Source organism: Sceloporus occidentalis, unplaced genomic scaffold (assembly GCF_023333645.1).
Source record: "Sceloporus occidentalis isolate IW3139 unplaced genomic scaffold, rSceOcc1.0.p SCAF_97, whole genome shotgun sequence".
Taxonomy (NCBI): domain Eukaryota; kingdom Metazoa; phylum Chordata; class Lepidosauria; order Squamata; family Phrynosomatidae; genus Sceloporus; species Sceloporus occidentalis.
This window is the reverse complement of record NW_028317077.1, coordinates 3,520,753-3,664,931: the sequence shown is the minus strand read 5'-3', so window position 1 is coordinate 3,664,931 and position 144,179 is coordinate 3,520,753. Positions and strand designations below refer to the sequence as shown.

General features: G+C 41.4%; 1 protein-coding gene across 1 annotated transcript; it reads left to right on the top strand.

Annotated features, from left to right (window-relative positions):
- The first annotated feature begins 26,030 nt into the window (after positions 1-26,030).
- LOC149284241 (PDZ domain-containing protein 2-like) lies at positions 26,031-138,616 on the top strand. Its single transcript, XM_089497009.1, has 25 exons — positions 26,031-26,506; positions 87,620-88,040; positions 90,681-90,823; positions 92,394-92,526; positions 92,929-93,096; positions 104,022-104,133; positions 104,466-104,605; positions 105,107-105,226; positions 106,107-106,221; positions 107,906-107,979; positions 108,526-108,751; positions 109,284-109,401; positions 111,790-111,922; positions 114,495-114,576; positions 115,107-115,207; positions 115,532-115,703; positions 116,451-116,669; positions 118,117-118,916; positions 120,252-120,396; positions 122,798-126,038; positions 126,886-127,003; positions 132,115-132,216; positions 132,809-133,076; positions 136,882-137,013; positions 138,450-138,616. Exons 1-25 carry the CDS (start codon positions 26,031-26,033, stop codon positions 138,614-138,616), a joined length of 7,926 nt encoding a protein of 2,641 aa, XP_089353135.1.
- Positions 138,617-144,179: the final 5,563 nt, after the last annotated feature.

The window sequence follows — 144,179 nt, the reverse complement described above, 5'->3', positions numbered from 1 at the left end:
TTTTCTACTCTGATTGTTTGTCACCCCCCAGAGCGACTTTGATCCTTGCAATCTCCATCAACAGGTCTTTCAGAGGATGAGGTCAGAACGAGACTGCTGTAGAACAGAAGCCTTGGTTTCAGGAGGTGCAGTTATATAGCGTTAAGGAATCTTCAAAAATGGACACGATCCAGAATAAATATATATTTTTTTTTTTGCTAATTGTATGTAAATTATAGGCTGGTTTGAGCAGAGCCTTCCTCACCTTTTGTTTCTGGAAGTCCAAGTTGTTATGTGATGTAATACCTGTTATTCTCACGTTGTCATGACCAGTGACCGGCGGGCAGGCTGCTGTCTGACCATGTATTCCTGTATTAACCCCTGGCATCCTGTGTCGCCCATCTGTGACTCCAGCCTGCAATTTACCTGTACAGGTATCTGGATCCACCCGTGCATTGCCTATAACACTCAGTACAGAACTTTACCTGTTTATTCCTGAGCCTCATCGCTGTTGGGATTGTCTAAGTCCCTGTCCCCGTAGCATGGGCCTCAACCCCTCATTAGGCATTTCAGCGATGAAGAACTTGTTGGTGACGGCGGTCATGACAGTTTTGCGTAGAGCCGGGCTTAAGCAAGATGGAGGCCGTGCCGTCTCGTATTAATCGGTCTCTCTTTTAACCGCCCCGTTCAGCAGTGGCGCTACAGGGACCCTGACTGCCCAGTGGGGTGTCTCCATGTTACGTGTCGGAGGGGCTGCCATCCCCTGGACATGCTAGCTGCTGGGCCTAGGCTAGAATTATTACAGTATTAGAGTGCAGGGCTGATGTCTCTGGTGATTCTTGACATGAAGACATCTTATTCCCCACATGACCTTGTGGGATGCGGGCAGAGCAACATATTGTATACATTTTTTTATTATTTTAAATGGATGTCTTGTCTCCCAAGGCACCCCTCTGAGGGTATCCCATTCTCGGCAGATGATTTTCCTCCTTTACGGGGGATGTCTAATAAATATTGTATAGTGTATCTTTCTATAGGTGCCTGCATTTACAGGACACATCGCCTCGCCTGTATCTCTGCAACAATCTTTCAGAAGGAAAGAGGAATATAACAAACCCTTCTACACTTTGTGTGTCGCCATCACTTTAAATTTCTTAACGCACCGACGCACAATTGCAAAGTTTAATGAAATTATTAACAGTTAATTTCCACGATGGGAAAGTCTTGTTCGAGAGGCAGAGGGAGGAAGTTATGCAGCCTGCCTGGCATAACAGATGTTTTAGTTCCATACTACAATAAACAAGGGCACAGAGCGATGGGCACCGACGGATTCAGCTGCACCGTCCTCCAGATTCAGCGTATTCCTCCATGTGCACAATATGTTACAAAAAGCCCAGTGACCCAAATATTTCAGAACTGGGGGCTTTCACTCTGTTCCCCCACATGCCAGGCGAAAACGCTTGGCACATTCATCTGGTGACATTTAGTCTTAAAGGGGAACTCTCGGTCGATGCAGGTCGATGGCGTCACAGCAGCTGCTGGAAGCTTTGAAACTTTTTTTTGGCACTGTCTGTCTGTTGGCCAATCTGAGTAGAATTCGTCGCAGGCCCACTTTGCCGAGAGCACATCACATACGTAGTTGGCACAGGTTAAAACGGTTCAGAGATAAACAATGCTCCCTTTCAATGGGGGCTCATTCCTGCTACCGATTGGCTGCTTTGAGCAAAAACAAGACCACAAAGGAAGTGTTGCACTGCAGCTTCTCCTAAAGGTGATGAATTTAATTTTAAAAACTGGTTGAAGAAAACATATTAAAGTCTCTGCAAAGTTTCAATTGTTGAATCTCAGCATAGCTGGAAACCATCGAGCCCTCTACCAGGGCCACTCACCTTCATTCATGTCCAGTTAGTGTCTGTTCAGGACACGAGAGTGAGGAAGTGCACTGTATGGACAGTGAGCAGCAGCTTATGTTCCTCGACTTGCTAAGTTTGGGGGAAGGAAGAACTAGAGCAGATTAATGGGGGCTCTATGCATACAACTGGAGGCCACAATTTCATAGATGGAGGTGGACCTCCGAGGTGTGAGAAGGTGTGTGAGAAGGTGTGGGAAATGGTAAATGGTGCAATCAGAGTGTAACTTTAGAGATTCAAAGTCCTTTGTGTTGCATAACCAATTCAGGGTCCACTCAATTGTCCTGCTTATGTTCCAGAAGGTCCCCAACATGGATCATCTGAGCCTGATAGACGGTGATGAATGCTGGGGCAGTCCAGTATCTGAGCCCCTATAGCTGGATTATATAGCAGGGGCTAATTCACAATATCAGCCCCTGGCAATCCATCACACCCTGACACAGAGACCATGGTCCAGGCTTCAAGGGTTTCCTGACTACATGCCGGCAACACTGAGAAGTCTCCTCCAAACCATTAAGTTAGACTTAATGACAAATAACTTCCTCATAGCTGGTAGACCACCAGCTGGTCCATCACCAGCGCCCAGCCCAAATTTACATATAGCCTGGTACCCAATGTATAGAAACAGGATCAATATAGACGCTTTAGATGATGTTTATACAGATACATTTTGCTGAAATTAGTGTGAGTTATCCCTCTTTCTGCCAGTTTACTTGTTTTCCCTGATATACACAATATGAATAATTTAATATTAACGTTTTCTTAGTATTCTGTAACATCTTTCAGGACTAAAACAAAAATATATAAAAAAAATATGAATAAAAAGCCAACTTCAGCATCATGTACTGAACGGGAAAATATTATATTCGGTGAAAAGTTGCGGACCGGCTTTAAAGCGATATGTCCCATTGGAGACCATTAACCTATTAGACATCTCGAGATCAATACTGATTTTTAATCATGTATCCTGCACGTAAAGAGAAGATATTTTGTATCCGATGTATTCCGGTCACTTTAGAGAAACTTTAAGGCAGAGAGACCTGATTCGTGGCCCAGGTGTTCAGCAGTTACAGGAATCATTTGTTGCCAGAACCTCATCCTCTGGCCAGAGATGTCTCCATAACCAGACCAGTTCATTCCACAGCCTTTGAGGGCAGTCTGGGTTGAGGAGAGCTGGGGTTGCTCCTCCTGTGCAGTGAAACAGAGGGAGGAGAGAGGGTGGTGAGTCCAGCCCAGGGCTCTGTAATCTGCACATATTGTGGAGCTGAGACTAAGCTTTCTGTGCTGGGGGCTGCTGTGACCTGTGCTGGATCTGCTCTGGATTTAGTCTGGAGAGCCTGCAGACCTTGGTTTCCCTTCCTTCACCTCCTTCTGCTGAATGGTGAGCAACTTTTGGGTTAATGGGGGGGGGGGGCAAGAGGATTTACATAGTGGGCTCCATAAAACCTCTGTAAAGCTGCAACTCTCATAAGTCTCAGCCAGTGTGGCTAGGGATGATGAGGTTTGCTTCTCTTTGGAGAAAACTACGTTGCAATTCTGTGTTTGTGAGTTCATTGCATGTAAGTTTTTTTTTTTTTTTTTTTAGGAAGCACACACTAGGAGAGTGATTCATTGTAGCCCAGGAACCAGCATGACATGACTTTAACCACTTAATTTAAATCATGCCAGATGTGGGTGTCCCTCAAGCCCTGGGAGTTAAGCTTAATGCTGTGGTTTTATTATTGGAGGGGTTTTTTTTTTGGCAGAGGGCTCCATGCTTTTTAAATTAAATGGATCCTACTGGGGGGTAAATGAATGCACTCTGATCTGTCAGCACAAGCTAAAATTAACCCTTCAAGGGCTGTGCAAAGTAGTTAAAGTGATTGCTCAGCTGCTGCATAGCTTCTTTGAAATCAGATCTGTTACCTTTTATATGATGACATAACGGCTGGGAGATTTTATTAAAATAATCTTAAATCCTTTATCCCTAATTAATTTGTTTAGCACACAGCGCTCTGGCATTCGCAGGATTAAAAACATTCAGATGGACACCGTCATATAGTCCACGCGTTGGTGGATCAACAGAAAGAACATATAATGCTATGCGGCCCCCTATCCAGCAGATAAAAAGTTAAGTATTAATTGTAGTGTGGTTAAGGGGTTAATTGTCAGTCAATCCCTTTTTGACCAGTAAAATATTCTTTAAATTCCCTGTTTATTAGACCCTGACGATCCACTTATACAGGTAAAGCGAGCAGTGATGGGTTAATGGAGGTATCTGGAAAACTTGTTTTGTGTTTCTGATGGGAAAGTCTGACCCGGATTCTCAGGGGCTTCATTGTAATCTCAGGGTCCCCCAGTCTGGAGTCCTTTACTCTGATTTGATACACAGGTGCTCCCGATGGTGGCTTTCTTGCTAGTATGTGATCCCCTGCTTGAACACAGGTTGGATGGGGATATACATTTAGGATTTTCATAGGGACTAATGTTGGTGAGCTAGCTTTTTGCTACTACAGTTGGTAAGTGTTGTTGAATATCCTTGATGATTAAAAAGGGTTAATCATTTTGAAGGGACCCCAGATTATGTGGCTTCAGGGAGCATTTATTGGGGGAGCTGTTTTATAAGTAACCATGTGATTAATCTGCATCTCCCCCCCTCCGGCTTTAAATGTGTAAAAGAACTAGCATTGCATGGACTTCACAGACATTGGAAGAAGGCTGACAGTGTTTGGATTAGCACCCACTATGCTTTCAGAGATAAGATATGAAAGATCTGTGTTATCTCTCAAGGCACACAATATGTTAACCCCTTGCTGGCATAGTAATGAGCTGCTGGGCTGTAGGCAAAATATTTTGTCCAGAAAGCTAAACAGGAGAAAATGCTCAATAACGGCGCTCTGTATTGATTTTGTGAACAGGCTGGGTCGGATTCAGATGTAGAAATATCTGTTGGCATCTTAGATGGCTTCCTATGACCCAGGTCAACACATTGGGTCCATCTTCTCTGGTTCTCCTATTGGAGTCTGGCCATGGGCTAGTTGTGGAGATCATGGGATCCCTGAAACCCACCTACAGGGGCAACACAATGTGATGGCTCTTGAGGCCTTTGCCCACGTGGTGCACTGCTGGGCACGTCTACATCCTGGGACTTCCTCTCGGGCCAAGATATAGTAGACTAAAGGCTTGTGCCAGGGATGATCATGCCTTTCGGATTCTGGGTGTTTATTATAGAGGTTGAGACCCACCATTTGTTCCCCGTCTTGGGCGATATGGAATTTTAATCCAGCACCGATTGGATTTACGTCCAGTAGCTAAGGCAGACAACAGACAGCTCCCTGATCATGATGAGCCTCGGTGTCCATGGTCCTTGGCCAGCCAATTACTGTTCTGATGTTTGTAAATATTCACGTTGTGGTTCAAAAAAAGCTGGAAAGCCACAAGATGATCAACCTGCGTCAGTGCTTATAATGCCTTTAAAAAAAAAAACCATACATCAATAAATTGATCTTGTTGTATACGTAGCTTTTAGCATCATACCATGTATTTACCAAAGCTACTTAGATATAGAGGTTTTTGTTTTCAGCCTAATTGCTTTGGAGATGCTGATTTTAAAAGAACGGCTGAGTTGCCCCTACGTAATGCATATTTAAATCGGTGAGTCAAGAGAATCTTACTGCAATTATTATCCATTATTCACAATCAACTCCTTCTTCCAGGATAAATGTGCTGGGGTTGACCCTTCATAATAAATAGTGAATGATGAAATATTCAACTGCTCCTGAAAACTCCGAGTTTAGTTAATGAACCTTTCCAAGTAGCAGTCACATCTAGCTTGTATGGTCGGTACTTGCCCTGCGTTCCTTCACTCAATTCCCTTGTATTTGGCGTGGCAGGGCTTGAAAATGTCCCCCGTCCGTCTTGGTGCCATTGGCAGTCTAATCAACTTGACTGCGGCCCAGCATTTAAGGAATATGCCAATTGCTTGCAAGCGAATTCTAACGTTTCCATCTTTTTAAAGAGACGCTGATTGGCCTCTTGAAAGTTGAAGAAGCTAATCATTGCCGAGCCAAGCAGCTTCCCCCGAACACTCGCCAAGCCAGGTCTGGGGGTAATTGGCGGTACGTAAGTCATTTGTCAGGACATGTGATTGGCATCTGCAAGGGGGACGTCATGTGTCTTGGCTCCAAAGTGCTCATTGTCCCCGTGTCCCTGTCTTCTGGGAGCTCATAATGTATCACAGTGTTCTACACCCCTAAAGGTCACAATAATACCCGAGGCTGAGTGTCTTCGGAGTCTCTGAGTGAAACCCTTAGAGTTCTCGGGTATGGTTATGAAGGACTCTACGTCTCGCTCACAAAGCACAGAAAGCGATCTCCGGGACTAAATATAGTGGCACTGCTGCCTCACCCCATCTCTGTGTATGTATGGCCTGAATCTTCCACCCTGCCAGATCACTTTTGAATAAAATTATATTTAATAATATAAACATTTTTTTTTCCACAAAACCAAAAAAATATTAAATATAAAAATAAAACACTATATATATATATTCAAGACAAAATTCTGCAATAGAGGATATAGAAATCCCATGAATATCAATATATTTAAATAACTCAATAAATAGATCAAAAGAAAAAAAAAAACCTTACTGACAGGGAGTATTTTTACCTCAGCTGTATAACATTTCTTTTTTTTTTTTTTGTATATTTTTATTTATATTTATTATGAAATATTTTATTAATAATTAAGTGCTGTACAGTGAGTTTTTTTTATTTAGCAAACTTAGTGTGTGTTACTCGTTACTACTATAAACTGTGGTATGCGCTTGCTTCTCTTTTTAATTCTGATTAATGTCCTGCTGGCTTTAATTTTAAGTGAATATGCGCTTGTGTCAGAGTTTTCACTATAATCCTAAAATTAAAATCCAAAACGAATTAATGAGACGACGAAGTAAATGAATAAATGAAAGCTGCTGTTAACTCTTTCATCGCTACTGTGGTAGTTGTAGAGGTTTGTAAATAAACAGCATCTGCCCCGGGGGGGGGTGTTGATTCAGGTTTCTGCACTCGTTGGGAATTCCTGGCTCTGTTTGTGGTTCAATTGTAACAGAATTTAAGAGAGAGGCGTTTTTTTTGCTTCTGTTTTCTATCCAGTGATGGATCCAGTGGAAGCGTCCAGCATGTCAGAACGCTGTCCCGGGAGTTCTTTTGTTACCCTCATATGACACAGATAAAGACTAGCGTGCCAACCACGGGGATTTGCGCCTAATCTGTTCTGTGCCAGGCAGGGCCAACTCGAACCCAACAAACAACATCTAGTCTGCCTGCTTTTCCTGCTGCTAAGGCGCGGACCTTAATCAGGCTTTGATCCCGTGTTAGATTCAGGAGCCATATGCCTATCCCATTCATGTTTAAATACCCTCACCGACTTACAGACCTGTGGTTAAGCATTTTTCCCTACCCAATGTATTCTATTTTTATTTATTTGTCACATTTCCATGTTTCAAATCATCCAACTAATTTTAATATAAGACAAAGACAGCATGAGTAAACACAAAATGTTTTAAATGACTGTTTTATTTATTGAAGGTAAAGAGTTAATCGAAACCTAAATCGCTCATGAAAAACGAAGTGCCTTCCAAACCTAGTAACTGGTTGGGCCACCCTTGGTAACCGGCAATAGGTCTTTTATGATGCTGTAGAGGAATTTTGGCCGCTCTTCTTGGCAGAATCGTTTTAATTTGGGCACATTGGAGGGTTCTCGAGCCTGAATTGCCTTCTTAAGGTCACACCTCAGCATCTCAATGGGTTTCAAGTCAGAACTTTGACTCGGCCGCTCCATAACCTTCATTTGGTTTCTTCTTGTGGACTTCAGATCAGTGTCCTGCTGATGGCCGGACATTTTCTGAGACCAGAATAAATAATTCCATCAGGTATGGAAAGTCCATCAGGTCCTTAAGCAACAGAGCGGTCCCCGACCATCACGCTATCACCACCATGTTTTACTCTTGGTATAAAGTTATTATTGTGAAGTGCTGCACTCATTTCTATTGGTTGATCAATCAGACTGATCGATGGAGTGAGGCCTGTGAGGCTCAAACTTTTCAAATATCTGAAAGTTGAAATCTGTTTTTTTAAGTAGCGATTTCATAAAAAAAACGGAATCTTCGCAGGGCACAATTATTATTTTTTTTAACAATCCCTGGTGGAGGATTGTCTGTTAGATTTTTGCCATCAGTGGATGTGATTCAGTGTATTATCTATGCCCATACCTGGGAACTTTCTAGCTCAGGCTACCTGAAGCCCCCCTTTGTGGGAAGCAGGCAGGAAGTCCCGCTGATGTCGCTGGTTACGCTGCCGATGGCAACCGGCTGCTGGTGAAACCTAGAGTGTTCCCAGCCATGCCCGTGCCACCTTTCAGAAGTTGAATGTATAATGTGAACGATAGATGGCTTCCGTCTGTGCTTTGGACTATCGTTAGCAGCAGAAAATAGGACGGAATGATGGTTGAGTTTGAGGATATATCCCTCTGTGCTGCTATTGAATTGTTAACTGGGTGAGAAGATCTGCGGTGCCGAGGTTGCCCGGCCCTGCTGTGTGTGGAGATATGGAGGAGTTGGCCCCATGAGTGAGAAAATGTCCTTTGCACATTAGAAGATCTGGATGGTAAATCTTAAAAGGAAGAATTAAATAAATATGTTTGGGGGTTTTTTCTTCTTTCTTCTTCTACACATGAACATTGTAGTGGCAGCTCTTGCGTTATGTCTATGTCTGTAGATCATTGGACAGTCTAGTGTACCATAGGTGATGTAGCAATACCCCCTATTCCTTGCAGTTGCCCATGGGGGGGAGGGCATATTACCAGGGACTCAAGGGAGGTTAGTTAGGACCTAGGATTTCTTTTGGTTAGTAGAGGTGGGCAAAAACCCCATGATTTTCTTGTACGAGGGTTACTGTGAAGTTGGAATGTTTTAGCAGTAAACCCCACATGAACATCTACACCTGAGAGAGTAGTGCGAGAGATGAATATGTCGGATGTTTTCTGCCATTTTTAGGACATGGACAAACATTTCCTCCCATCTTTTAGCTGTCAGTCCAGCATAATGTCCCGATTAGCCCCATTCGTGGTCTAATTCCCTTTATTCATCTCTACTGTCTTCTTTTCTTCTGGATTTTAGGAGTTGTAGCTTCTTCGTACTGTAAATGTGGATACAGAATCTCCTGCTTTTATACTTTGCTGCCTGGTTGGTTAACTTTTTACTCGTAGGATGAACAAGAGTGAAAGTCCGTATGTGCTTTAAGTTTTTTTAGCAGAAACACAGAAGGATTTCACAAGCTTGGTTTATTTATGTCATTATGAATTCACTATGTGAAGTGAGCAGAATGATTGATGGGATGTTCTGGTTTTCTTCTAGTTCTAATTTTATCCTTTTTAAAAAAAAAAAAAATATATATTTTTTTAATTATAGAGACCCAAACAAACACATTGGATGACTTACTAAAAAGTGTCTGGTACCAAACAGCCAAAATAATTACAAAACTTGGGATATATCAAAATGATAGATGTGGATCAAGGGTAGACGGCATTAAGGTTTGTGTTGAACACTTCACCAAATGCCCTATAGGCCATTTAAATGCCCTCTATGAGCCTGGACACTGGTATCCATGTAGGGACCGTATCATACCCCCAGCATTTCAGGTGTCCAGTCAAGACAAAGTGGTTGACCACCTGTCTTACCAGGAAAGCCACCTCCTGCTGCTGGTGTCCAAGGTGGGTGCTGAAGTGGAGGTCTGTGCTGCCCCGTTTAAGCTCCCTGGGCTGGTCAGGAGAGATCATGGAATCTGCCCAACTGGCCCATGCTCCTGACAGGACTGTCCTGTGAAAACTGGGACTATTGGGAGGTAGTTAATTTGTCTTTATTCTGAAATATTTGTGTAAATGTTCTACTACTTTTAGGGCCATTATTGTTTCCTTTATGAGTTACAGTTTGGAATCTTCTGTTTTTAGAAATACACATTTTGGGGTGAAAAAAAACTCATTTAGCAGAAATAATGACTTTAGTTAGGCAAAGAATGGGGGGGGCTGGAATTACTGCCCCTTTAATGGGTTTGAATTTGCAGACATGAGGCTATCAAGCAGTTGGCGATTTTAGGAAAGCGCGGTGTATGAGTATCATTGGCACGGAGGTCGCGTTAAGATCCAGTGACTGTTTTTTAAGAGGGGAAACGTTGAGTCAAGGAGCCTAAGTCGCTTAATGGCGTCTCCTTCTGTCCAAGTCCTCCTTAATCTCCACGGTTCCAGGAAGCTGGCAGGGGTATTTCTGCACTCTGTGTGGTAACTGGATTTTTATAGCCCCCTCCCCATGTATGTCATTAAAAGCAAAGCCTCCATTTATATGATCGCGCCCAGGCCCTCTGGCATCGCTCGCCCCTGCCTCCCAGCTATAGAGACGTCACCCTGTATACCTTGGCAAGACTGTGCGCCTCTCATCACACTTGCTCCTGTTCAGCTGGCATATGGGAATGACATTACTCCTAGATGCGCTCATTTTTCCTTTAGAGAAACTTTTTTTGGCTTTTATTCTCTGAGAGGATATTTTCTAATGCTCAACGCGACGAGGAGTTCCATCTAAATCTCACTTTCAGTTTCCCAACGGCGGGAGAGTGGCTGGAAATATGATGTCACTCGCAATAACGCAGACTGTTATGCCCACAATGCCTAATATATGCTAGTCTGCAGGCAGTCCTGGCAAATTCAGGTCTATTGGCAGCTATGCTATATCTGTATTTATCCATAAAGCTTCATGGGTCCTCTGTGACAGGAGGAGAAATGCATCATAATAGGTCCTTTGTTCCATATCTCGGTATTTTGTTTTTTTGAATGTGACTTTTTTAATGTATATTGTACAACGCCACGAAACTTGCTAGCACTATATATCCATAATAATGGAAAATATGGTGACACGTTCCTCACATTATAAATTTCACTTTGTAAATAGAAATGCATTCATTTATATGAGAACCCCCCTCCATGATGTTTTGTTACTAATATGTAGGGACTGTTGCCCCCACTTCTCTCTCCCCTACCTTCTCCCCATCACCTTCATTTACCTTCTTATACCCCCAACCTGCAGGCTTGTGGTACTTTTTATCCTCCTCCCAGATTGAGGTTTATACTCTAATACACTTGTGATAATACTACCAGTAGGGATTGTACCCCCAAATCATGACGGCCTCCAAATCTGCACCAAAAAGCTTGGAATAATATAAAGACAGCTTCCGTCTGTGCTTTGGACTATCGTTAGCAGCAGAGGTTAGTTAGGACTTAGTATGGCATTGAAGAATCGCCTTCAATGCAATATGTAGCTTTTTCTAGGATCCGCCCTTCAAAGGGACCCTCCACCTATCATATAAAATCTCCGTGATGTCCTCCTTGCTACAACATTTGTTAAATCCTTCAATTGTTCTGTCCAGCAGATAATATATTGTAACAAAAAGAAACAAGCCGTCCATAAACATAGTTAACCATTCGTCTTCTATTCTGGAGAGATTCATGGAAAAGGCCCAATTCTCTTGGAATTTCAGAAGCGCAAGTATGGAACAGAAATAAAGCAGGAGGTTTGGGGAGTTAAAGGACGTTTAATAAAATAAAATTATTCTTGCGCATTCGTTTTTGTGCCAAATCATACCTGGGAACTTTCTAAACGAGCGGACCTTTTTAATAGCTCACCTGAAATGGCTCTTATACCGGCCCTCTAGGAAACCTTGACTTGTCATTATTTAAAGATACACTTAATTGGGTCACCTGTATTCAAGCAGAGATATAAAGCATAACATACTGGTGGCAAAAGCACCAACTGGGAGTCTTACGTATGATCGCAGCGGGGTAGAATAGGAAGGAGACCGCTCCGGATTGTGAGACCCTGAGAATCTGCCCCTCTACTCTGAGACTTCAGCCAAAAGCTCTGAGACCCGGGGGTCAAACCCTGAGAGTTCCCAGGACTCTTTACTATACTACAGCTGGATGTGAGCACCGAGCCTGCGGATGGACATACCTGGCAACTTCTGGGCTCCGGCTACCCTTGCGGGACACAGCCAGGACTCCACGCTGACGTCGGTGGGAGGTCCCGCGGATGTCAGCAGGAAACACCTCTGTTTAAAGGGAAAATGGGTGGGGAGCGCGGCGTGTCAAGACCCCGCTCCCGCGACCCGGAGGATTCGGGTCTTGAACCGGAGAAGCGTTGCTTCACCTGACAATCTCCGGGTCAAACCCAGAGAGTTCCCAGGTATGCTGATGGTCGACGTGATGGGGCGAGGAGTTCTGCACGTACTTGGCCATAGACTGTACACAAAAATGTTTCTTGATAGGACCACCTAAAGCATCAACTCTAAAAGAAACACATCATTTCAATACCAAGTTCTTGGCGCTTCATTTGAATGCTTTAACTTTTCACATGCTTTATTAATACTTTGATGTAGAAACCAAAGATTCCGGTCCTCTCTCGCTCTGTATGTCGCCTGAGCAGTGATTTACAAAAGGTGTCTGATTCCTCAGAACGATAATCACTATTATTTTTTAATACACAATTTAGGAAGTCAATTTTTTTTTTAACCCGCTGTTTATTTTTTTGTATTTCCGTTTCACGGGTCATACTCGTAGAGTCCTTCAGATACTTAATTCCGATATCCCTACGCAGGATCCAATTAATACTGAGAACAAAACCTAACTTTTTTGGAATCCCTTTCATCTCCGGTGAATGACAGACGCGCCAGACCCTTGAAGATTAGCGAATCCGACACATTATCTAAAAACCACTCTTCGACATCATAGCGTCTTCTATAAACGTTACAGATAATGTTCAAAGCGTCGGATATTATTTAATTCACGTTTCTGCACTTCCTGGCAGCGATCTGTAAGAATACTCTGAATGTGGGGGGCTGAGAGAGATCCAACGGAATAATAGTTGCTCCGTTGATATTGAGGTAGACTGCCAAAGGACCGGGGGGGGGTAAAGTTTTAGAGAGGCTGAGTTTTAGGCAATAAGAGAGACAATCAAAGTGGGGATGAGACCGCTCCGGGAAAGAGAGGTAGAAGTTGGCACGTAGGTTGTAAACCAAAGTGTTCGCCAACGGAAGAAGAGTAAGTGAGAGAGTGTTTGAAAAAAGATGAGAGGAGAGACGATCAAGGGGTACAGTGACAGAAACCTTGTCTCCGGGTGAAGGAGAGAGAGTCAAATGGAGTGTGGGAGCAGGAGCGAGACTGTAGACTGTAGAGATGTTTCATGTCTAATTGTGCTGATAAACGATGTTTCTAATGCAGCATTTAATTCCAAAAGTGTTATCTAGCAGAAGGCAGAAGCGCCGCTAATCTCTGCTCCCCGTTACCCGCAATGTACTTTGGAGATGTCGTTTTACCCATAAACGTTCTGTCCTTGCCTCTCAGTCTATTCAACAACTTATGAGACCTTCAGGGATCGAGATGCGGTGACTTTACAATCACTGTCTCTTGATTGACATGACCCTTTGGTAATAGAGCGTCGGCTCCAGCGCTCTCTTCCCACAAAGGAGCGACTAGGAGCCGCCGGGACTCCCTCTACCGGGAGGGCAATTCTATCTTCTTCTCGTTAATAATGATAATAATCATATTTTTACTGCCTGTTTATTGGAATTGCTCTCTTTCTCATATTTCTGTCTAGGGCCGGCGCGCTGTATTTGAATAGTTTTGTTACCATAGACTTTATAAATAAAAGATAATAATATTATTATGGAAATAGCAGGAACTGGGTCTTAACGACTCGCTTTGGAAAGTCTCATAATATTAACCCCGTGTGTTATGTGCTCGTAGCCGTAAATGAAAGGCACCCCATCCAGCTTGTTTGTGAAGCTTTGGTAAAGTGTTGGGTTGTGTTTTTTTCCTCTATGCTTAGTGTAATATTTATCTTTCCTTGTCAAAAGCTTCCTGCTTTCCCCAGGCATCTGGGACCAGGAGCCAATTATTGCGGCTCACACCCTATTTATACACCCTTTGAGCGCCAGGGAAATAAACAAATCTCCCTTTGTAACGTTTTAGTTGGTAAGAATGGTTAGACTGTAACGGAACGTTCAGGGATGTAACTCCTAAGGTTTCTAATGGCCAAAGAGGGCATTGCTGCACAGATCTCCGCAGCGGCTCCGACGTGGCAACCTCACGGTGCGTGCGGCAAGTTGGCACGAACGCGACGAGGAAAGATTTTACTTCCGCTATAGTAGTTGGGTCTAGGATTGGACCCTGCTGTGACCCATCCGTGTGATTCGCTAACCTGCTGGACAATAAAACGCGATTTTGTGTCCTGCCGAATGTTTCAAGTTTGTTATATTTAAAACACTACAAAGGACTGTGGTGTATATATGTGTGTGTATGTATCGGTGTGTATCTGTGTGTGTAATATATATATATATATATCTCTTGTAAGGTACTGTTACACTTTTTCTTTCTTTGGATGTTTAATAAAAACAAAAGAAAAAAAAATTTAAAGAGCCTCTCAGTGGCGACAACCCTTCAGTGCTTACTTCAATGTGACAATGCTAAATATGTATCCCCAGCAAAAATGAATGGGACAAAATTAAAGAATAATTTCTGTGATGGGTTCGGGGCATTCAACAGAATGCTGCATTTAGCTAGACAAGTAGTAAGCAGAGTAGGTGGGACAGCACCTTTAATTTTGTCCGTTGAGCTCTTAGTTGTTGCCGCTGGATCTGTAACACGACCCCCACATGGGATTCTGCTCGTTCCTCCTTTGGGTTTTGCAGACATTATTATTTCAAATCTCCTTCCTGACGGTTCTCCGGCAGCTCAGAAGATTTCCTGTATAAAATGTAAATAGACGTTAGACTGCCGTGTCTTTTCTTTTTAACATCTTAGCAGCTTCGCAAAATTACCCCTCTGCTAGGGTGCGACTGTATTAACAAAACGTCGCGCAACCGTGCAGCCCCCCAAAGAAAGAGACCGCAGAGGTTCACTAAAAGAAGATCCATCAGATTCTTCCAGTGACTTATGGCTCCTAACACTTTTTATAAAGTTTGAGCAGGGCCCTCCTCACCTGTTGCTTCTGTAAGTCTAATTATGTCCTGTCTACCCATTTCTCAGCGCTACGGAATATGATGGCGCTATATATAACACAATAATAATAATCTCGTTAGAAACAAACCCCCTCCCCCCGAAACCCTGAACCTGCGCTGGAGCCAGCTGGTGGTGGGTATATTCGATGGTGAGCTCTGCAGAACCCCCCTCCGTGACCCCCCCCATGCATTTCCAAAGGGGAAGCATATGAAGGGTTAAAGGGACCGGTAAGCTATTATATGAATGAAAGTGCGTATGATGGCTGGAATGTCCCTTTAAAGTAACTGTCCAAGATACCCTTTCAAGTAATTCTCTGTTTTAAATCTACCGTATCGGAGGGTCCTAGCTTTGAAATGGTTAATCGTGTATTTTTCTTTTGAAATCAAAGAAATACTTCCTGAATACTTCATTCCAGATTTATTTGTTTTTAGATGGAAGGCACTTAATTGAACTGGATGGCCGTAGGAAGCGCATGAACGCGCTATTTTTATACCGAATCTGGTGAGCAGCTGTAATTATAGGGTTAAACCGCAGTGACTTCCTCCTCCTGGAGCCCTATCTATGATCTTGATTGTTCCTTTTATGTGGAATGTCTGTGAACCCAACGAGGGGAAATATGTGGAAATGGAGCCTTCTCGTGGAAATGTACTCTTTGATTAATGTAAGAATGTTAACAATGGTTCAGGGGAGCTGTTGAAGAGAGAGAAGTCATTGGATGTGACCGCGGGGTAGAACGGAATTAAAGCAGAACTGTCATCTTTCTCAAATCCTACGCTTCACGTATTCTGTATCGGAATACTAAATAAACACGTGCGACTCTGTATTATTATTTTTATCTTATTATAATTATTTAATCATGTTAGTTTTTTTTTTTTTATTCATATAGTGTCTGAAGTTTACGAGGCCTTCCTCATAGTCCACACATAGGGTCTGACAAATTGACAGACTAAGATGAATCTATACATTGGGTAAAGAGGGTCCTGCTCGCAAATTTATAATCTGGAGAAGTTTACGGATTAAAATACGCAATACATATTATTTTAGATTGTAGGAGTAGTGCGAGCCGGGCTCTCTCCACCTAATGTATCGGTTTGTATTAGTCTGTCAATTCTCATCTTGTCAGATCCCTTGAATTTATCTATAGTATTAAGCGCCGCGTAAATTGTTGGCGCTGTATAAATAAAAGATAATAATAATAATTAAAAACCCACTTTTATGTGTATACCATGAGGAATGTATTTTACGTGATCTTTCTCAGGACCTGTATGATTATTCCTCCCATTGTCTTATGTCTCCCCTATTGCCAAGTTGCTGATTGTTGTTGATTTGGTTCCGGCAGCGTTGTAAGGAAGGGAAGGGAGAGGACAGGAAATCGTTTAGATAACGCTGCCTCCCGACACACAGATCTCAGCTTCCAGTTGAATAAAATATCTAGAAAACAATTACACAGAACTGCCAAACAAAAAGCCCATATCATATGTAGTTATAATACATATTAAGAAATGTACCAAAAAAAAAGCTTAAAACCATATTTTTTTTTTTTTTTTGAGTATCTGTCATATTCGCTAGTGACATGGTTTAATGTTCATGTTAATTTTTAAGTGATTTGCAGCATTTCAGAAAGTGTAAGACCTGTTAAGCATAGCAGCAGTTTATGAGATGGTGCGACGTGTGTAATAGTGATGATGTGGAACAGAAGAATAATTGGGAACACACTGGGTACTCCCCCTGTGTCTGGGTACATGTGTGCACTACCGCAACCCTTCTGATTGGCTAATGTCAGCAGGTAGCCACATGGTTATTTACTATGCGACTAACCACATTCAGCCGGGGGGGGGGGGGGGGGGTCGGTGGAATTCCAGCCAGTTGGCCATAGTAATAAAGCAGCCCAAAGCACATTTCAAATACAACAAGCCCAATATGTACTTTCCATGTGTAAAACATATTGAAAAGGTAATGCATTCAAATACACGAAGAAACATAGAAAGTATATAGTCAATGAGTAAATGCTCTCGACACCCTGGTGGCTGTAGCTGGAATTGCAAGAAAAACACAAAGCTTTAGGCAGCGATGGCAGCCCTGCTAGTCCACCTCTTGACGGTGTCGTTGCCGTTATAAATTGACTAGCCTTTAATGGGATACATTGTAAAAGAAAATGCAAGCGTAAAGGCTGTTGATGCGAGGGTCCAATCTCTTTGCTACATTACTCATTTTCCATGTCTGATGGTTTATCATTTCCCCATAGGTCTTATAGAGCTTTATTCAGTCTTATGTTAAATGGGAAGTCCCATGGAAAAGTAAATGGTTTTCTTGGAACATTAAAAATAGTGCTGAAAGCACTAATGGCTTTCATCATTTTATTTAATTTTGTTGTAAAGTTGCATTTTTTCATACTTAGATGCAGCCGCTGTTGTCAGTCCTAATGTTTGAGGTGATTTTCCCTGTTCGAGCACCACACTGAGCTGATACTTTATGGCTACGCTAACAAAGTCCTTTCCTCCATATGGTTCCATTATCTGCCAGCATGATTAAGACTAAGCAATTCTTTTTAAAAACTCACTTTAAAAAGAATGGCTTAATTTGCACTGAAAGTTTCCTTAGACTATAAAAGTTTCCTTATAAATGGTCTCAATAGCCGCTTGCTATAAAGGGTTAATTTTTAAAGCAATATTTGGAAATTTCACAGTTCCCCCAAAGACTGGAGTCTGTGCTTTATGATAAGGATCGAGCTCTATTCTGTCATCTTCTCGTTTGGGGCTGGTCATTTGAAGGCTCTTTGAAGTGTCATCATCACTTGTTACAAATGCTAATCATTATTACCGCTTCAACCGCACATTTCATTGAGTGGTGAAAAGCCGGCACAGCTGTGCCTATACATGATCATACTAACCAGTCACTCCATGTATGAACCAAATGAAACGGTCCTTTCTAGTCTACTGGAGCGTCTGCGTCATAATTGTGTGTTGGGAATATCAGCTGGATATTCCTGGCCGCGCACTATGTGAGAATAAAAGAGTAACATGGTGCATACCCAGCCATTGGCCAAGTTTACGTCATTAGACGGCTGCTGTCCTTTTAGTGCAAGGGCTGCCTTGTTATCCTCAGTCTGGCCCTGGAAATAACAATGTATATAATTCGGGTCTGGTTGGGCAACTGCAACAAAATTTTGCTCACAATTTTTACTATCAAAATGAATAAGGAGAGACCCATCAAACAAGAACTAATGTCCCGCGACACCTGGCTTGATGAGGATCTTTGATGTCATGTTCACCTGGACGCTTCTTCCATTTTGCATCCATCCATTGCTTACTCAAAACGTCTTTTGTCCTTCACTTACTTAAGACCGATTCGGTCCATTGGCGGGCACCTTCCACAGTATGTGATTACTATTCCTGAACCGTGGATTGGATCCCAAATCCCTGCATGTGGTTGTATCTGAATATGTTCGGTGCCCCCCCCCACCAGGTAGTGGCCTTCCAGACTTTTATTCTGTCTGACTCCTACTGAACAATGGTTTTTCGTTCATCCTCCCACATGAAGAATCCATTTCACAAGCCAAAATAACGCTGCAATAAAATAAGTTTGAACTAGAAGAACCTCTTACTCAACTACTGAGCTAGTCATCAAAATACCCAAAATGTTTGGTCACTCTACATAATTCATAATGTTTAGTCACTGTATTTTCACTGTATGGTCACTGAACTGGATTATTAATGATTGGTCACTTGATTTTTACTTAAATTATTAAGACACGTCAGATATCAGACAAAGTGAGGGAATGAGAGAAGATCCAGACTCCTTGAAATCCAGTGCAGACGTCTTCTTAATACCGTAAATCAAAGTCATTATGACTTATAACCGCTGTTTTATACCGAGTTGTAGAAAGGGTCTTCAGTTAAATATTTTATTGTGATCCGAGATCTTTCATCACTTTAATCACCTACATGCCCCATATGAGCAAGGGAATATACATCGGTGATTGTATTTAATCCAGGATACAACAATGGAATGTCTGCCATGCGTTATGAAACCAAGAAAGGGGTCACTTCTAAGGAAGCTTACTGTGAATAATAATTATTATCTCCATCCATTATAGCACTTCTGCAAAATAAAAAACAAACAAACTAATAGGCTATTAGAGCTTCACTTTCTCCATTATCTGATTTGACATCAAGACATTTGGCAAGTGTTTCCAGAAAGCATCATTACATAATTTAGACCAGAAACACTAGAGGGCTTCTAAAACGCTGACATTGTGTTATTTGTAATGAGGGGGGTTTTTCCTCCCCTTCTGCTGAACACAACACTTACATCTATACAACTTAATGCCCACATCCTACCCGAAAGGATTATTTAATTGTGTGAACTTGTGTCACTTTTGGATTTATTATGGGACGCCTTAAGGTTACAGTATAGTCACGTGACACAGTGACTGTAAAAAAAATAAATACAAAAATGTAAATGCGTTTTGGAGTCTATTCTACATTCTGTGCTATTTTCCTTTATATTTACGGTTCTGTAACAATTCTATTGGAGTCAGCTGACCTCATAACTTGATTTCAGTGGGGGCTCAGCTGTGACTTCAATGGGAATGCTATGGCTCGTGTACAGGAAGTATATTTCCTGTTTCCAGTAGAGAGAAGGGGTGGAGGATGAAAGAGAAGTCTCATTTTCTTGTAACTTGCATTGGTGTTTCCCTAGTTGCAGTCCTCTAGCCAGTTTTTTGCCCCTAGGTTTTGCTATGCCATGTGATTGTGTCTGATGTTTTTGGACCCTTGCTTGGTAGGAAGATGTTGCACAGATGTTGTTGTGCTTTGTATTTGTGGGATATGTTTACTGGAAGTTACTTTGTATCTTCTCTTGACTTTCAGCATGTTTTATTTATTAAGACTAATGATGACCACAAAAAGCATCTCAACATTCAGAGATCTTGTTTAATCCGTTCATCATTAATACCACCCACGTCATTCCGAGACCATCACAATCTGGATGCGTTTCAGAATCCTGTGCATTAACGTGACATCAAGCTGTATATTAATAATAAAAATAATAATATCTTTTATTATTATTATTTATATAGCACCAGCAATTTATGCAGCGCTTAATACAATACATATATTCAGGGTCAAGACAAGACGAGAATCAACAGACTAAGACAAATCGATACATTAAGTGGAGAGATCCCGACTCGCCAGCTTACAATCTTGAGTACGTTAAAAGGCGGTTTATTCACTTAAAGCCGGGGTGATCAGAAGTGAAAGGACAGAAATATAAGACATAATTAATAACTAGTTGATTGATTTAGCTTAACCTTTTTGATTCACTGAAATAATCTGTTATGCCTTTTTCTATTTATTATAGTTTTGACCATTTCATGAACCTAATGATACATTTGTATACCTCTCAAACGGCCATCTTTAGAGAAGTTTGTTGAGTATGAGTGTATCGCAATGTTCTAGAGCCCTAGCAGTTACCTGGCCTAAGCTCACTGGGCCTAAGGCGGCAAAACTATTAGGGTTGGCAGTACCCCTGGTACAAAACCAGGTGGCAGATTACCCACTCGGGCGATCAAGCCCTGCCAGTGTCCCCCTGCACGATGGGCCAATCACAAGGGAGATCTTTGATCACCCCAACTAGCTTACTCAAGCAGTGCACGTGACCCCCACAGACTTCAGGAAAAGGCACTGCGCACCTTTAACACATGACATCATGTCCCATAACGCCTTTTATTGTATTTAGGATGCCGGCCTAGGGCGGCCCCACAGGTAAAATACACCACGTAGCCCTAGTAGTCTTAATAAGGTGCACAGAAACTGGAGATTTGTTTCTAAAACAAATCTCCAGTTACTTAAATAGCTAGAAGGTCACATAGTCGTGTTAAAAGCTGCGATAAAGCTGTGCCAACTTTTTGTGCCTTCAACTACACCCCCAGAATATCATCTTCCATTTATTACATTACCATTCATATGGTGACCAAATCATTTTTGGTCCTCTATGTTGTTATTTGAACGTTCCCTTTTCAGCTTTAATTATAAAGTGCATATAAAATACATAAGGCTTGTGTAACGTTTTACAGATTAATCGGTCTGAATGAAATTCAATGTAGTTGGGATCTGGTAATCAGCATCGCTCTGATCCAGTGCCAGATTACGACAAAACAAATCTCCTTACCTCTCGGGTGTTCCTCTCACCCCCTTCCATGGGGTGGGAGCACAAAGTGACCCTCACCTGGCTAATGGGGCGAATGTTGTGCAGTAGAGCACTGGGGCTTCCCATAGCTCAGGGGCCAATAGGCGCTTGCCTAGTGTGATTAATGCATAATTGGGCACGGCTTAGGGCACACGTGTGAGATTTAGTAATGTGGGCTCCAAAAATTACCCTGTCACCTTATCCTCTACGGGAAAGATATTACTTCTAATTATAAGGCCTCCGGGATTCAGATGTCTGTCTAAAGTCCATCAGTCTATTTTGGATGTTACTGATAATAAATGTAGAAGCTCCAGTAACCCTATATGTAATCGCATAGCTCTGTTACTGGATGGAGGAGTCATCTTGATAGACTCTAGTAAACGTCATGGTGATTCAGTTCCCTTACTGTTTGTGTGAAATAACAGACACACTGTATTACGCTCAAACGTAGGGCTTAAAAGTGAAAAAGTGCGGATTTTTTACTTAAAATACAGCTGTATGTTTTTGAAACTTAAATTTACGGACCTGCAGAACTTCTACATAAAATTATATATGGAGACATAGGTGAGAGGAGGAGGAACTGGGTGTGGGTGGAGGTTTACTCTGTTCCACCTCAAGAATAGCATACCGCCCCTGAGGATCTGTTTGCTTGTGAGGACCTGTTTGTTTCATACTTATTGGCGAAAATGCAAGCTACAATTCACCAAAAGCAAGTAGAAGGCAGTGTGTGCTTGGAATTTCCACTCTGAACTTGTACAAGCGACGGAGATCTGACCTACATACAACCGAGTGTTCTTTGCTGTTATAAACAAACCATTCTAATCCATGAAATCTCTAGCATTAATTCCTTGCTCATATACTTATTTATGTGCTTAATCTCACGCATAATTCTTTCAGCATGTTAATGTGCGCCTTTGATTGCTATTTCAACCAGTTTAGGCATATTGGCCTTGTGTTTTTCCATCTCTTTATTAAAGAAGTTTTTTTTTTTATTATTCCTCTGTATTGAATGAGGTGAACATACATGCAACACGCAAGACACTCCATCCTATTAAAGGTTCTGATGAATGCAGAGCCATTATGCTGACATCTAAATATGGCAGCAAGTTAGAGTTTACGAGGAGTTTTATTACCAATGGCCAAGTGAAAGGATATGTTTAGACACGTGGGTTATATTTAGGTCACTATAAATAAAATTAATTATTCCAAGACATTGTTATAATAGAACATAATTAAAGTAACACATAAAAGATTCCTTGTAAATCGATGCAGTTTTGTTTAACTCTCGAGAGGCTAATGTCTATACACTTACAGGTTGATGGCAGGGGGACCATGGATCTCCTCTTATACACCACAACAGGTAGTCTAGGGGGACTGTAAAAGCCGAGAGGGCTGCTTTGTGCTGGTCCCATGGTGGTCTTGTCTGTATCAATAATTAGTTGTGCTATAAGGCAAGATGTCCCAAAAAAGATCTCTGTAATCGTGGCGATTGCCTGCGCCGGAAGTTGGATTTTTTTTTTAAGTTTAGAATGGGCTTTTAAGGGCAATCGATGTTGCTTCAGACTTAATAACTCTTATAAAGCTTATCCAAAAACTCAATGTTGGTCCAATAAAAAAAAGGATTACTGCAAACCTGATTTGTGGGAAGAATGCATTGGAAGTGTATAAAGAAGATATCCTGAAGTCTATGTATGCGCATGCACAGGCTGTGTCAATTGCTTTATGTTCATGCTAACAAATGAAGTGTTTTTACCTTTAAATATTGATTAGTGGCTTGATTCAATGAATGATTTATATAAAAATATTTTTTCTTAATTATTCTGTGCATATATAAGTGAATGCTTCGGTATACGGCAGAGAGGACAAAGCCAATGATTTTAACACTGGAAACAATTTTGATCTATACATTAGCTTGCAATTCTGATATTTACATTTAGTTTGTAAGCTCACAGCCCTCGCAACACGTGTTAAGTTTGGAGTATATTGTCAATTTTAAAATTATCGTTGACCTCTGCTCTACCTCCATTGTAAGAGAGCTACTGAATGTGCTGGCACTGCAAATAATATGTAATTATAATAATTCTTCATTCCCTGTGTTCACATGGCTTTGAGCCTTCAGCATATGGACTTATTTAAATTAAATTCTCCCTCTAATGCGGTTATGAAGCCGCACATGTTTAAAGACATGTAGAATTTCTCATCATTTCAACAGTTGTGTGAGAAATGTCTCTGCATGTTTCAGGTTAATTATTTCTCTTGAGTTAAGTGGCCACTGGGCTGTGATGTGAGGATGGCAACTTTTAACACCATAGTGCAGCATTCCCATATATATTATTTTTTTTAACCTCTGAAAATAATTTGGTGTCTTAATTACTACTTTAATGATCTCAAACCATTCAAGAAAAAAAAATAAATCAATAATAATGCCAGCATTTTGCATATCTCTAAACTGCTACAAACAAACGTCCATGATCCCCCCCTAGTGGCCCTAATTGGAAGTTCAGCAGATATGTTAAAAGAAACAATACCGGGTATATACAAAACATTGTATACAAATACGCACGTTGTGTGCTAGAGTTTGCAGTTGCTGTCACATGTTATTTAGGTAAGTCATACATTTTTTTAGGTCTTTCCCTATTTCCCTGCAAAAATTAAGAAACAGTATGATTTAGGAGTGTGAAATCTAAAGACTATATTCTGTTAGGGGCTACACTGTAATACATTGTTGATCATTGCTTCATTATGCATGGCCATTCCTAGTTGATTGGTACAGTCCTACCGGCACGTATTGGATATTTCCCAAGCTTGTTTTTGTGAGTGTTTTAAAAATTATACAAACATGTTTATGTAACTAGATACCTTCCAAGTGTCCTGTTTTTTTTTTTTGTGTGACAGTCAATTTTCAGGCACTGTTCCACTGTCTTGGGTAGCTGCCCGACTTTTGTGGCCAGTGGGGGGACCATAGGTTGGTTGGGGATCTTCTGATCTTCCCTGACTGGCCCATGGATCTATAAAACCAATGGAGGCCTGTGCTGTTGCTGTACCGACCTCCATTGCAGCAAACGCATGGTCACCACCTGAGCTTCGCAATGTGGCTCTTTGGGAAAGGGTGGCAGGTGGTCCTTCCAACAACTGCATTCAGTCCCGGCCCCAGCTAGACCATTAAAAAATATTGTAACAAACTTTTTTGCTTGTTTGATGACTGGAGGGTCCCTAAGTTGGTGGCTTTCGATAGATCTCAGTGAGTTGTGCCGTAAACCAAGCTGTTTTTAGAAAGCGAGATCTGAAAGTCGTTATTTCCTATGCCCACATTATTATTTGCTAGCACCGTACTGTTTAACAGATCTCAGAAGATGACAGTTTGGGACATAAACCACACAATAAACCTCTAACCATCCTCATATCATGCGTTGCTCCAGGATCCACAAGCTGACAATATAATTACCCCTCATGTCTTCCTTCCCTTATATTAAACATGCTATTTTGAGTAAGGACCTAGCTAGATTTTGTTTTTGGTGTTTTTTTTCGATGACTAAGAACATATGATAAAAAGGGATGTACTGGGTTGAGACAGGGTGGTGAAATATCTAAATAAATAAGTTTAGTATTTAAAGGAATATACGCAGTAAATATTCCCACGTACCTCCCAAAAGGCCCTCTTTGGGACGGAGACCCCCGTGTACCACCTTCTTCCCCTGATGTCCCTCTTCTCAGAGCTCAGAATGTTTGCTCAGTATGACACAGGGTTCTACAGAGGTTAATATGTTATCTGTTTATGTAATATATTGAAAATTAAATTAAAGCCTGTACTATACATTAATAACCACCTGTCCTAAAGATATGGCCATACTGATGTATAAATACAGAATGGAAACCCTAGATAGGCTGTCAAAACTCATAATGAAATCCTAACCCTTAAAATACTAATATACTAAAAACCGAATGTTGTATCGGCTATATCCAGAGCAAATCCCTATATCTATATATATATATATCTATATCTCAATCATAACAGTCACATAGGATCTAGCTTCTAATGTCCTAATATCTGCCCTATAAATCTAAACTGGATAGTATATCTCTGTCATATTCCTATAATGCCAGTAAGCTGTGATAATCTTCTACCATGTCAATACATCCATGCCCTGTCTAGAAATCTAAACTAGGAGAATAGATTCCTCCTAAAGGTTTTTACTGTATTAATAAATGTTACGTTTTAAGGGTTAGTATTTTTAAATTATCATGAACTTTCCAGTTAAGGAAATTATTTTCTTTGAAAGATGCAGAGGGTATTCAGCGAGGGCTTTCTGCTTTGTTTTCAATTCAAAATTGGGTTACAGAATCTAAAAGGGAAGATCCTTGCTGACCTCTCTGGCACTAAATGGGTTAGGTGTGGGATACCAATAGACATGCATTTGAGGCAGATAAAAAAAATATCAATTATTTACCCTGTATAATGAGAAAATCCATGAATAAATACTGAATGTAACATGAAAATATGGCAGGAGCGCTCCTTTAAATGTTCTCGTAATATGTGTAACTGTTTAGGACAAGTTAATGATATTTTTTTAATATATTATTATTATTTTTTTGCAGGTTGGTCACAATGTATCACTCCGTCATGGGCACTTCATGCACTACCAACGGTGGCATTAGTTGAGAATTTCTCATCATCTTCTTTCTTCGAAATTCGTCATTGATCCATTCCATGTGGGTTTTGTCAAACTTTTCCAAGGACCAGGATGTGATCTAAACTCTAACTCTACTTCCATAAGGTCTGTTCGCTAGAAGATTTATTACCTTGGAATTCACATTATCTAGGTGCAAATGCGCAGCAGGTATTTCACATAATGTTAGAAGCTTTAGTCAATCAGAATGCCCATTACTCAGGAGAACGCCATGTTTCATTTCGTTCTTCTCCACCGATGGCTGGAAGACAATTTAAATATGGAAAGCAGTGGACCAGAGAAGGCTCTGCACTTTTCCGCCGCTCAAAAACTAAAGGAATACATTCAGCTGAACTTCATCCTGGACGAAGTTATTCCAGATTACCCCAGCTCGAGGGTAGACGTAGAAATCTGCACAGTTTACCTAACCAAAGAGTGCGATGGTGATGAAGTTCTTGGTCTCTCTTTTGGAAATATTCCTATTTTTGGGCATTGTGGCGAAAAACGCAGGGAAGGGAAAAAAAGGAAAGTGCAGAATGGGCCGGTGCTTGATGTTGGATGTATCTGGATAACAGACGTGAAAAGGCAGAGTCCTGCTGCAGCGTGCGGGAAGATGAAACTTCGAGATGAAATTCTGTCGTTGAACGGACAACTAATGGTTGGCGTTGACGTCGGTGGGGCAAGGTACGGACAGCTCTTCGTAGGATCTGTTGTGTTTTTGATTAATTTGTGCAATTGTTTCAATGTTTAAACACCTGTTTAATGTGATTTAAAATGCATTCATGTCCTGGTCGGTCTCTAGATGAATCTTATTGTTTAAAGATGTGGTGCTTAAGCTGTTGACCCTACGTCATACCTCCTAGCCGCCCTGTTTGCCTGAGAAGCAGGACTGTTGCAGGACTGTCCCAGATAGTTGCCCCACTAAAGGCAATCTGGTTGGGGTGATCCACTGACCTGCCAGAGAGCCATCAAGATGGAAGTAGGTGCTGTTGCATCCTCAATTTTCGAAATAATAATCCTTGTAAATTTATAATTGATCATCAGATTGTATTGATGCTTTGAAAAAGTTGAAGATCGACGTAGGTGCCTTTTTTAGAGGGTTTCACGCTGCCGTGGGATGAAAAATTGCTATGAACTATGAAGAACAAAAAATCTCCAGTCTCCCTAGCACAAGTCGATCCTGTACGTAGACGATTTGCTGGAAGGAAATGTTTTGTCTGACTATATTATTATCTTTTTTTTTAAATCTTTTACTTCACAAAAGATCACAAAAAATTTCCGCAGAGCTTCTAACAATACCTACATGGAAAGAGTCTGACAAGACAAGACTAAGACAAACCAATACATTAGGTAAAGACGGCCCAATTCACAAGCTGACAAATTTCTGGTGAAATTAGAATCATACTTATGTGCGGAAGTCCCTTTAACCCCTTGATGACAATTGCCGGTCCGGGCACGTCACGGAAATTCAAGTCGATAACGACAAATGACGTGCCAGGACCGGCACGTCATTAAACGGGTGCAGAAAGCGATCTATTTTCGCTTTCTGCACCGAAACGGCGTTGCTGTAATGCCTCGACCTCGAGGCATTCAGCAACGCCATTATCGGCACAAAGGGGCCATCTCTGGCCCCTCCCCGGGGCGTCAACATCCGCCATACTTTGTATGGCGGCGGACGCCCGTTCTAAAAGCGTTTAGGAGGCGATCAACGATCGCCTCCTAAACTTAAATGGTGTCGCTGGAATGCCTCGATCAGGAGGCATCCAGCGACACCAAACACTTACCTGGGGATGGACTGTGACCGCTCCGGAGAGCGGTCACAGCCACAGCTGCCGGTGATCTTCACCATCTGCAAGATGGTGGCGGTCCGGGAAAATTCAATTAAGAAAAACAATAAAGTCTAAAAAGTTCGCTAGACGGTCTCCAGACCCTCTAGAGAACTCTGGCTCCACTTGCAGGTTGAATATAGGTACTGCATTCAACCATGCAAGTGAATGGAGCTCAGCTTTCTAATCACAGTGTGATTAGAAAAAATAAATTAAAAATAAAATAAAATTAATAATAATTAGAAAAAAAATAGTAAAAAAACAGTAAAATGTAAAAATAATTTCCCACTGATGTCACTATCAGGGGAACCTTCAAGTTGAAAAAAAATGTTAAAAAAATTAAAAAAAGGCAAAAAATAAATAAATAAATATATATATATAAAAAATATATTTTTGTGAGCAAGTCCTAAAATTAGCATATTAGCTTAAAACAATTCTCGCATGGAAAGAGTTAAAATACTGGCATATTAAATGCCCATGGGGTGTCTACTTTTAAAAAATGTATGATTTGATGGGGTAAATTGAATTGGCCGGGTTCAACAAGGTCCCAATTAACACGGGGGGAAGGATGGCCACACATCTAATTTCCAATTAGAAAAATGCACACGTACCAAATGTGGCCTTTTAGTTCCCCCCAAAAATGACAAACCCATGCATGTGGGGTATCACTGTACTCAGGAGATGTTGCTGAACACATATTGGGGTGTCGTGTGACAGCGGCATATACCAGAAGCTGTAAATTCATACATAAAGTAGGTGTGTGTGGGAAAAATACACACACAAAAATACAACTGCAAACTTTGAAAAAATGCTGGTGGTAAAATGTGTGCATGCAAAGAGTTAAAATACCAGCATTTAAAATACCCTGGGGTGTCTAGTTTTCAAAAATATATGGTTTTGTTGGGCACACTGAAATGGCCCGGCTCAAAGATGTACCAAATAGGGCACGGGCAGTGGATCCCCAAATGCCAAAGTTCAACATTGAAAAATGTGCATGCCCCAAATGTGGCCCTTTTACCCCCGAACAGCCAGGCAAAATCATTCATGTGGGGTATCACTGCGCTCAGGAGATGTTGCTGAACACATATTGGGGTGTTTTGTGATAGTGACATATACGAGAACTTTTTAATTCATACCTGAAGTAAAATGTGTGTGACAAAACAAATGGAAAAAAATGACTATCACAAAGTTTGACAAAGACTGGTGGTAGATATGGTGCATGGAAAGAGTTAAAATACTAGCATTTGAAATACCCTGGGGTGTCTAGTTTTCAAAAATATATAGCTTTATTGGGCACACTGAAATGGCCCGGCTCAAAGATGTACCAAATAGGGCATGGGCAGTGGATCCCCAAATGCCAAAGTTCAACATTGAAAAATGCGCATGCCCCAAATGTAGCCCTTTTGCCCCCAAACACCCAGGCAAAATCATTCATGTGAGGTATCGCTGTACTCAGGAGATGTTGCTGAACACATATTGGGGTGTTTTGTGATAGTGACATATACCAGAACCTGTTTATTTATACCTAAAGTAAAATGTGTGTGAAAAAACAAATGCAAAAAAATTACTACCATAAAGTTTGACAAAGGCTGATGGTAGAATAAGTGCTTGGAAAGGGTTAAAATACCAGCATTTGGAATACCCTGGGCTGTCTAGTTTTCAAAAATATATGACTTGATGGGGTAAATTGCATTGGCCGGCTTCAAAGATACCCGAAATGGCACATGGGGGGAACAATTACCAGATTTGGAAAAAATGGCTTTGAAATAGCAAAACGCTACCTGTACTTTTTGCCCCATAAGGTGTAGAAAAAAGCAAAAAAACATAAAAACATTGGGTATTTCTAAACTCAGGACAAATAGTAGAATCTATTTAGCAGGTTTTTTTATTACCTTTTATAGATGAGTAAAAGATTTTTCAACTAAAAGTTAGAAACAGTCATTTTTTTCTAAATTTTTCACCATATTTTATACTTTTTTTTAATAGTAAATAATACGATACAATCAAAACAATGTCATCTAAAGAAAGCCCTTCTTGTCCTGAAAAAAACAATATCGAATGTGTGTGGGTTCAGTAAACGGGAAAGAAGAAAATTACAGCTAAACACGAGCAGCGCAGAAATGTTAAAACGGCCATTGTCACGAAGGGTACAAAAAGTAAAATCAGCCTTTGTCACGAAGGGGTTAAGGAAAAAAAAAATGGTGAACAATATATTTTATCTAACAGGAAACTACTTACATACAGCTTATCACTTACTGGCCAGCAAACTCATAACGTACAGTCCTAGGAGACTTCATAAATGCTTCTAGAGTGATAATTCCCTTCCAGAATCAGCATGGAAAAGAACGCTAATCTATTTAGTAAGTGAACAGGTTAATGTCTATGGCCTGGTTGTGCAGGACACCAGTGTATGTGCATAATACACACACACACACACGCTGACACCATACTTACACAAGGAACTGAATTAGTGTAGTCTTTGTGGATATGCCCAGGGCCGGCCCTACAATGGAGCCGACTGGGGCAATTGCCCCAGGCGGCACTTCAGAAGGGGCGGCACTTTGCCGCCCCAAGCGGTTTTTTTTTGTTTTTTTTGAAGCGGAGGAGAGGGAGAGGGGCACCGAGTGGTTTTCGCTTACCCGCTCGGCGCCCCTCTCTCTCTCCTCTGCGGCGAGTTTCCCTGTTCGGTCTCTGTGCCGGCTTGTAATGCAGAGCGCCGGAAGTGACGTGAATTTCCGGCGCTCAGCATTACAAGCCGGCACCGTGGCAGCACAGGGAGACTCGCCGCAGGACTGTTTAAGGGTAAGTACCGGGGGGGGGGGTGTAGATAATGACGCCGCCCCCCCGCCCCAGGCGGCGTTAAGTCTTCGGCCGGCCCTGGATATGCCCCCATTCCGAGTTGTAATTTCATAATTTTAGTTTTACCAGCTTTAACTCTTATGTGTCAGTGACTAAGGTTTGGTCAGAACCTGCTCAGCAAACCCCCCAATATATATATATATATATATATATATATATATATATATATATATATATATATATATATATAATGTGTTCCTATACATCATCAGCAGTAACGTGTAATTATGGTATGCATTACGTATAAAACTTTTATGGAATATTATTTAGCTGGTTTCTTAATACCTGTTATTATTTTTTGCATACCCCTAAAATAAAAAGTATGAATTTTCAGTATTTTAAAATGATCTTTTCTCCAAGGATTTTATGGGGTGGCATGGCAGCGGCAGAGCTTATTGAGCTTTTATCTTTCTCTGAAAAGTTGGTCCTTTGACAAGAAAGTTTGTTCCCAGGTGTGATGACTTGTTCCCAAGTGTGATGAGTTGTTGGAGGTCTCATAAATTAATCAACTATCGAGTCGCGGTACTGAACTATAATATGATTTGTATTTTATTAGATGCCAATCATATCTTACGTGAGATCAATCATCATGATGGTACTCTCTAGTATGTGAAGCATAGAAGCTTTAGTCATTGACATTTTGTTTTTCTTCTGAAGGCTTAACCACAAAAATAGTCTTTTAGAAGCATTTTTTCAGTCCTTGCTTTTGTGTCACATGACAAGTGTTCCTGGAAAAAAAATATGTAGGGGGCACAATTTTAAGTATTTTTAGGAAAGGTTTGGACATCCAAAGCACTATGAATGGTGTTTCTAATGCTGAATTTACTTACAAGAGTGTTACCTTCAGCAGAGTAGGTGGAACTAGAGAGACGTTCCATGGAAAACAATATTTTTAATCATAAGAATACATTTTATACAGCACATAGTACATTAATGTATGGCGACATTGACAAAACCCTGGTTTATCTCATTTTGATCAGAATAACTTCCTATGTCTCCAGACCTAGAGGCGGCCATTGTTGATATTTTGGCTGACTTTCACTGCTCAAACACCACAATCAGCTGATGCTTTATGGCAATGCTAATGAAGTTTGTTTCTCTATAGACTTTTATTGGATAGTGTAAGACTGAGCCATTCTATTGTTTGCCATAGGCAGTATGATAAGGAGTCACTGTGTTTGTCTAGTATAAAAACACATAATTTTGAAAACATAATTTTAATTTGATGCTTGTAATAAAATCATTTGAGGGTCAAGTTATACGTTTATAAAAGATCTGTGAAGCTCTGCGGTGATGCATACAATTGTGTAGGGTTCTTGGGGCCACAGGGCCCACTAAATGCCACAGCCACAATCTGCATCCCTGGGGGGTGGTTAGGGGCTGTTGTTTTGTGTTGTGCAAGCCCCAAATAGAGGCATGAATGGAGGTGTGACGGTTACTTTTTAAAAAGACCATTTTATCCACCAAAGATAAGTGTTTCTCTACTTCATTTGTGGGAATCTACCTTTTGATCCATTTTCCCCAAATCTCAAACCCTTCGGGATTCTGTGATGTTTGATAAGCAAATTTACAACAGAAAGAGGAACGACTTCCTCATGTTTTCTTGTATTTTTCGTGTCCTGTGACCCTTTCATTGTATAGTGGAATCTCCTTAAGACCCCCTGTATGCGGAACGCAAACTTTCTAAGGATAGGTGTGTCTTTTCCCTCCCCAATGCGCCTGCCAATATTTCATAAAGGTCTCTTTCTCAGCATCGCTTCCTTTTCCTCGTCTCCGATCTTCATCTTCCCGTATCATCTCCTGTGGCTATTGATACTGAGCATAAAATGGGACTCAAATGGGTCACAGCTTTAAAATCGCTGTTATCATACCTAGAAGCTCGCAGTGTTTGACCCGGAGTCTCAGGGTTTTTGACTAAATCTCAGGATCACGGGGTGAACGATTATACACTTTCTATTCTTTGCTACCAGCATGTTATGTTCGATATATATTCTGGGTCTTTAAGGCCAGTGGCCACCTGATGACGCAGCTGCCCGTTACCTTTTAATGCAACAAAGGGGCATTTACCCCGTGCACCATATGGCCTGATTAAAGGGTTAATATTTCAAGTCTCAGGGTCAGCCAAAATTCTTAGGCATGGGTATTATTGTGTCCTAATAAAGTGCTATTATTGTATGTATGCACTAACAAACACATTGGTGGTTATGGAAAAAGCAATTCCCGTAAAAGTAATAAGTCTACTTTACACCCATGTTTTTTTTTTGCTACATAACCCCGATGTTGAGTCTAAAGCCTTAGGGAATAGAATATCTATTATCACAGACAAGGAGCTTTATATTGGGAAGGTCGAGCCCCCTCCTCCTGGAAGTTTTATCATCACTTTGTCGGCATTAAGCCAAGGAATGCTGATATCTGGACTTGCTAGCTCTCGTTCAAAGAGGCACCGTTTTTCTGTAAATACGATTTATTAAATATGTTTTTGTAATAGGAACGTATCTGTCACCCACATCCTCCAATGTAGTAGTATTATTATTATTAATATTTTTTATTTATTGTTTTATATAGCACCATCATATTCCGTAGCGCTGTACAATGGGTAGACAGGACATAACATGTAGTATATAACATAACAATTTGACTTACAGAAACAACAAGTCAGGAGGGCCCTGCTCAATGGAGCTTCCAAGCTAGAGTATCTGTAAGTTGCAGCACAGCCACTGAAGTTTCACGGGCATTACTTACCTTTAGGAGAAGTTGCAATTCAATGATTATTATTTTATATAGAGCCATCATATTCTGTAGTGCTGTACAATTTGTGCAATGCCCCTTCCCTGGTCCCATTCTCACCCCACTGATTGGCTGCTTGAACTCGTATGATGAGTTCTCCATACCCCAAGCCAAATGTACTTTTTCTTATCAACAATTTTTCTGAATACAGACTGTGTGCATATGGTAAAGGAAAATTTCAATAAAAATATAAAAAAATCTAGAGGGTTTAAGACATTTTTAAGGAATTTAAGAAAGCTTTACTTTACGGAGATTGTGTAAGATAAGTGGCACAGCCTCCCAGCAGAAGTGGTAGAGGTTAATACAACCAGGAAATTTAAACATGCATGGAATAGGCATATGGCTCCTGAAGACGAGACCAACGACCGATTAAAGCCTTTGTTTTTACGACAAACTAGATCTATCTTCTAGATAGATTGTTAGAGCAGGGCCCTCACTTTATGTCCTTTTTCTGATTGTACAGCGCTACAGAACATGATGGTGCTATATAAATAAATGTAATAAAGATATCTGCCATTAAATTGTGTTTCTGCTCGCTCGTGTTCTAGATTGTCCTGTAGAGGTCAGTGTGATCTAATGTATCATCCGGAACACTTTTTCCAAATAGACTTGCAAGTGTGTCAGAAGCTATATGTGTCAACGTGACCTGATTTTATCCAGATACAAAAATGCCTGTTTTTTTTCTTTTTTGTTTATGATTTAAAAGCAACAAATATGTTACGCAAGTTACCAAATGACTCGCTTTGCAACATGTAACATTAATGTCCTGCATATAGCGCACTAGATCTAATCACAATTCCCTCAATGCCCATCGTCTAAAATCAAACTGTTTTTCTACAGGCGTGGTAGGCTGTAATATAAAAGTAATTCTAGTTAATAATTTAGTATAGCACCAGTTACGCAGAGTAGGCTGGCTGTCATGGATATGCAGAAGGCATTGTGGAATGTTTGTTCCCGTAGAACAGGGGTGTCCAAGTTTTTTCTGCAGTGGGCCACTTCATCAGAATTGTATACGTGCGCGGGCCGCACTCATTTTTCACTGTGACAAAAAATATGGCCTTTAATAAAATATGCAGATTAAAATAAAGTAAAATGACACAAAACCTTTACTCTTCCTCTCACTGATTTCTGGGCCTTGAAAGTTTTGCGACTACAAATTCAGGATTCCCTAGATTTATTCTAGGGATGAACTAAAATGAAAATTCTGGACCAAAACATTCAGGGTTCACTTAGCCAAAACCGAAAATGACCCCCACCTTTAAAAATAATAATAATAAAAACTCACATGTTTAATAAAAGTAGGTAACACACAATTGGACAAAATTAGCAATATGACTTGGCATGATAGGAGTGTGATTGCTGTTAGCCTAGGCAACCAGTAAATGCTGGTACCTAGGCATGATGGGACTGTGCTCGCTGTGATTGCTGTTAGCAATCACACTCCTATCATGCCAAGTCAGCCAGTACATGCTGAAACCTGGCCAGCTGCCCCCCTTGTGTAGTGATGCTGCCAGCAGTATGGGGTCTGCACTTACAGCCACCCTGTACCAGCATGTACTGGCTGACTTGGCATGATAGGAGTGTGATTGCTAACAGTAGTCACAGTCCCATCATGCCTAGGTTCCAGCACTTACACATCCATCCAGTAAATGCTGGAACCTAGGCATGATGGGACTGTGATTGCTGTTAGCAATCACACTCCTATCATGCCAAGTCAGCCAATACACGCTGGTACAGGATGGCTGTAAGTGATGTGCAGACCCCATACTGCTGGCAGCATCAATACACAAGGGGGGCAGCTAGCCAGGTTTCAGCATGTACTGGCTGACTTGGCATGATAGGAGTGTGATTGCTAACAGCAATCACAGTCCCATCATGCCTAGGTTCCAGCACTTACACATCCATGCTATCACACACACACACACACACACTCATTTATTCATATAATCATTAATTCAGATTCATTCCCTCAATCACACACACTCATTCAAACACCCTCCCCACCCCCTTACCTGCACTGCAGCTCCTTGATGCCCCTCACAGACTTCAGCAGGGGGCGCGGCCTCCCTCTGCCTTCTCTGCTAAAGCACAGAGGAAGTAGGATGTCACGTGAACTCCGCTTCCTCTGTGCTGTCCAGAAGACCCTCCCACAAGTAAGTAGCAGGGCTTGAGGTGCGGCTCGTGTAAGATCGGTTGCCCTGGCTGCCGATCTTACGCGGGCCGCACCTCGAGGTCTCGCGGGCCGCATGTTGGACGCCCCTGCCGTAGAATATTCTCCTACCTTACTTTAGTCTTAAAGGTAAAGTCTCCATAAAACAAGATTTGGAACCCAGCACTCTAAGGCCAGGGTCTAGAGATGCGCAGCCGCACATTACGTTTTTACTCTCCTGTGGTATCCAGCCATTGGCCACACACTGCAGTGATGTACCTAGGGCAGTAGGTCCAGGGGTCCGGCAAACTGGAGGGCCCCCCAGTATCCTGCTGCTCAATGGGCCGGTTACACGGGAGATCATTGATCTGCCCAACTGGTCCATTTACACTATTGAGGCTATGCCGACTCAGCACAGCCTCAATAGACTGCATTAGAAGATGCGGTGTACCTTTAAGACACAGTGCCAGGATATGATGTCATATCCCAACGCTCCATGGCCTTTTGGATGGGTTGTGCCGTAGATCTAATCCAGAGCAGCTCCCCAACAGCCCTCCTTCGCTTACCTTTGGTTGCTGTCCTGTATGTCGAGCGCCGGGATATGACACATGGTGTCAAGTGAGATCTTCCCAACCAGCCCATAGGTGCAGCGGCACCCCGGGAGCCTGATTGCCCAGTTACGTAATTTGCCCTTGGTTATGTAGCAGAGGGGCTGCTTGTCTAGGCTTAGTTGGTCTTGGCCAGAATACCCCTTTGCCTTTGAAACCCAATTTCTTTTCCTATCTGTACATTATGTAGTATATATTATGTGGCTTTTCGCTTTCACAAACACCGGATGCCCTGAATTTTTTTTCTATGTTAAAACATAAAACAATAATAAATAAAATAATAATAATGTTGATTCCCAAGCACCCCCCTGCATCCTACATTACATTACATGTCCTGGAAAACAATGTGTAGGTGACAAATTAATCTTCTACTGAAGCAAACCTCTGTAGGGAGCTTGGGATCCACAGGGAATGGACAAACTCAGCTCTGCTGTCCAAAAGCTTCAGTGATAGCAAAATCTACCAGTTTGCCAATTCCCTGGATCCCGACATAGCAGAAGAGGAGCTTCTGAAAACCAGAGCTCAAGGTGTAGACAGCCACCAAGTCATAAGGAAATCACAGACAAACTTTATTCTGTTCCTCAGTTCAGTTGTATAATTAGGTTAATCCATGTCGGACATTCCAACGTAAGCTTCTGAATAGAATGTTGGAGTACCCAGGTCCAAATATTAAGTGAGGATAGATCTTGGCCAAACACCACACTCTTGCCCAGAGTTCCCGTATATGTTCAGTTGTTACAGGGGTCAGTGCAGGGTTTCACACACTAATTCTTTCTTATTCCCTATTATTATTCTACTGAATCTAGTGGCAACTTTTATTGTGCCATCGGCATTCTACGCTAGATAGGCTGAGTGTGCGTGGAAAGGGTAGGGCTTTAGCTGCGCTGTAGAATGGTGGCCGGGACGCAAAGGGAAATTTTGTAAAATATATGAAATTCATGAAAATTATAGGACTTGGCTGTTCTCCTAAAAAGAGAAGCTCTAAAACTCTGCATGGATTATCTCCTTAAAGGCAGAGGCTAGAACAAAGGATCAGACGTGTTTGTAATAACGTGACGAGGTATCCTGGTCCTAAGTCTGCCTGAGAGCCTTTATTATTAGACTTGGACGCCGGCAAACTCTTTGTGAAAAAAAAAAATCTTCGTATTCTACGAATATTGGTCCATTCCTGTATTGGTTTCAGGTGAATATTCGTTTACGTTCTTCGTATTCATTTTTTTCTTCGTTCTCTGCTGGTTGCCATGGAAATGCTGTTAATGAAATTAAAAAAGGAACGCGTAGAAGAAGTTGAATACGGAATTTGAGACCAATTTTACATACTTGCCTAACATTTGCAGCTTACCTACAACCCGAATTTGATGGGACAGGACTGGGAAATTTGGGACTGTTGGCAGGTATGCAGATGGAAGAAAGTTGGTTTCAAAATAAGCTTAGACTTAGAGTTATAGGGTTAATGTAAGGTTAAAGATAGTAGTAGTGCACCGGTTTGGTTAAAGATCTAAGATTTTTTCCGTGTGCAGAGAAATACAGATTGTTTTGTTTTTGTTCTAATTGTCATTATTATATTAATAACTATTATATATTTATATAGCTCCGTCATATTCTGCAGAGCTGTACATAATAATAATAATAATAATGAAAGAGGCAGTGAATATTGCAGTCTTGCAGACATTCGTTGAATTATTTCATGGAAATGCTTAGCGACAGCTCGTATAAATAAAACAAATGCACAGATTTTATACATCGCTGAAGAAAGGGGGAAAAATTGCAATGTTTGACATAACGTATATTTAGCTCATAATTGGAAGCATTGGGCCGCGTTGATGAAGCCTATAGAGGAGTATAAAATAATATTCCAGTCTTGGCTCGGGTTTGGAGAGTAAACCCAGATGTTTGTGGAATTTCTACAAATGTGCAAAGTGTGTGATTCGTGACTATTACCTGACACCGGGAGGCTGGCGGCCCTCATTTCCACTTCCCCCATTTGAAGTGAAGCAGAGGGACTGGATTTTTTACTTTTAGATGTTGTAAGGTCCGTGAGAATATCCGCGTGGAATTCGTACCATCCATCGGAACGATATTCCCCCGGCAGCGATCAGCGGAGACTTGTAAGAACCGCACAGATATTTGGGGAGGATTTTGTGGCAGGGTGGAGGTCGTTTATACCAAATACACACGGAAAAATACTGCGGGTAGTAATCGTGCTGGAGGAATTTGCCGCCCTCCAACTCTGACTCTAATTCACATTAGCCTCAGTCAGGGCTGTCGGAAGAAATCTGCCCGCCCTATGCTTGCAATGAAGACACAGGACCCCAAAGCTTCCAATGGGGCCAATAGGCCCCAAACCATGGAAAGGGCCATCTAGGCCTCAAAGCTCATGTCCTGGGTAGTGGGTCGTGAGGGTCCAGAGACGGATGAAGGAGACCGTGCCCACCTGCTTGCCCATGCCCCATACAGGGGCCCCTTATTCTTCTAATAACCCTTGTTATATACTTAGCTCATTTTTCAACCAATAGGGTACACCACTCATAAAAAAAAAATTATAATGAAACATATAGAAATAATAAGCACTGCCTGAATTAAAGATAACAATAAAAACATAGTGGGCTACGTGAAGAAGAACATACATGAGAATCATCTGATTTTGACCCGGAGTCTCCGGGTGAAGCCCTGCTTCCTTGTGTCTCTAGGTCAGTTTTGTCCTTTCTGCGTGTGACCTGCCCACAACCCTCCTCTTCCCCACCCAGTTCCCTCCCACTGAAGGCTCTCGGAGGGGGGTAGCCCCGCCTATTCACAAAAACACTCCTGTAGAAGAGGGAGAGCTCTGGGTAGCCTAACCTAAGAAGTCCCCAGCTCTCCACTCAGGAAGACTCATCTTGCCAGATAAGATAACTATGGATGCCCTGCTGATTGAGCTCAGGGCTCCGTGGTATAATTGGGAAAGTCTCGATCTGAGTCACATCTTTTCTGCCTCTCTGCCTCATCTCTGCACCTCTACAAAAAGTGCTAAGGGCAGAATGTTATAGGAAGGAATTCTGGAACCTTTAATCTTCTAAGCAAATCATTTACTTAATGCAGCGTCTGCAAACAATCCGCATGATATATTTTTATATTACATTTTTGAGAATTGATATATTTCGCTTTTGCCTCGGGGGATGCGCGCTAGAACAGTTACAGGATTAATCCCCCATATAGTTACTCAATCAATGTGTTCTGTAATATCAGACCGTGCAAAAGGTTTATCACTTCTGGAATGGATAGACTATAGGTAGGTCGGAATGAAATAAAATTGTATTTTTGGGGCAAAGCCAGACACCGGTTGCTGTAGATTTTTCCGTAAGTAGTGCTCACATTAACACGGGAAAAAAAGCCTGTCCCTGTCCGGTAAAACATAGATTATAAGGCACCAGCAATTTCCGCAGCGCTTCTTACAGTACGTACATTCAAGGGGTCTGACAAAACTAGAACGGGACAGACTAAGACGGACCAAAACATTCGGTAAAGAAAATAAAACAAAAAATTTACAATCTAGAGGGAATGGGCTATAGGTTATGATGGATACCTCATGTAGGGTAGGTGACCAGTTCTGGATTTTTTTTTGTCTGTCCAAGGTTAAAGAGTCCATGTGGACACCTACTTTAAGGAAAGCATTTGGTCAGTGGTCCACTTTAGGTCCACTCTTCCACATCTCGACCAGTAATGGTTGGAAGGTTAACATGCTTACAATAGTCCTTGAGATACCCTGAGCTATCTCTATGGCTAGTTTAATAGCCATAATAGTTTGTTTTCCGTGTGAGATGAGGACTGCGTGTTCCTTCCTTTGTGATGTTTGTGGACAGGGTTATCAGAGGCACGGAGTGATAGACCTCCAAAGGATTTAGAGCAGCTACCTTTTAATAATGATAACTGCTAGGGCTGATGCAGGTTGAAGCACAGTCTGAAAAAAGGCCTTGAGCTTAAATCCTTTATAAATGTTTAAAGAGCCTTGAGAGTGAATAGCTTTATGTAATTATGATAGCTTGAGTGGGTATAGCGTTAACCAATACACTGCTGGGGAACTTTCACAAATTTAGAATAGAGCTGAACTTTTGGAAGGACTTGCATTTGTGGATTAGAAAAAAAATTACATCGAATCCTAATTAATTTGTGGATTTATGGAAATTGTGTTTTTTTTTGTTTAGTTCTAGATTTTGATTTTAGGGTTCCGTGGTACTATGGTATGCTATGGGAGAGAGTGGGGTATAACAGGGTGCCTTCTCAATCAACTACATCTCTGTCTTTACGTGAAAGCCCAGGAAGAAGTTCCTTATCCTGTATCAAACCTTAGTGTGCATAGGACATCCGAGGGCAAGCGGGTAACCAAAGCCTAGGCAACTTTGAGTGATGACCAAAAACCTGGGTGGCCAAAGACCTTTTCTGTTCTAAGATGGGGTCAAAAATGATAATATACATGACAGCAGATCCTAGAGGACCTGGAGTGCCAACCACGTATGCCACATTGGCTTGGTGGACTTCAACACTACATTTTCAATTGTGTTGCACAATCATGGAAACAGATCTTGAATGGCCTTCAATGGGTTATGGAATGTTCTGGAATTCAGTTACACAACCAAGGTATCTCTAATTCCCAGTTTATTCTAAGTGGTTTTTGGAGGAAGCGTTTCGGATTACAGCACAGTGGAAAAATAGTGAGTTATGCAGACGTTGCTGGGTGGATGTTATGCAAGCACTGAAACTCTAAAATATCTACATCAAAAGGGGTTCATTTCTGATGTTTATGTAACAATTTAGAATATTTAAAGTGACCGTTTACTGCCTGGAATAGGCAAAGATGAGTGTGAATGAACTTAGTGGCTCTTCCTTTTAATGATACCAGTGAGTGAACTAATACTAGGCATTCCTACATCCCAACATCTATATCTATAGAACACCCCAAAGCAACTCAAACAACCATTAGCCTTGAAAGGTTATCTGCAGTAGATATAGCCCGGACTTTTTTTCTGCATCTGTTGCTTTTTAAGACACATTTACGATGAGAGACGCATCCTCGTGGTATGGCTGCTTGTAATCACGATGTCATCCTGTGGGTGTGATGTCATTTGGATCTGGTTCCTCTAAGTGCTTTTTACCATACATACATTATCGAGTTTGCTTTTTTTTCTTGTGACTTCTTATTTAACTTAATGTCCATTATGTCCCCTATAATTAGCCATTACAATCCATTTACCATAAGTGTCGATTTCAAGAATGTTTATTTTGTGTTACTTGTAAAAGACTTTGGAAAGGAAGCCGTCGCATTAATCTATATCCCATCCTGATATGGAAAGGTTATCATTTGTGAAAATCTTTCCTTGAACAGGAAAAGGATATTATTTGGAATTAGAGTATTCTGTATCTATAGTATGGAGCGTATAGAGCAATTGTGTCCCGCTATTTTCATAGAGTTCAGGAAAGCCAAAAAGTTGTTTTGCAGAAAGTATCCACATGCAAAGCTTGCATTGGAAAGAATTTGTTTAGTGTAATTCCAACAATGAAAAGATTGGAAGGGGTTCAGCAGATCCGTAAGCCACCTCTTTTGGTATTTTCTCTAAAAATCAAATAGGATCATCTCACTTTCACACGGAAACAAAATGAATAGAGATAGAAACATTAAAAATAGCAGCTTCGTGCAATGGGTTTGGATTGTGTAGCCGCCATGTTTAAAGGGACATTCCAGCCATTGATACCCCTTTTACATGTTTGGGGTGTTCCCTTTGCAACTGCATTGGGGGATTCTGCAGAATCCCCTTGTAACCCCCCCCATGCTTCTTTGCCCCTCCAGCCATTCTTAACATGTGATATACTTACAGCCAGTACCATGGAGGGTCTAAGGCGATATGAATATGTATGTGGATATATAAAGTCTCATTTACATATCAAAATTGAACCTAAAACCGAAACCTTAGGAATTTTGAACGCTGTAAAAAAAAACCCACTTGTGACATAGGATGTACTTGTTAAGGTTGCCAAGTGGCCAGTACTTGACCCGCTTGCCTTTTTTCCCCCCCAAGTTTTTACTATCCTTTAAAGGTGTGCTTATATAATTTATGAAACTAAATCGCCATTCCCAGTACAAACTTTTCCCAGAAATAATCAAGCTGCATTTGCTTTGTTCATAATTTTTGCCCGGAACCCTTATTCCGGGAACTGATCGGTCGCAGCCATAGCCACGCACCGATAATAAAGCTTCATAAAAGTACCTACATGTATATTTAAATCTTCAGAGTAAAGAATAAAATGACAGAGACTGATAGTAGTATTTTTTCTAAGTGGAACGGCACCTTTAACTGCTATATAAACCTTGGTGCCACAAGTTAACAAAAACAGTCATTTTCCTTTTGCTGGAAATCTCATCAGTTTGACGCAGGAAACCATCGCTGGGTGCGACAGGACTTGCTCGGTCCCATTTTTAACACCGCGCAGCTGGATATGTGGAAGCTGCATAATGTACGGCCGTCTCTGTCCCGGGGGTGATGAACGGAGCGATTGAAGTTAGCTGGAGGGGGCAGGAGCTGCATTTCGCAGAATACAGAAAGGAAACGCTTGCGTCGTGCAGCCAGATCCCTGTACGGAATTCAGAGAAATCTATAACTTTATGTGTTTATAATAATATTAAAGGGACTCTCCAGCTATCATATGCAGTTTAATGCACACAGCTGTGCGGTCCCTTTTACATTTTCATGTTTTGCAAATGCAGGGGCAATTCTTAAGCATTTGCCCCCCCAAACACCCCCCCCCTCGCTAAATGCCACACAGGACATCTGTTTTCACCAGCAGTTAGATCCAGCGCCCCCTGTGTGAAAAGTACTGCTATTGATTTCAATGGAGACACTTTCCTGCCACTGATTGGCTGTTTCTAGCAGCCAATCTGTGGCAAGATTAAATCTCTTTACATTTTTTTCCATACTAGAGCTGAGGGGATCATTTATGAAGTTAAAAAGAAATCTCGTTCACATCAACATCATTAACAGGGTGGAAAATCTCTAGCCTTTAGCTGATGTGGACTTTCCAACTCTAATCACCCTCAGCACATAGCATGTGCTTTGTTGTGGCTGTTTGGGGACAATGGCATTTTGAAGTTCCCAGCAAGAGTTGCTTATTCTGCATCTAATCAAAATCCAGAGGAAGCAAGGAACTGTGGAATTGTGACGGCATCCAAAAATCCACTTGTTTTGCAGTAGATCGGCTGTTGTTTCCCCTAATCCCTTGTAAATACAGGCTGTCGGCCAAGGAAGCTTTTGCTCCAGATATTTGAGAGCTTTGGTATTCGGAGATCTTCCAGAAGTGGCTGCGCACGGACGGGAGGAAGGTAGGCAGCCTGCTTGCGTGTGTCTCATTCAGCTGCAGGATTCCGTTACCCACCGGTCACACCGTGCCGATGCCAGCAGGTGATTAAGCTAATGAGCGGACTCATGGGATCTCTAAACCATCTTATCATGGCTTAACCCAGAGAAGAGCTCCACTCCACAGAGGAAGGGAGAATAAAACAAGGGGTGGAAACGTCAAAAGGAAATTAAAAGCCAGAGGTAGGATTTCTCTTTTTGTGAGGGGTGCTATTTGTGGGTCAGTGGTCACCGAGCGGTGGCTTCTTTCTGTGTCTTCTAAGAAAGCTCTATTCACGTTACTCTGTAACAGTGTTCAGGTGACTCTGAAGCAGCATCATTTGGTTTTCTAATGGCTACAGTTACTCTGATCATCAGTAGTAGTAATACAATGTTATAAAGGTGTCTTATTAGCCATAAGAAGTGTTTTGAGGTCTGTACATCAGACGTCTCTTGTGACCTAAGGAATACTTTATTATCCTGTAGAAGGGTCTCTGTGATGGTAACCAAAGCTATGGTTAGCTGTCTTATCCCAGGGTCCCATTACTCTAGGCTTTAGTACCCGTTGTTTACAGGGTTCTCAGAGAAGTGGCTGCTGATATTGCTTTCTAACGGCTTAATAAATTGCATTTATTGTACCTTCTCCTTCTGTATCAGTATGTCTTAATGGTATGTCAGAACAAAACCGTAAAGAAGCCAGTTCTTTCTATCTCCCACTTTTCTGTCTCCGCCTCATTATCAATCCCCTATATATTTCTCTTTATCTCTTATTTTTTTACTATCTATTCTATACCATCTATCGCTCCCCTTTCTCACCTTTCTGAAATCCTGTGGTGGGAGTGTTAGGTCTGTTCCTGTCAACGCTCCATCAAGGTGAATGCGGAGGACTGTGATATGACATCATATCCTGGTGCTTGGCATTAATAGCTAGCACGCATCACACGGGATCAGTGAAACAGAGGTATGAACAAACTTTGTGCCCCCTTTATTTTGGGCCAGTTAGAGGGAGATCTGTGTTTTTTCCAACCCGTCCTGCTCCTCCAGTAGCTGGTGTGTGTGTGTGTGTGTGTGTGTGTGTGTATGTATGTATGTGTATATATATGTATATATATATATATATATATATATATATATATATATATATATATATATATATATATATATATATAGCCAAGAGCATTTTATTTGGGGGAACATGGGGGACAAGATATTATGTAGGGAGGCCCCCAACAACCCCACTTGAGGATGCACACTGACCTGTGAGTCTGTGACGCAGCAGCAGAACTGAAGGTCACCATCTCAAGGCTGAAGATCCGCCATGATTAGTGGCATGTGGAGCAGACTGCTTACCCCAAATCGGCTACTGTGTCCACTTGCCCAGCCACTTCCCCAGAACAGGGAGCGCTTCGGGTAGTCTGACCTGAGAAATTCCCAAGTATACTAATGTGACACCACTGGGGTTAGCGGGAAACCCACCTGGAAGGATCAGTGAGTATTCCGTTTCTGTGCTTGCGCAGGCACACAAATGGCCACTGCTGCCAGAGTAACCGCATAGTGTTTCTGCGTTTGCTAACTGATCCCAGAAAAAATATCAATGTGGAAAAACGGAATCCTAATCTGTTATGTTGGCTAGGCCTTTCAGAGCCGGGCTACAGTGCGGTACAATCAAATTAATGTCTCTGTTCCCTGTTCCTGAAATGATTCGTCTCCTATAGATTGAGTCTTTGGTCAAAGTCGATACCTTTTTATTGGGTCACTGTAGACAAAAATAGAAAGTTACGGTGTGTATATATATATATATATATATATATATATATAAGGTTTCGGGACCTCATAGGTCCTTTCTTCAGATGGAAAGACGGACTTGCTTTCTTTTTTTTTTAGATGAAAGAGCTTCATTATTGCATGTTTTGTGCTAACGAATCACTGATGTGAGAATTTTGGTCACGATTTCACATGACGTCGTGATTTCCCCCAGTGACAGATCTTCTTCCAGGTCCGTTATGCTCCGCATCTGGGGAGAAGTGTTTTTTGTACAATTCACACATGCAGGATTTCAAGACAAACAAGCAACGCTTTCTGTACAATAGAAAAAGCTTGTTTTGTTTGCTTTGTTTAAACATTTTCCCAAGACCGTTCATAGCCGTCCTTAATATTTCTCCCGACGAGGAAAACAAAGGCACCAGAGATGTTCACGGGCTTTGACAAGGCTTTATAAAATGGTCAGGAGAATGGGAAACGGTCATTGCCGAGCACTTAACGTCCAAGGCAGGTGGGGGCAGGTGCAGCAAGGTGAGGGGTGCAGGTCGTGGGCATCCATCCCTGACCCCGGCACTGGGAGACCCCTGGTTATGGCTCTAGCCCAGGGAAAATACTTTTATCATATATCATTTTACGGATGTTCACCAAAAACCCATAATAATCGCAGGACTTCAAATCGTGTAAAAAAAACAAGACGTTCCTATGATTATGAACTACTTAATCGTACTGTAAAGTATTGCTGGCCATATATAAATATATATTAATTCATAGGGTGGCCAGTAATGCCACAATTTTTTTACTTTTTATTTTTTGGGGGATAAACCTGCGTTGTATTTGCAATTGCTTGATATCCGTGAGATCGGAGTATATTTGTGTATTTTTTTGGAGGAAAACATCAAAAGGTTAATCAATAAAGACCATTTTTCACAGCCTTTGTAGCTCATATTTACCGGGGATGTCGATATTAGTGGAGGGCACCGTATATACCTGAGAACTCTCCGTAGGAGCTGCGATTAGCACGCCCACTCCCCGCCCATTTCTCTTCCTAATTTAATGCCTTTGGGGCCAGCCCCACCTGCAGCACCGCCCATTGAAGTCAGCAACCCCCCCACCCACATTCCGAGTACCGGGGCCTGGATGTTCTCAGGTATGCTTATAGAATGCTGGGAAATTAGAGGGTGGAAAGTGGTTCTTCCTGCCCATTTTCAGCGATGGCCACCTTTATTTGCCTGGTATTGCTGCCCCCCCCATGTGGTGTTATCACCGGCGATGTGTTATAGCTCTATTCAGTAGAGTTGCGTTTTCTTGAGACGTCAATGTGATTGTGTAAATAGACGTCATCGGTTTAAGACCCCCGTGAAGGTGGCCACCATGGGACTGTGTCCTACATTGGCGTTAAATAAAGCTTAGGATAAAAAGTGAAACAGAACAAAGGTCTGGCAGTCAATCTGCTTTTTGCCAATTTTGTCCCGCAGGAAAATAAGGAAATAAAAGTATTTCCAGCGCGTCCCTCCTGTGGGGTCAGTCGGCCGTGTGGGAGGATGTGCATTGTTTGTCCTGCCTGAGCTTCTGCACAGATTGCCTGAGAATCCGACTCCGGGAGGAGGAGGGACGGAACGGGCACATAGAGAGCCGTTCTGGCGCAGAGGGGTAAAAGTGAGGCTATCACCATGGTGATGTCTACTACTTTGCACAAGAGCCTCATATCTATAGCTTAATGATCTCACAGTAGAAGAAGAGGGTTTAGTCTACTAAACGGTCCCAGCAGAACCTTGCTTAGCAGGTGTAGGACGAGGTTAAGAAAACTTATTCATATCACCCAAGTGTCTAGATCTTGGGGGGCTGTACTCATAAAATGTATCATAAAATGGGCAAATAAACTATATTATTCGTTTAAATGCCATCCTCATCTTCATGCAACTCCTCTACCCATGCCTCTAACCACCCCAAAGAGGACTGAGGAGGTATAAATGGGACAATTTATATTGAATTAACTCTGTTTCTAAGTGTAAGTCCATCGTACATTTTTTTCCTTTGGCTGCCTGAGGATGATGGGTGAATCGGTGATGAACGGCCCACACTATATGCCAGCACAATATATTTAATGGGAGTTTATTACTTCCCAACATCTGTTCCTTATGATACTTTTGAAGACGGCTTGTGGTTTCCTTTCGGAGACTTGGACGTAGTGTGCCTCTTATATTGTTGTTGTTTTCATATTTTCTGCATTATTTTCAGAAAAAAAGTCAAGTTTTAGTAGTCGGTTCCCACTGCGTTACCGAGCAATGTTTCTATCGCAGGCTCAGATATGGTGCCAGGATCTCTCGCTGAAAGCGTTGAGTAATGGACTCTCCGCATCCAACGCCACACAAGTCAATATTAAAAAGGTGATGCCCCCCCCTCTAATTACTTTAAAGCACTTAGGGCAACGCATATGAGCAACTTGATCTTTTGATTCAAATTTAATGAAAGCTCATTGCATTATACCAACGTTCTGCTCAGATGCGCTCTTAACATTACAAAGTTTTTTACTGATGGGGTGGTAGATAAATGGAACAGCCTCCTAGCAGAAGTGGTAGAGATTCATACAGTGGGGAAACTTAAACATTTATAGGATAGGCATACGGCTCCTGAATCTAAGACGAGACCAACGACTGAAGTTGTTTCTCTCCGGTTCCTAAGCTGCTGATTGTCATTGATTGGCCAAGGCAGTCTTTGTAAAGATGGGTGAGGGAAATGACAAGAACATAAGCTCCGTGGGGTGCACTTAACGAGGAGCTCCCACTACCCTGCCTGAACTTTAGTGAATTTCCCCTTTAAATCGCTCCAAGACAATAGCATTGATTTATAAGCTGACTTATAAAATGAAAGCTGCGACATAAACAACTGGATGTGAAGACCAGCAGGTCGTCGTATAATAGATACTGTGTGTAGATGGTTTGGAACAGAGGAATAGAAGTTATGGAAAAGAAAAAAAAAAATAAATGTAAGATTCCATGCAATGTTTCCAAGAATAGAAAATGATATTTTGTCTGTCATTCAAGGTCTCTGCGTGTTGCGGCTTCTACACCTTCTTATCTAGGAAGTTTCTCCTCAAATTGCATTTGCAGAACTGCCGGTTGAGACAGTCACTTGGTGGGTTATTTATGTGGGTGCTGCACTAGGCCTGATCCAGGACTGTACAGATCCAGGACTTTGGGGGAACGCCCCTCCATCCCATATTAACCACACCCACTCCTAACCACTCCCATATATTGACCACACCCACCATAACCACATCGACCCCTAACTGCTCCCTGACTCCTATTAACCACACCCACCCCTAACCACTCCCATCTCCTATTGACCACACCCACCATAACACTGCCATATCTTATTGACCACACCCATCATAACCACTCCCCATCTCATATTAACTACACCCACCCCTAACCACGCCCCATGTCATATTGACCACACCCACCTCTAATTGCACCCCCATCTCCTATTGACCACACCCACCCTCACCACGCCTCCACCTGACACATGAAGGTACATGAAATTCTGGGGATCTGACATGATTGCTGGGACTCTCCTAGGATATATGGCACTGCTGGCCTCTCTTAGTACAATGTTATTACCGTATTTGCTCGATTATAAGACGATGTTTTTTCCAGAGCAAATGCTCTGAAAAATACCCCTCGTCTTATAATCGGGGTCGTCTTATAATCAGACCTCAAATAGGTCTGACTATGAGACTAAGATCCAGATCCCCCGCAGCGATGCAGGGGACCTGGATCCTCCTGTGTTATGCCCCCCCCCAACTTACCGGTGCTTCTGAGTCCCCGGTGCTTAGTCCGGGCAGCGTGTAGAGCTCTACGCGAATTGCATATCATGGGGTACAGTGAGGAATTTTTGGGGCAGAGTGGCAAGCCTGGGGGCAGATATGCATAACTGGGGGGGCAAGTTGAAAAAAAAGGAAATAAAAACAAAATATTTTTCTCAATCGTAGCTTTTATTAACAAACAATTGTTCACATAGTTTACATGAATTAACATTTACTGGTAAAACTTTTTTCCTATAGGGTCGTCTTATATTCAGACTTTTTCTTTTTTTTAAAATAAATTAATATTGTGATTTTGGGGGGTCATCTTATAATCAGGGTCGTCTTATAATCGAGCAAATACGGTATTTCTGCTCCCTTCGTTTAATTTAGGCCACTTAAAGTAGATTATATTGTTAATGCTTATATGTATTTTTTATTTTATAATGTAACATATTTTCATGAGACAAGTGGAGTTTGAATGATACCTTTATTGGCTAACTGAGTAGATATAGATTGCAAGCTTTCAAGACCTCTCAGGTCCCTTCATCAGGCATGTTATACAATAATGTGAAAAACCTCTCTTTAAGTATCAGTCAAACAGTATGGTTACAATTGGGAAGCAGATAACATCAAAATGTCCAGGACAAGGTTCTTTGATCAGTCAATAGTGTTAAAATCAGAGGTGGATTGGAGTCATAAAAGGAGGTGTCAGGGGGTATTAACAACTCTAATGGGGTCAGGTTGTGTGCATGTCTGGTTTGTTATCTACAAAGTGATAATGGGATACAAATTCCCTATCCCGGGTGAGGCCAGTGTTTAAAGAGTTAAATTTAAGTATTAATTTAACCTCCCATATTTTTCTCTCCCTCTGAGTTTTGAACAGTCCCATTAATACAGCCAGTCTGATGTCACTGATGCTATGTCCATTTTGGCAAAAATGTTCTCCCACTGGTGTCTCTGCTCTCTTGTTGTTGATGTTAAATCTGTGTGAATTAAACTTTTTATGAAATGGCTGGCCTGTTTCACCCACGTAGAGGGCTGTTGGACACTGTGCACACATAATAAGGTAAACCACATTAGAAGATTTGCAGGAGAAGGCACCATTGATCTTATGGAGTGTATTAGAATTTGGTATAGGTACCATGTCCACAGTGTGGATGTGTGCGCATGTTTTACACCTTCCTTGTAGGCAGGGGAAAGTGCCATTTTTTGTGGACTTGTTCAGGGCACTCCTGGTTAATAGTTGTTTAAGATTGGGGGGCTGTCTGAAGGAGACTAGGGGAGGCTGTGGAAAAATTTCCCTGAGTCTGTCATCCGTGTGTAGTGTTGCTTGAAGTTCTTTAGATATTTTACGTAGAGCTTCTACCTGGGGGTGGTAAGTGACAACCAGGGGCACACGGGTTCCAGTATGATGTTCTTTGTACTTTAGTAATTTTTTTCTGGGAATGTTGGTGGCCTTCTGTATCTGGTTGTCAATTATCCTGGCATTGTAGCCCTGGTTCATGAAGTCTCCCCTTAGTTTCTGGAGCTGTTTGTCGCGATCTGCTGTATCAGAACAGATGCGGTTGTATCTTATGGCCTGGCTGTATATGATAGAGTTTTTTGTATGTTTAGGGTGGAAGCTGTTGTTTTTAAGGTAAGTCGGTCTGTCTGTTGGTTTTCGATACAGGGATGTGTGGATGGTATTGTTCTTAATGCTGATGGTGGTGTCCAGGAAGTTTATTTCTGTGGGTGAGTGGCTGATTGTGAGGTTGATGGTGGGGTGAAATGCGTTGTAGTTCTCGTGGAAGGTGAGAAGTTCCTCTTTGCTGGCGGTCCAGATGATTAGAATATCATCTATATAGCGAAGGTACACCAGGGGTTTTGTTTGGCAGGTGGATATGAAATCCTCTTCTAATTTTGCCATAAAGAGGTTGGCGTATTGTGGCGCCATTCGAGTACCCATCGCAGTCCCAGTTTTCTGGATGTAGAGGTCCTGTCCAAACCTGAAATAGTTGTGGTTAAGTATAAATTCAATGAGCTGCGTAACTGATTCGGTGTCCATGTTGTGTCGGTTCAGGTATTCCTGGCATGCTGCTATGCCATCTCTGTGTGGGATGTTGGTATATAGGGATTCAACATCCATGGTGGCCAGGAGAGTGTTCTGTGGGAGTGGGCCCAGGTCAGCCAGTTTGTTTAAGAGGTCTGTGGTGTCCTGAAGGAAGCTGGGTGTTCGTTGTACCAGGGGTTGTAGGGTGTTTTCTATCCAGCCAGATATATTCTCTGTCAGTGTACCAATTCCTGAGATGATGGGTCTCCCTGGGTTGCCTTCTTTGTGTATTTTCGGTAGCATGTAGAAGGAGCCCAATTTTGGATCTTCAGGTATTAGTGGTTTTAGCTGGTCTTTAATGGTGTATGGCAGTTTTTGTATTATCCTATTGAGTTGTTTAGTAAATTCCTTGGTGGGATCATCCTGTAGCTTCACATAGTGTCTTTCATCTGACCGTTGTCTATTTGCCTCATGTATATAGTCAGTGGTGTTCATAATGACAACAGCACCCCCCTTGTCCGCCGGTTTAATAATAATATCCTGGTTGTCCTTCAGGGATTGAATGGCTTTATGTTCTTTGTGTGTCAGGTTGGGTGTTGGGTCACCCCGTTTCTCCAGTATTTCCACAGTGGCTCTGTTTCTGAAGCTCTCTATGTACCTGTCCAGTGTAGGGTTTCTGCCTGGTTTTGGGCTCCAAGTGGATCTTTTTGTGGGAACCCGGGTATTGTGATGTTGCTCTGTGGTGTTGGTGTCTTCTCTATCATGGAAGAATTCCTTGAGTCTGAGTTTTCTGAAGTATTCCTCCATGTCGCTGCATAGTGTAACATATTTTCATAGAGTAAATTAATACTTAAAAAAAAAAATACAATCTGTCCAAGAAATTAAGGATGATGGATGGCCTACAACGCAGATTTGCCGAAAAGGTTTTTGTTTTTCAAAACATTTCAGAATTACCGTTAATATATTCCTTTTGAACAATTCTTCATAATTTTGTTTTTCCTGCATTGATCTGAATAGATAACAGGATGAGGTGGCGGCGGCTGACCTTCCCACCTCGCTGCGTTCATAGAACATGCATAATAAACACAGCATCACCGAAACTTTTAATAACTGTCCACCCCCCGGCCCTCAAATGGCGCAGCCTGCGTGCCAGTTAGTGGCCATGCAACTATAATTAATAAATCCCCGATCGTCTTTGGCCATTTTTCCTGCTGCAGAGACCTTAATCGATGGTCTCGTCTTAGATTCAGGAGCCATATGCCTATCCTATGCATGTTTAAATTCCCTCACTGTAGTAACCTCTACCACTTCTGCTGGGAGGCTGTTCCACTTATCTACCATCACATATTGAGATCTCAGACGCGTAAACAATGACTTGGGGTCGTGTACAGGAATACGCGGACTTGCTTCCAGCCGTCATTTTAGAATCTACCGCCAACTGGGTGCGAACAAGATTATTTCTCTTCTTACAAGCTTCCCAGTATTGGCTGCCCAGACCTTCCCCTCTCCTGGTGGTGTGATTACAATCAGGGCCAGTAGGACTTTTATAGGGGCAGGAAGTGGGCGGAGGGTAGGCAGGAAGTGGGCGGAGGGTATGCAGGGACTGGGCGGAGGGTAGGCAGGAGTGGGCGGAGAGTAAATGAGGTGGGCAGACCATAAGGAAGCAGCATTTATTGTGTAGATTCCACTAATTATTGAACTTCTCTATTCTGTCTCCGCGAACAATATAAAAATATATCTTATTTCTATCCATTTTCTTCAGGGGATCACCCAAATGTTTTCTGCCATCCAGAAACCGACAGCCCCTGGGTACCGTTTTTCCCTTATTGGTGTCTAATCCTCGATATCTTGTGGGAACTGTTTAGTGGTCTTCTGATGACATTTCTGTTGTTTGGCGTTAAAACGGGTTAATTATCAGACAAGCTAACGGCAGATTATTACCGTTACTAGAGGTCTCCTGGCACCGCTCGTCACCCACCACCCGTTTTATCCGGTCATTTCCCACCCTTTATTTTCAGAGCCCCCCCACTTTCCATCCAGCCCCCCCGTGGATGGCGGCTTCTCTGCAATAACATGCCTTCCATGTATTTGAGCGTTTCTATCATGGTGTTCCGAGAGTTAGCCGTGTGTCGTCATAGCGACGGAACACATCTGTTCTTCTGCAGCGCATCAGGTTCATGTGAGTTTATCGAATGTATTCACGAGCTGCAAACGTTCTTGTGAAAGTCCCAAGGAAGCCGTCTTATAATTAATGGGAATGTCACAGACAGACGTGGATTTTGACAGCAGATATGAACCATTTGGCAGTCTAGTTTCTGTAAAAAGCACACATTTCGTATTTTGTAACCTTCTTTGGAGAGTTTTATATGTCTACTCCAGGCATTTGGCTATTCTTCTACTGTATGAGAACTCGGACACCTCTTCTAAAAGCCTATTCCATGCATACACTACTTGGTAAAAAATCTTTGCTCAATCAAATTTGACTAATGACCATACCCGGTAACTGTGAGGTTTCGACCTGACACTTTGGGTTCTTACCCCAAACCTCAGGGTGAATGGGCAAATCCTCAAGGTCACCCAGTTTAAAACCGACTCTTTAATTTTCTACCCAATTGGTGCTTTTATCACTGCTTCCCTGCTTGATCACAAATACCTACTGGCGGGATTGGGCGAAATTCTGGATTTCTGGATCCATAAAATCTGTACCGATGTATATCGGAGCTCCTGCCTCTTTGGTCTCCAAAACCACAATGGAACTTACATTTTGGATTTGGAGGACTCCTGTAAGAAAGTATCCGCGTGACGCGAACCACACTGTGACTTATGCTTTCCTATGTGACATCGGTGACTTCCTTTGATGGCGGCAAAAAGATTTATGCCTACGCACCCATGTCACAGGACGCTGCAGGAGGACAAACAGCCACAATAATCCAGAGAAGGCCTGTTTTACGTCACATTCCAGCAGCTTAGCCTCAAAACAAGCTCAAAGGTCATTGGCATGTCACGAAGGTCATTACAGACTTATTTACAACAAGATTGTGTTGGGAAGTTTTTCCTAGAAGATTCTTTTCCAGGTCAATTAAGATCCATAAAACATCCTGTTTACATTTTCTGCATGTGGTCTTACAACATCCATATAGTTCCACTTCCCAGCTCAATTCTTTCCCACAGTGTGTTAGCGAGTTTGGAATAAACACTATACTGTCTCTCATTCTCTCACTCATTCTCTTACTCATTCTCTTACTCTCACTCTGATCTCTGGATGAAAAAAAATAAACTTATTATAAAATAAGGGGAAAATATCAGATGTTCAAAATACATAAGTGAGCGATAGTTACAGCTTACCTTTTTTAGCCTTTATCTTTTTAAAGTTCAGCAGAATTCATAAATAGCTGAGTGGTCCCTTAAATTATTCATGTTGTCCCCTTTTACAAATGCAGAATCCCCCCCACTATACATTTGCCTTTTTTTCCTCCCCAGCTCCTTGGCTTGCAGGAGATGCATGTTTTGCCAGCATTTGCTTGCGTTATAAACATACCTGGGAAGAAGCGGCACTTTTCTGGGTTACTTCTCCCCCAGTCACGTTGTTTTCCTGCCGGGGGCTGCCGACTGACAGTCCGCAGGACTTCTCAAAAGTGTCAGTGGGACTGCCTACCCGCATCCCGAAAAGGGGAGAGCTCCGGGTACCTGGGGCCTGTATGTTCCCAGGTACGGTGAGCAGTGCTGGCCCACTCCAGAGTTCCAGGGGAGGTCTTACGAGACCCTGTGTGTGCACGCGCAGAAATCGCTCCCGTTCATTCCAATGGAAGCGCTTTCCTGCCACTGACTACCTTTACACAGCCCATCTGTGGCCCGGAAACCGGATCACGGAGGGAGTTGTGTTTATTTCTTTAACAGGTTTAGGAGTGCATATAAAGTACTTATAGAGCGCATTAGTATGAATTATTTGTTGGTGAGACTGCGTGTGACACGCAACTGTCCGTCTAATTACATAAAGCATAATATAATAATTATTTATTAATACTAAATATTGGAGAGCCTTCTTATGCATCAACGCAGACACTTTACTGAAGCAGTCATCGAAAGTCTTTAAGCTCAGAATCAATCTGTATTGTTATTCCTCCCCATTGAGTTACTACTGCCCTTTGCTGGATATTATTACGGAAGGAGCTGTGTGGCAAATGGTGGCAGAAAGAGCCAACGCTCCTGCCCCTCTCCTGACATCTCAGGTTCCGTAAAAGTAAAATAGTGCCCTAAATGTAAACCACATGCCTCTGAAATAGCCCCATTCATCAAAAAAACACACGTTTTAGGTGTTTAATAGATGGGTTTAGTGCAGCTAAAAGCTCTGCGGCTGGCGTTTCCGCTTTTCTCCTTTCATACGGTCTTAATGCTCAGCGTTTTGTCTTCTTGTTAGTTTGGGTTAAAATAACATAATGTGCCGGATTACTGGGCGTTTGAAGGAGACGTCTTTTACTTTACTCGCTGGCTGGGTCTTACTGTAGCGGAATCGGTAGACACGAAAACAAGACTGTGTGCTTTATTCTGGAAAGATAACAGTATAGAGTTTCTGTCTAAACTCAACTTCTCCAGAGCTCTTCCAGATGTAAAGCACTTGGTTCAATACGGTACAAAAACATTGTGTTTCCTTGTAGATGTAGACAAGCCATTGAGGTCTCCTTCTCAATCAATCAATCACATGTGAGCAAGTTAGACAAGTTCATTGAGGAACAATAGTTGAGATTATTCACTCCTAAGGTTCGGTCTCTACTTTCAAAAACGGTTCTTCCTACAGAAATTATAAAACTTGCTGCGGCGAAAGGAAATATGGGACAATTGGATAATTCAGATAAGGAATGAGCTTAAAGGCAGTTGGTATTCGCATCACTTGGCATGGAGTGGGCAAAATTAGGCACTTGAACCCATAGATTTTTTTCATTGATTGAACGTGAATACGTAGAATAGCCTTCCAGCAGAAGTGGTAGAGGTTAATTAAGTGAGGGAAACCTGTGTGGGCTAGACATAGGCACAGGCAGCATAAGATATATATATATATATATATGCATTAAACAAATTAAGTCATTACCTTTAGTAGAAGCTGCAGCTCCAAAGCTGCAGCTAAACACATTATCATTGTTGGCTGTGCCAATCGGTGTCAGGGAAGAAACCAGTGGGAGTGGTCTGTGCATGAGCATGTGGGGTTTCTTTGGATGGGATGCATGCTGAGTTTTGGGGGGGAGAAAGGGGCAAATCCTGCAGACCCCCCCCCCCCCATTTACTTGAAGGGCATCACTCGGATATCATGTATTAAATACATAAGATGGCCCTCCTGCCCTGCCGGTTACTCCCGGCGCCCGGTCTTCCATGCAGTACTTTACCCGGCCGCGAGCGGACGATTCACCGGGAACGCGTAAAAAAATAAAAATGGTTTTCCTTGAGAAAAGAAAAGAAAAAAAAGGAAACCCGGCTGCTCCTTTAAAAACTCGCAGAGATATTTCAAAGTTTAATGCGTGTCCCGGGCTGCGGAGGAATTATTGATGAAGTCCTAGATAAGCGTGCGCGCTGCATGTATGAGCGATCCCCGCGGCACACGGCGAGAGCGAGTGCTTGAGTCGTCTTAGAATTTTCCATACAGTGTCTGTTGGGTTCATTAACGTCAAAGCGAAGCGAACAAATCACGAGCAGGCAAAAATATATAAAAAATACACGGCCCAGACACAGCTCTTTGTGAGTTAGTGGATGTGACGTTCGCTTGGAGTCTATATAGTCGGCCAAATGTCATCTGAGGCCAAGGAGGCGCTGGAGACGGAGAATACCGAATTGTTCAATGAATGGGAAAAAAGTGCCTGTTATATCGTCTGTCCCGGCAAATCCCCCGCGCGTTATCTAGAGCGCCATCGCCTGGAAACGGGATTATGCTATTGAGAGTTAACCTTTATATTGACCCTTTGGGTACTGGATAAAAATTGCTGGCCAAGCCATGAGGGTAGATGGGTTATTAATACTCATATCATATTGGAGTAACTGGGTATGCCCGGCCGCTCGGAACGTGGACATAAAAACATAACGCGCGGCCTCTCATATCCAGCCGTCGTCAGGCGGCCGTTGGCCTTAAAGTGACAGGGCCGCCTCGTTATCGCCAGTCTGACCCTGGGCAGGACCGCTGTCTTGTTGGGTAAACTGAATGTTTAAATGATTCTAGCAAGGAGTAATAATAAGTATATATGTTGGTAGAAGGAACAAGGGATCATCGGCCAACTAGGGAGATCTCCCTGTGAAACATTGTATGTCATTCTCACTTCGGTTCATCACAGGTAAGTCTTTTAATTGTTTATATTAAAGAGCACACATATTTTTTATATGCTCTTGTGTAGTCTACCTTGTGTTAGATCTAGCAAAATGAAATGAAAATACACCAAGAAAAAGAGAAAAAACTCTAGTAGACACCAATAAACCTTTCAATGCAGTTTTTAAGTGACAAGAAGCATTGAGGAGAACCATAACATGAATCATTGGCAACTTATTTCTACGCCATGTTGATGAATGAAATGTTATTTTGATGCGGGTCCATTCTACGCCATGTTGATGAATGAAATGTTATTTTGATGCGGGTCCACTTTAAATGATATCTGTCATCAAAGTAGAGACGTAGTTTTCACTAATGGCTTTAAATGGCCCCCCGAATAGTTTCACAGATAAGAGATTAGCGGCTGGCATCCCCTCTTTATTAATCATTCTTTACTACGGATTTCTCTGGAGTGAAAGTCGCTGCTCAGTGAAAGGGCGAGCGTTTAGCCCCGAGGTGGATTTTGCTGACAAAGACCGCTTGACATGCAAGACAAGCATTTCGGTTTGTATGCGAGATTCTGTATTCAGTGCTTAATAGCCGTTGTCAATAAATCCCACGGATAAAGCCTTATTATCTGTTGAACTCGTGGCCCATTTAAATGTATTGGCCTCGTTTGTATGAGCTGATTACGTGTGCCGAGCCTTTAATTGTTGCAAAAAATATTATAAAGCAAATACAAAATATCCGTGAGCAGCCTTTGAAAGTGCGTCCAAACTCCACTGAAAGAGCTGGGAGTTTAGTTCCCCGTTTCCCCGTTCCTTTTCCAAACTTTTTTTTTTTTTTTGACTCTTTCCTCCCAAAACGGTTCCCCATCTCCCTTCAGAACCTCAACCTCTTGCCCAATTCTTCTTGCTGCCGTTTCCCTAATTCCCACATCTTTTTTCCTCTCTCGCTCTACCAGCTTTTCTATCATTGCATTAGTGGAGGAACCCCCAACGGTCCATGTGCTACCTCCTAATATGTGGTGGTGCCATAGCATGGTGGTACTAACTGGGGGGGGGGGTTCTAGTAACTTAATATTGGCTTTAATCTGTTTTACTCTGCTAACCCATTCTTGGTTATCATGAAGAAGACCTTTTCTGTAACCTCAATACCCCATGTCCACCTTCCAGGAGCGTCACCTCTTCGGGGTACTTAGGGCTTGAGGCTCTTTTGGGTTTGATTTTTTTAAGCCTAGTAAGGATCCATATTGGATATGCTCTATTTTATTGTTTCCCAAATGAAGTGTTTTTGTAAAAAAAATTCCAGGGTCTAAACCTCTAAGAACCTGCCATGGCTAATGGAAACGGCAAGTTACTCACCCAAGCAACTCGGCTTGAAGGGAACTCTTTAGCAACTCTAGATAAAGCACTGTGTATTGAATAATTAATAATAACGTTTTACCCAAGCGGAAGCAAAATGCGCTGGAGGTCTGGACTCTTTAGGACCCCAGATCTGGTAGAGAAGGTAGACAATACAGATCTGCCCCATTATTTGCCCCCCCACCCGTTTCTTTAAAAAAATCTAAAAACATAAACATGGTTAGGTATACTTTCCATTAACAGATACTGATAAGGCTTATGGAAGTTACAAAAAACGGTATTTCCTGTTTAAAAGCACATTTTTTTTAAATTCCTTTGCCAGCTCTATGGCAACAACCTATCAGTGCCTTTTTCTTGTATCACATGATCGTTACAGAGTGTAATTAAATTGGCACAACAAAATTATGTAGGGTAAAATGAAGATCATGTTTCTAATTATGTGTTCAGTTGTTAAAGTGTTATTTTTAGCAATATCGGAAATATTAACTCTTTAATCACATGGCTAAACCGTCTGTTTATACGCAGGGTAAGAGTTTAGGAAGTTCAGTTTTAACATTTGGCCGCCTTGTTGTTTGAAGACCTGCTCGCCGTACGTCTGCCAAATACAAAACTGGCTAATATCCTGATAACTTGCGTATCCTTTAATAAACGGCAAAAAAAAAATATTACCGGTTTAGTGTTTATTTTACAGCCACGAAGAAAATCCTCGCCTGTGGCTTTCTCCTGGGAAACCCAAATAAATCTTTCGCCTAACATTGTTCTTGTGAATAACAGGGGAACAAATAAAGAATGTGTTTTTTTACATTATCACGTTATATCTGGGGAAAAGCAACAGAATGGAAAACCCAAGAACATAAATCGAATATTACCTGGATAAGGACTATCCGCCTCTATATAGCGTGACCCCTGTTTTTCCACTTAATGGGGTCTGCTACTTTCCTAAATCCTACGTTGGCGCCATCTTGAGCTCAAGGGTTCAAAAGTTTGGGGTCACTTGGCTGCTTCCATGTTAAACAAGGACATTTCAGCGAACACAACGTGCCATCGGAACACATGAGTGATGGAAGTGATAAAGGGCCATTGGGACACAGGAGTGATGGGCGTGATAAAGGGCCATCGGAACACAGGAGTGATGGGAGTGATAAAGGGCCATTGGAACACAGGAGTGATGGGAGTGATAAAGGACCATTGTCGCACAGGAGTGATAAAGGGTCTCTGTACGCCTATGAAGGTATTTCATTAAAAATCAGCCATTTTCAGCTACAATTTACAGCATTAACCCCGTCTGCCCTGGATTTCTGATCCATTTCATGTTATTTTAATGGACAAAATGTGCTTTTCTTTCAAAAACAAGGACATTTCTAACTAACCCCAAACTTTTAAAAGGTAGCGTGTGTATATATATATGTATATATATATATGTATATATATATGTATGATATATATATATATATATATATAAACATTTTCTCCCCATAAAAACCACCATAGATATGAGGCTTATTTTGTTTCTGAGACTTCTTGGGGTCGGTGCCATCGCAAGTTACAACACCGTACCTAGCATTTTTTATGAATGTGTTGTTGGGTAATCATAACTTTGCAGTGACTCATATCCCAGCGATGGTAATACCCTGCTTTTAATCAGCAGGAAACGCATTTCAAATTATTAATGATTTTTTTCTCTCGGATGTTCGGAGCGCTGGGAGGCAGCGGCTCCTTGGTTATGTATGTATATTATGAGAAGAATATTATAATAAAGTTTTCTGTGCCAAATGACCCACAATGTTGCCAAAAGGCTCTGTTTAGAATAGTTGTGGAAGAATCCACTTGACATCTGTAGGGTGTGCGGCGGCCGGGGACTGGCGAGGAAGTAATAGCGAATTTTTATGTAATACACCTGTTTTAATGAATAAGAATTTTATACACCTCATTTCTTCAAAGCTTTGAAAGCCCTGATTGTATTGTAATGATATGGAAATATCTACCATTATATATATATACCGTATTGGCTCGGATATAGGCCGCCCCCGTATATAGGCCGCACCCTAAAAGTTTGGTGCTTTTTTAAAGAAAAAGTTTTTTTTCTTTAACCCCTTAACGACAATTGCCGGTCCTGGCACGACACGGAAAAGCATGTGCTTTACGACAATTGACGTGCCAGGACCGGCACGTCTTTAAACGGGTGCAGAAAGCGATCTACTTTCGCTTTCTGCACCCAAAAAGCGTTGCTGAATGCCTCGACCTCGAGGCATTCAGCAACGCCGCGATCGGCACGAAGGGGCCATCTCTGGCCCCCCCACGGGGCGTCAACATCCGCCATACTTTGTATGGCGGCGGACGCCCGTTTTAAAAGCGTTTAGGAGGCGATCCAGCGACACCAAACACTTACCTTTCGGTGGGCTGTGACCGCTCTCCGGTGATCTTCGCCATCAAGGAAGATGGCCGCCGCCCTGCAAGAGAAACAAGCAAGTTTTAAAAGCTCGCTAGACGGTCTCCAGACCATCTAGAGAACTCTGGCTCCACTTGCAGGTTGAATACAGGTACTGCATTCACCATGCAAGTCAATGGAGCCCAGCTTTCTAATCACATTGTGATTAGTAAAAAAAAAATTAAAAAATAAAATAAAATTAATAATTAGAAAAAAATAGTAAAAAAACAGTAAAATGTAAAAATCATTTCCCACTGATGTCACTATCAGGGGAACCTCCAAGTTGAAAAAAAAATGTTTAAAATTTTTTTTTAAAAAAGGCAACAAAATATAAAATATATATATAAAAAATATATTTTTGTGAGCAAGTCCTAAAATTAGCATATTAGCTTAAAACAATTCTCGCATGGAAAGAGTTAAAATACTGGCATATTAAATGCCCGTGGGGTGTCTACTTTTAAAAAAGGTATGATTTGATGGGGTAAATTGAATTGGCCGGGTTCAACAAGGTCCCAATTAACACCGGGGGAAGGATGGCCACACATCTAATTTCCAATTAGAAAAATGCACACGTACCAAATGTGGCCTTTTAGTTCCCCCAAAAAATGACAAATTCATGCATGTGGGGTATCACTGTACTCAGGAGATGTTGCAGAACACATATTGGGGTGTTTTGTGATAGTGACATAAACGAGAACATTTTAATTCATACCTGAAGTAAAATGTGTGTGGCAAAACAAATGCAAAAAAATTACTACCACAAAGTTTGACAAAGACTGGTGGTAGATATGGTGCATGGAAAGAGTTAAAATACTAGCATTTGAAATACCCTGGGGTGTCTAGTTTTCAAAAATATATGACTTGATGGGGTAAATTGCATTGGCCGGGTTCAAAGATACCCGAAATGGCACATGGGGGGAAGAATTACCAGATTTAGAAAAAATGGCTTTGAAATAGCAAAACGCTACCTGTACTTATTGCCCCATAATGGGTAGAAAAAAGCAAAAAAACATAAAAACATTGGGTATTTCTAAACTCAGGACAAATAGTAGAATCTATTTAGCAGGTTTTTTCATTACCTTTTATAGATGAGTAAAAGATTTTTCAACTAAAAGTTAGAAACAGTCATTTTTTTCTAAGTTTTTCACCATATTTTATACTTTTTTTAGTAGTAAATAATATGATACAATCAAAACAATGTCATCTAAAGAAAGCCCTTCTTGTCCTGAAAAAAACAATATCTAATGTGTGTGGGTTCAGTAAACGGGAAAGAAGAAAATTACAGCTAAACACGAGCAGCGCAGAAATGTTAAAAAGGCCATTGTCACGAAGGGTACAAAAAGTAAAATCAGCCTTTGTCACGAAGGGGTTAAAAAAGCACCAAAAAAACATGCTGCCACTCTGCCCCCCCCGAGATATGCTGTCACTCTGCCCCCCCCCCGAGATATGCTGTCACTGTCCTCCCTCCCCGAGATATGCTACCACTGTCCGTCCCCCCCCCCGAGATATGTTGCCACTGTCCTCCTCTGCCCCCCGACTTACCGGAGCTGACTCCCGGGTGTCTTGCGAGGCCGGCGGGGGACATCTACGCAATACGCGTATACAACTTCCGGTGCCGGATGTGCCGGCACCGGAAGTTGTATACGCGTATTGCGTAGATGTCCCCCGCCGGCCCCGCAAGACACCCGGGAGTCTGCTCCGGTAAGTCAGGCGGGGGGCCAGAGGTAAAACGCATCGTGCGGTTAGACAACCGCACGATGCGCTTAGACAACCTCCCGTGCTGGCCCCCCCCCCGTGGAAAGTGCTGGCAGGGGAGGCTGTCTGAGCGTATCGGGGAGTAGGATGCAGGTCCCCTGCACCGCTGCGGGGGATCTGTATCCTAACCCCGCTGCCTGCCCGGCGCCCGGGACTGCATGTCCCGGGCGTCGGGCGCTAGACCCCGAATATAGGCCGCACCCCCACTTTAAAGACTTAAAGTGGGGGAAAAAAGTGCGGCCTATATCCGAGCCAATACGGTATATATATATAATATTATTTAGCTTGGCTTATGGAACTGCACATAAGTGGTTACAATGTTGTGATGTCATGCTTACAGCAGCAATAATAGTTTTATGCAGATGTCACACACAAAAACCAAGTGTTATAATATACCCATCGTACAGCGCTACGGAATATGATGACACGATATAAAACCAAATAGTCATAATTTGGTAAAAATAAAAATCAAATACCGTATAACAGATTAGATTGAAGGAACGCATTTATTTCTGCAGCCAGATTGTTCTAATAATGTTTATAAGAAACCAATACTTTGGGAATTAAAAATATTCCAAATGTAGTCACCTGGATTCAAGCAGGGTTTTTAATAGTGTTAACTACTAGTGGAGGGCGAACCACTGTTTGGTCATCTCTAGACGGTGCGACCCTGAGAATCTGCCCATTCACATACCTTCCAACATTTCAGGGGTTCAAATAGGGTTGGGAGTGTGGTGAGAGGCAGGAAGGGGTGGAGTCAGAGGGATGCCCACCTTGCCCGAAGAGCTACTTCGCAGGGCCCTACCAAGGGTTAGGGGGTCCCCAATTTTCCGGTGGCCCCTTTGCTGTTTGATGATTGTGCCTTGAGGGGTATATTCACTGAGTATATTTCCGAGGCTGGGGTATTCCCAAATCTCTTGCAGGTTCAGAGGTCCGCTTGCCTCCATGTTTAGAGGGTGAGCTCCCTGACCAACGATGTAATATAAAAAAAAACCCTTTAAGGCGGTTGCAGATATCTGCGTAAAAGTGCGCTGCTTTATACATAATTGATTTTCACGGAAACCTCTTATTCCGACGAGGCGTTCAGAGAAGCCGGCCGCGTCGACAGCTTTTTGCATGAAAATAACACTTGAGAAAGGCGAGCGGCTTCGCTGTGTGTAGCCCTGGAAACGCGTCGGCGAGAGGATGCAGGTGGATCGGAGTCCTTTGTTCCCGTCCTGTCTGTGGTTGTTTAGTGTTTGGGTTTATAACGTTCCAATTGAGTTAATCTCACACTGATGCAATCATAGCTGCCAGCTCACCCTCTCCACTCCTGTGGCCTCCGGTGTTACTCTGCTTCCTTTAACATAAATTCATTGATATTGTCGACCTTTTTTCTGCGCTAGGAGGATGGTAGTGATTTACACGACTGTGTGGTTCATGATTTACACAGCTGTCTGAGGCTATAGTTACACTGGAGTCTGGAAATCTGCCACGTGCCAATACATTAAGTATCTAAAATTGCAAACAAGAGGGGGTAAAGGGGTGTTAGTGGTCCCTGTGTACAGTATTTCTTTGCCCCTACCCTGTAAATTAAACACACGCACCTCCTAACATGCAAACTCACTCTAACACCAATAACCCTAGACTCACACCTGACATTGTAATACAAGACATTGACACACACACTCACGCTAACACCATAAACTAACATATACCAACACTAATACAATGAACTGACACATACACAAACTACTACGTATACACATGCTGACACCAAATACTGACACACACACACACACTCTAACACCATACAGTAACGCATGCATTTACTTCACACTCATGATGGAAAAAAAAACTAATCTGAGGTTTTCTTCTGAGAAACCCAAATAAATCTATTCGACAGCGTACACCTTACAACACACACTGATGCTAACACCATCCACTCACCCGCACTCTACTGCCATACAGTAACACACACCCTACTACCTGGGGGGGTGGGGGCAGGAAGAATTTGAATAAATCCATAAAAAAAATTCTAGAGGGCACCACATCATATAAAATTGTTTTATTTGTGTTATGCACTTTTCTAAATTAGAATGGGAAGTAAAAATAAAAAGAAAAGGGAACAAATCTCATGGTTTATTAAGTATTTGGACCTAAACCACCACATTATAAAAATTGTTAATAATATAAGTAATAATAGTCATTAATAAGAACCAGAGTATAAAAATTAAGAAGAAATAAGACTTTATTGTGATAATAATAGTAATAAATAATTATTAATTCTTGCTGTTATTATTGCCAGTGTAATTTTGCAATAAAAGATTAAAAACACTTGTTGCCATTATTTTTGGTTCCCTGGTTTGTATAGATTTTAAGGATTGCTGACCTAATAAACTCTTATTTGAAGAATAATCTGATTTATTTAAAAATGGGAAAGTTATCAAGAACAGGCAACTTGTGGTTGTATTTTTGGCTGCCTGGGCATGATGAGCCTCGCAGTGCAGAAGCAGCAGGCATGCCAGATTGTGATATGCAGTTTGTATGGGATACTGCACAGTGGCTGTGGCTGGGATTGATGGGAGTTGTTGGCATGTGAGTTGACGTACCAGTAACATGGTGGTACTCTGGTCGGGCGTGTGGCGAGCTGGCCGTGCCTGCTGGGAGTTAGGCAGTAGGTGTGGCACGGTAGCTGCGTGGGCAGCCGCTGGATGCTGGGATTCTCCCCACTAGTGGAAGGAGCCGGAGAGCAGGCAGAGCGCGTGGAGCCGGCACACGGAGCGGAGGCTGCCCTCGCACCATGACCGTGGGCTCCGGGCACGAGTGGACTAATAGCAAGGTGAGCGCACGGGGCCGTGTCTGTGACAGATCCACGGCACGCGAGACTGCTGCAAAACTTAATGACTCCATAAGATCCTGGAGTTTTCTCTGACATAAAGATAGAGGGATGTGTGTGTTACTCTATATAATATATGCGTGTTTTTTTATGGGGGTGTTATATATAGATATAGATATAGATATATAGATTAGATTTATATATAGATATTGTAAAAATTTTATTTCTGGCACTGAATGGGTTAAATGTTATAAGCAGCCCTATTTCTTTGCTGAATGGGCTAAAATTTTATTGACAGCCCTACGTATTTTCTGAATGGGTTAAAGTTTATAAGCAGCCCTACTTATTCTTTGTGTCACTGAATGGGTTAAACGTTATAGGCAGTTTACTGTATCCCATATAGGGTGTATTTGCCCCCGTGGATAGTGAATAAAACACTTGGGGGATGTAAGGGACACCAGAGATGTGTTTTCACCAGTGGGGGCTTCTCATTAAGCGCTGTGGATGGACAGGTTGGAGTTGGAGTTGGAGTTGGGGTGGGAGAAGTTACTGGTTGGAATCAGGACTTTTTGTGGGAAGCCCTGGGTCTTCTCTTCTGTGCTGTCAGGGTGTGTTTGTGTGTGTCAGTGTGTGTTTGTGTGTGTCAGTGTGTGTTTGTGTGTGTTTGTGTGTGTCAGTGTGTGTCAGTGTACCCCTGTAGGCGGCAGTTATTCACACAATCATAGAATTTGATGGCTGGTATAAAAACAAACATTTATTGGCTTCCTAATATTAGAGCGTAAGCTTTCAAGACAACTTCTTTAAAACAAAGAATCGAGTCTGCCCGTTGCTCCTCGTGTAACTCAGATCTTAATCAGTCCTTGGTCTTGATTTAGTTTCAGGGGCCATAGACATATCCCATGTATGTTTAACCTCTGCCATTTCTGCTGGGAGGCTGTTCCATTTATCTACCACCCTATCACTAAAGTAGAACTTCCTCACATCTAAGCCTCTGACCCATCAGTTTTCAGGTATGATCCCTTGTTGGAACCGCATTCTTTATGGAATACATACGTGGGTATCTCCTGTTCCCTATGAATGGGATAAACACCATTCCAGTTTTCTTTTTCAGTTGATTGGCCCGTCCATTTGTGCCAAGAAGCTCCACTCAGTAACCATGAGATACAGTAACGTTCACGGAACCAAAAGCTAAACATATTCACCCGAATGGACGGTTTCTGTTAACCCGCAGGGACCTGCAGTATTTGTGTTTTAAGGAGTGGAGCTGTTTTAACCTTTTAAATGCTGGTTATGTCATCGGTGCATTGCTGTACCTTAAGCATTAAATCCCTTGATATGAATATATGTATAATTGTGCTTACTAAATATGATTTTTTTTTAGTAAGTTAACCCCACTGAGGGCACTTTTGTAGATGAAATGCACAATTCTTAAAGTATTTTTTTTTTCTTTTTTTTTTTTTTTTTTTTTTTTTTAAATATTAGCCAAACTTGAATTTAAACGGACACTCCAGGAAGAAACCCCAACAAAAAATAATTTGTGCATTCTTTAAAATAATTTACTATTTTTTCTGGCGCTTTATTTCCCTGCGATTTACTAACATATATTTTTTAAAATCACTGTTATTGCTTATTCTGTGCTCATTTTTTTAAGCTAAAGAACATTCAATATAAAGGAAATTTGACTTTAAATCCAAGTGATAAAATTACTGGTCCGCGTTGGTCACAACGGTCTGTGTGGGGTCTGGAATGCTTTTAATCACACTTTTAATTGAAAGAAACCTTTATTAACCCCTTTTCCTCTTTGTGGCCCCATTCTACGAAGAATGGACTCTTTCTAATATGAATATAAATTGCAGCGATTTCCCCAACAGTGCTTTTCTTTCATGTCTAAAATAATGAGTTATTTGTAAAAATAGAAACTGAACTGAATGGCTTTCACTATTTAATATTTATAAATAAATTTAATGTAAAAAAAAATAAAATGCAAAAATACGCCCATCCGTTGTGTTTATTTTCACATAATGTAGACTTTGTCTAGAATAGTTCAAGCACGTTGTAACAAGACTTCTTAACCCTTTAAACGCCAGAAGGTTAAAACATTAATCCCACCTGGCACTCAAAGGGTCAATGATGGTCCGAATGGGTTTTATCTGCCATCTAATTCTGTTTTTCTAGTCTTCGATGTCAGCGTTTAATTTGATGAAAGTAAATGTATAATCTGGGGATTTGGAGCCGGGTGGGGTAATGGAAGCGTTTTAATAAAGTTAACATTCCAGCTTCTCCTGATCTTTAGATTGTACGATTACGGGGCTGTTTTATGTGGGATTTGAAGCTTATATCCTTTTTTTGTGAGTGTATTTATTACTGCTCTTTAATATCCAGAAGGCAAGTGGCTCTTTGATACGGAAAATATAATAACAAGTCTAGGAATTATTTAATGTTAGGACAGATGATATGTTATTAATGTACTATCTATATATATTTATGCACATTGTACAGCGCTACTAAATATGATGGAGCTATATAAAATAATAAACTATATATATGTATATATATTCGCGACATATGAAATGGTTAAAGTGAGTGAGTGCGGTTAAAGATGCAGTTAGGCTCGAGGCTTTACCTAGACGAGACTATGACCTTAAGATTGTTATTTATGTACATAGGGCATCTAGTGGGAGGATATCTTATTGACATATATTATTATAATATATACGGTAATAGTAGTAATATGATATATAATATATAGCTCTTCAGACCCTCTTCCTGCCCTGTCCCTTTTTGAAGGTGGCTCTAATCTGTTACCGATATTTTATTAGCGTATTTTAAATTGTCTCCTTGCATCTATCTGCTCTGTAATGAAAGCGAGACCTACCGTCGTGGGAACGTTCATTGTGACAGCAGATCAGAGCCATTCAGCTCATCTAGACTGCCTGTTTCAGTTTCCCCGGCCCACTTGGCCCTTCTAATATATAGGATAGGCACCACTTACTTTCACATGATTGTGGCTAGAGATACAGCCGGTTACTAGAAAAAGGGGAAATAATGATGGAGAAATTTAGCAACATCTTTAGATCTTCTAGACCGGGGGTGGGGGGGTCTGGGGACCTTGAGGGCAATGGCTGCTAAATAATGTATGTGCTGCTGCGTACTGAAGGACCCGATCCGCTGCTGGAGTCGCAGTAAAGGAAAGTGAGTGGCCCCTTTGGTCGCTGTGCGCCTGCCTATAGGCATGTACTTGGTGTGTAATTAGTATCGCATTAGGAAGGTCCGAGTTCCTTTTCTTGTGCTGTTGGAAGTGTTTCACCTGCACGTTTCGGTTATTTCAGCCTTTGGGAGTCTCTGTTCTTTCCATCGTCTGAATCTTAAGTATCTATTGAAGGATCTGCCTCTTTTCCATGGCCAGTGATTGCGTTAATGGCCGGTAATTAACCTGCAGGCTAATCAGGGCGCGTGTTAAGTGTCCAGGGCAGGATTTGTCACAGAGCAGGGAACATCTGAGCCGCCGAACCATAAGAAATCATAAAGCTTGGGGAGTAGTGTGTACAGTACTGCGCCTTACAGGGACAGTCTAACGTCTAAGTACTTTGTAATCACAAGCAAGTTGGGGTCTCATTAGAGCACCTGGAACTCTCATGCTAGCCAACACTAGGGCTGTGTGGAGGTAGTTTACATTAGTGATGCAACTGAATTAAAAATATATAATATCTCACACGGTATGGCACTGGTATCAGACTAGTACCGTAGAGCTGGGGTGGCCAACCACTGCTGTGATTCCTAGCCATTACTTGATGGGTATAGGGTGGTGGAGCATTGTGGGAGTTGTAGTTTAGCCAAAATCTGAAGACTACCCTAGTAATACCGGTAGGTCTCTTTGTGCCAATTAAACAATGGCGGTTTTGTGGAATATGGAGTCCTGCTTCTTACATATCTTAAACTGTTGGCCCGTTAGATATGAATGGCCGGCTTTGTTCGGCACTAGCGGGGAAGTTATGGCTTCTTACGAAGATTGGTGGGATGGTCTCTACTCTTGTGGACTAAGAAGGTGGTCACTGGTGGGGTTTCCTTTGTTTGACTAGATGGGTGGTCATTGAACATTCAGTAGGGCATGTGGAGGTGCAAAGTCTAGATTGTAAGCTCTTTTGAGCAGGTTCCTCCTCGCCTCTTGTTTCTCCATGTCATCTTATGTTATCTACAAATTATTAGCTGTCTACCCTTTGTACAACGCTGCGGAATCTGAAGGCGCTATATAAAACATACCTACTGGAGCCTACCCCTGCGGGTCTAAAATATGTGACGTGGATATAATAGACGTGAATCTATATTTTTTTCTGTCCCCCCCCCCCATTTCCATTCAGAAGAAACGATATTAATGAATGTATTAATCCTTCCCTTGTATTTTTATACCTGACTTTCCATGGTTTGTTTTCATGCCTGCGAGGAGGTTCGTTAAAACCCACGAGCCTCACCCTTTCCATGGAATAAGATGAAATAACATCGCTAGACCTGCGGTATCCTGAGGACTTATTGTTACCTCCCAACGGTTCTCGTTTGGCTGACGGCAGATAAAACCCATGTCGCCCATTTTTCAAATGGGACAAATGGGCTTGTCTTATATTCAGGAGCCATATGCCTATCCCGCGCATGTTTAAATTCCCTTACAGTAGTAATAGCCTCTACCAATTCCGATGGGAGGGTGTTTCACTTATCTACTACCATCTCAGTAAAGAGATTTGTAAAAAAAAATAATCATCTTTAGAAGAATAAGACATTGCAGGTCCCCGGTTTGGGCTTTTAACCCCTTAAGGACCGGGCTTATTTTTTCTTTTTGTACCCTGTGGGACCGAGGCTGTTTTAACACTTTTGCGGTGCTTGTGTTCAGCTGTAATTTTCTCCTCACCCATTTAGTGTACCCACACATGTTATATATTGTTTTTTTTAGGGCAAGATGGGCTTTCTTCAGATACCATATGTTTTGATCATATCATCCTATTAACTATAAAAAAAATAATAAAACATGGTGAAAGTTTGAAAAAAAACACCTTTTATGACTTTTCTTTGAAAAATATTTTACTCAACTAAAAAAGGAAGTAAAAAAACTAGCTAAATAGATTCTACTATTTGTCCTGAGTTTAGAAATACCCAATGTTTTTATGTTGTTTGCTGTTTTTTTGTAAGTTATTGGGCAATAAGCACAAGTAGCGTTTTATGATTTCCAAACCTTTTTTTCCAAATCTGGTCATTCTGCCTCCATTTCCTCTTTGGAACATCTTTGAAGCCGGTTAACTCAATTAATCCCCATCAAACCATATATTTTTGAAAAATAGACACCCCAGGGTATTTCAAATGCTGGTATTTTAACCCTTTCCATGCACTAATTATACAACCACACTTTGTCAAACTTTGTAATAGTAAATTTTTTTTTTTTTTCCACACGAATTGTAATTTAGTTATAAATATAAAGGTCCTGGTATATGTCACTGTCAAACAACACTCCAATATGTGTTTAGCAACATCTCCTGAGTATGGTTTGTCAGGCTGGTAAAAGGCTACTTTTGAGACATGCGTAATTCAGGTGGTCATTTGGTCATTCTGCCTCTATCTCCTCTTTGGAACATCTTTGAAGCCGACTACTTCAATTTACCCCATCAAACCATATATTTTTGAAAACTAGACACCACAAAGTATTTAAAATGCTGGTATTTTAACCCTTTTATGCATGATATTCTACCACCTGCCTTTCCCAAAATTTAATTATTTTTTTTTTTTTTCCACACAAATTGTACTTCAGGAATGAATTGATAGCTCCTGGTATGCGTCACTATCAAACAACCCCCCAAAGTGTGTTCAGCAACATCTCCCGAGTGCAGTGATACCCGACATGCATGGGTTTGTCGGGTTGTTTGAAATGTAAAATCCCACATTTGGGAAGTGTGCTTTTTTTCTCTATTTTGGCCAGTCTGTACCTATGCCCTATCTTTGAGCCTGGCCACTCCAATTTACCCCATCAAGCCATTTTTTATTAAATTAGACACCCCTTGGTTATTTGAAGTGCTCTTATTTTAACTCTTTCTATGTTGAGATTTTTTTAGAAATTTTAGCACTTGCTCAAAATAATAAACTTTATTTTATTTTTTTTATTTTTTACACATTTTGCTGGTACTGGGTGGTTCCTCTGGTGACATCACTGCATAATTATTTTTAAATGTTAGCACTTTTGTTTTTTTAGCATTTTTTTTTCCATATTTTTTTTTTTTATATTTTACTAATCAGATTGTGATTAGAAAGCTGGGCTCCATTGACTTGCATGGTTGAATGCAGTACCTGTATTCAACCTGCAAGAGGAGCCAGAGTTCTCTAGAGGGTCTGGAGACCATCTAGCGAACTTTTTCATCTTTATTATTTTTTTTACAGGGAGGCCGCCATCTTGCGGATGGTGAAGATCACCGGCAGTGGCGGCTGCGGGTAAGTGGTGTCGCTGGATGCCTCCTGATCGAGGCATTCCAGCGACACCATTTAAGTTTAGGAGGTGATCGTTGATCACCTCCTAAACGCTTTTAAAACGGGCGCCCCTGGGAGGGGCCAGACATGGCCCTTGATGCCGATCTCTGCGTTACTGAATGCCTCGACGCCTCGACATCGAGGCATTACAGCAACGCCGTTTAAGCGAAGAAAGTGATCGTTGATCACTTTCTAAGCTTATTTAATTTTTTGATGGTTCAGGACCGTCAAAGGTCGTTAAGTGACCGTTTTTCCGTGACGGTCCTGAACCGGCAAAGGTCAATAAGGGGTTAATGGCAAGAAGACAGACACTGCCTTTTCCCTATTTATGCTGGCTTAGAGTGATTGGGTTGAAGTAAAGGGAGTATGAGTGGTGATAGCGCAGTCTGCTTCCCATACTTTCCCATTAAAAGTTTCTCTAGTACATGTACGGGCTCACAATGCATTGCTTTTAATGGGAATTGTCCTTAAGGGGTTAAATTTCCTGGAATTCTGAAATGAAGACAGCAGGAAAACGCAAGACGGCGAGATACCGTGACGGCAAATCTTCCTCAGATCATCAATATTTAAAGCTCACGCAGAAGTCATCTAAGGATCCGCTCCCTTCTACTGTTGAGATTCCAGCCTCTGTTTTTCTGGCTGTTGTAGATATGCGGAGAAATAATAATAAAAAAAAAAAAGGCCTTATATTTACTATTTTTCACCCTAAAAGCGAGGCAAAAAGGGAACGGAGGTCCATGTCAAATCTTCATATCAATAATACATATTTTGTAAGTAAAGATGTAGGCATTTCAGTTGCAAAATCCTAGTGCACGATATGGGGCTATCGCCATAAAAACCACAGCTAAGTATCCCCTTAACTGTAAATTGAATGCAGAACTTGGCCCCTAGATTTTCTAGATCTGGCTCCTCCGCTTTTTGCACCAGCCCTGATCTAATGTATGAATCAGAAAGGGGAATGGAGTGTTTGTTGCCATAGCCGGAGACTCCGGGGATAAAGTGTCTCCTCTCTGGGTCTCCGGGTCAGCATGGAAGAACTCCTGGCCGGAAGAGCTTCTCCGGTTCTCCAGGTCAAGACCCGAATCTTGACATGCCCCTCTCCCCGCTCACTTTTTCTTTAAATGCGGGTGGTGCCCGCTGGGGTCAGTGGGACCGCCCACCGACGTCAGCATGCAGTCCCGGCCGCATCCTGCAAGGGAAGGCTCCGGGTAACCGGAGCCCAGAAGTTCCCAGGTATGCCGATTGGTTGTCAGGAGAGTTTTGTTTCAGCTCCTTGCCTTTGCTATATATTATGAAGATCCAACCCCAGTGAGCTTCTGCTGCTGAAAGAGCTTGGCTGGCCCTGTATAATGTATAGTTAATTCAGTGGGTTTTCTCCAGTCTCCTCACGCATTGAGTTAAACATTATACAGGGCCCACTCAGCCTTTATAATGTAGAAACCTGCCAGTGTTGGGCCTTCGTAATGAATAGCGGGGGAGCTGAAACCACAACTCTCCCTTTAGTGAATAAACCTCATTGTGTTTGACAATAGACAATAGAGAATAAGGAAATCCCAGCGGATCCTGCTGTGAAATTGTTACTTTATGGTTAATTTACACATAAATTATTAGAAACTTAGGTGGGAAGACTTTTTGGCAAAGGGAGATCGCCCGGGGAAAGAGAAAGTAATAACTTAAATACAGCTTCTAATTTGTTAAATCGTGCTTTTAAGTAACCGAGCGGCGACACGTTTACCCCTCTGGAGCTGAAATAGTAAATTCCCACTATTCTTTCTTCTGATATGACCCAGCTTGATCATTCTTTAAGGCATTTACTTTATGGATTGTTAAATCTGTTTGCGGTAACCATGGCAACAGTTCCAACAGCAAAAGGGAGGATTAGTTTTTGTTTGGAGTTGTGGATTGGGGATCATATTTGGAGCCAAACACATACGTATGCATGGGAAATACCCAAGGTGCACCATCACAGAGAGGTATCTTGCCCCCAGTCATGCATAACTATCCCCGTACTTACCTCTCTGACTGCTGGCCAATGCGTTGATGTCACGTCCCGGCACACTGAATGCATGGAGTGAGAATGGAGACTCTACTGGTTAGGCCAAGCGGTCCATAGTGTGTATGAGCCAGGTACAAGGAATCCCCAACCAGCCCATGAAGTGGTGGACAAATCTGCCCCGGGTTATGTGGCGGCTGCCACGCTACTCCACCATTATCTAAACTGCCCTGACGCCCGCCTTATGTATGTGACGGCCGGTGCCCGCTGTCACCCTCCCCACATTTAGAATAGACCGTTTTATGAATGTGATGCCATTTAACCGCAACGAAAGCCCGTGGGCAGCAATAGCCCATACGTCCAAAAAGTGCTAGCTAAAGCTCGCTTCATAACAATGGCGCCCATAAACCAATGCTTTTCCAACAGATATAATCCAAGCTCGTGCTTGTGCACAGTTGACGGAGTTTTAGCAACGTGATTTTTGTCTGGGAGGAACATTCAATAAAGTAGGACTTAGCAGGCGAGATGAAAATTCCAGCTCCATGTATGATGAGGGGCCAACATCAGGGAGCTTCTTCTTTAAGAAGGGCTGTTCTGGCCCTGTATAATGTATGGTTAATGCAGGGAGATGTCTAGGGCTGCAACTAACGATTATTTTAATAATCGATTAGTTGGCCGATTAATCGGATAAAAAGATGCAATTTTTTAAAATTTAAAATAATGTAATAAAAAACGTACAATTTACACTTTCATCTCTTTATTGCAATGGCCTCTCTCTCTCTATTCGCCTTCTTATTTTACTGACATAATAATAAAAGCTACAAGAACCCAAACACTGTGTGTTTCTCAAACTAGGTTTTAATACAAAGTTATTAGTAAATATTAATTCATATGTTAACTATTTTTCATATTTAATAAAAACTATGAGAAAAAACCTTGTTTATATTTTCTTTTATTTACCAAACTGCCCCCAGTTATGCACATCTGACCCCCAGCTTGCCACTCTGCCCCCATATATGCCTTATAGCTCTTATATGCCAGATTCCACTGTTCCCCCTGATATGCCACTGTTCCCCCTGATATGCCACTGTGCCCCCGATATGCCTTATACTCCTTATATGCCAGTGATATGCAACTGAGCCCCCTGATATACCTTTTACCCCCAGGTATGTTTTATGCCCCCCCTGATATGCCTAATATCGATATGCGATATACTCCTTATATGCCAGTGATATGCAACTGAGACTCCTGATATACCTTTTACCCCCAGATATGTTTTATGCCCCCCTGATATGCCTAATATCGATATGCCTTATACCCCCTATATGCCCTGAAATTCATAATACCCCCCCATACACCACTATAACTCACCCATACACCACTCTGGCTCCTCCCCCTCCCATACACCACTCTGGCTCCTCCCCCTCTCACACTCCACTCTGCCTCCTCCCCCCTCCCATACACCACTCTGGCTCCTCCCCCCTCACACTCCACTCTGCCTCCTCCCCCCTCCCATACACCACTCTGGCTCCTCCGCCTCCCATACACCACTTTGGCTCCTCCCCCTCCCATACTCCACTTTGCCTCCTCCCCCCTCCCATACTCCACTCTGCCTCCTGTCAGCAACGGAGGTTCACAAGACACTGGGTAACCCAAGAACTGCTCAGCAACAGAGGACAAATACATAATCTTATCAGTAGTTCTTTTGTTAGTTTTGCGCACCTACTAATAGACCTCGGCAGAGTGACCTAATGTTCTTGTGTTTGTTTCCTATGAAGTCCGTGTGGGATGTGTGTTGTGTCTCGCAGGTTTCTGGGGACTTCTACCCATTATTCAGGCATTCTACCTGCTTCTGACAGTCCTTTAAGGACAGCTGCCAGGACTGCCCCATTTTGGGACTGTTGGCAGCTATGACATGTGATGCCACAGCATTTTGCGTGCACTGGAAGCTAGTATGTTGTAAGAATAAAAAGTTTAAGTTATCCTAAAGAAAAAAAACACTATTTAGGTAAATTGTAAACGGAGAAGTTTCATTTAACATAAAAAGTCCATGGCCGACTGCCCCCTAAATCCAAAAATTCTAACATATATTATACACTATCTACTAAACTATATTCTCTGTTACTAATCCGTGTTAATTATACCGCTATTTAAATTATGTTAAAACGTTTTCTGGAGTAAGGTGTCTCGTATTATGTTTAATAACAGTTTTGTTTGATATCCAAATGCTACAGTCTCTGGGAACGAAGCCAACGGAATGAATCCGGAACTCCATACTGCAAGTTAGTGTGAGACGGAGCCACCCCGGACCCAGGAATGTAATATAACAATCAGATGATTGTTACTGTATTTCTCCAATGTGCAGTCAGAATCCCACAGCACATTATCATGTAGATCGCTAAAGGGAATTAATTTGCGACCATGAAAGCAGAGTCTATTTTGCTAGTCTAGTTTAGCCTTTGGATGGGTTTGTTGGTACCCAACAATTTTGCAATGAGTTCCTCAAGTGGGCTCCTGTGTCTATTAAATTCGTATTGGTGGATTATTCTGAAATATGACGCACAGAACCCTTTGGTCTATTTAGTCTGTCTCTTTTTAGAGGCGGGGCTGACGGCAGGACCATTTACCTTCCATTAATCACCCTTACCAGTCCAGTCACCGTACGATCTACTGAAGCAGGACTGGTGGATATGACATTGTGTCGCTGTGGGATATTGCATGGTGACCACGTGGGAGCTGCTATTGAGGACTGTGCTACAAGCCAATTATCCCCACTGTCTGCAAAAGTGGGAGTGCCTGACTTAAAACAGGACACTTGGGAGGTATGCTGTAAAGTCATACAATAAAGACCCCCCCCCCCCCCCAAACCTAAACTGTGAAGGTTAAAAATAAATAAATAAGAGGCAAAAACCTTCCTTGTCTTCCTCTGGAAGTATGTAGTCACCCTGTCCCTTTTATAAAAAATCGGTAGCCTTTTTCTGATCACCAAGGAAATGCTAATGTGATGTCATTTCCCAGCTTTCATCTACTAAATAAATAAGTTTGTGGTAATTATATGGTGGATATCCATTTGGATTTCAGGTTCTCCTGCATCAGTTGCTGGTGTTTGAGCTCTTTATTACATGGTGCAAATAAGGTCGTTATTTAGCAATGACTCTGGGCCTCTGCTGCCCCTAGTGGAGCGTGAAGGAGCAGGAGGTATAAATATATTTCGGTATTCATGTTGGCTATTTCTCTCGCACAGTGTAAACATAAAACCTTGTGGCCTGTAAAATGCACCCTGTCATTTCTGTAGGATAGGCGCACTGTAACGTGTTTATCACTGGCTGATGCTCTTTGCCAGTCCTGTTTATTGTGGGTTCAAAGACTTACAAGATACTAATCTGTCCTTTTGAGTGTAAACATCACCCGGCTTTGTGCCTTTAATAAACTAGGACTGTCAATATACTTGTGCTTCACTCTAATAATAGATAGATTAAAGAAACTTGAAACTTTTGAGTTGCCGTAAAGACATTCCCAACAAGCATGAAAGGCGTGAATGTGAATATGCTGGGATGGGTTATACCGGTAGTAATCTGCTTGGATTCTATGCTTTTGATAAAGCAATGTACAACACTGAACCATCACTAGTATAGCTTAAAAATAGGTTTCAAAACTATAGTTCTTGATTGTTTTCCCCTAGTTTTCCATAATGTTTTCAGGCAGCTGCATAGTAACCATTTCGCTCTGTTATCTGAGCCCAATGTACAAGACAAACCCTCTGACTCCTTATCATACTGCTTGTGGTAAACATTAGAATGACTCAGTCTCAATGGCCCAGCCTGACACACTTCTTAATGCATTCTATGGAGGAACCGACTTCATTAGCATTGCCATAAAGAAACGGCTCGGTGTGGTGTTTAACCCCTTAATGACAATTGCCGGTCCTGGCACGGCACGGAAAAGCATGTGCTTTACGACAATTGACGTGCCAGGACCGGCACGTCTTTAAACGGGTGCAGAAAGCGATCTACTATCGCTTTCTGCACCCAAAAAGCGTTGCTGAATGCCTCGACCTCGAGGCATTCAGCAACGCCGCGATCGGCACGAAGGGGCCATCTCTGGCCCCTCCACGGGGCGTCAACATCCGCCATACTTTGTATGGCGGCGGACGCCCGTTTTAAAAGCGTTTAGGAGGCGATCGACGATCGCCTCCTAAACTTAAATGGTGTCGCTGGAATGCCTCGATCAGGAGGCATCCAGCGACACCAAACACTAACCTTTTGATGGGCTGTGACCGCTCCGGAGAGCGGTCACAGCCGCAGCTGCCGGCAATCTTCGCCATCAAGGAAGATGGCCGCCGTCCTGTAACAGGAACCACAAATTTTAAAAGTTCGCTAGATAGTCCAGACCATCTAGAGAACTTTGGCTCCACTTGCAGGTTGAATACAGGTACTGCATTCACCATGCAAGTCAATGGAGCCCAGCTTTCTAATCACAGTGTGATTAGTAAAAATAAATTAAAAAATAAAATAAAATTAATAATAATTAGAAAAAAATAGTAAAAAAACAGTAAAATGTAAAAATCATTTCCCACTGATGTCACTATCAGGGGAACCTCCAAGTTGAAAAAAAATGTTAAATTTTTTTTTTAAAAAAATAAAAAAAAAATATATATATATATAAAAAATATATTTTTGTGAGCAAGTCCTAAAATTAGCATATTAGCTTAAAACAATTCTCGCATGGAAAGAGTTAAAATACTGGCATATTAAATGCCCGTGGGGTGTCTACTTTTAAAAAATGTATGATTTGATGGGGTAAATTGAATGGGCCAGGTTCAACAACGTCCCAATTAACACGGGGGGAAGGATGGCCACACATCTAATTTCCAATTAGAAAAATGCACACGTACCAAATGTGGCCTTTTAGTTCCCCCAAAAAATGACACACCCATGCATGTGGGGTATCACTGCACTCAGGAGATGTTGCTGAACACATTATGGGGTGTCGTGTGACAGCGGCATATACCAGGAGCTGTAAATTCATACATAAAGTAGGTGTGTGTGGGAAAAATACACACACAAAAATATTACTGCAAACTTTGAAAAAATGCTGGTGGTAAAATATGTGCATGCAAAGAGTTAAAATACCAGCATTTAAAATACCCTGTGGTGTCTAGTTTTGAAAAATATATGGTTTTGTTGGGCACACTGAAATGGCCTGGCTCAAAGATGTACCAAATAGGGCATGGGCAGTGGATCCCAAATGCCAAAGTTCAACATTGAAAAAAGCGCATGCCCCAAATATGGCCCTTTTGCCCCAAAACAGCCAGGCAAAATCATTCATGTGAGGTATCGCTGTACTCAGGAGATGTTGCTGAACACATATTGGGGTGTTTTGTGATAGTGACATATACGAGAACATTTTAATTCATACCTGAATTAAAATGTGTGTGGAAAACCAAATGCAAAAAAATGACTACCACAAAGTTTGACAAAGACTGGTGGTAGATATGGTGCATGGAAAGAGTTAAAATACTAGCATTTGAAATACCCTGGGGTGTCTAGTTTTCAAAAATATATGGGTTTATTGGGCACACTGAAATGGCCCAGCTCAAAGATGTACCAAATAGGGCATGGGCAGTGGATCCCCAAATGCCAAAGTTCAACATTGAAAAATGCGCATGCCCCAAATGTGGCCCTTTTGCCCCCAAACAGCCAGGCAAAATCATTCATGTGGGGTATCGCTGCGCTCAGGAGATGTTGCTGAACACATATTGGGGTGTTTTGTGATAGTGACATAAACTAGAACATTTTAATTCATACCTGAAGTAAAATGTGTATGACAAAACAAATGCAAAAAAATGACTACCATAAAGTTTGACAAAGACTGGTGGTAGATATGGTGCATGGAAAGAGTTAAAATACTAGCATTTGGAATACCCTGGGCTGTCTAGTTTTCAAAAATATATGACTTGATGGGGTAAATTGCATTGGCCGGGTTCAAAGATACCCGAAATGGCACATGGGGGGAAGAATTACCAGATTTGGAAAAAATGGCTTTGAAATAGCAAAACGCTACCTGTACTTATTGCCCCATAATGGGTAGAAAAAAGCAAAAAAACCTAAAAACATTGGGTATTTCTAAACTCAGGACAAATAGTAGAATCTATTTAGCAGGTTTTTTCATTACCTTTTATAGATGAGTAAAAGATTTTTCAACTAAAAGTTAGAAACAGTCATTTTTTTCTAAATTTTTCACCATATTTTATAATTTTTTTAATAGTAAATAATATGATACAATCAAAACAATGTCATCTAAAGAAAGCCCTTCTTGTCCTGAAAAAAACAATATCTAATGTGTGTGGGTTCAGTAAACGGGAAAGAAGAAAATTACAGCTAAACACAAGCAGCGCAGAAATGTTAAAAAGGCCATTGTCACAAAGGGTACAAAAAGTAAAATCAGCCTTTGTCTCGAAGGGGTTAAGCAGGAAAACTCACCAAAAATATCACTTGACGGACATTTGCAGCCTTCAGGTCTGCAGATAAAGTGAATTTATTGGAACATAATGGAGTTGTTTTTGTGCTTGCCGACCTACATGACTGTATACAGTGCTGCTCCTTATGCTTTAAACAGATCATCATGTGATACCCTTTAATAAAAAAAATGGCTTTGAGGGGCATCATGCCATAGAAGAATATCAAAATGATGTGGTTTAAGGGGACCTTAGAAGGCAGGACTTTATATAAAGTTTTTGTGACTTTGTGACGGATTGCTGTTATGTGGTCTGAGAGGATCACGTTGAAGAATAGTTTTACACAGCTTAAATTATCATTGTTTCTTGCTGTTTCTATATATATTACGGTATTGTGACTTTTAGGGCTGGAGAAACGTGTGATGCCCTCATACCCAGCAAAACGTTCTGAGCTCCTAAAAAGAGGGGCATCAGGTGAGGAACGACGAGAAAGAAGGTGCAGGACCTAAGTAGGGACTGTCCTTCCTAAAATGCTTGGTAGATACAAAGTGTCTAAATATCTTTTGAATCAATGTAAAGCGTACCCAAGTATTTATGTGGATTTTATACAGGTATGTATCTTGTTTCAAGAAAAATGTGGCCACCTAGAAATCTTTAAAAAGAGGTAGAGGTAGAGAGTTTGGTTGTAAGACCAGCATTGTTCCTCCTAAAGAGGGACCCCCGGGAGCCATGTATATGCCATTGCACGGTGAATAATTATATACGTGAACTATCCTATATAAAAAGCCAAGCAAGAGTTTACTGATTCGATTGCATGATGGTGATCTGATGATTTGATGTTCTGTGCATACGCCCTAAACCAATGCGCAAACATGATAATTCTGGTAATATTACTAATATCCAGATTTCAAGCACCGAGGGTGTTTACCAAAGAACATCGGAAATGATGACTGATGAACGTTGATTGCTTAATCGTTTCAGTGAAAGGTGTGTTACAACCCGAACTGAACAGGCAGGGAAGTATCCTATTAAAAGTACAACACCTTATTACGGCATTTCCTGCACATAAAGTTGTCAGATTCCAGCGATGAAAGTTATTATCTTCAGCGCTGTGTAATTTGCTGCTGGCCCTTAGTAAATAAAAGATAATAACAATCTTTATCTCCTTTTATAGATTAATTATCCTGAAGGCAACTCCTAAAACAAAGCACTGCGTGCCATTTCCTATGGATGTATCCCGGCTGCTAAAATTATAATATATATAATGATACACAAACCAAAGCCAGGCGTTTATTACATGCAGTTATTTCGTATGGGTCCGTATTTTCACAGTACATATAGCAGGTCCCAGTTTATAGATGCTCATCCTGACATTTCAGGTGTCTAAACAGGGACACCCTTGTAAGGGGTATGGCCAGAGGCGGAGCTGGAGGCAGGGCCAGGGCGGGACTACCTACCTACTTTACCGAGAAAGCCCACTCGATCCATTCATTATCATAGCATTGCTTGGTGGCCACGTGGGAACAGCAGTGGAGGTCTCTACTGCAACATGACCAATGTCAGGTGATCATAGCTAGATCTGACCCTATTAACCGTTTAATGGCCCATCACAAAATGCAGATTTTTCACAGTGACTCGCCAAATATGTTAACCAAGTGACTCTAGTACCGGTTGTCACGAACGCACTCTACTCCAAGCGTGCGCGTGACTTGGTTCTGGTGGTAAAAGGGTTAAAATTCACTATCTGTCTGCCCTAGACCGAAAATAGTGATAAAAACACAAATATCCACCCTTAATACCACCCGCAATTAACTATAATGATAGAACAAATATCAAAATAACGCTGCCACCACCAAGGCAATTTAGAAATGGGGTGCCTTGGTACCCCAAGCGAATCAGACTAAAAAAAACCCACACAGTATATTTTAACACAATAATTACGTGATTTAAAATTACCAATAAAATGGTCTAATCAGGTAACGTGAGTCTTTACCAGACAAAGCCAGAACTTAATAAAGGAATATTTATTATGAACAAAAAAAATCACAGTGCATACAAAAAAGATGATAAACAGATTTACACCAACAGATAAAAATAAAAAGGAGAAAATTACAGAAAACCTAACTACTCACTGAATGGTCAAGTCCGCAGGGCTCCGGCAAGGAAAGATGGCAACTTACTCAAAATTAGATCTTGGCCCCTAGTAAGCACACTGACCAATCTTTTCTCATTAACTTTATACTCTTTCCCAGTTCTTCTCGAGTTTCCAAGCTGGCCCAGAGGTGGTATAAGCGGAGGGAAGGTGTACCATAAGTGGCCTCCCCCTTGTGTGGTGGAAACATATCAGTCCAAATAACTTATTTTCATTTTATCGTCCCTCCTGTTTTCGCCACAGTAATAATTCATGCGTTTATGAATTTCTTGTAAATTGTGAAGTCCATAGATATGTCACACTTGCTACTTATGACTGAACATCATAGACTTCACAATTCCTTCCAAACGTTGCACCGCCATGTTTGTACACAAGGAGGTATGATAATGAATATATGAGTTATTATTGATATGTGTTGGATATGACCTGGATATGAGATGGTTTTCCTGACTGCTAGTGGTCACTTAGCATATCAAAGAATCCAGTATCTAGGAGGGGACACAGGCATATGGTCGTCTACATTTGAACCTAGACAAAGCGGCAGCTCCACTGTAGGATTTCACACCTTGTAGAAGGCCCTGGTTGGAGTCCGAGCTTCAAAGGGCAAATTTATCTTACAAGACCTTTTGGCACCACATGCCTGTACAATCAAATTAACCCCCCTCATACTGAAATTAGCCATACCATCTCTACCAGGTAGCAAGTCCATGTATGCACTACACAAGTTGGTGTGACACCGGTCCTCATGGAAAGCTTGCCTTGTCATTATTTAAAGATACACTTCATTGAGTCACCTGCATTCAAGCAGAGATATCAACCAGACTAAACTGGTCCCAAAAGCACCAGTTGGGAGTCATATATATACACTGCTCAAAATAATAAAGGGAACACTTAAACAACACAATGTAACTCGAAGTCAATCACGCTTCTGTGAAATCACACTGTCCACTCAGGAAGCAACACTGATGGACAATCAATTTCACATGCTGTTGTGCAAATGGAACAGACAACAGGTGGAAATTATAGGCAATTAGCAAGACACCCCCAATAAAGGAGTGGTTCTGCAGGTGGTGACCACAGACCACTTCTCAGTTCCTATGCTTCCTGGCTGATGTTTTGGTCACTGTTGAATGCCGGCGGTGCTTTCACTCTAGTGGTAGCATGAGACGGAGTCTACAACCCACACGAGTAGCTCAGGTAGTGCAGCTCATCCAGGATGGCACATCAATGCGAGCTGTGGCAAGAAGGATTGCTGTCAGCGTAGTGTCCAGAGCATGGAGGCGCTACCAGGAGACAGGCCAGTACATCAGGAGACGTGGAGGAGGCCGTAGGAGGGCAACAACCCAGCAGCAGGACCGCTACCTCCGCCTTTGTGCAAGGAGGAGCAGGAGGAGCACTGCCAGAGCCCTGCAAAATGACCTCCAGCAGGCCACAAATGTGCATGTGTCCACTCAAACGGTCAGAACCAGACTCCATGGGGGTGGTATGAGGGCCCGACGTCCACAGGTGGGGGTTGTGCTTACAGCCCAACACCGTGCAGGACGTTTGGCATTTGCCAGAGAACACCAGGATTGGCATATTCGCCACTGGCGCCCTGTGCTCTTCACAGATGAAAGCAGGTTCACACTGAGCACATGTGACAGACGTGACAGAGTCTGGAGACGCTGTGGAGAACGCTCTTCTGCCTGCAGCATCCTCCAGCATGACCGGTTTGGCGGTGGGTCAGTAATGGTGTGGGGTGGCATTTCTTTGGGGGGCCGCACAGCCCTCCATGTGCTTGCCAGAGGTAGCCTGACTGCCATTAGGTACCGAGATGAGATCCTCAGACCCCTTGTGAGACCGTATGCTGGTGTGGTTGGCCCTGGGTTCCTCCTAATGCAAGACAATGCTAGACCTCATGTGGCTGGAGTGTGTCAGCAGGTCCTGCAAGAGGAAGGCATTGATGCTATGGACTGGCCGATCCGATTGGCCGAATCCGATTGAGCACATCTGGGACATCATGTTTCGCTCCATCCACCAACACCACGTTGCACCACAGAATGTCCAGGAGTTGGCGGATGCTTTAGTCCAGGTCTGGGAGGACATCCCTCAGGAGACCATCCGCAACCTCATAAGGAGCATGCCCAGGCGTTGTAGGGAGGTCATACGGGCACGTGCAGGCCACACACACTACTGAGCCTCATTGTGACTTGTTTTAAGGACATTACATCAATGTTGGATCAGCCTGTAGTGTGGTTTTCCATTTTGATTTTGAGTGTGACTCCATATCCAGACCTCCATGGGTTGATAAATTTGATTTCCATTGAGGATTTTTGTGTGATTTTGTTGTCAGCACATTCAACTATGTAAAGACGGAAGTATGTCATACGATTAGTTCATTCATTCAGATCTAGGATGTGTAATCTTAGTGTTCCCTTTCATTTTTGGAGCAGTGTGTATATATATGTATGTATATGTGTATATATATATATATATATATATATATATATATATATATATATATATATATATATATATATATATATATATATATATATATATATATATATATATAATATGATCACAGCAGTGTGGGATAGGAAGGTTGGCTCCAGACTGTGTTACTCTGAGATTTTGCCCCTTCGCCTTGAGTTCCTAAGCTTGGAGCTCAAACCCTGAGGGTTTACCCTTTCCTGGGCTGATCAGGGGAGACCGTCGGCTCATGGAATTCCTGATGGCGTTTCTGTAATGCCACTTGTCGTCGTCTTTCCTCATTGAATATTGCTATATATTATTGGAAGGGCCCTAGTTTAATCAGCCTTTATATTGAGAAAGCCCTAAATGATTAATCGCACGGCGAGGGAACCTGTTTAGTAGCTTCATAAATCTGAAATCCAGATCTCCACCCAGACCAAGCAGCCTGCAGTCAATCTCATTAAATCAAGTCTGCTTGGTTTTGAAATTTTGTGACTTTCTTTTCACTTTTGCATCTCATTTGCTTAATACCCCGGCTAACACCCTTACATCTTTGCCTTCCGCTCCTATATGTAAAGGGGAAGTGTTTAACACGATTACATACATTTAAAACACATAATAATCATTTTATTTGTGTTTTAACATAGTTTAAAATGAAGTACTTTTAGAAAGCATTTAATTTGTTACTGAAGCTGTAAACGCAGGATGGAATTTGAATTGAATATGTTCTTTTCTTATTGTTGAGAGTTGTAGAAGATCACAAGGTTAATGAATTCATCTGTAGAAGAATTTCCCAATATTCCTTTCCTCACAATGATAATTGACCTCAAGTCTGACAGAGAATTTCTCGGCTCTAAATGGAGCATGGGAACAAACCGGGCTTGGAAATCAGAGAAAAGATAGTCTGTGTTTGGTGTTAATAAAGAAGAGTTGTCTTAGGGTTGGTTGTAATCATTTGAAGAAAGCCAGACGCAGATCTTCCGGCTTGACTTACAGGCAAGTTATATCTCGAGTGATCATCTCTACAATGTTCCCCCTATATTATTCACTAAGATGTGAGGCTCACAGCGCTCCCCATCTGCTTCCGCCAACATGTCTGACCTCAAATACCATAAAGAGACCTACGTTTACCCGATAAATAATTGGGGCCCGGGCCAGACTGGAAGTCCCTTAACCGTATTGACGTATGAGCACCATAATGGTGCTGTTCTACCTACCTGCCCTACCTGAATGTCACAAACTGAAAGCTGCTCTAGAAACTCCATTTGTAGTAAAACATCCATTGATATAATCACGTAAAGTTTGACTTGTTCATCATTTTGGTGGGACCACTTAATTGTCATGTGACACAAAAGCAGGCACTGATAGGTTGTTACCGAAGCAAAAGAAGCTTCAAAGTTTTTGTGTTTTCATGTCATTAAGCTTGCAAAGGTCTTCAAAAAATGACAGATCTGCTGAGGCTTATTTCCGTAACATACCGGAAACTTGGTCATTTTCACACCGCTTTTGGCGGAATTGATGCTGAGATTTGCATTTAACGTAAAAATAGGGCTTACCAAACTTTTTTATGGAATATTTGACACTCCTGCAGAAGTTTTTTTCATTGAAAATGCCAGATTTGACTTGTTCGCACTCCCTTACTTTATGGTTTCCTATGAAATCTGATCATATAACTAGCAGACAGAAGGTTCACTGCTCTGCCAGAGCTGTCACTTTGGATTTGGACGACTCTCAAAGCTCCAATGCAGAAAAACGACAGCAGAAAGGCCCCGGTGCTATTCAGAATTTAATGTAGTAGTTAATCTCACGGCTGTACGGATTCCAGAATCATTTTTATTTCCCAGTTTAGGCTACCCAAAGCTCTCCCTCTATTGTGGAGTGACTTTGTGTAAGTTTGAGACTAGAAATGCGTAGGGGCCCCAGAGGGCTTTTAGAATAAGGGAACTTGTCAGGGAGCAGGGAAGAATGGTCATGGAGTAGTCAGAACATGGGTGATAGCGGGCATGACCAAATGTTGCTCAGAGAAAGAAGAAACTGACCCGGAGACTCTGGTAAGCAGGTCTTTACCCGGAGACTCCAAGTCAAACCCAGGTCAATTTGCAGGTGAACTCATATTCAGAAGGTATTATCAAAGACGTTCCTGAGAAGACCCCCCCCCACAAGCTGCTTATAGCCGTTTAGTAAGATAAGACATAATTAGATGTATTAACAGGGTGGATGTAACCAAAATATTGAGTATGTAAAGAAAGTAACATTTAAGAGTTTCTAATTTCTAGATTGACTCCAGATTCGAATATGCTGATCCAATTGCATTAAACTTTTTCTAGTAAAATGTTCATGTATTTCACAGTCTATATTGTGCGGAAGTGTTTAAGAAGCACCATGCTTGTTTTTTCTCCCTCAGTTACCTGGCTGAGCAGTGCTGGAATGGCGGATTTATCTACCTGATCATGTTGCGCCGTATTAAACGCAAAGCTCCTCTTCCTCCGTCAAATGGCAGCTCCACCTGTGAACCCAAAGCAAGTTCTACCTCACAGCAAAGTGTTAGAACAACACAAAATGGAAAAAGAACCAGGAAATTTGGGGTCATCTCAAGGACTTCAGCTAAAGAAAGCAATGAAACCAAAGGCACCCAGGAGGCCATTCATGAAAATGGACATCAGATACCTATGGACATTGATGGCTCCCATTCTTGTGATGAGGCTATGGGAGGAGATGACTCAAGAAATACACAATTGTGCCACTGTGAAGAAGATGAGCCTCGTAGACACCATGTTACGAAGGTGGGAAGGACCATGTCCAAGCCATGTGAGAGTTCACCAAAGGTGTGTTTCTCTAGCTCATTGAGTATAAAGAAATATGTTGTCCACCTCCAATAATAATCGGAAGGCTTAGATAACCTATGTTGGGTTGTATGTGTGTTGCTGTCTTGTTGTCGCATTATATTTTAAATTTTTTAAGTTATTGAGGTTATTTTAAGAATGACCAAACGTTGTAAATATACTCTCATGTGTCGTCTTCTAAAACAGAGCTGAAGAGTGTTTAGGCTGCCTGTAGGATTCCAGTGTAGCCTTCCCTGATGCATCGTGAAAAATTAAGGGATATTTTGACCCGAATAATCTGCCTTTGTGTTTATTAGAAGCAGATGTGATGTCAGAGCAGGGAGACGGAAAATCTAGAACACTGAATAATATCACAGCAGATCAGACCCATCCATCTAGACTGCCCATTTTTTTCCTGATATACAGACTCAGACCACCTTAATCCGTCGTGGGTCTCGTCTTTAATTCAGGAGCCATATGTCTATATAGACTTTCCACCTTTGATTCTGGTTTTAACCGATATGTGGCAATTCCTCTCTGGATCACACTGTAAATGTTGTCATGTCTTTAAGACAGTTTGTGATTTGGGAAACCCAGACATTAACCCAGATGTAACTAAATTATTATTATTGGTTGTTTTTTTTTACAGTTGACATACGTTGCAATAGTTCAGGGAAAAATAAATTGGATTCAGGCTTGAAACTGGATCACCTTCAAACGCATAAATATTTAGATTAACACATTGGTACTTGACAAACATGTCCTAGATTTTCTGACACGTCTGCATATATTGGATATAAACATGGCAAGGCTTGCTGCTAGGGAGCTTAACGCTAGTTTGACCATATGGCCAATCCAAATAAATTCAGCACGGTATGTTTCCATTAAGCGTTCGTTGGTGTGATGCATGAATCATGTAGTTATTCTATCTCCAACAATCTTAACTTAATGATCTGATACATCTACAGCCAGAGGAATCCAAGGAACAAAGTAAAGCTACCATTCCAACAGGAAATTGATAAATACTAATCATCAATCAATGATAATCTATGATGTTGTTCTCTTAGAGATAGATAATTATACATAATAGTAGATTTAAAAAAAATGAGCATTTGATTACGATTCATTCCTTTTAAGTTCATGGAAACCAAAAGCAACATATTTTTCTTTCATTTTATTTGATCTCATGAAATATTTAACCCAGCTCAGGTGATACAGATTTAAAGGTACACTCTAGCCCTCGTATCTATATTAATGTACGGAATGACTGAATGTTACCTTGTTTTTCTTAAGCCATAGAGGGACTCATTATAAGCTCTTTATACATTTAGTATGTCTCCCAGAACCACATTCATTCATTCGCCTTGTATGAGATGCCTTCGGCCGAACTCCTCTCCTGCTCAGCACTGAGCACTCGTGAACGCCTCCAGCTGGCTGCAACAATGGTTGCTTGTGATGGCGCGCATGTGCCTTTGGTGCCCCTACTAATTTCAAGGGGCTCAGTGATATTTTTTTTTTATACTTTTATGTATATTAAAGTACTTGCCAAGTAGTTTTAATGTGCATGAATGTTTGGGGTAGTACACTGTCCCTTTAAGAGATTTGGTTATACTTTGTCTGGTGGTTAATGAAATGCTAGCCCAGCACTGAGTAGCGTATGAATGGCTCACTCCATTTTATATGAATAAATCATCTACTATAGGCTCCTTAGTGCTGATAGCAACCTTCTGCATATAGATGTAGTAATAGAATGTGGAGTTGCGCGTGTCTTTTGTCTTAGAAGTCTCTGTGAATGCAGATTATAGAAGGAGCTTTATTATGTGCAGTGTAACTGTCTCCCTAACTTGCATTCCTGAAAAGTTTGACAACTCAGTAACCCATTCATTGACCACTGAAATTTGTCAGAAAGAATATGCTAAACGGCAGGCTGCTCTTCTATACCAAATCTCCATCTACTTTGTGAAGAAAGTCTACCATGTCAATGAATGGATTATTGGGATCAGGGAGACATTGGCAGTGCACTCCTTGGCAATAACCTGCTTGTACCTGCATCTACCGGCCAATACCCTGTGCGTTCCTGCCTTGCCCCATCCTCTATATACCGTATTGGCTCGGATATAGGCCGCCCCCGTTTAAAGAAAGTTTTTTTCTTAAAAAAAGCACCAAAAAAACATGCTGCCACTCTGTCTCCCCCCCCCCCCGAGATATGCTGCCACTGTCCCCCCCCCCCCCGAGATATGCTGCCACTGTCCCCCCCGAGATATGCTGCCACTGTCCTCCCCCCCCCCGAGATATGCTGCCACTGTCCTCCCCCGAGATATGCTGCCACTCTGCCCCCCCGAGATATGCTGCCACTCTGCCCCCCCCCCTACTTACCAGAGCAGACTCCCGGGTGTCTTGCGGGGCCGGCGGGGGACATCTACGCAATACGCGTATACAGCTTCCGGTGCCGGCACTCAGCGGATGTAGAAAAAAGTGCGGCCTATATTCGAGCCGATATACATAAGCTGCCTTACCCGAAATATGTCCCTTTAATTGGCACGTTGTATTAAGGGTAATTCCATAATCAATGGTAACTGAAGCACCCAATTGGAGCAACATAAATATTGCTTCCAGTATATGAGATTGTACCTTCTTTTTCAGCGTGAAGGCTGTTGCATTTGGAAGATGCACATGTTAAAGGGACCTAAAGGGTTGGGAATCCAGATTACTGGAGGCCGAGGCTCTAAAAGGTCCCCTCATGGAATCGTTGTTGCCCATGTAGAAGAAGGTGGATCTGCTGACAGGTATGTGGTTGTCTTCAAACTTTGTTCCTTTTTATATCCCAGTGATCAAAATAAATTAGTGTTTCAGAATACTACAGAATACTATAGTACAATCGGGACAGATCATCACGTACAGAACACATTATAATTGCTAAACTCCCTTTTTTATGATCCAAATCCTTCTTTCCACTCAGAATGTTTGCTAGATATGAAGGTATCACAGGGTTCTACAGCTCTAAAAGTCACTATGTATAAAAGTAACATGTATAAAACCATGAACATTTTTGGAAATGAGATACATAAAATACATTATTCTAAATGATGGCCTTCATGAACACCTCTTGACCATGTCTACACCCAGTAGAACAAATCGATCCACTTTGGATGTTTGATATGTTGGAAGGAATGGAAATTGTATTTTGGTAGGTGACCCAATGCATGCTAAGGTCTGACTTGCCAGTAACGTTGTTTATGAAGATGTTGACACTTACTAGGCAAGTACTGTGATTTTGAGGGTGGATGAAATTTTCCACCTTCTGACCAGTTGATCCCAGTTAAGCATGTTTTGTGTATGTTGGGTGAAGGAACCTCCTAGACGTGATGATTATTCATAGAGCAGTTTCCTAACATAGCTTCACACATAAGAGTTGCAGCATCATCAGGAGATGACTGTACTCATTAAAACAAAGAGTAGACAGGAAAAATCATAAACACACAATAGAGAGGAAAGGCTGGGACGTAATGTCACACGCAGCCAGGGCTTCATTCCTACAGTCACATTAACACATGTACCTCTTACCCATCATGTGAGACCATGTGGGCATCAATGGACCACAGATTCACGACACCTAAAACAGCTGATAATTGGCCCGTATCTTACATTCTGTGAGCTTTAGGTCCACAATAATTAGAGAACTCTGTGAAATTGTTAGGATAAAAATTGGCCACAGATTTTAATATGTATGGGAAACAAAACCACAAAAAATTAACGTGATAAAGTAATTGCCAGAATTGCTACCAAAAGCAATACAGTGCATACATTCCCACATTGTTTTCCAAGCACCCCCCTGACAATGACCCCCCCCTTCCCATACATATAACAACACCATTAACCCCAACAACAAAACCAATCAGGAAAGAGCCTACCGAGACGCACCTTTCCCACACCAGGGTCTGAGCCACCGACCAGCTCCAAACCAGAAACACGCTATTTCCTATTAGCCAACCATTATTCCACCCCACCTTACACTGACCAGCCCCGCCACTGTGACACTGACGAGAAGACCCTTGGTGACTCTACTAATAACATGGAGGGAGGGAAGATTCACGTAAGAAAAATTGATTAGAAGTCACAAAATGGAGAGACCAATTTATACAGGACCCTTATCCAATGTCCCTTATCCAATGTCCCTTAACCCCATTATCCTAAGCCCACCTCATCACCCAGTCGAAGCCCCTTCCGCTTAGCTGCGTTGTTACATGGGCCACATTCCACTCCAAGACAATTAATATGTGAATTGAATTAAACATGTGTGTTACATGTGAAAGCTCACGCGTCTCCTACATGCAGCTGTTCCTTTTCTCTCTGTAGGGATGGCAGATTAAAGGCTGGGGACGAGTTACTAATGATTAATGGCCAGTCTCTGGTTGGACTCTCTCACCAAGAAGCCGTGGCTATTCTCCGGGCGACAGTGGGACTTGTTCAGCTTGTTGTTGCCAGCAGGGTAGGTGCATATTTAATTAATTTTGCATCAGTTATCAACTGGTTAATCTTGTAAACAACTGTGTTTCAATTGTGATAACACCGGCAAGAGGGAAACGCGGGGATCTTTTTTTTTATTACTATCGACAGCTCACCTATCGCTGGGTGCCTCTATCTGTGAACCGAAGAAAGAGGATAGATACAGAACCAAAAATGAGAAGAACTTGTACCATGACCCTACAAATCAGCATTATCTAATAGTTCTTCAAATCTTTAGTGTGCCTTGGCTCCAACAACTCCAATTAAAATATATGACCATACGCTTCATAAAAGCCGATATATCATGGTTGGACTTGGCAGGTTCTGTAGAGCATTAGAACTTAATGAGCTTTGTTCGCTCATCATAAGACCCTCTTTTTTTCAGGATGGCAACGAAGTGGATTTCTTGAAGTACCCATCTACGAGTTTGCCTGATTTAGTGAGCGCCTGCGCCGCCCAGGATGTCTGTCCTTCCACTGACAACAAGGAAAACGTAGAACCAGACGGAGAAGATGACAAAGAGTGCCATGAGCCTTCTTCAGGACCAGCAGCTGTGAGTGCATTCATATTCCTTCGTTACCTACTCGTGGAGCCATTGTTCGGTGAATTATGTTTACTTTCCTGTTCTGTGGGAATGTGGTTTTTGTAGAGGAAATAATATATGAGGTAATGTTGTATTTTTTTTTGTTGTTGGTAATACAAATGTTACAAGAAATTGCCGAGCACCAAAACAAAACCAGCTGTTCCGTCTTTCCCCCATCAATGAAGAGCCTCGGAAGGGCTGCCTCCTTAAAGGAAAAGTCATCCCAGCTCTAGTGGTAGATCTTTGTCGTTTAAAGCTATATTTGAGTGTTATGTTTAGTTGACTAGTACATAAGTATTATATGCAATGGAGTAACAAAATAATTTGCAGCCTCACCCATAAATAATGCATACTGAAGTTCTTTAATATACATTCTTCAATCCGTTAATATACTTAAATAACACAAAAAAGACTTTGCTAATAGGAGAAGCTGCAGCTCCAGCAGTAGCGCACCCCAACCATAGTTCTGTTTTTGCACCACTGATCTGTTTTGAAGTATGGGAGTACTTTCTACGAATGCGCATGGGGGTCTCATTAGACACCCCTCTCTTCCCGGAGCTGGCTGGTGGTGGGTATACTAGGTGGGTGCAAGTAGCCCTCAAGCTAACTATCTGGGAGACAAAGAGCAGGAAAAGAATGATTATTTATAGGGATCACTTTAAATGTTCCTGAAGTGTCCCTTGATCAATTAACAGTCTGCAGGTACTCAAGATCTCTCTACACTACATTCTGTTTATGTTCACTTTAAGAAAGAACTCGTTAAACAGATAATGTTATTCATTAACAGTACTGATACAATCTGGTATACGGCTATTACTATATTAACAGGCGGCATAGTTTCCTGGGCTGAAGCAGAATGTTGTCGTACTTTATGGTGTTTGTTTAACGTGTGGATATATTAATATGATACAATGGGCACCATGGGCATCTGCAGGGGAGGGCAAGAGGGGGTAACAGCAGGGGAGCGAGAAACAGTAGGCTGTTTAGAGTGGGTTAAGTAGTCATAGTGGTTTTGTCTACTTTCTTGCTTTCCTCGAGCTGGTCTCCTCCCCTTCACTCTGGCAGCTGCTCCTTTACAGGCGCAGAGTCCCTGCCTGCGCAGTGACACAGTTTGTGTGCTGCGGGCACAAGGTCTTTTTTTGGGTTAGTTGTGGCTAATTTTTACCACCCCAGCTATTGGGGTTCTCATGATCTCATGTTGCACAGGTACATGCTGCTACTACTACCACTGTCATATAATTTTTCCCTTTAACGGGTAATTAACATTTGCCTCTCACCGGGAAACCGCTCTCCTGAGCAAAAAAAGAGGTAGGCAATGAAGAGGAGATAAGTAGGTATTGGAGTGGGATAAGGGAAAGATGAGAGGGAATATTTGCCCCACCCTGGAAAAAATCTTGCAGATGCCTGTGAGGTCCATGGAACATGCGCAATGTCAGGCTGCATAGGAACAATAGTGTGTATACCTAATTTTATTATTAATACAGGTACCAAAACCACTCAAAAAACAGGGTGAGAAGGGACCTTTACAGGAAAAATACATCTTTAAAGCGATCATGCATTTAAATTTTATCTTGCAAATTCTATGGTTTTTTTTACAAGAATTTTACAGTCGAGTGCAGTTTGGCAAGCATGGTCATTAACCTGGGATAAAACTGATGGCTGTGCGAATTATTCCGGTCTAATGCGAATATTGAGTGCGTACGCAAACACCGCCATCTGTCCACAGCTAATTAGTGTAAAATACATAATAACTCATAATGGCCTCCATTACCTTTTGCACGCTCTTCTGCTCCTGGACGTCACTTGTTATCTTAACCCCGATAGTCCGCCATATCACTTCATTGTGCTGGTTTAACGTCCTGGTTTCCATATCTTGCTGATATCGGCGCGGGATGAATTAACTCATGGATGTAAAAAGCTAAACACTTGATGTGCTTTGTACCCGTTGGCGAACGGCATCGGAAAGGGTGACACAAAACCCCTATTTTTAATTTTTTTTATGTGGTATAGATTATTATTGCTCTATATAAACAGGCTCCTGGAACATCGCTCCTGCCAAACGGGGTAATCAAACTCTTCTAGTGGAAAAATATCACCAACAGTTTTATTTATTTATTTGTTTTTTCATTGGTACAAAAGTTTGGGATCACTTAGAGATTTCCTCGTTTTTGAAAGAAAAGCAAATTGTGTCCATTAAAGTAACATGATATGGATCAGAAATCCAGTGCAGATGGGGTTAATTTTGTAAATGATCATCCTAGCTGGAAACAGCTCATTTTTAATGGAATATCTTTACAGGGGTACAGAGGCCCTTTATCACTCCCATCACTCCTGTGTTCCAATGGCCCTTTATCACTCCCATCACTCCTGTGTTCCAATGACCCTTTATTACTCCCATCACTCCTGTGTTCCAATGGCCCTTTATTACTCCCATCACTCCTGTGTTCCAATGGCCCTTTATCACTCCCATCACTCCTGTGTTCCAATGGCCCTTTATCACTCCCATCACTCCTGTGTTCCAACAACCCTTTATCACTCCCATCACTCCTGTGTTCCAATGGCACATTGTTTTCAACTTTAAGTTTAAAAGGCTAATTGATCGTTAGAAAACCCTTGTGCAATTGTTTTACAGCTAGAAATTTGCTTGTTTTCCATGAAAACAGCTACATTTTGAATGCTAGTCTATATATTTAAATCTAAAACATATTAACAAAGTAGGGAATACTAAACTCTAATATTGCTTCTCTTTGTGGAAGAAAAAATATATAGTATAATTATAAAAGTTGAGTATATTTTTAGAAGTTTTCTTACAAGTCATTTAAATGGAAATGTTGATGCGGCAAATCAGTCCACTAATCCTAGATAAAAAGTCTAGTTTTTTAGTTACTTTTGGGAAGGTTATGTAGCAAAAAAATGGTGTATTTAATTCCCGAACATATTTTATCCTTTTTATATATGCGTTATTGTCACTCCTGGGAGCTTCCCGGGGAAGGCTACCGAAAGTTCTCGATCTAGCTGCTTGCAGGGGTGTGGCTAGTTTTATACAGCCTTTTAGTGGGTGGGGAGTGGGAGGTAAAGTGGGTGGCGAGTGGGAGTTGAAGTGGGTGGGGTGACGTCAGATTACATGTAGGGGGCGTGGACATTCTAAAGAAAGAAGAAGCTGACCCTGAGACCCCGGGTTGACGGGCTTCATCCAAAGAGTTCCCTGATATTATTGTGACCCACCAAGAATTCTGATAAATGAGGACATCAGGAGAGAAAAAAGAGGGGCAGAGGGACTGATCCTGCTGAACAACGGGACACGTGTGTGGTACGGGGTATTCTAGTCACTGGAAGTTTGTTTTTGTCATGTAATTCCAGATGTTTGGGGTCGGGTCTACTGGGAGATATCTGTTTGAGCAATTAGTGTCCACTATGGAAGCGTTGGCCTGTGAAAACATTATGAAAACCCTAAAGCCGTGTTGTGAGATATTTTTAAATGACCCCTGCATTCAGACCACTGGGTCTACATGGGAACTGCGTGTTTACAAGCACATGTCCATGTAACTGCGGCCACTTGGTCATTTTCTCTAGCCTCTATACACGCTATGCAAACACCCGCCCCAGGGCCTATTTACACTCGTGCAGCGTAACCAGTTTTGCCGCCTGCCAGGGCAGTAGCAGTGCTGTCCCTTTAATTCTGCCCTAAACCTATTGCTAAAAACCTTGTTAAAAAAAGGTAACTAGCGAGTAAAACCTAACCCAAAAATCACCTACGTCTATCCACTCGCAAATAATTTTCATGCTTTGTAAGACGATGGTAAAAAAGTGAAGGGTTTGCATCTCTGGAATCATCCAGGTGTCTCAGGGACCCCCGAGCCCCTGCGGGAGATTTACTGGAAAAAACGTCACATCTGGTTAATGCCTCTCAGCAGGAGTATTGCTGCTCTATTAATGGAATTTCCATGCTTATCGCAATTGCAGTGACTGGTGGGTCGCGTTAAGTAGTAGATTAGAATTAAATAGAAACGCCGCCTGTGCGTTGGCTTTAATCAGATATATTCCCGCTGGGCGGCTTATTTCTACAAAGGCTGTCTGTATGTGTTCGTATAATCACTCCAGACTTAAATAGTCTTCCAGTAGCAGTTATTTTAGTAAAGCCAAATATCTCTAAAACAGTCTGCCTTGGTGAATACAGGGTGGGACCGGCTGATATCTGCCAACTGTCCCAGATTTATAGGGAAACCTGGCTAGCTCCCCCCTTGTGTATTGATGCTGCCAGCAGTATGGGGTCTGCACATCACTTACAGCCACCTTGTACCAGCATGTACTGGGTGACTTGGAATGATAGGAGTGTGATTGGTAACAGCAATCACAGTCCCATCATGCCTAGGGTCCAGCATTTACTGGTTGCCTGGGTATGATAGGAGTGTGATTGCTGTTAGCAATCACACTCCTATCATGCCAAGTCATATTGTTGATTTTTTTTTTGTCCAATTATGGTGTGTTACTTTTAATAAAAGTGTGGTTAACACACCAAAATTAGACAAAAAATACAATAACAATATTAATATATATATATGATTGTTGACAGCAATTACACTCCTATCATGCCCAGCCAACCAGTACATGCTGGAATCTGGGTATGCCTGATATTGCTGTTAATTTGTGTCATTTACTTTATTTTAATCTGCATATTTTATTAAAGGCCATATTTTCTTTTCTGAAAAATGAGTGCGGCCCTTGCACGTTGTAACGGGTTCACCAAGAGAGCTGTAGTAACGCCCAGAGATCACCCACATGTATCCTCCTCTTGTCCCCGGAATCACTTCCAGCACCAGCCAGCATGCGCACCCTGGAACCCTGCTATGTGTACCCAATAAGTAGACGCACAACTACCTTGAATTGAGTACAGCAGGAATGAACAGTTAATTGATGTAAAACATAGACTCATATATCCACAGAACTGCATTAACATAAATTAACAGATACATGTATTCAACCCAACCTCTAACCCCCTGGCAGCAATCCTATTGATGGGATTAATTAAGCAATGGAGTTCCTGCCTGTGCTATCTTTGTTTGACAGCCAGGCTGGAGCCATCTCTGACTACCTTGAGGCCTTGTATGACAGGTCATTCTGTTACACACGTATACAATTCTGATGAAGTGGCCCACTGCAGAAAAAACTTGGACACCCCTGTCATAGGTATTAAGGGGATATGAGAGCTGGTGTGTGCCTTTAATGAATGTTTGCCTGACGTTAGACATTTTGCTGCATTTCATGGTCACCAAACCATATTATCTTCTAATCTTGACAAACGGTAGAGATCGAAAGCTGCAGAAAACATCCTGATACACAGGAGAGAATGCATTTTTGGCCCCAGCATGCGGGATTACTTCAAGATAAAACAGGAAGGAAGACTCCAGATCTGTGAATTGTTTCTGATCATTTTTAGCCAAGAATACTTAAATAATAACTTATGAAGGAACTTAAATCTCCATTCCATTGTTTTGTTTTTGTTTGTTTTTTTGCTTTATGGAAACATGTTTTGGACGGCACTTTTTTTTGTGCATTTATTTTTTTTAAATGTCCCAGATTAAGTCGTATGACCCATCTCACATCTTATTTCCAAGTTTCTCACTGGATACAATACAGACCAACATGTTGCAAGATAAATACTTTATGAAGTTCTCTGTTGTATTGATTAAACAAATGTGCACTTTTACTTCCCAAAATATACATTTGAGCAATGTGCGTGTTATGTGAATCCAGTAATATCTTTTAATACTGTGTTATATTTACATAGACTGGAATGTTCCGGGACGCCTTCTCTGGAGACCCTGCTGGTGTTAGTGGGGAGATGTTAGGGGCCGTGCTGACCCACGGATCAGAAGGTTCTAAGCCCTGGTAGTCGGCTGTAATCCTTGGACACCGTAATCCATTTGTAATGGTTTGGCCCAGAGAGCCTCTGGGCCAAACCATTGAGTTTCTAGGTATTGACATACATGGGAGCTTTCTGATTTAGCTGATATGGATTGCGTTTCATGACGTAGCACATCACCGGCAGCAGTAAGGAACTGGTGCCTTATTACTCCAGAGAGGTCCCAGATGTGGTGCTGTGCCAACCACTAACTGCCCCATCTCTGGTACCAGCTCGCCCTGAACAAGTAAATAATAGGACGAACTATAAAATTAAAAATCTCATTCCCCAGCAGATTTAGTTGATGGGTTTAGTTGATATAAAAGGCTTTATTTTACCCTGCAGTATCTATTCTTCCTTAAACGGACCGACAGATGTTCAATTCTAGGAATGATGAAAGCAACTCTTGTGTGAAATACGGCCCACAGACCCATAAAGTGCAATTTTCCCCCATAAACCATAAAACGTATGTATATTTTAAAAAAACAGCCCTCATCCCAACTGAGTATTTGAGCAGTGCAGAAACCCGTCAGACTTTTATTGTATGGCGAATAATATTTAATAACTGCAATCACATGGCAATAAAATGGCCCATTTGGAAACGTTACTCAACTCCTGATGTCATCGTGGAAAATGTAATGACTCTCTTCTCTGACTGCCTTAAGTTGAAATTCTTTGCTTTTGGTTAAAATAAAATGCTAGAGACAAATATAAAAATAATACAAGTAATTCAGCATAAAATAATGAGTTTAACTTTATTTCACATTATATTTTTTTTTTGAGACAATAGGGACCTGAAGTAATAGTTGAGAATAACGTCTGTGCCAATCTATAAGATTCGATAACGACTTTTGAAGTGAGGTAATGTCTTAAAAGCCACAGCACTCTGAAACGAGTCTTGGAAGAGCCCGTGGAAAGTTATTCGAGGAACGCTTGTTGGCACAAAGGGCTCTGGCAGTATTCGAAAAATAAAATTACTTTAGCAAAAGATTGGCAATAAATCAGACAGTAACGGTTTACTTATTGCTGGATTCACAGAAAACATACTTATTATTAATTTGAATATATATATATATATATATGTGTATATATCTATAACACCCTAGATATTAGGATAAATATTCAGATATTTTAATCATTTTAATTATCTCAATCCAAGTAATCAGACCAAACATTAACCGCATTCCCAAGCATGTTAAGCAAATAAACCTTAGCAGACCTGTAAATTTTATTTTAATTTTATGTTTAATCGCATAAAAACAACACAAAAACTTTTAAGAAGTTTCTATAGCAAAAAGCTCTATGTTTGGTTCAAAGGCATACATGGGAACTTTCTGGCTCCGGCTGCCTTGGGGTAAAAATCGAATGGCTCAGTCGTAGTCCGTTATCCAGACACTCTGATTAAGGGAAGTCTTTGGAGGACTGGACTTCATTAGCATTGCCGTAAAGAGTCAGCTCAGTGTTGTGTTTGAGCCGGGAAAATCATCTAAAATATCAATATAACAATGGCAGCCCCAAAAAGGGAACAAAATGTAATTTTCACATGGAACTTCCCCTTTAATTGGGTTAATCCCACCGTGTTCTCATACTCTCCTTTTGGGGAGGTGCCATAATCTTTCCTGGACTTTCTTATGTTGATGGTTTCAACTCCGATAACTAAATAAAGCCTCAGTTTATGTGCTGTGTTTATTTAAGAGTGATTGTTACTGATTTGAGCCAATACTCTTGAAAATGGAATGAAATTTTGTGTATACAACCAAAAAAAGCCAGTTTTGGTCGAGGATTAAAAAGCAGCGAATAAGGTGATGAACAGATGTGAGCTTTGAAAATATGTATCTTGTGTACTTAGTTTGTTATATAGAAACCGATTCAAAATGAGAGACAAAAAAAGAGAAAGAAACAGAGGAGAAAGGTAGAAATAATAAAACTAAAAATGAAGTTGGACAATGTCTGAAGGCCCATTGCATATTTTTGGAAATGTGATTTTTTTTTATGGGTAAACAATGAATTCACAAAATTGCAGATTTGTTGTTTTTGCCCTGAGAAGATCGGGAAGCAAAAATCTAAAGATTTCAGTCGATGGGGTCTGAGTTTGTCCCCCATAAAAGCCTTTACTACTTAACAGCAGAACTGAGAAAATTCTTGAAACAATAAGCATCAATAAATTTTTTTTTTTTTTAATCTACCCCCCCTCCAAAAAAAATACAAGCTATGTGCAATAGATGCATTTTGAAAGTTGCTATGTTTTAAGTTCCAGGCAAATTTTTCTATCGTTTCTAGAATGTACTGTTTTCTTTTTCAACCATGTACCTTTTAGAAAGAAATGTAAACACACACGTAGTGTATGCACATATTATATACGTGTGTGTGTATGTGTGTGTGTGTATATGTATGTATATGTATATATATATATACTGTGTATGTAAGAGTTTTATGTAGTGGCCGTTTTTATATTTTATAAATAATTCATACTAAATATTTATTATAACTAAATACACAATTTTTTACCCCTTCTCCATTTTGTCTCTTTTAACTAAAGCTCCAGTATATATGATTTGTACTTACCATATATCACAGTGAGAGGCGAGGTGTGGACACCGTGTTAAAGATGATTGTGGCTCTTATATTGATGTTAGACAGCATTACTCTACTCCATTGGCCTTAATTACTGAATACATTATCCCTTTCTAATTAGCTAGGCCAATGGAGAATTTGGAATTACCTGTAATCTTTTGTTTTAGGACATCAGCCCTGGATAGTAACTTCTACCTAAAATTACTCACCCTATATAATAGGAGTAAACGGGGAGAGGCCATTGAAAGCGGAGTAAAAAGAGTGTGATGGCTACATACGTGACTGGGCACAAGAGACTCGTCATAAACTCCCAGGCTTACTCTGTACGGAAGCATGAAAGTATTAAAAATATATATTTTATAGAACTTTAGTAATAGATCCTTTAAAATAGAACGAGGGAAGAGTTTGTGATTGATTAAAAGGAATTTGCTAAACTTATTCCAACTCAACGCAAATCAACGGTGCTGAACATCAATCTTCTATACCGAAAAGCATCTGTGTACTGAAGTAGACGGTCCGAAATATCCCAGATTTGGCTATTTTGCAGACAAACCGCACATTCCGTAATTTATAAGGAGGCACGAAATGCAGCAAGGTTGCCGTGAGACCCAGTAATAACAGGGATTTGTCGGCCAACAAAAATCATTTGGCCCTCATAGTTTGCTTGTCTTTCTACCAGCTATAAAACCGTAAAAGTTACTTGGTTCTTGGAATTGTGAGAGTATCTAGAAAAAAAACCTCATGGATATCTTGTAGGGAAAAATCCATCTTAATAAAAATCACGTGCATAGCCATATTAGCGGAAGAGAAAACAGAGTCTTTAGTTGAAGTTCTTCAAGAGTGTCCCATTTTAACATCTCTTCTTCAGGTGGATTCCATTTTAACATGTCTTCTTCAGGTGGATTCCATTTTAACATGTCTTCTTCAGGAGGATTCCATTTTAACATGTCTTCTTCAGGTGGATTCCATTTTAACATGTCTTCTTCAGGGGGATTCCATTTTAACATGTCTTCTTCAGGGGGATTCCATTTTAACATGTCTTCTTCAGGTGGATTCCATTTTAACATGTCTTCTTCAGGTGGATTCCATTTTAACATGTCTTCTTCAGGTGGATTCCATTTTAACATGTCTTCTTCAGGGGGATTCCATTTTAACATGTCTTCTTCAGGTGGATTCCATTTTAACATGTCTTCTTCAGGGGGATTCCATTTTAACATGTCAAGGTGCCAGACAGGGGTGTAACTAGAAACCTCAGGGCCCCGGTGCGAGAATCTGTTAAGGGCCCCCCCACCCCCAACCCATCTATCCCTTTCTCACTATCTACCCTCTCCCTCCCTACCCCCCCTTCTCACGATCTCCCTCTCCCTCCCTAACCCCCCTTCTCACGATTTACCCTCTCCCTCCCTACCCCCCCTTCTCACAATCTCCCCTCTCCCTCCCTACCCCCCATTCTCACAATCTACCCTCTCCCTCCCTACCCCCTTCTCACAATCTATCCTCTCCCTCCCTACCCCCCTTCTCACGATCTACCCCCCCTTCTCACGATCTACCCACTCCCCCCCCCTTTTCACGATCTACCCACTCCCCCCCTTGTAGGTCACTTACCGTCAACTCCTGTGTTGGGAGCGTGAGGCGTTTGTCTCGGGTGCCGGCGCTTCACTGCTGAACGCCGGCATATGACGTCATATGCCGGCGCTCTGCGTGAAGCGCAGGCACCCGAGACAAACGCCTCACGCTCCCAACACTGCACTCTGGGCAGCGCTGAGGCAGACGGCGACGGCGGCGACGGCGGCAGCAGTGGGGAGCAGAGGCATCCTGGATTTCTGTCAGTCAGGGGGGCCCAAGAGTTGCCGAGCGGTCGTTTTCAGCAACCGCTCGGCACCCCTTGGGCCCCCCTGACTGGCAGAACTCCAGGGCCCGGTCGCAGTCGCGACCCCTGCGACCCCGGTAGTTCCGCCACTGGTGCCAGATTAGGGACCCTAGAATGCTACCATAATTCATTATATTGTTTGTCGTTGGGTGTTATGAGGTTCACATGACCTTTATTAATATCTGTTATCCAAATTGTCTAATGACCAGAGGAGGGATACTTTTGTTTTAGTGGATTTGGATGGTGGCATGGCTAGTCTTCAGTATGGCTTTTAATGTTACCTTAATAGCCCCTTGTGTAGCTGAGTAAGACATTAAGAGGAAGAATGTGTTTATTTTATTGTTTAGAATCATGTTCCATTATGTTTCTATACACATTGATGTGGCCTTGCGGCCTGTAGAAAAGAGGGACATCAGGGGAAAAAACAGGGACAGAGTGATTTAGGTCGTCAAGGAGTGTTATCCGTATGGAGGCACTTGTGAGATTTCTACACGATTCATATAATACGGTCATCCATCATACCTCGGTTTCTGCTTCCTTGCATATTAGGTGACCGCAAGTGACGAACTGCCAGAAAAGACCCCCACAGAAGGGTGCCGGAACATTTGCCGGAGTCCCACGCTGGGCAACAGTCTTCTCAAGTACAGAAGTCGATCTCAAGGTATTTTTATTTCCAGAAATGGTAACAGTCCTTCTGGATCAGTTAAATCCCTTTTGATGTGATTATTATCATTTTATGGTTTATCTATTTTGTAAGTAAACGCAGCAGTTGAGACATCGTTCTTGGTACCGCTGAATGTTCAAACCCTTCCATGACTCAATTGTCATGTAACCCAAACGGGCACTGATAAGTTGTTGCCATACAAGCAGAAAACGCATTCTGGTGGTGTTTTTGTGTGGTCCAACCATAAGAACAAAGCATGAATTGAATGTATTGCAGTAACACGCACTCCCGGATGTCTTTTAGTTTTCACTTTCTGTTTTTTTTTGCAGGCAGCGGCAGTCGCTTGCAGTCTGTGGGTGAAGATGATGAGCTGTCGGTGGGAAATAGAGACCCCTATATTGAAAAAGGAGATAAATTATGTCGTGGGGGCCGGAAACATTCTCTCCCACAGCAGCTGGAGTCCAGACAGGTTAGACACCTTTGACTTGAAATAATATGTTGTTATTTATCCTATTAATTAATATTTAAATAAAATACACTTCGTTAAGTTCTAAATGTATAATATTAACACATTTATACATTAATATTAAATATAAAAAACTGCTAAACATAATATTGCTAGATTCACAAATTAATCTGCACCACGCCTTTACGGAATGACTTAAAGTGAGATTCTATTTCTTTCTTAAAGAATAAAGATTTTTTATAGTTGAAGATGCTTTAATTCTGATTTTTTAATGTAATTATTTCTGTCTCCCTTTTTGCTTGGCATCTTTCTCAAACCCCCCTGGTCGTACTTGTGTAAGTTATTAACGAAGTGTCTTCAGCCTTTCTTAGAAGTATCTCTGTAGCTTTAGACTAGAGGCAATTGTGATTGAACGCTGCGTTCTGCAAATGTAGCGAATGCAATATGTAAAGCGTATATTAATTATCTACGATAATGGTGGCCGTTACCATTTCTCTTTGTTAGGACTACAACATTGTGAAGAAAACGACGAGGTCTTTAAGCACGGTGCAGGTGGAGTCCCCCTGGAGACTGGCTCAGCCATCTATCATCTCTAATATTGTCTTGATGAAAGGCCAGGGGAAGGTAAAGCACCGCAACATTTTCTCCAAAAAGTTAATGCTTTGGTTTATAAATTATTGTTTAATTTCGGCAGGACATGCAGTCATCTCCTCCGCTGCAGCGTTTCTCAAAGGCTTTGTGCTGTAGGACCATCGGACACCAAGGGCCACCTTAGTCCGGCCATCAATAAATACATTAAAAGAATCCAATAATAGATCGGGTTTGATTCCAAACCTGAGGTTTCTGTATGGAAAGTTTACTTTCCTCCTCTCACTTTAAAACATAACATTAGAAAAAGCCCTTGGTTAAAAAGTAAAACATTTTTTTTAGCCAACGTAGAAACAAATGTAGTCGGGTTTCAGGACCTCAGAGAAGCTTTCGGAACCTCAGAGGTCTCTTTTTATATCGTCCAAGTTACTGCCTCGTTCCGTGATATCTGTGATAATACTGAGGAACAACACGGCCGCAAATCAATCCGATTAAATGAATCCAGAAAGTGACTTCCAGTCTCTGAAGGATGATGGCAATGAATAAAAATGTGCACACCTTTGCCATAGTGTTTGAGACATGGCAGAGCTGAAACACATAAATCTGAGTATCGTAACTCTAGTAAATTAAATAAAATGTATTATTATTATTATTATTACTATTACAAGTGATAGACGGTCTCCAGTGCTAGTTGTGACTTTATCTCAGCTAGTGAGAGTGAAAGCTCATTCTAATCGTTTTCCCCTCTGAGTATCAGGATAGACGTTCACGCTTCCGTGTCTATTTCAGACATTTGATAGATTTGGTACCATCTCTCTATATTCTCTTCCCTCTTTGTGATAGATAGGCTGCGAGTCCTAGAAATTCTGCACCGGCTTTCAGGTCCTGACTTTGTTTGCGTTCTCTTTGCATTAAGGGTCTCGGATTCAGCATTGTCGGAGGACAGGATTCTGCCCGTGGGCGGATGGGAATCTTTGTGAAGACGATTTTTCCTAATGGCGCTGCCGCTGGCGATGGAAGACTAAAGGAAGGTATGATGGGAGTGAAGGTGCCGTAACTTGTGCTAATCATTCTTAACATGGCGCAAAAACTAAACTGTATAGGGTTAAATTACGCTGCAGAACTAAATAAATCAACGGGTTACACCCAGGGCCGGCCTGACAATGGAGCCGTGTGGGGCAACCGGTCCAGACGGCACTTTTGAAGGGGTGGCACTTTGCCCCTCTCTCCTCTGCGAGTCCTCTAGCTCGGTCTCTGTGCCGGCTTGTAATGTTGACGTCATTTCCGGCGCTCAGCATTACAAGCCGGCACTGAGACCGAGAAGGGAGACTCGCCGCAGGACTGCTGAAAGATAAGTACTGGGGGCGGGGAGAGGAAGGGTAGATAATGGGGGGGGGGGGCAGGGAGAGGAAGGGTAGCTAATCGGGGGGCACGGCATTTTAAACTTCGCCCCAGGCGACATTTTGTCTTGGGCCTGCCCTGGTTACACCCAAAGAATCTTTCTGGTGTAGTATAATGCAAGTGGGCGAATAGGTTGCAAGTGGGTTTCATTGGTTGCCATGGTAAGTCCACCATTTTTTTTTGCACCAAGAGCATAAACAGATCTCAAGACTGTCCAATCCAAGACAGTTGGTTAGTACTTGGGATGGATTTCCCTCCAGCTGCTTAAGTCTTTACAGAATATTACTAAAACTTGGCCGGGTTTCAAGGAAAGACAAAAAAAGATGACAAAATGTTTTTTTTTCTTTAGAGAAACTTTCTTCTTTTTTTTTTCATTTGACATTCGCGTGTGTGAATGCCGAGCCGTGCTCACTCTGTTGCCGCATTAGATATGCAGTGTTTGTATTAGAGGTACTTGACCTAAATAATCTTCTCGCTTATTCCAGCAAGGACTTAAGAGTTCATCTGTCTTTGTAAATCTGATCATAAAAAGTATTTCTGAAAAAAAATCATTTTCTGTCATTCCGAACAGCCCTAAGCAATGTGCATGTGACCTACATACGACTGTTCTGCATCTTCTATCCATGCAGTCGGGCGTTCTTAATGCTCCTAGTCAGTCAATTTTATACATTGCTTGTAACATCTTCATGTATAGTTCTCCTTGAACAGCTCCACATTGTAACAAGTTATATAGTATTATGCCTAATAATAGGTTTTATATATAATTATGTTATTGTTAGCGTTTTATTAAACCAGTGACCCTGAACATTGGGAGGTTGTTCACCTTCCCGTGTTACCACCTGTCCAGTAACCCCAGACAGGTAGGAGTCTCTGTGCATGAACACCTGAAGGCTCAGAACCCGGCACAGAACCACCGGATTGTCTTCTGCAGTCCAAGCTTTGTTCTTGGGTACCTTCTGCATACAAAGTTCTGAACCCGTTGGAAGATGGGCCGGAAGGCTTAGATCTTTAGACGCCAGGGTAGATTGGCATCACAGCTGCCAGGGAGACAGCAGAGGCAAAAGGGAGAAGGTAGCCAAGGTGGCAAGGTGGAAACAAAAGCATAGTACAGAAGGGCAACAGGTAAGGATAATCCAAGTCCAGGCCAGGGTTAAATTCCAGATAAACCAAGCAACCTAATTAGGTAACAAAATGGCAGCAGAAAAATTGTAGTCAATGTCCAAAGTGGGTCAAAATCGGTTAAATCCAACTGCTTATGATAAACTCTTTACAAAACAACATGTAATTCATAACAGCAAAGCTTCTTCTCCACAGGGGATGAAATCCTAGAGGTTAACGGGGAGTCCTTACAAGGCCTGACGCACCAAGAGGCTATTCACAAATTTAAGGTAAGTCAAGAGGTGACGGACACGTGGCACCCTTTGATTCTACTTGTCAGTATTTCACCGTGGCAGGGGTAATTATATCATATGATTTCTTCTTTCCACCTTCAGGCGACAATTGGCAAACACTTTATTGAGTTAAGTTAATTAATCGCACCCGTTAAATTGGGATTTTGGTGTCACGATAGCATGGTGATAACAAAATAATTTTTCCATATTTTAAACCATTTGCAGTATTAAAAAAGTAATTGGCAGGGCGACTAATATCCAAAGCCCAAAAGCCCCCACCCCCACCCAAAAAAAATAAATAATAATAGTAAATTGCATTATTCAGTTGTTTTAAAGGAATGCCTATTCGGAGAACAGAAAAAAAACTAGCCAATTTTCTTTAAGTGGACCAGCACCTTTAAGAAAATTAGTTAATCATTTAAAATCATTTAAAGGGTCACTTTTTGGGGTGTTACTTGTTTTTTTTTTTGTGTGCGGGTTTTTTTTCTGCGGTGTTCATTTAATTTTGTAAATGCATTAACATGTCTGTTTCTTTTATGGCAGCAACTTAAGAAAGGAGTAGTGACGCTGACAGTGCGAACCCGGCTGCGCAGCCCCAGCCTCACACCCTGTGCTACTCCCACGTTAATGAGCCGCTCCAGTTCCCCAAGTTCAAACGTGGGCGCTGGGACGTCCGTGCCTGCCTCCGACGACGGCGATTCTTCTACCGCGTGTCGTAAGGGGCCTGGCCCCAAAGACCGCATTATTATGGAAGTAACTCTAAATAAAGGTATTTTATTTATTTTCAGAGAAAGCCAAAATAAAAGTCAAAGATCTAAGCAAAATAACTTTCTAAACAGAATTTCAAGTATGATGTCATACACAGCATAGAGGGTGGTGGCCAGAGATAAGTGGGGGGAGGGGGGTTGTCGGATGCTATTGTGGCCCTAACCCAGGGCAACGTCCAGCCAACATACATCATAAATGTCATCATTGCGCAGTTGGTAAATACCCAACTCAAAATCTCAGGGTCACAGGTTCGATTCCCGACAGGGTCAACTCAGCCCTTCATCCTTCCGAGGTCGATAAATGAGTACTAATAATAGTAATAATAAAATCTAATATTCAGCTGCTGATTGGGTTCATTTGAGTCCCATTGAGAGAAAGGTGCTATATAAATACTAATTATGTTATCACTGATTACTGTGTGATGGAAAAAAAAATCTGTGTGTGTTTTCTCATGAATGAGTTTGGCTATGGACAGTTGTGGGCACAATATGTATATGTTCTCACGCAGTTCCCTGTCTCTGTTGTCCACACAGAACCCGCGGTTGGTTTAGGTATCGGCGCTTGCTGCCTTACACTCGAGAACAGCTTCCCAGGAATCTACATCCACAGCCTCGCTCCAGGATCAGCGGCCAAAATGGACGGGAGACTTAGGTGGGGTTGAGAATCCGAAACTGCATGCGCCATTGGGTTTTAAACTGTGCTTCCCCCCTTATTAAAGCTAATTATTTTGCAAGTATAATGCATAGGACATTTTTATGCACAACATACCTTACAATTTTTTAAGAGACATTTCTTCTATAAGGACACTGATTTTCTCTAAAGGAAAAAAAAAAAAGGAAAAATGTATTTTTATTTTTATTTTTTTAGTAGTTCTCCCCATGTAACATTTGGGGCTCCATCCCAGGGCCAGTGGAGGGCTGACACCTTCTGGCCTGGGGAGGCAAGTGAAGCCAATGTTGTTTCAACCAATTAATGATCTTCCGGGCTCTGGGTTTTTCCACGACAACCAGTTAACCTATCTCCAGTCTTTCTATCCACGTTACCTGCTTCACTATAAGCACTCCATAGAATGGCAGAGGAACCAAGAAGAATTGTCAGACATATCTGCCCCACCATGTCTGAAAAGCCTCCAAAATGCACGCAAAGGGTTAAAGATCCCAGACATCTCAAGATGTGTAAGATAATTAGATTTAGACATTTTTGGGTCTGCTGCGCATAAACGATGTCCGCATTTCTAACGTTTAATAGAGTGGACCTTCCTGAGAAAATAAGTCTTAAGTTTAAGATTTTAGTCTCCTAGGGTCGAACCGATTTTTACTTTAGTCTGACTGCAAATCTGTTAACTCGACAGCTTTACGTAAAAGACCACTGTGGGAGAAAATATGGTTTCTATATACAAAGTTGGGGGGGGAATGTAAAGACTTCTTGGAAGATTTAAGTTCTAAATGATTCCAGATGTTCTATTATGATCCTGCCCGGCGTGAATCTTTAGTCTGTTGAATGTTTGTTATTCATTGAGTAAGTGAAGGAAATCCACGTATCGGACCCTTTAAATGCACCTTGAGTCTCTTCTGTGCAAAACTTTTTCCAACTTTCTCTGATCAGTTTTTAATAATAGGCTTGGTTAAAGCCGCATGTTTAATTTCCGCTCTTGTAACGTAGGATTTTTAGCGGCTCGAAAGATGGGGCTGATTTATTTGGCGATAGACAAATATCCATTAAGCATTTAATATTAGCGTTTCATGTTATTATCGGTGTTTTTGGTTTGATGCATAAGATAGCTATAATTCGGGAAAGGATTGACTGACCTTTAAAAAAAAAAGTTCACCAAGTACGTTTCCATGTTTTAGGTAAACAAAAGGCCAGTCTTTGCGGGTTTTTCGAGGGTATATTTAGTGGCAAGCAGATAAATGTAATTACGTAGAAAGCCGCTCTAAACTAAGTACATTCCAGTCTCCCCGTGATTGTCCTAAGCTCAGAATGGCCTCTTGAACTTTTAAAATATAGGTTTGTGTTTTGGAAACGTATTAAACGCCAGCTGTTTGTATTTCTGTCGATTATAGACCATACAGTAGGTTTGCCATATAGGCGCTGAAAGACACGGTAGCTCCGGTTTCATGTGAATTGGCGCATGCGTTCTTTATTTATTGGAGTTAGAAAATTAGACGTCTGTCTTCTTTTCCTCTTCCCTGTCCTTCTGTCCCCTCAGTAGTGCTCCCTTTGAATTCAATGGGAGCTGAGCTGGAGATGTAGCTGGAGCCAAATACAGATGTGGTAGCGGAACATTCAGCTAGCATTCATGTGATTGGCTGCCACAGAGCATGTGACGGAATTGTACTTAAGTATGCTTCCTGTTTTTGGTCGAGTCCACCAAGAAGAGGAGAAAAAGTAATCAGAAGACTCGTTTTCGCACACCTTTAATTCCAAATGAGAATTTTGTAACTTCTAAAGAGTGTACGACCTAGAGATGTTTTAATCACTCTATTGCCCAAATATCCATTCCCCTTTATTTTACCCCTGAACCTGAAGGGTAAGATTTTGGGTCATCATAACACCTCGGTAAAGTCAGTCTATTGGATCCAATCATTAATAGCTGATTGTTCCTAATATAAGTCAACCGTCCAACTGGACGGTTCCTGACCTGGTTATCTACATGGAGCCCCCTACGTTCCAGAGGTTAATGCTGAGGTAACATAGGCCGCCACGAGCAGCTGAACCTAGAAGGTAAAGTCTGATCAGAGCTGATTTTATTATTGGTCGTCTGATGCTGCAGCACTTGTACCCTCTTTTGAGTTTTTGCTCTCTTTAATATTACTCCGCAAATTGTAACTGTGGCTCGAGTTCAAACTCGACAACCTGGCAATTACGTTAACCCCCAGAAATACAGCAGAAAACTTTACTAACCCACTTTTCCACATATGAGAATCCTCTCCTTCATCTGTAAATAGGGAAGATTCATAGCCTTGATTTCGTTTGACTTGTCCCCTGTCACAAAATACAAGAAAGCTACACATTGTATTGTTATTTTTCACATTCCAGCCGCGGTGACCAGATTCTAGAGGCAGACTCGGTGAGTCTACGCCATGCTGCCCTGAGTGAAGCCTATGCTATCTTGAGTGAGTGTGGTCCTGGCCCTGTGAGCCTCATCATAAGCCGTCACCCAAACCCAAAGGTAAGGAGATTGCAACTCTTTTCTTTAATTAAAGGGACAGTCTAATGTCCCTGACACCCCCTCTGTAGAAGAATACATATTAAAGAACTCAGGAACTCTAACCCTCTGTGAGTTCTTTAATATTCGTTATAAAAAAATAACGTTAAATAAAAGCTCTAGTCTTCCTCCATGATCACATCATATCTCTTGCCACTGGTTGGCTGCTTGAAGTAGTTGCTAACACATACACATTTACACATACACACTCACTAAAACATACATACATACATACATACATACACACATACACTCCCTACCTAACTCCCTTAACCTCACTCTCACTCCTTCCCCTCTCTCTCTTTCACTTCTTCTTTCTCCCTTTGACAGAGGGCAGAATATCTTTTTAATGCTAGGATTTTATATGGTTTATCATAGTACAAAAATATGAGGTTCATATAAATAAATGCAATGAGAGATAATAAATGCAATGATCGTTAAATAAGCACATTTTATGCTTTTCACAGCGGCAGTCAAATCTAAATAGGAGTCTTTTAAATCGTGTGTTCTGAAGGGCAAACCATGAAAGACAGAAGATTAAATTAGACAGCAATAAAACTTGTGATTAAATGAACCAAAGCCTGACCATCATATGCAAGTATTTTTTTTACCCGTTTGAGTATAAATATGTAAAGTCACATTGTGAAAAAGAACGGTTTTCTGGAAGGATTGAGCCCGCAACTTCATAAAATATAAGTGCATTTTAAAATGAAGTCCCTCCGGGACAAAAGACATAACATGGATATAAAATGGGGAAAAAGTAGTTTTACTATTAAAAAAAAATAAAAAAAAATTAAAATACCGGTAGTATATCTTTATGCAGCCATCATTTTCTCTCTTGCTCAAAGACTAAATAAGGACTGTGTGTGATCCAGTTTTTTTTGTACTTAAATATGCATTATTCTATATTAGGGGTACCAGGACTGTCCCTTTAAACCACTAATGGAAATACATTGCACATAGTAAAAAAAAAAAAATTCTCTCACCTATTTAGGATTGGGATCACGTGATCCGATTAATTCCAGGTTAAAAGAATTGTGCTTTCATGTCATTTTTTTTTTCTAGACTTTTTTTTTTATTCCCTTTTTACATTTTCTCATCCCACTGGCCACTTTAGAGAAGCTTTTGCAGTCTTTATTGCGGTAAAAGCCACTTATTTGCAGTAAAAAGAAAAAGCTTGAAAAAAAAAAGTGGTAAGTGTTGTGGCTTTTTGTAATAAAATTGTACAAGCGTTTTTTTTTTTTTTTAGTAAACTCCAAAGCAATAGCCTCTCATTACCCCAAAGCAACGGCGCAAACCGGATTCAACCTCAGTCCGTAAATGCGGGCTAGCCGCCGTCATTATGTCTTTCTAAACCGGCTATTTTATTGGCTCGGCTCGTCCGCAGTTACAGACGCGGCCAACGCTCATCAAAAGAACAGCTGGTTAAGGTGCAAACCGACTTTCCATCACTTTCTGCTTTTGGACATATTGAAAAGGCATCAGGACTTTGTGCCTCTCCTTGCATGGTATTGCTCTCTTATTCCGTGTGAACGGCCTGAGTTTGGATTCTATTGTCTGCTCAATAATGAAAAAAAGATGGGATTTAAAAACCTCTCCAAATCTATTCGGCATCTGTTATATAAAAAAAAAAAAATAAAAAAAAAATCTATCTCTCTGTTGAGACCGTTTCTGAATTGTTACTATGAAGTAACATAGTAACATACATAGTAACATACATAGTAACATACATAGTAACATACATAGTAACATAGTAACATACATAGTAACATAGTAACATACATAGTAACATAGTAATTTAGGTTGAAGAAAATACTTAAGTTCATCAAGGAGGATCCTTCTTGATCCCAAAAGACAATAAAAATGATCCTTGGATCGAGAAGCTCTAAAATATTAATATTTATTCTATCGTATGTTCTGAGCTGATTATTTATGCTGATGCTGATAAGGTCCATTGATCCATAGACTTTAATTTATTAGAGTGTCTGGTTGGATGATTAAGACCGAGCCATTCTACTGTTTACTAAAAGGCTGTGCAATAAGAAGTCAGGTTTTTTTTTAGTAGATTGGACTCGGGTAACAGAGCGAGAATGCATACAAATGGTTAAGACATTAGCTACCTGAAAACTTTATATTATTTGAAATGGGTTAAATTCACAATAACAAGTATAACTGGGGTTAAAGGTGTTGGGGACGCCGGCTGTTAGACCTCCATGCAATCAGCAGGGGTATCGTAGGTGTTGATGGACCTTATGCTCACCTATCGATGGTCCAACAGGGAATATGTAAACCCAAATATTTTTACTTCAGCTTGGAAATCTATTTTCTTCCGCCCATGTGAAGTTCTTTGTCCTCTGCGGAATGTGCCGTCTCAGTATTACTATATATCACAGAGGGCCGAGTGGGTTGCAGCTCATGCACAAGTAAATATAATTCATCTCACACACTTTGGTGCTGGACATATCCATCTTTAGGAAGCAGAGGAAGATATTATGAAGTCCTTTTGTCATTTGATAGTTGAACGTTGTCTTTGAAGGTGTCCGAGCAAGAAATGGATGAGGCCATCTCTCGTACGACCCATCGAGAAAGCAAGGATTCGGGGTCTTCGCAGATCCTAGGTAAAGTGCCACGATTTTATTTCTTATTGACATTTAACAAATTGATCTGATCTATTGGATTTTGGGCAACGTGGTCCTCATCACAGAAAACTGTGTCGATCATGTTGGGGCTTATGCATCGTGTTACCAATGGAGCAAAGAAAAGACAAAGTTTCAGCTCTTTGGGCTCAATTTATCAAAGAACATCTACCGCACCGACTTTCTGCAACGATCAACAGTAGCTGTACATTTATTACCATGGTGATTGCTACATTTTTATCAAAGGGCAACTCTTTGGGCTCTCTTTATTAATGAAGAATTTGGTGCACAATGTAGATCCTTTTGGAGCATTCAGTAGTATCTTCCCATTTGTTGCCATGGGGACTGCTCCATATTTAGAACCTTGTCCCAGAACATAACAAGCTTCATTATCATCAACTAATTTGACCTTTTTATTGCTAATTATAATAAAGGGTATTTTATGTAATTCTGTTCTTTTACGTGGATTTATAAGATGTTGTACTATTCAGCTGCAATATGTATTCTTCTAGGTCTCCATACGAAGAGTCCATCTCCTACTGTGAAGCCAAAACAAGGAGAAGGGTCCTCTCTCAGCTGGACAATGAAACGTTTCCTGGAGCCCACCAGTCGGGTAATCTAACCAACAGAGCATTTTTCATTAAGCAGAATGCTGGGCACGGGGGGCCTAACCACAAAGGCAGTTTAGGCTACCCCTAAGGGTAATGTGTTTGTGTGTGGTGGTTGGGGGATTTGTGTGGACCACAGAACGCAATACTCACTGTGCAGAGGTTCAGAAATGAGGCTCGTTACCTCTGTTCTATCGAGGAATTTAATTTTCTTTTGACACGTAGTTGATCCACCTCCCATTGAACTTATCGGATTTGATTCCTTGTAGAAACAGATTTTCTTAAAAATTCAGGAAGCTGCTTGGCGTCACATTGTTTCCTTTTCATAGCAGGGATCCGTGAGCTCGGAAGCAGAACTGTCTCAGTACTTTTCTCAAGACCCCCCCACCCAATCCTCGTTCTCCGACACCAGCGCGACCGGCTCGAGTGATGAGATGCAGCTGCGGCCGAGAGTTGGAAGGAACTCTCTGGATGATGCCGCTCTTCTTTTGAGCGGTGCGAGTAAGTGTTCTCCATCCAAGTGCTGCAGCTTGCCTCCTGAACAGGCGCTGCATTATGTGTACCGAAAACCTCTGCATTCATTATCCGACTTATCGGGGGCACGCTTTGCACCTGACTCCTATAACAAACGTCCCTCTGTTTATACCATTCTGTCTACAGAATTTAGACTGTTTCTAGAAACCACAATATCTTTCCTGTTTTTATAATCTTAGATGTGTAAATGGCACAATGTAGAAAAAATAACACCATCATATCTCAGTAGGAATATTATTATATGTTGTATCCGAAAATATGAAGGTTTTAATGTATGCTTTCTTACAATATTTTTTTATTGTTTAGTTGGCCATTTTTGCTATGTTTGTCACAAATCTCTGGGTAATGTGAAACAGTATAATTTGTTAATTGCGACTTTTCTACAATTAAAAAGGTGGTTGTGTAGGATACAGTGCAGACCACGAGCGGCTTATTCACCATTTTACTTAACAGTGAGTTACGACACGGTTGGCGGCTTCCTGGGGTTTATTTCTGATGCCTTCAAAAAAAAAATTTTATTCTAGAAATTTTTGTTCTTTAACAGAGACTTATATAAAAAAAAAAATCTCAGTTTTAGTAAACTATTTTTTTGTAACCTGCATAAGCTGAAAGCTTTCAGCCATGTATTACAAAGATCTTAAAAGCTGTGGAATAAACATCCATCCAGAAAGGAAGTAATACGATGTATGCTGGAATACATCAATATCTCCGCAGACGAGGCATCTGGGCAAAAATACCTGGTGGGTCGTTGGCCAACACTGCTTCGTATGCACCCGATCTGCCCCTCCAGCGTCCGCCGGCTGGATATGCCCAGCCGCACACTACGTTACCGTAACTTGTATCCAGTCATCAGCCTCACTCATGTCACTTGGCGGCCTCTGGCTTTAAAGTGGCTGGGCCTCCTAGCCATCCCCAGTCCAGCTTTGGATGAAGGTGTTTACCAAAGCTGGAGTTTGCAGGAGAGCTGCTCCTGACTTCACTTCACATCATGAAGTGAGCTTCTGCTGCGAGAAGCTTTGAGCTGTTCCTGCATAATGCATAGTTAACTGAGATTTCTAGAATGTCACCTCATCGGTTGAACTATACATTATGCAGGGCCAGCTCACCACTTCTCACAGGTGAAGCTTGCTGGAGTTCATTGAGTTGAAACTGCAAATTCACCTGCAAACTCGTACTCTAGTGATTAAACCCAACAGAAGAGTGAACAATGGGGCAAATGTCTTGAAAAAAACTCCCATGGGATTTATTATAAAATGTTTAGACAATGTATACATTTTTAATGATCTGTTGAAAAATGGCTAGAGTCACTTGATCAATTCATCCGATATCCTTATACCTGCAAAAATGATGATCCAAAGAACGAATCTGATAATACAGGGGTTATAATATTTATAGAGACTGCAGATGTCCAACCTGTGTAGACCTGGGATGCAGCTCTCTGGGAACTGGAGGAGGTTCCACTATGAATTAGGAATAATTAGGAATAGGAATAATTCTTTTTTTTTGTGTGCCATGGACAGTTTCCATGAATTAGTGCTAAAAAATGACAACTATTGAACTGTTGTGCTGTCTGAGCGTGCAGGAGCCAACTACCAGGACCGTTTCATATCCCCGGCCAATGGTACATTTTAATAGATCCGAGACATAATTTAGGTACTATTTGCCCGTCTGTGTTTGAAATTGGTTGGTTGCATGCACGGTTTATGTAAGGTTTTCGGTGGTTGCTGAGGTTTGTTGACTGTTCTGGGTGGTGTTTAAAACGAAACACCCTGGAGACCAGACGTTTGTTATTATCATAAACCCAATCCCACATGTTCTAATAATGCAAGGGATGAGAGCGTTCAGGAATTCCATTCCATTGCCGACGTGAGCCTTACGCTAACAGATCTGCACAGCTCATGGCTGTCCAAAAACTCGTTTGTAAGGAAAACTCGTGTTTGGCCCTTTACTGAAAACATTTGACTTTGCCCAAGTTGTGTCCCAGTTTGCCTTGGAGCTTCAGTCAGGGGAATTCAGACATCCAAGCCGAGCTACTTCAGAGAGTGCTCAGTGTCTTATGCGTTGTCCACTGTGAGGTCCAAGGAACGGGACTTTGCGACTTTCCCTTTAAGGAAACATTCTGTATAAATTACAAGAATAACGTAAACTTCCATGTTTTTCCATCGCTATCCGTAGCACCGCCTTGAAAACAATCAGTAATGAGCTCCAATTATACTGTAGCATCTACTGTAATAGATTGTAGCCTTGGAAGGCAGGGATCTCTTCTCTTTCTGCACCAGTATGTCTTAACGTCTGTTCCCACTATAGAAATAATATGTTATATTTTAGTAATAATAACTAATGTACAATTAATATGAATTATTTATTTTATTTCTTGTAGAGAAAGGAGCCGCGGGAGGGAGTAGCGTGTCGCCCTCGCAGAGAAATGGAAGTCATCACGGTCCGAGTAGCAAGCACATGGTTGCCAGCAGACAGTCTAGTCTTAATGGGAGCCCGCAGTCCATACGCAGCCCTCTCCTTCGCCAGAAACGAATCCACTGCTACGAAGATGAAGATGCCAGCGATGACGACGACTTCAAAAAGGACGAAAGGCCTTTTGATGGCAGTAAGAAGAAACATGCCGATCAGGATTCTGGAATTGTCATGACGACTTCCTCTTTGGATGTTGATGAGGAAATCCAGGATAACGAACAGTCTAAAATCACTGCCGGGGAGTCGGCGCTGTCACTCTGCGGAAGCTCCGTGGAGTCTGAAGACAGCTCTATGGAGCAGATGGTGGACTCTCCCTACTTTGCCATTAAGTCCTTTGAATACTGTGCAAAGAACGAAGTACGTCCTAGTAGTTTGGGAATCAAGGATCCTCCGGAAGGGCAGTCGGAGAACAAGAGGTCCCCAAAACTGGAGCACAAGGCTGTCACCCGCGTGAAGAGTATGATGAGCACCGAAGGCCAAAATACTCCAAAACCAAAGTGCGAAGAGAATAGGCCAGCGGCCAAGCAGGCAAAATGCGCTCAACACGTAAAAAAACCCGACGGGACAGAAAGCCTGGAAAAATGGAACACGGAGACTGTGGAGCTGTTTTGTGGGGATTATGAATCTTTGGGACTGGACCTGGAAATCAAAGATATGCCCTCGAGGGTTACGATAACTGGATTACGGCCAGGAGGAGACGCAGGCAAAGTATGTGAACGTTGCAAATGTTGTTTATTGTCTGATAACGTCAGCTATATTTATATACATTATGTCTGTGACTGCGGACACACAGGGACATCCGCTAGTGAAGCTCACGGCTTTAGGTGTCACATTATTTATTATAAAACCACAAGTTTTCTCTTGTTTCGAAACAATATTTTGCATAGAAAACATTCCTGTTTCTTTAGAACAAGAAGGCTTTTGATGCATGTGCAGTGAGTTCAGCCTCCGTGTCTTTCTAATAAATGTATTTCTTTTACAAAGTATACAACACCAATTGATGACAGATGGTATTAACACGACAATAGAACTTGGGTGCTGTAGGTTCTAGGATTTTGGATGCAAACAACATGAAAAACAGAAAGAAGAGACCTCGCCCTGCTGTACAGTTTTAAAGCCATTTAGATATCCGTTACTATGAAGCCGTTTAAACGTTAAGTTGGGTTAGCGAACAAGTGGCATTGGAACACAGGAGTGATGGGAGTGATAAAGGGCCATTGGAACACAGGAGTGATGGGAGTGATAAAGGGCCACTGGAACACAGGAGTGATGGGAGTGATAAAGGGCCATTGGAACACAGGAGTGATGGGAGTGATAAAGGGCCACTGGAACACAGGAGTGATGGGAGTGATAAAGGGCCATTGGAACACGGGAGTGATGGGAGTGATAAAGGGCCATTGGAACACAGGAGTGATGGGAGTGATAAAGGGCCATTGGAACACAGGAGTGATGGGAGTGATAAAGGGCCATTGGAACACAGGAGTGATGGGAGTGATAAAGGGCCATTGGAACACAGGAGTGATGGGAGTGATAAAGGGCCATTGGAACACGGGAGTGATGGGAGTGATAAAGCGCCTTTGTACGCCTATGAAGATATTCCCCTTAAAAATCAGCCATTTCTAGCTACAATACACCATTAACCCCAAACTTTTCAACAGTAGTGTGTGTATATGTATAATTTCAGAAACATTTTTTCTATCAAGTGTAGGCTTCCGTAATTCTAAAAACATATAGTTGGCAAAGGATAGTAATAGGTTAGTGAAATATCTAATCAGGTGTTTAAGGATGTCAGAATTACCAAATAATATATAAAATATAATCAATTAAATAATAATAATATGGCCATAATGCATATTTGTACAGCTCACAGCAGAAGTTATCTCTGGAATAACCAAATAATGGAAAGCTTTCCGGATGTAAAGACATTACAGGGTTTAAGCATTGTATAAGGGTTCTTTAAAACGTATCTGAATTACTGTACGTCTTGCCCTTTGCTGAGATTTGGAAGCGATTTGACCAGAATTATCTCTATAATATCGTTAGGAATCTATGGGAAAGCTGAGCATCGGGGACGAGATTATATCAATCAATGGTGTCCAAGTGAGCAGCATGTCGTATCAGGAAACCTGCGATTATGTCCAGTGTTTACCGTCATCCGTCACACTGGAAGTCCGGAAGCCGGTGTCAGGTAATACTGTATTTCTTGTTTAACATTAATCATTAAAGTTAAAGCAATTGGGGTTCTGGTTTTAGGTTTAAAGCTACATACAGATCAGATTTTATTCACCGTTCTTGCAAAGTGTAATCAAAGCTACTTAGTTGTGTTAAGATTGAAACTGATTTATATATTTTTTAAAATATTTTCTCACATTTTTAACAGTATTTTGTGTTCTGCGGCACTGCAGTGTTTGATCTTTACAGAAAACTGCTGCATCAGTTTCAACTTAGCTTGAAGGCTAATTTTTATGGATCGGTGCTTTGATAATCAAAATAAGATATAATTACAAAAATTGCTGAACATTTCTGAATTAAAAAATAAATAAAAGAACACTGAAAATATAAATTTTAGGCATGTAAACAGTATTGAGCCAGCGTCTTTGTGAACTGAAGAGTTTTTTTGACACCCTGTTCATCACATTGTGAATGTTTCCTCCCCATATCGGTACACAGGGAAATGGGAGTTGACCATGCATGCAATAAACCCCGCCTGTGAGGAGCCACCAGATAACTGACAATGCGGCGTTGCTTGCCTTTGTATGGAGATAAGACAGTCAAGCAAAACACAGGACAGTTTACAGGACAAAAATACATTACTGTCCCATTTAATGAAGTGACAATGTTTGTTCTCCGGCAGAAAATCTTTATGTACAGAGGACATAAATGTTCTGCATAGTGAGAAGGTTACGTGCCCACTTACATTTAAATACTTAGAGGTGACATCTGATGAAAGAGAGCAGTCAGCGGAACGCGTTCTATTAGAACATTTCTCTATCAGATTATAAAGCAATCACTGTGCTCCATAATTGCCCCAGTGTTACTAGACGATTATAGCCTGCTACCCTTTGATATACAAAAAAGGACAATTCTAAAGAAAACTAGAAAGAAAGTTGGTTCTGCTGCACCCTTGACTCTTGTAGATCTCCTATAATAATCGTGTATTTTAAAAGTACACAAAGTCACCATTTTCAGTGTAATTCTGCGTGAGTTGACATTGCGGCCAGTAAACCAGTACTGTGTCTCTCAAATTAACATTTACTGAGTTTAAAAATGGCTCCTAATATTTTATTAATCCAGTACAATATTTTGATGACACCTTGCATAGTTCCCCATCACTGTAAGCAGTAAACGTTGTATCAGGCAGGCTTTGCCCAAAAAAACATTTGAATGATAATACCATTTTTTGGAACGCTTGCTTACACACATGGGAGGCATGGCACGGGCCATGCCAGAGACAGCCGTACCTGGGATGCCAGTTTCTCAGGGTCATGCTACATCTTCATATTCTACCTTTTGATTAAATGAGATCTCCCAGTTGGTGCTTTTCTTACAGCTACGTCCATCTCAGATCCCTGCTTGAACACAGGTACCTTAATTCAGAAAATCCTGACCTGAAACTTCATGCTTTCCATAAGGACAATATTAGAACCCTTTGGTTTCCACCGTTAACAGCTTGGTACAATAGAATCTTCGACATGAGCTATGAAAGGGTTTGAGGGCTCTTGGGTTGGTCATTTGTAGAGTTTGCAGGTATACAAAAAGGTCCATGATAAGGACTTATTCACAAAAAATAAAATAAAAACGTTTTAGCGCAAAACAGGAAAATTCTGTTAAATCTTCCACTCCTCATGCTTTATAGTCGCTTATCCATCACCAGTTATTTTTAATGTTTTATACTTTATGAATCAGGGGTAGAAAGAGGGAAACCTGAGAAAATCGGCTGGAGAGATTTCTGGAGCGGACTAAACTCCACCTAATTCCTAAAGGCTTTAGCTATGATCTGTTAGGGAAGTGTAGCTTTTCACAGCACCATCTGCTTTAAAAACATATTTTAGCAGAAACAATGAACTGTTAAGGTATTTCCAATACGATCGCAATTTAAATAGATTTTGGTCGACCAAAAACATTAAAAATATACATGTTTTTATTGCAGTTCTTTTAGAAATATATTTTTAAAAGACGTTTTTTTAGCCCAGATGAATATTTTTCTCTGTTAAATGGTTAGGATTGTTACTTTACCAATTTACCAGTACATTTTGAAATAGGTTACTAATTTAATTTAATGTTTTTGTAAACTTTAGTATTATACGCCAGGGTTCAGTATCATGCCGACCGGTCATCAGCTTGGTTATTTACGTCAATGAGGTTGGGTGAAACCCACTTGAACTTAGTATTCCAGGCATATAACGACTTACTTTAATGGCTATTTTTTCCCGATTATTGGCAGTGTTTGGAACACTGCGTTTTTATTTCTTGACTCAGTTTGTCTGAAGTGTAATGTCTCAATAACATTACAGAAAAAAATGATAAAATTTGTTACTGTTATATGTATTATTTTATATATAAATATATTGTGTTTATTTTAATTACAGCTGTTGACAGATTGTCGCACATAATAATGGCATCAGGGGCCGATGCGAACAAAGGTTGCGAAGAACGAGAAACTTCTGTACAGAGATATGAACGATGTCCCGATGACCATGAAATCATGGCAGCCGATTCTCCCACAGTCGACTCCACCGGGGGGTCCAAGGAAGTACAAACAAAAAGTCTGCCAAACATCCATTGTTCTGAACTTGGTGACTATGATGGAAACCAAGTGACTAATATTGATGATTTGATTAACGAGGCGCAACATTCCAGGATTCATTGCACTGGTCTTGTTAGCTTGGGACAAGTAAGCCAATTCAAGGACATAGAAGCCACACAGCAAATGAGAGCTACTGCATTTACAAGCGAAGGCTTCGGTAATATTGCTACTGATGCGGTCAGCAAAAAAGATCAAGAAGAGAGCTTTCTGCGATTTTCCGTTTTGGATTCTGTTCAGATGGAAAAGAAATTTGCCGTCAACAAAAGCAGCTTGGGCAATTACTCTCGGAATTTCAGCAGCACGGCAGAAGATGACTTCTCCTTGTCAGACCAGATTGGGAGCGGTTCAGCTGATCTGCCAAATTATATGTATGAGGCTGTGGAGGACTCTGACACTGAATCTTTACTGGGGATCCCTTCGGATTCCACGAGCGACATGATCTCATCTCTTCAAAACTATTCACATGTGTCTGAAACGCAGGCCACCACAGATTCTGAGGACGAGCAGATTGAAATATGTTGCGCTAAAGATGATATTAAGATTCAGAACAATATGAGTCCGTTCGCTTCACAACAATGTCCTGGTGACCCTAGCAAAGCAAAAACAGAGGTGGCGTCTTTGTGTTGGGAAAATACTAATTCTTGTCTGGTCTGTACGGATCAGGAACCAAAGGGAAACGCTGTGGATAGAGCGCAATCAGAGGTTTCTCCAATGGCACAATGTAATGATCCACAAGAATTGCTAAAAACACTCAGTAATGATGTGAGTGCCTTAAAAGACTGCATGAAACTGGAAGTATACAACAACAAGGACATTATAAATAATTCTAGTAGTCAAATTGTGCCTTTTTGCAAGGATGCTGGGGTCAAAAGCGCATTAGGGTCTTTCAAGGCTGAGCCAAAAGAAGCTGTGTCCGTGTCACAAAGTAAGTGTGACAGCCAAAGTAACAATCCTTCTTGTCCGACCGAGAATAACAAATGCGACCTTAAGAGTGGTGTAGGAATGGACACAACTTCTCAGGAATTTCCCGGTGCTGCAACTAAAATTCCCACCAAGAACTGCCATACTTCTACACCCAACGAAAAAAGCTTGCATGGTAAAAGCGAGACAAAAACTATAAAACCCCCATCAACAAAGAGTTCTGCTGTGGAGAAATACGGAGCTTTGTCGAAGTTGCACGGAGATAACAAGAGAACATTAAGCAATAGTTTTGATATGCTGACAACTCAGGTACCTAAAGCTGGTCCCAGGCTGAAAGGCCTTACTATTAAAAGTAAAAACAGGACAAACTGTGACGCGGCTAAAAATGTCAGCGGAAAAACTGAAGTTGACAGCTGCCGTAAATCATCTCCGCAGCCTTCTCCTAAACTTCTTCCAAAGAGGTGTTCTGTGATGGAGATGGCTTCCACCAAAGACCTTAATAAAAGTACTGTTTTTTCAAAGACCCCCGAACATGACGTAAGGCACAAAACGATGCGCTCTTTACCAAAGGCTGGACCTGCATCAAAAATAAGTTCCAGCTGCAGTCCAGGTGTAAATGCTACCAGCGGCGGAAATGATAAATGCAGTCAGCATTCTGCTGGGCCGGCAAACCAGCTTCCAGATACAATCAGCAAAGGGAACGGAGTCATTGAAGGAAGTTCCAACATGGATGTGGATGAAATCATAGATAGTAAAATTACAGCAACAAAGTCTAGAGAGGTTACCCAAACCACCAAAACAACAGGTACTGTCGCAGACCACTTTTCAAACAGTGACTCTAGCAGGTCTACTGGAGAAGTTTCAATGCCCAAAAATGGATTACAATCCCGGTCCTCTCTTTCTCTTCATGGTGGACAACTGGATAACCATGATATTCAAAGAACCTTTATGGAGGTAAAACTGTCTTCATCATCATCATCATCATCTCCATCTCACCATTCCCCTAAAATTACCTCTGACAACACCAAGACCAACACTCAGGTCAGTGACTTATCTCCTAAGCTCCCACAGGATGCTCTTAGTTTGGAGAAACCAATTAACTCCCCTAAATCGGTGACAAGAACATTTTCAATGCCAACACAATTTACGAGTTTCATGGGTCAACATTATGCAGGGGTAACAGATGGTCCTACTGATGACTATCTACATTTTGAGGCACCAGGGCACAATATGGATGACAGCAATTGTAATATCGCATCGCTGTGTAATCAAGATTCAAATTTGAAGGCGATGGAAGATTTCCAAAAAACATCTGATGTTCCACAAGAAAAGAACTACCTTCGAAGTGAAACATTAAGATCTATTAGAAGAAACTATTACTACGAACTTAACTGGCCACGAGAAGCTGCGTCCGCTCTGACTGTGAAGCAGAGAATCAAATCGTTTGAAAACCTGGCAAATTTTGATAAAAGCGTCATTAAGATTATTGATATTAATAACTATTCTTTTAGCTCTAAACCTCCTGTATGTAGACGATCTTCTGGTTCTGTCGTCTCGAGTACAAACCCAAATGACACGCCTAAGGTTTTGAGGCGCAGTTTAAGCTCTTGCTGTGAGGGACAAAGTGATACAACTTTACCGTCACAAATCAAGAAATCCCCATCGAGCATGGCCTTAACATTCACCGAAAAAATGATTGAGGATAGTTCTAAAGAGACACCGGCGAATGAGAAAAGTAGGACCGACAAGAAAGAAAATATACAGCAGACCGTGCAGATTAGAAAGAACAAGAATTCTTCTAGCCACATAAGGCAGTTCTCATTGTCTCGCTCAAAGCTGCGTGAATTAAGGGCGTTGAGCATGCCAGACCTCGACAAACTGTGCGGCGAGGATTTTTCGAGTGAAGGGAATGCCCCTCATTACAAAACAGAACTTGAGATAACACCAAAAAGATTGGTTGCCACCCAAACCGCGCATGATCAGAATGGCCTTTCCAAGAGTAACCAGTTAAGTTCTAAAGACCATAATGGTGTGGCTGAACTGGCATCGGATGCCGACGTCAAAGAAGAAGGACATCTGTCAAGAAAACTTTGGTCGGTAAGGTGAGTGAGTCAAGTGAGGTTTTGTATTTTGGGCTACCCGGAGTTAGCTAGTCTTGCGTTCGTTGATATTGGTACGTCGGAGGCACTCATATAGTCCCACTGGACTCATCGCTAAACCCAGCTATGATAGGTAAATGCATCGTGAGCCAGAAATCCATGCAAACAAATACATAGCGCTGAGTTCCTTCACCAAAAGCTGCTTGTACTTGGGATTTACAACCATTGTTTCTTCCCATCAGGTTTTCTCTGCTCTGTTATGTTGCTGATTGTTGTTAATTGGCTCAGGAAGCCTTGGTAAGGGAGATAAACTTCGGGAAATCAACAAGATAATGTTTTCTTTGCCTCTTGAAGCCATAGATCTGGTTCCACAAGATAAACCTTTATACTAAAGGTATCCAAAATAATCACACTGATTAAACAACTTAATTAAAGCTACTTGTAGCTTGTGCTTTAATGGATTTAGTTATTCTAAAGGCACAGTTCTGCTTTAAAACATTGTAGAATGGTCTCGTTCAGTTAGTTCTGTAGTCACATATATCTAGTTATCATTCAATATTATTTTATCCCGGAACAGTGTAACCGATCAACAAACGTACCAATCGACGAACAACAAGAGGCAGACTTTTTTTAAAAGTGTTTTTCTTCTTTAAAATGTTCTTCCAGATGTAAATTCTATATGTAATGCATTAGAATAAACATTTTCTCTGGATACATTTGCTAGATTTCAGTTGGTTTCTCCATAGACAGTATCCAGGTAAATAATGTCTTTGCTTTAAGGAGAAAGATAAATCATTATTAAGTTTTGCTGCCGGTTGGCCGGCCCGTCTGATCATGTGTTTATGTTTAGCTTGGATCATCTAATCGTCTCGACGAGGGACCAGCAAAAGCTGCAGGCTGTTTTGACTTCTGTATCATCCAAATCAGATATCATAACCCTCATTCAAGAAGCAAAAGCACAAGCGGAGGTAAGTTGGAAGTTGCTGGAAGTTGGAAATATTATTTTTAAAGGGTGATATTTTTTTTAACTTCTTCAATACCAGACAGTTGAACCATTCACTCCAGCATAGCTGCCAGCAATCCTAAATTTGCCCGGGACTCTCTCCCCTTGTTTGGAAGCATGGATGAACGTGATGACGTGACCATTTTTACAATACCGCTCCCGTCATCCTTAAGTATTGTGTATAATTATGTCATTATATTTAGCTGGCAAGTATGAAGTAGACACTGTAAGCAAAAGAAGGTGGTTATCCTTAAAGCAAAAGCCCTTTCTGCGCATGGGGAGGGGGACAATTATTTAGAGGGATCCCTCAGCTGTATACGGAACTTTGGTGCATGCAATAAAGCCAATATTCTCCTGGTATGTTCCACATACTAATGAAAATAGTATTCTATTGCCTAATAAGTATTTGGATCCGCACCATGCGGGGATTAAGCCAGGAAACCAAATCTCGTTCTACCCGTCTACGTCTCTTTCTGCACTTAGAAAAAAAAACGTCAATGTTTTCGTTACGAGTTTGTGGTTTGGGTGTCTTCTGTTTACCTTGCATAATTTTACCGTCGCTATTCAAGTGGTCTGGAGAATTTTTAAATCGCTCTCCTCTGATTAGATTAAATTGATTTATTCCAACCCCGCCCCCCCCCCCCCCAACTCTGTCTTTCACGTGACATGATCGAGATAGACAAAGGGTGGTGAAAACGTTTGGGTGGTAAAGTATTTCGCAACGTTTTCTGGATTGTCTGATATTTTAAGAAATATGCAGTGTTTGAAGAGCCAGTTGCCAAAAGATATAATATGTCTGGTATGTCTAAAAGAGCAAACAATTTGAGAAACGCAGCATGCCCACACACACTTTTCACTCCGTGTCTTATAACCAAGTATCTGGGATTCATTTATTCTTATCAATTTTTTTTATTTTGTTTTATTTTTATTACACAGACCGATTATTTACCCAATAAGTTTATAGTGAATCTCTTTTAAAGCTACCTTTCTCTGGCTCTCTAAGAGTTAAGTCGTGTGGTGCTAGCGCGTTGTCGGTAAAATGCTGATAAGGCTTTCTGACTGTGGAGCCGTTCTTTGGTAAACTGAACGGAACAAAATGGGTCTTCTAGATATTAGGTCCACTTGAAAATGGAGATGTAAACCTTGTGTCATTCAAACCATTAGATCATTAGGTTGCCCCCATCTCAGCCATAGAACCAGTGTCATCTTTGGGAATCGCGTTGGGGATGGCACAGTGTACCGTTCGTAATCAGATGTTATGATCTGACAGTAGAACACCATCGTACCCTATGGGTTTACCCTACTCTTCTCTTGGTTTTCTCTTTATAACCATATTCATCAATAAAACACAATATTGACTGCGTGATAATAAACCATGTATTATGTACATAGCTAGCGAGGAATCAAAAAAGCCGTGTTGGTCCAAGAGGTGATGTGGGTGATACTGTACCTTTTATTGGACCAACTTGGAAAAAGCTATATTATTGTTGGTCTATATATTTGTTTGCTAAACAAACAAAAGCTTGATGGCTACCCTAGTAGACAGGTGGCTATGGATATCATATCATTGCGCTAAAACAGGATCTCGGGAAAATCCTGAATATCTCCAGGTCCTTGAAGAAACCCTCGACGTCTGCTTGCTGGTTCATACTCAACCAGTTGTTACATTTATTGTCCTGTAGGATAAAATATGCAATTAATTAAACTCAACTTCTGCATTCTACCTCCTCAGGGGTAATTGTCTAAAAGGAAAGGTACCAAGTCATCCAAATCTGCACTGTCAATGGGCAGGCGGAGCATTTTGCCTATAATTCTCTGATTTAAGGAAAAACCCACAAACATATTGTTGAAGCCTAAAGAAGGGTATCCAAGAACAAAGAGCTGTGTCATATGCAGGGCAGCCAACCTTGGATGGACAGGAGCCATCTTGGACAGCTTTGTATTTAAAGATGTGAGACTTCTCTGGTTTGAACCAGCCAGAATTCTTTCTCATGTGGATTAAAATGGACATTTTTGAGGTCCAACTTGGAGCTTTCGTTTGCCATCTCGCTAAGCTGGCAGCCAGACAGGAGAACAAAACTCTTTGAACCGAATTATTATTCCTAATAAATTTGTTTCCCTTACAACCTGATATTACCCCAGTAAGTAAAGAAAAGAAACAGCCCTAGAAGGGCTAACATGGTTTATATGTTTTTAGAGAATACCGCATTGTGATACAACCATTATCCCTACAAGAGCATTTTAGTTTGGTATAATCTGAGTGTTCTTAAATTCAAGGTCATAATGCACACTGTGTGACAAAGGTTTACATCTTCATTTCTACTAAGTGGACCTACTATCTACCAGAACATTATGTCTCAGAACCCCCCGAAAAAGGTGGTTCTGTGGTTTAAAGGGGCTGTCCTGCTGAATGTAACAACTTAAAACTAAATATACTATTAGAAACTCTGTACCTAGTACTTGGGAATGTCCTTACCGGAAATAATTATTATAATATTTTGCCTGCTTCATCATTTTTAGGGAATTCTTAATTTCAGGAGAAACCGAAAGTTATGTTTAACAATTTCTTTATGAAATCCAACCTTTAGCGGAAATAATAAAATGACTGCTAAGGTTTCTTTGCTTTATGGAAATCACATGTAAAGTTTTGTATAAGTGAAACAGCTATATATATATATATATATATATATATATATATATATATATATATATATATATATATATATATAAAAATATAACTATACTATTTTTTTAGATACAATTTTTTTTAAACTAATTGTCCATATAGATTCATGTATTTATGGTTTAAAGTTTTGTTTTTAGTCCCTATCCCAATGATCAAATGATCACGTAATGGGGGAGCATTCCGTTCATTCATTCTCCTTTATTTGCGGCAGGTTATATCACCAGGTTATTCCCACTTATTATTTAAAAGCCGCCGTGTAGAAACTTGTCTGGACGTTTCCTGAGCCCAAAGAATTTGGCAGCTGTTCTGTTACATGAAAGACTTAAGATGTGACTCACGGCTATTTCAATACACTCCTAAATCACCCATTGTATGCTTCAGATATTCGTTATATTAAGTTTCAGAAACTATTTTTTTGTTATGAATGAACTATGGAATCTGCCGAAGCTATATATATATATATATGTGTGTGTGTATATATATGTGTGTAATTTATTTTTTCATGTTTTGACATGTTGGACTATTTATTGGATGCGTAACACGGTAAAAAAATGATTCTATGATTATAATTCATGGGTAAGAGCACTTGTATCCTACTGATTTGATTGAGTTCACAATTAACAAGTCCCACTCACAAGATGGTGATGAGCTTCAACGCCAGGATTTCTTATCCTATCAACCCCGTTTCTTTATTACTTTATAACTACCCCCTTCTCCTTCTTTTCATCTTTCCTTGTGCTTCATGTAGCCTCTTTTCTATTAAGTGCCATTCTTCTCCATGCCTTTCTATCTGTGGAGCGTTGAGGGAACTGTAGAAGTATGTATTGCCATCCTATCTCATTGCTTCCATCCTGATCCTAGATCTTCAACAACTCAAGAAAGATTCCTGTGCAGCTCAGGTCGCCGTACTAGTACAAGGTCCGGGTGCATGTAGTGATGTCATTTTATACCTTTTTAACCCAGTGGTTGGCTGAGATCTGGGATCCAAACAAGACTACTTTATTGGTTAATGGAAAGCCACCAGTTGCCCATTTCGTCTTGAGTTCTTCTAGGCACAAATTCCAGAGGTTCTTCTCCAACCTCCTCACAGCAGAAAATGTCAATATTAAAATTAGAGTGAGAACGGCATAGGCTGGACAAGGAATAGTTTCACAAAAATAACTTACGAAGTTTAGTCGTGCCTTGTTGGCTCTTTCTACAGTTGGGTGGACCTTATTGGATTGACGCCCAATGAGAATACCCGGTACGTGACTCCAAATTCCGTATCATTGTATGTGTTACTCTAAACATTCTTGCTTCTCATCTTTTCTGTTTCCAAAATCATTTATCCTGCTCAGTAAATCTCCTCTCCTATTGTAAAAAAATAGTCTGTACATGCTAATTAAAACTCATTTGTCGTCACAGGAGTCAACGTTGTTTTTGCCTCTTTGAACTTAAAATGTAAACTTCCTGGTCAGAATTGCCCTTGTCTCGCGGTCTTAAATGCGTGTGTTGCGGTAGGATTGCATATATATTGACGTTAGCTTCATTCCACATTTTTATCCTATGTAGATTTGAAATCTATATTAATAGAATAAAATGTTTTCTGCAACGTTGTAATCCTTTTTTGGGGTAATATGGTGAACTAAAACCTGGTTATCATGTTTCCTAGCTTTATTTTACTGGGCTGTGAAAAGCGATAACCCTCATTTTTTTCCAAGGTTATCGTTAAGTTTTTCATTAACGTGGCATTAAGTTGTATTAGCAGTGGAATATTTTTCTGTGTATTTAATTTTGAGGATTTAACCATTCAAATGTCTGCCTAAGCCTGACAAAGAAGGTGTTACATGTGGATAATATATATATATATATATATATATATATATATAATAATAATGCCTATGTTCTCTGTTATTATATATTAAGGCCAACAAAACATATATTGCTATTTTACATTTTATCAGTTCATTATGGTAAAAATGGTTAAAAAAATGCACATGTGGGAAGAAGCAATGAAAGACTATAGACCTTGACAGTAAATGTATCTTATATTTCCCTTTGGGCATAAAATTTATGGTAGAAGGAAGCCACCTGCTCCATTAACTATTCCCTGTCCTTGCTTATAACATTTTCTGTAGGGAGCCCTCAGCATTCTTATGGCACGCAAACCTAGCACTCTAAGGGTTAAAAGAGGGTCATAATTCTATCCCCGGAAATCTGTTCCTCCGATATTTGCTGCTACCACCTCTGCTTAAACATTCATTCCATACCATCTATAGCATCCATTCCATACCATCGTCTACGAACCAGATGTATCAGTAAAACCCTTCTAGTAGACAATGTTTTGTGTATTTAACGTCGTAACCTAATACATTGTAAGTGTTATTAATATGAGATATTTTCCTCCGCAGAGGAAAGAAGATGTTTACTTTGTGGTGCTGAATAAGGAAGAAGGTTCTGGGTTGGGATTTAGTGTCGCCGGAGGTACTGACCTGGAGCAGAAGTCCATAAGTGTGAGTGATCTTCGTGGGGTTAATTGGAAATTAGCCAGAACTCTTTCAGTTCAGAAATATTCACCATATCACTAGAAGTAACGCTTAGTGCCGATATTACAGAAGAATGAATAAAATGGGGAATTTATGTTTTACTGCGTATTTGCAGACTCTCTGCCACCGAAATGCGATGATAATCAGATAATCAATGCACATGTTTATTACCAAAATGTACATTTGTAGGGGTTATTCCATACATACGAACACCATGAAGTGAACTCTGATGTCATAATGTATTTAACATCATCTTTAAAGGCCGTCCTCCGCTGTTCATCTTTATGTGAAATGCCCAATCATTATGGCGTAGAGTTAACGCATTGTTCAAAAGGTTTAATCCTAATTTTCGCTTTGATTACCTTAATATTTAAATGAAAAATCCTGTAGGTGTTGGCGTCACATTAACCCATTATTGTAGTGCCCATCGTTATGACACAGTGCTCACAAACACCTTATTTTGGAGACCCGTTGTATTTTCGGCTGAGTCCGTCTTGGTTGTAAACCATTCAAACAAATAGTTGGATTGAAACCCTGCATCTGATCGAATGTCCTCCAGGTACACAGAGTGTTTTCCACGGCAACATCATCCCAAGAAGTAATCATCGAGAGAGGAGACAGAGTCTTGTCTATCAATGGCTGCTCGCTGCGTGGCTGTGCCCACGGAGGAGCTTTGAGCGCGCTGCACAGGGCAAAGCCGCACCGAGAAGCGGTCGTCGTGATCAAAAAGGAGAGCGGTGGAGAGACGCCGCTCCGACTAGATATGTCTGCGACTAGAGGAAGACATTCAACATCTGGTCGGAATGTCTCCATGGCAACAGAACCAGGTAGGAGGTTATCCCAAGGCCACACGGAAAGAATTCATGGTAAAGCCGCATTTGGTTCAGATTATCACTGGGAGACTTCATGTGATCACAGGGAGCTAATGAAACGCACATTGAGCATTCGCTTCTGGTACTTTCAGCCCCGTTTATTTTCATTTTGATAATTTCGCGATTAGACAACCTCAGAAGCCGTCGCCTCTCTGGACCGCAGCTCCCAATATGTGTAGGCACCGGTTTCTGCGACTCGTTATGCACAGAAATATATCGTCCGGATCCCAGATGCGGTTCCCCTCGGGGGACTCCTGGACGGTTGGGTTTGTGGAACATTCCGTGGGTTGTGTCCCGGAACACCTGGATTGGCAGATTACGCCAATACCTCAATAACCGCAGCTGGCAGAATAGCCTAATCCAGATAATTGCCTGCAGGAGTCTACAAGGGGTAGCTCTTGATTGAATGTAGACGTTCTAACATACCGGTTTATTCACATGCACGTGTATACTATCACAGTCATCTGACTTGACTTTTCAATTTTAGCAATCGTGGCACAGAATACATTTGGGGAGTTTTGAATAATTAACATATTCCAAATCCATTCATCTGTATTAATCATAATAAAACAATAAAAACTTTGAAGAAAGCTTCTATGGCAACAATCCATGTGTCACATGACAATTAAGCGTTCCGGCAAAAAGATTATAAGTGGAAATTCTTTGTGTCCAATCGGCTGTCAGTATACAGACTTAAACGAAGTGTAACAATGTGAAACACAACATATCCACAGTCTTTTACAATAAATCTTAAGGTAGAACTCCGATTGTGTTCTTCTGAGGTCCTCTGCAAGGGGAATGTCCCAGGAGACCAAGTTACTCAATTCTATACTTTGTAATAAATGACCTAAATCCTATAAGTTGGGAAAGCGTTTATAGCAGGTGGTCTAGAGCCCTTTTTAAAATTCTAACGATTTACAAAGCCGTTCAGGCCCATTTCCTAGCGTCCCCTCTGAGAACTGCCCTGAGGTATGTTTATAGAGCCCCTGACGTTCTGTGATTTCTTCAAATGCGTTTTCTTGTTGGTTTTGGAAAATAAATGTTGAGCTCTTACAAAGCACAGAACTTCCCTTCCTACCGTGCATTAACATGCAATTCTCCAACACGCCCAAGAGCCCCCAGTGCCGAGAATGCTACCCCCATCTACTCAGTAATATTTACACAGGTTGGAGTCTTTAGGAAACCACCAGGATTTTCCATGGATAAAGTGTTTAGGAGAGATATGTGCCAACATATTCCGTGGTTAATTGGCTGTAATTTGACCTCTTTACAAATATTGGGAGTAAGTGATTTCTAAAAAAAAAATTAAAACTATACATTTGAAGGGTTTGGGGCCTAAGAAGGGGAAGGAAAAAGTCTCAATGTTGGCGGAAGAGCCAACATGACCCTGGCAGTTCCAATTTCTGTTTTCAGCAGTACCAATTTCTGTGCATGCACACAGGTACACTCTGTTGGACCTTTGCGCAAGGCAGTGTTGGAGCTGACTGGCAATAGAGCTCATGCGCGGATACTCACTGCCTACCAAGTCGCCTGCAATGCAAATAGCTGGGGTGGGAAAATAGAGCAAGTGATTTTTAATGTATCCCTCTGTGTATTTGTAAGCTCGTTTGACCAGGCACCTCCTCACCTGTTGTCTCTGTTAGTCAATTTGTTATATTACATACTACTTGTTATGTCCTGTCTACCCATTGTACAGCGCTGCGGAATTTGATGGCGCTATATTAAACAATAATAATAATGATAAACTGTTTATTTAAAGGAACTTGTGCACTCAGTACTTGTGATAACTGGAGTGGACCTTAAATCCACCGCATTCAGCTTTCCCCTTTTACTTCTTCGCATTCACCTATTATAAAGAAATTCTGTTAGAACGTTCATTATCGTTGGAGTGCCCAGACTGCCAGCCAACCTCTCCTGGGTTAACCGGATCCCAAGAACTGAGACTAAGTAATGATTTCCTGGCATCAAACTTCCAGCCATCACCTTCAGGAGCACATCTTTTAAATGAAATATAATGACCGGCCCTCGGCTGGAATGTCCCGGCATCGCTGACGGGTTCCGCAGCTGGCAGGTGGCGATTCCCAGGTGTCTAAAACCGAATGTGTGCTGCTCACTTTTTCCACAATAAAGGTCGATGGGAAGGAAAGCACAGAGTCTATAATGTTACTATTGGATCAGGGGATTTAGGCTTCATACGTGATTAGATATGCAGACTCGCACATTCGTTTGGCAGGTGCAATAAATCTTTTCTTGAAAAACTTTTTTTTAAAAAAACACATTTTGGATTAAAAAGTAGGAATGCAGAGTTTTGGGGGCTTCAATTAAAGCTTAAGTGGTAACCTACCTAAGAAGGTTCTTATCTTCTTCGGGGTGAATAATCGGCTGTCACTCTCCCCGATTTGATGGGGGTATATAGAAAGAGTCTTGGAATTTCTTCTTTGTACCAGGTGCAGGATTTCTTTATGTTTTCAACATTCCTTCCATAAAAAATATCATTGCTAGTCCACTGAATTCAGCACTTTTGTAACCACAGGCATGATTAGAAACATCATTCCTATTGAAATGCCTATAGCTCTTTATAGAAATGGTTACAAATAATTAAATTGTCAAATGTTGCCTCATTCATAATTTCTAAGGGAATACTTTATCGTCATGTGACACAAAAGCAGACACTCCAGACCTGCTGCCATAGAAATTTGAAACATTCTAAATTGCTTTTATGTTATTTCATTAAAAGAAAAAAATGAAATGACAGATCTGCTAATGTTTATACTTTTAACACGCGAGTGTATTATTTTTTTGTATAAGTGGAACAGAAGCATTATAAACGGAGTCGGTCCTGAGAATTTTGTTCATCAATAAAAGCATGAAGCAAAGCTAGGGGAGGACGCAGGTATAGATCTCTCGGAGTACTCTGTATCCCTCCCTATATAAGTAAAATGAAATATAAGCTAAAATAAACCCTGTCTCCTTTCCCTCAGCTCTGCTTCTTCTCTTGCCTCTTTTTCTTCTGCCTTCTTTCTTCGCCTACTTGTCCTTAGTATCATCTCCGTAGATCAGGCCTCACAAAGAGAGTCCTTAAAAGGACAGAGCCTCCGCGCAGACCCTCTTACCCAATTTGAGGAAGAGGATGTCCACATGGTGCGCTGCCTGGCTCCGCCCTTCTGTGGAAGATCTCCAGGAGGCCTGGTCAACGGAGCTGATACCAGGGAGAAGCGGATGAAGAAAGAGAGAAAGAAGCAAGACATTGAGAGGGAATTTCCAGGAGACTTGGGACCTCTGTTTGGCACCACGTCTGATGAGTGGCACCTGGGGCCAATTACAATGTACAATTACAGGTACTCAACGTTGAGTACCTGCAATTGTGTCTATTTAAAAAGTAGATTATAAATGAATAATGTAAATGTAAAACAATGTGTATGTATTCTGTCTCTGAGAACTGTAGGTGTCTATTTAATAAAATAATATAGACTAAATATTAGATTTTGGGAACATATCACAAAACGTGCTAAGAGACGAATAGTTTTATTCACTTTTACTTTAGTTTGTGTTTATTCTGTTTAAAACTTACTGCTGGAAATGAAAGAAGCTCCTTGTTAAAGAATTAAGGTATCATCGCCAAACTATCTTGGAATCTGTGTAATGTTTGCTTTGCCCGAAACAGACTAATAACTCCGTAAAGCCGCTTTATAAGGGGTGTGGATATGGCGGGTATTATTGTGAACAAAGGGGTAATAATCTCCGGTTGTCTTTGTTGTAGGAAGCATCGATCTGAGTGACGTGATTTGTGTAGAACTTCAGAAGACATCTGCTGGGCTGGGGTTCAGTCTGGACGGGGGGAAGGCTTCAATTTATGGAGACAGACCGCTATTTATCAAAAGACTCTTTAAAGGTATGATTTTTTTTTAGTTACATGGTAGTTAATACATGCTTGATGTCTTTTTGTCAGGTGGCCCAGCACAAAGGGGTGGAGCCTTAAGTGGGCGGGGTTATGCAGAGCTGCGTGACCCTACAATACCTATCATGCTCAGTACACTCAGAGGTGCTCCAGACCAGTAAACTGCAGCTTTTGTAGAGATGGTCACATTAATCAACTGCATTTTGATTAGCAGCTCCTGTCTGCAACTTAGCATCTTAATTCTATGGAAGCAGTAAGGGGTGTACTTAGTTTTTCACACATGGCTTCTCCATTTGGGCTTTATTTTTGTTGAATAAATCATGACACTTTGTATAATGTCATTTGTTCCTGTGAGGCTGTATTTACCTAATTTTTAGAATTGCTAAGGAACAGATGATTGTTATTGTGTCCTGATATGTAAAACCATAGAACTCAAAGAGAGAGCGAGAGACATCTCTGGTCCTATCCAGGGAGTCTGATTTATGAGCGATTTGCACAAAGTATGTATTTTTCTTAAAGCTTTACATTTTATGAATGAAGGGTCCTGCTGTTACAGACCCACAGACTATGTTAAAATAATAAGCCAAATCAGGGTGGGCAACCTTTGCCCTTGCAGCTGTATAAACAATCCCTATCACCCTCAGCCAGCGCATAAAGTCAGTTTTATTTTAAAGCCTACCTAACATCCTGCATTCATTTAGGAATATTGGGCGAGATCGAAGTGATATGTTAACATGAAACCCAATGTCTTCTCTCCAGAAATATCGTGTTTCACTGAAATTGTATTTTTTAAATGTCATAGTGCTGTTTATTTTGGAGAACCCCAGGAATATAATTACATTTTTACAAAAAAGTCACTTTTACAACATTTAGTTGCTCATTTATTTTTATTTATCCTTTTAATAGTTATCACGCTTAAGGAAAAGAGGAGTCTTATTGTTATGTGACAGACCTGTTTAGAAATGTTCCCATATTCTTTTTCTGTGCAGCCATTATGGCAAAAAAATATTTTCAATTATAAAAAAATCTGGCTTGTAGTTTCAAATTTTTATTTTTTTTTTAAATGTCAGATACACTGCCAAATTCAGCAAATAAACTACCGTTCAAACGTTTGGTTCATCAAAAAGCTTTCCCGGTTTAGGATCAGGAGAAGGATTGTTTTCAGACTTGCTGATATTGGTACAAGTGTTTATTTTGCTGATTTTATTCATTGATGATTGGTTTGGACATTCCCACTCCGGAATATGAATTGAAATAACAGAGCTCCTTTCCTGTTTTTTTTCTCTGTGCTTCAATCTGTAATGTGACGATTTGATGTTGCATTTGAAGGGTACAGTATTCTGAATAATATAATAACATATAAGTAATAATAAAATAGCGTCAGGATCAGGATGTATTTAACAGCTAATTTATGTATTTTTTGCCTACAGGTGGCGCTGCTGAGCAGGCAGGGAGGATAGAAGCTGGCGATGAAGTTGTTGCGATTGGAGGGAAGCCTTTGGTTGGTCTCATGCACTACGATGCCTGGAATATCATTAAAGCTGTACCCGAGGGGCCTGTGCAGCTATTAATCAGAAAGCACAGGACTGCTGTGTGATATCGGACTTCCATGCACTTTGTAGCCAACGCGTTTCGCTTGGGACTGCCTTTGAATGCCGGTGGAGTGACAATCTGGTTTATAGAACGTTACAAGGTCAGGTTACAAGGTCGCAGTGACCCGATTAGCGAGACAATCGTGAAAATACACATTTTTTATCAGGATTCCTTTTTTTAATACATGGTCATCGCTGCTTGGGCTGATGATAATGGGATTTTTTAATGCGGAGCATGCAAGACTCGGAATTCATCACAAAACAAAAAATTAGCATCCAAAGTCTATCGTGAACTCTTTAGAAAAAAGCACAAAATTCGCTGCCGATCCCAGATTTTACTCGTTGCTCGGTTTTAACACCAGATTATTACACGGGAAAGTGAAACATTCCACTCGGTTATTTTTGGTAAACTGGATTCCCTTGTGCTTCCTTGTTTTGCTTGTTTATCCGAGGACCTTTTTATCTCCGATGAGGATACGTTGGCTGTCGATAAACGGAGCTCTACTGGTGGCCATTGGGACAATCCATCTCTGGAGCTCAATTTGGAGAATGACCTCAAATGGGTGATTCAGATCCATATAATAACAAAATTAGGTTACAAAATATGTCATTTTTTTACTGCATGATCACCAAAACGATAGAGAGCTTGAGGTTGGCTCCCTCTGTTGTAGCGAAGGGTTAATGCAGCCCTGCATGAAAAAATGATCACTATTCTAACTTATTGTTTTCTACATATAGTTCTTTGTCTATTGGGTTTGGTATATAATGAACTATTTTTGGAAGAGTAATGAGCTTTACAGAGGTGGACATAACACTTTATTGAGAGTATTAATAATGAATTTATCAGATGGTATAGATTATAACACTCCTGGGTTTATTAACTTGTGTTATCTGAATCACATGACCATTATTTGTAATATAACAGTGAAACATTTCAGCTCTTCAGCCTTTTCACTCTCCCTGACACTGAAAGGGTTAAGTAGATGGGGCGTTTTTGGGTGACGGTTTGAAAATAGATTTTTGGATTATTTGGGCTTTGTAGACATCTGCGACCCCCCCCCCCCCAGCTAAATCCGATGAAGGTCGGTGGAAATTGTAATCCCACTGCAGCTTGTGGGCAGCGTTAGCTCGTCCCTGTGACGTCTTATCCGGTACAGCCGGTCCGCTTGTTGGGTTTTTCAAGCAAGAACTTAATGATCCGTGAGCCCCACGCGGACTGAGAGTAAATGATTGTCCGGTTACAAGCCATTATCTTATTAGTTATATGCAATAGTTTCTAAGAGGTAATGCAGCAGCTGAGCCCCACAACATGCTACACTGAAACTGGAACATTTCTATTGTTTTTTTTCCAACACAAGTGGATTATCAGTATATATTTTTCAAAGTTTTTATTAAAATAGCTGCCCTTGATAACATGAAATGATTCCAGGCATATAAATGGGCCGGATAGATATCTAAACTGAGTATTTTTTTTAATGACATCTGGGCAACTTGTATTATATATATATTCGTACAAAAAAACACTAAGAACGTTTAAAGAGTAAATAATCCCACTAGTAATTGAAATGCTTGTTAATATATTTAAGAAGCGACGTCACAATATATTGCTACTACAAGAGATGAAATAGTCAATTTCTATTAGGAAAATATCTATATATATTTTAGTAAGAGAATGTTAATTATGGCAGAAAGAAGAGATAAGTGTTAACAGATCAGAGTATTTATACAATTTCAAGAGAACGAGATGTATTTTTTTTTTGGAATATGAAATATTTTTGCTACATCTGTTGGTCGTCACACAAGACAGGTTTATCCGCCGTTCTGCGAGGGGTAATTGAAATATACGGCCAGGTTGTCATCCGGCTTAGAATTTGTATGCTGTGTCTGAGATGTTAACCCCTTGAGTACCAGTGTGCTTCTACACTACAGTGCGGAACACTGGCTCCCGAAGGGTTAAACACGCGAGGTGAATCTACATTCGTTCGTTTTAAGGTGAGATCTACTTAATATTGAGACAACAGGGAGCGAAAATTCCCTTTTTTAAGGAGCTTATTCATGACCACGACGAAGCATTTCTGAAGGCGACGTTCTAAATGCGTGGAAGAGCTTGGAATGTTCTTGGTCTGCTTTCAGTATTTTCGCTCCAGAACTGATCTTTATTAATATGGCCCAAAGTCTGGAAATACTAAAAGCCGTTTTCAGCTCCGGCGCTTTGCGGCCGTGCTGAAGATGATGGGATTTCTCATTGATGAAAGTTCTTTGCGTGACACCGGCTGCGACACCATGTAATATCCCGGTATCTGTATCCTAAAAAATGTAGAACGCAGGTACGCAGCTCGCTCGACGTGCGGATGAACCAACATAGGGGGTGAAAAGCGCTAACATCGCCCATTCCTATTGTGTTCAAGGCTGTTTTAAGGGTTTGCAGAAAAATATTTATCCCTGTAATTATTTTTGCATGTGATAACGAACAATCCTGTAAACATTTTGTATGTTTCATTCCGTATGTAAGTATATATGTATGTATGTATGTAGAATGAACCCTGCCATATAACCCCTGCAGAGAAAGTGTAGAATTTGCATGTTTCTTGACTTTAACCATCTTCCATTTGTGGACATATAAAGACCATGTAGGTTCAACTTTCAATCAAAAAAGGGGCTATGGTCAACCTGACATGTGACTGTCTGGCATGATGGGAATTATAGTCCCAAAACCGTCAAGGAGAAGTGGTTGACCTGTGTCTGCACCGGGTGCCCTCATTATTTCTTCTCCAGAGTAGCAAAAGTGGCCCAATCCGCATATCTAAGAACTTCCCGGCTCACCAAGGGCTCCGGCTCCATGTCACAGCCGGCCACTGCCTCTTGACCTTCATTACTGGTTGCTTCATCATTGAGTAATCTCTGTATTAGAGTAACTTTTACAATAAAGGCCGGGAAACACAACTACTCTAGACAAGACACGATACTCTCTCTTTCAGTGATCTGAATCCAGGTGTAAATATCATCGGGTGATGGGCACCAAGATTCTATTCTAGAACCGATAAGCTACTAATATGAAAATATTTGGTCCATGTGCGAAGTTTTTAACAGTCTATGATACAATAAATCACCCACAGCTGCAAGGCCCCGGTAGAATATTATTTTCCCCACTAGAACCCTAATTTCCTCGGTAGACTCGTGCGGTCTTAACAAAGCTGTCAGAATCACTATTGTATTATATTGTAAATTTTGTTTATATGAAACTGTCAGTTTTTGGCAGTGCCTTGTACTTTACACAAACACGAGTGCAATAACACTAAATAAACTGTACATTTTAATGCTGCTTTTCCTCAGCTCTGTAAATCCGATCTTGTACCATGTTTTTAGTAGTTTTGCAAAAAAATGAATAAATAAACTGTATTAAAACTCATTGTGAATCTGTTACGTTTATGTTATGTTCCTGCTGAATCAATGCAGCCTCAGAGTGCCATCTGGTGGTCAAAGATCATATTGCAGTTATTTTGTGTTGCCTTGTAATTAATTTCATGTAAATTGTTGGATGCAGCATTTTATCCAATTTACCAAACAAATGAAAAGCCGTGTAGAAGTTTTATCCTGCATGCTGGATGGTCTCGCTAATTTTAGCAGAAATTGACACACATATAAATGCCTATAGAAAGCAGAGGAATTCGTGATCTCAGCTTAGATTTAGGAGCCATAAATTCCCTTGCTGTTTTAATCTGTACCACCTCAGCTGGGAGGCTGTTCTACTTATCTACCTCCCTCTCAGGAAAGTAAAATTTCCCTACACTGCATTTAAGCCTCTGACTATGACTATAAATGACAAATTTTTCTCTTCTTTTAAATAAACCTCTCTCCTGTACTTTGTTAAATCCTTTAAGTATTAAAGCCGTACATATTGGGATTTCTTAGTCTTTCCTAATATTTCTGTTTACCCTGCAATCCATTCACAATCTAGTATCCCTGATTTTATTGGGACTAATGTAAAAAATAATAGGCCTTTGAGCACCGCAGCAATAAATATTAGGGATTCAATCACACTATATGGCGTGTGACCCTCTACAGTCTGGTTTCAAACCCCTTCACTCTACTGAAACAGCTCTAACAAAAGTCTCCAATGACTTGCTCTCTGCCAAAGCAAAAGGTCACTACTCTATTCTAATTCTACTGGATCTCTCTGCTGCTTTCGATACTTCTATAGGCATTCGAGATACAGCTCTCTCCTGGATCTCCTCATATCTGTCTAACCGTTCCTTCTCTGGCAAGACATCATCACCCCTTCCACTTTCGGTTGGTGTCCCCCATGTTTCAGTCCTTGGCCCTCTGCTGTTCTCTCTTTATACTTCCTCTCTTGGCAAACTAATCAACTCATTTGGCCTCCAGTATCACCTATATGCAGATGATACCCAAATCTACCTGTCTTCTCCTGATCTCTCTCCATCTCTCATGTCCCGTATTACCAATTGCTTGTCTGCTATTTCTTCATGGATGTCACAACACTACCTGAAACTAAATCTTTCTAAAACTGAACTCATTATCTTCCCTCCCTCCATCTCCACTCCACTACCTGAATTCTCTATCACCATTAACAACACGACTATCTCTCCTACTAACCAGGCCCCATGCCTTGGGGTCATCCTTGACTCAAACCTCTCCTTCATCCCTCACGTTCAGTCCCTCGCCAGATCCTGCCGCTTGCACCTAAAAAACATCTCTCGTATCCGCCCATTCCTCACCCAAGAATCCACAAAAACCCTGGTTCATTCCCTTATCATTTCCCGTCTGTCAGGATCCACTCTCTGCTGCCTGAACCATGGCTGAATTGTACTTCAGGTTAATACATCTGCTACCACTAGTGGCCACCCTCCACCCTCTGGAGTGATCTGAACCTGATTATCAGGTACAGCTGCGCCTTATGAATTGAGTGATGCCCTGCCTTTAAAAGACCTGCCCTGCCCTTCAGTCAGGGCCTTGGCATTGAAGTTGTAGGACTGCCTTTGCTCTGTGCCTGAACCCGTGCCTGAGCCCGAGCCCGAACCCGTGCCTGAGCCTGTTCCTGTACCCGTGCCTGAGCCGGTACTCGTGCATGATCCAGTACCCGAGCGTAAGTCCGTACCCGTGCATGAACCTGTACACGTGCCTGGCCCGGTAGTACTCCGTTCCCGTCCGCCCTGCCAGTGGGCCTCCGTTCCCGTCCGCCCTGCCAGTGGGCCTCGCCTGTGCCTGAACCTGTACCTGGACCCGTACCTGAACCTGCCTGTGGGCTTACCTGCCAGTGGGCCCGCACCCGAGCCTGTACCTGTGCCTGTGGGCTTACCTGCCAGTGGGCCCGCACCCGAGCCTGTACCTGTGCCTGAACCTGCCTGTGGGCTTACCTGCCAGTGGGCCCGCACCCGAGCCTGTACCTGTGCCTGAACCTGCCTGTGGGCTTACCTGCCAGTGGGCCCGCACCCGAGCCTGTACCTGTGCCTGAACCTGCCTGTGGGCTTACCTGCCAGTGGGCCCGCACCCGAGCCTGTACTTGTGCCTGAACCTGCCTGTGGGCTTACCTGCCAGTGGGCCTGCACC

Bases quoted from the DNA above. Each gene is read 5' to 3' on its own strand.
- LOC149284241 (XM_089497009.1), top strand. From the start codon at position 26,031: ATGCCCATTACTCAGGAGAACGCCATGTTTCATTTCGTTCTTCTCCAC. The intron at 109,402-111,789 runs GTGGGGTTGAGA...TTCACATTCCAG, and splicing joins AAAATGGACGGGAGACTTAG to CCGCGGTGACCAGATTCTAG. The intron at 114,577-115,106 runs GTAAAGTGCCAC...GTATTCTTCTAG, and splicing joins GGGGTCTTCGCAGATCCTAG to GTCTCCATACGAAGAGTCCA.